This window comes from Oreochromis niloticus, linkage group LG7 (genome assembly GCF_001858045.2).
Source record: "Oreochromis niloticus isolate F11D_XX linkage group LG7, O_niloticus_UMD_NMBU, whole genome shotgun sequence".
NCBI classification, from domain to species: domain Eukaryota; kingdom Metazoa; phylum Chordata; class Actinopteri; order Cichliformes; family Cichlidae; genus Oreochromis; species Oreochromis niloticus.
The window spans coordinates 7,514,714-7,633,773 of record NC_031972.2 but is presented as its reverse complement, the minus strand read 5'-3'; the positions used below and the strand labels follow the sequence as shown (position 1 = coordinate 7,633,773).

The 119,060-nt window shown below is 39.1% G+C and overlaps 3 protein-coding genes and 2 long non-coding RNA genes across 12 annotated transcripts; 2 read left to right on the top strand and 3 right to left on the bottom strand.

The window, feature by feature from the left end:
* Positions 1 to 667: 667 nt before the first annotated feature.
* LOC109202756 (uncharacterized) lies at positions 668 to 2,957 on the top strand. Its single transcript, XR_002062675.2, has 3 exons — positions 668 to 853; positions 1,591 to 1,619; positions 2,054 to 2,957. It is a non-coding gene; the product is annotated as an uncharacterized LOC109202756 (long non-coding RNA).
* A 7,094-nt stretch (positions 2,958 to 10,051) lies between these two features.
* Positions 10,052 to 13,580, top strand: LOC112847266 (uncharacterized). Of its 3 annotated transcripts, XR_003220700.1 has the most exons (3): positions 10,052 to 11,740; positions 11,857 to 11,960; positions 12,051 to 13,580. It is a non-coding gene; the product is annotated as an uncharacterized LOC112847266 (long non-coding RNA). The 3 variants fall into 3 exon arrangements; XR_003220701.1 differs by having other exon boundaries at positions 10,052 to 11,956; XR_003220699.1 differs by having other exon boundaries at positions 10,052 to 11,960.
* An 807-nt stretch (positions 13,581 to 14,387) lies between these two features.
* On the bottom strand, positions 14,388 to 20,080 carry psme3ip1 (proteasome activator subunit 3 interacting protein 1). 4 transcript variants are annotated; one of them, XM_025908512.1, is made up of 9 exons: positions 19,930 to 20,000; positions 19,606 to 19,662; positions 18,172 to 18,303; positions 17,982 to 18,080; positions 16,848 to 16,969; positions 16,174 to 16,307; positions 15,598 to 15,680; positions 15,207 to 15,440; positions 14,388 to 14,772 (listed from the first exon to the last, which is right to left on the bottom strand). In XM_025908512.1, exons 3-9 carry the CDS (start codon positions 18,296 to 18,298, stop codon positions 14,768 to 14,770), a joined length of 804 nt encoding a protein of 267 aa, XP_025764297.1. In that variant the 5' UTR covers positions 18,299 to 18,303; positions 19,606 to 19,662; positions 19,930 to 20,000; the 3' UTR covers positions 14,388 to 14,767. The 4 variants fall into 4 exon arrangements, with proteins under 4 accessions (XP_025764297.1, XP_005449460.1, XP_005449463.1 ...); XM_005449403.4 differs by lacking the exon at positions 19,606 to 19,662 and having other exon boundaries at positions 19,930 to 20,080; XM_005449406.4 differs by lacking the exon at positions 19,606 to 19,662 and having other exon boundaries at positions 15,207 to 15,413; positions 19,930 to 20,080.
* Positions 20,081 to 28,456: 8,376 nt separating this feature from the next.
* On the bottom strand, positions 28,457 to 79,107 carry cpne2 (copine II). Its single transcript, XM_003439596.4, has 16 exons — positions 78,850 to 79,107; positions 74,603 to 74,796; positions 65,544 to 65,723; positions 65,272 to 65,346; positions 64,538 to 64,609; positions 63,107 to 63,190; positions 62,836 to 62,925; positions 62,434 to 62,532; positions 60,758 to 60,844; positions 58,855 to 58,914; positions 43,547 to 43,680; positions 42,307 to 42,361; positions 41,824 to 41,875; positions 39,887 to 40,020; positions 31,523 to 31,759; positions 28,457 to 29,976 (listed from the first exon to the last, which is right to left on the bottom strand). Exons 2-16 carry the CDS (start codon positions 74,777 to 74,779, stop codon positions 29,869 to 29,871), a joined length of 1,644 nt encoding a protein of 547 aa, XP_003439644.1. The 5' UTR covers positions 74,780 to 74,796; positions 78,850 to 79,107; the 3' UTR covers positions 28,457 to 29,868.
* A 1,112-nt stretch (positions 79,108 to 80,219) lies between these two features.
* nlrc5 (NLR family, CARD domain containing 5) lies at positions 80,220 to 113,807 on the bottom strand. Of its 3 annotated transcripts, none has more exons than XM_005449401.4 (56): positions 113,696 to 113,807; positions 112,548 to 112,897; positions 111,673 to 111,723; positions 109,826 to 109,915; positions 108,898 to 109,083; positions 108,549 to 108,703; positions 107,881 to 108,012; positions 107,185 to 107,500; positions 105,909 to 106,380; positions 105,574 to 105,736; positions 105,168 to 105,298; positions 102,391 to 102,616; positions 102,071 to 102,312; positions 99,220 to 99,303; positions 99,039 to 99,122; positions 98,844 to 98,927; positions 98,663 to 98,752; positions 98,339 to 98,389; positions 98,226 to 98,255; positions 97,864 to 97,947; positions 97,533 to 97,616; positions 97,346 to 97,435; positions 97,125 to 97,205; positions 96,794 to 96,877; positions 96,016 to 96,099; positions 95,518 to 95,607; positions 94,506 to 94,553; positions 94,382 to 94,411; positions 94,205 to 94,288; positions 94,028 to 94,111; positions 93,801 to 93,890; positions 93,579 to 93,638; positions 92,945 to 93,028; positions 92,730 to 92,813; positions 92,231 to 92,320; positions 92,049 to 92,114; positions 91,065 to 91,148; positions 90,416 to 90,493; positions 90,175 to 90,261; positions 90,002 to 90,055; positions 89,790 to 89,837; positions 89,434 to 89,517; positions 89,254 to 89,337; positions 89,094 to 89,177; positions 87,839 to 87,913; positions 87,618 to 87,695; positions 87,411 to 87,494; positions 86,811 to 86,900; positions 86,611 to 86,694; positions 84,113 to 84,196; positions 83,794 to 83,877; positions 83,612 to 83,695; positions 83,440 to 83,517; positions 82,420 to 82,503; positions 82,185 to 82,268; positions 80,220 to 82,079 (listed from the first exon to the last, which is right to left on the bottom strand). In XM_005449401.4, the coding sequence occupies exons 2-56, from the start codon at positions 112,879 to 112,881 to the stop codon at positions 81,998 to 82,000; spliced, it is 5,832 nt and encodes a 1,943-aa protein (XP_005449458.1). In that variant the 5' UTR covers positions 112,882 to 112,897; positions 113,696 to 113,807; the 3' UTR covers positions 80,220 to 81,997. The 3 variants fall into 3 exon arrangements, with proteins under 3 accessions (XP_005449458.1, XP_025764585.1, XP_025764586.1); XM_025908800.1 differs by lacking the exon at positions 113,696 to 113,807 and adding an exon at positions 113,015 to 113,146; XM_025908801.1 differs by lacking the exon at positions 113,696 to 113,807 and adding an exon at positions 113,015 to 113,146 and having other exon boundaries at positions 105,909 to 106,377.
* Between the last annotated feature and the right edge of the window lie 5,253 nt (positions 113,808 to 119,060).

Genomic DNA, 119,060 nt, shown 5'->3' with positions numbered 1-119,060 from the left:
TTTGTTTCGGCCTGACTTTTCTGTTCATTTTAAGCAGCAAAAGTGAGGTGCATGTCTGTGTGGTGTATGGAGCCATTGGGTGCAGTCACTATAGCAACCAGGCTCACACCTGCCTGCTTAACGAGCTCTGTCTCACTCTGCCAAGGTTAATTGTAAAAATGTCTGTTGATTCATCTTAAAAATTTCTGTTACAACAAAGCGGTTGGAGTTAGATTAAGTCAACAGTTCAACAAGTCAGATTTGACAGGGTTTTGCCACAGATTAAAAGTATGTCAGCAGTTAGTATAAGCCGACTGAATAGAGCATTCTCCTTGGCCTTTTAAATTCAAGCTTATTGTGTATTGGTGGACTTGTCTTCTGCACACAGGTTTTTCAGATCTGGGCAGTTGGAGTCAGTTGATGACTTTTAAATACTCCTTTCTGTCTGGATAATTAAAGCTCACAGCATCTACCTGTCTGTAGTGGATTTTCCCACATTTTAAATGATGTAATCTCATTTAATGTCTCTGTTTTTAGTCTGTATAGTTTTTCTCCCTACGAATACACTCAAAGTAGTCTTAAAATAAAACCCACAAACAATTCAAGATGAAATACTTTATTTTCTCGTTTAATGCCCGTTGCCCTTTCTCTGTATGTCACTCATTTGCTAATACTCAGGCAAAAGTACCAATTTGTATGCTGATGTGTCTTGTGTATTTTTTTTTACCTCTGTCTCTCTATGACAGAGAAATGTATATGCTCAATATTGCTGTTCAAACTGATGCTCAAATTACCAAGCACTACCTGAACGCCTCATCGGTCTTTAACGAATCACTGCACCAACTGTCGTCATTCCGCTTTGCTCTCTGCTGTGGTAAGTACAATACGGTACTGCACTGTTTTATTTTTATGATGGTAAAAATACATGTTTGACATTTAAACTCACATATCAAGTCTTTTTAAAGTTCAATAGAGTTCAAAGAATAAAGAAAGCAAAAAAGAATAACCTTCGCTATCATTTATATCGGTTATGACGTTTTGCTGTTAGCAGCAGTGCTAATGCTAGCTTCAATGCTAATGCTAGCAACAATGCTAACGCTAGCGATAGTGCTAACACTAGCCTTAGCAGTTGTTAACTGACAAAAAGAATATTCCTGTGATATTTATTGGTGATCAGTGAGACAAAAGTAACGAATGAGCTTTATTATTACCATTGTGGCTCAGTTTTAACAGTAAGAGTACTAGCACTACCAGCAGTTCTAACACTAGCTGCAATGCTGACGCTAGCTGCAATGCTAACGCTAGCTGCAATGCTAACGCTAGCTGCAGTGCTAACACTAACTGAAGTGTTTATGCTAGCAGGAATGCTAGCGCTAGCAGCAATGCTAATGCTAGTAACAGTCTAACAGTAGCCTTACATAAGTGGAAATACTTCAGTTAATTAGTTTGAATTACAAAATGGTTGCTGTGTCAGCTGGTGTGCTATATTACTCTATAATTACCCTGCTGACTATAAGTTCAGTATATCATGTCGTGTGGGCTTTGTATTTCTGTAAGTCTGATAACACTGTACAGACAACTAACATATTATTTCTCGTCTTACACTTTCAGGAACTTGACTGACATCTGTGCTTTGCCTGGTAGGTGTGCACATACTGTAAGAGAAGTATACCAAAATAAAAAAATAATCTGACTTATATAAGCTGTAAAGTGATGGGTTCAATCTTTCATTCAAACTAGACCTTTTAAACACAATTTTATAATAAATACACATAAGTGCAGCTTAACAATTGGGCTAAAATATTTTTTCGTACATTTTTGTAGTCACACTACATGTGATTAGTTAATGATTCACTCAATCATATTTGTATTAAAAATATTATTGCTGAATTTAAATAAATATTTCTTATTTTAAAAAGTGCCCAATTATGCAACTTTTTGCACATGGCAGCCAACAACAGTTTAGCTTCAATATTTGTTTTGTCCTTTTTCAGTAGTCACAATTAGTTCATACAATTACCATGTGATATAATTTTAATAAAATTATTATTTTTTTCTTCTTTTTTGTTCACAGTGTGCAGAAGAACAAGGACCAGATCTCCAGTCTTCTCTGTCACATCCCAACCCCACATCCCCTCTATCCTCTGTCCTGCTCCACCTGTTGTCTCTGCCTTCTTTCCATCTGTATTTCACCCTGTGGTTTGTGAGAAATTTTGCCAAACCAAGAATCTTATTGCGGTTTGATTTCAAAGCCGTGTCTCTCCTGCTCTGTCTGTTCTCTCTGCTAAATTTTCTCTCTACCTGTTTTTCACTCTTTGGCTTGCTGCTGAGAAATGCCACAAGCCATAAAGCAATAAAGAGTGCATATTTTGCCTCAACCTTTGAACAAACTGAACAAACAAAGAAAACTCTACGGTTTGATTTCAAAACCGTGTCTTTCCTGCTCTCTCTGTTCTCTCTGCTAAATTTTCTCTCTACCTGTTTTTCACTCTTTGGCTTGCTGCTGAGAAATGCACAAGCCAATAAAGCAATAAAGAGTGCATATTTTGCCTCAACCTTTGAACAAACTGAACAAGAAAACTCTGCGGTTTGATTTCCAAGCCGTGTCTCTCCTGCTCTGCCTGTTCTCTCTGCTAAATTTTCTCTCTACCTGTTTTTCACTCTTGGCTTGCTGCTGAAAAATGCCAAGCCATTAAAGCATAAAGAGTGCATATTGCCTCTACCTGAGAACAAACTGAACAAATAAAGAAAACTCTAATTCACGGTTTGATTGTCATTTCCCAGCCGCGTCTCTCCTGCTCTGTCTATTCTCTCTTCTAAATTTTCTCTCTACCTGTTTTTCATTCTGGGCTTGCTGCTAAGTTGTGCCAAGCCAATAAAGAGAGTACATAATATTCTCTCGACTGACAAACTGTCAAACAAACAAAGACATTGTTTCTGAGAAATAAAAGCTGAAATATAAAGACAAAGAAAACATCTCCTGCTGTGTGCCACTCTTGTTTTTTGAATACATTTTCTAAAGACTAACAGAAACACTTAAAGGTGTGTAAAAATGCCAAAAAAGCAGAAAAAGTCACAAGCTGCAAAACAACGCTGGAAGAAGTTCCATGAGTTTCACAAAGTACCAACATGTGAACAAACTGAGTGTGATTTTCCTCAGAGCTCTGCAGAAGACCGTGTGTCTGGAAAGACCAATGCTGATGGTGTCAAACAGGCAGGTCGACATGTTCCTGCACATGTACAACAGGTATCCTATGCAGATGCTGTAAAGACTGGATTGCAGCATGCATTTAATGAACATCAGGTAAACCATAGAGACCAACCTGAGGTGTCAAGTGCCCCACAGGTGGGTTATGCTGATATTGTGAAAAGAGGCCATCACAGTGATGTGGCAGGGCCATCTCATGCAGAAAGAGTGAACCTTGAAAACCAGCCCTCTGTAACACATGTCTGTGCATCTCACAGCCAGGCACATCCTAAATATGGAGACTCCAGAAACAGTCAGTGCACATGTAACTCACTCACATTTCTTGCTTTCCTTCATGAGAATGAAACATGTCTACAGTTGACCTTAATCTGGTCTTGGATAAAGGTGATGTGATGTACAAAGAGGCCAAGAAAAGATTCCCCAAGAGTATTCATTTGGCAACCGATGAGCTGCCAGACAAAGTTGATGCTCACAGGTCTATGTATCATGTCGACATGACACAGCCTTCCCGGTATGGGACATTTGAAGAACCTCCAGAGGAAGCAGTAGATACCTTTCTCAGCTTAGAAGCAGGACTGAGCTGCCTGTTGTCAGATGTGCAGTATGCCTTACTGATTATGAGTGGATTGTGTATCGCAGTGTTCAGATCCACATAGGAAAATAGGGTTCTTTGACCCACACCAGAACACCCAGTGGTCTTCCTCTAGCACTATGGTCACGTAATCGTGGTACAGCTGTGATGCTGAAATTCACACTCCTCAGTGACATGATTAAGAGGCTCCAAGATTCTTATGAAGAGATGGAGATATCACCCTCTTGTACCTATGAGCTGAAGCCTGTGCAGTTTTACAGTATGAGCACAATCAACCTGAGTGATACTATCACAGACACAGTCTGCAGACCAACAGCTGCCACTGCTGTGGCACCTACTCACTCTGATACAACTGTTGATGAAGCAAACCCCTTTACTCCAAGGAGAAACACAACCACTGATCTGACTGAGAACATCTTTTGTCAAATGTCCATTTGTACACACTGGTGAAACAAAAAGAAGTCCACATGACTCAGTTCACATCACATGAAGATCAGAATGAACCTCCTAATATACCAACTGAAGAACTATGCAGTGAATTAAGTTTCCTTCCATCAAGGGATGGTTTTTCATGTCAATCAAATGCTGCAATAAAAAATGTTGCTGCCTGTGACCTTTCTGATATAGTTTTACAAAAACTGAAAAAAGTTAATAAACAACAAAGGCACAAAATGAAAAGAAGATTAATGGCATCAGAGAAACCCAGAAATCAGAGAAAAGAAAACCAAAAAAGGAAAGAACGACAAAAGTATGCTTCAAATAAAGAGTACAAAGAAAAGAAAAAATCTTGCACAAGCGAGGTATATAAAAACAATCCTGAGTTAGACAGAAAAAACAACAGTATATTAAAAGACGTTACTGTGAGAATGCTGAATTCAGAAATAAACAACAACAGTATGTTAAAAGACGTTACTGTGAGAATGCTAAAGTTAGACAAAATCAAAAACAATATATTAAAAGACGTTACTATGAGAATACTGATTTCAGAGAGGAGAAAAAAAGCTACATCACTAAAAGGTATCGAGAAAACTTAGAATTCAGAGAGAGACAGAGATGTCGAGTTACTCAGCGGTATGCAAATGACAACACCTTCAGAGTAAGACACAGACAACTGATGAAACAACTAATGCGAGACAGGTATCAAAGTAATCTTGCATTTAAGATTATGCACAACATGAGATGTGCCATGAAAATAAAAGGAAATACAGATGGGTGAACAGACAAACCCAAGAGAGTGACAACAGTGTGATCAACGAGGCCATATCGGTGTTCAAATCACAAATCAAAGTTGGACCATCATACCCATGTACTGTATGTTTCAAGGCTTCATTTCCAAACCAAGTACGACCCTGCAGAAGGTCAAATTATGTCAAAACCCACATGTGGTTGCAACATGTTTGACAGGAAAGTTTGTTCATGTTTGTGATGAAAACTGCAGAAATGAGCAGTGCAATGTGCCTGATGAGAGAAAGAGAGAGTGGATTTGTCACACCTGCCACAATCATCTTAAAAATGGATCCATGCCAGCACTTGCTGTTGCCAATAAACTGGATCTTGCTGATATTCCACCTGAATTGTCAGATCTCAACATACTGGAGAGACATCTCGTAGCCAAGTGCATACCATTTGCCAAGATTATTCCTCTTCCCAAAGGCAGACAAAGAGCAATTAGAGGAAATGTGGTCTGTGTCCCATCAGAGGTACAGGAAACTGTTGAAGCATTGCCTCGATTGAGAATTAATTCTCAGGTGATGAGAGTAAAACTGAAGAGACGCTTGTCTTACAAAGGTCATCAGCTGTTTCAGACTGTAAGCTGGTCTAAACTTGTGCAAGCACTGCATAAACTCAAGCAGATTCATCCACAGTATAAGGATGTGAGCATCAGAGATGATGCTGAGCTGTGTGATCCAACACTTCCTGATGAAGATGAGGAGGATGATGATGAAAACATGAATGAGGACGATTATGATGAGGCTGATTTAATGGAAATTGACAGCTGTGAGAAAAATGCACTGAGTGAAGCACAAATAAAAATGAACAGGATATTGACATGTTACCCTGTGATGGTGAACAACCACATGAGCAGATGAGAGATGATTCAGAGCAAGCAGATGGACTGACTAATGGTGGTTTTGCACTCGAGTCCTGTTTGCAGCCCCCTGATGTGGCTGAGGAAATATTATGTTTCAGTGAAGGAATCTACTCTGTTGCTCCTGCAGAGAGAAACAATCCAATAAGTTTTTTCAAAACACCTAAACTGGAGGCCATGGCCTTCCCTGTGCAGTTTCCTACAGGCCAAAACACACTGGATGAAAGAAGGCTGATCAAAGTATCCCCCAGTGGGTATTTCAAATCAAGACTTTTCTGCATTGATGATCGTTTTGCCAAAGACACAAACTATTTGTTCTTTGCACAGTTTGTGACTGAAATACACTTGGCTACTTCCAGCATGACAATCCAGTTAAGGAAGGCAAAGCCTTTGACCAGAGATGGGAGAAAAATAACCTCAGGCATGTTACAAGATAAGCATGAGGTTGAGAAACTGGTGCGAAATAAAGATGCAGTGAGATTCATGCAGCCTCTGAGAGGAACCCCAGCCTATTGGGAGAAAACAACAAGAGATCTTTTGCCATGATCAGACAGTTGGGAACTCCCACGTTCTTTTGCACATTTTCAGCTGCTGAAATGCGCTGGCCTGAAGTGATTGAAGCAATAACAAGGCAGCAAGGTGAACAAGTCAATTTTGAAGGACTCGACTGGTCAGCAAAGTGTGACATCCTGAGAAGCAATCCTGTCACAACAATGCGCATGTTTGACAAGAGAGTTGAAGCATTATTCAGAGATTTACTCTTATCTCCTGCAGAGCCACTTGGCAAAGTCATTGACTACTTTTACAGAGTTGAGTTTCAGCACAGAGGAAGCCCACACATACACTGTCTCCTGTGGGTAGAAGGTGCTCCTGTGTTTGAGGAGGATGATGAGCAAACTGTTGTTGATTTATAAACAAATACATCACAGCTCAGCTGCCTGATCCACATAAACAACCTGAACTGTACAAGAAAGTAACAGAAGTGCAAAAACACAGTAAGAACCACACAAAGACGTGCTTTAGGAGTTTAAGCTCCGGGTGCCGTTTTGGTTTTCCCAAACCACCCTGCAATGAGACAATGATCACAAGACCCAGTGAGGATGATGAACTGGAAGTAGAAACAGCAAAGAACAAGCTCAGACCACTGAACCAGCTGCTGAATGAACCTGAAACCGCTTCCATGAGTTTAAGGCAGCTCTTGGCTCGATGCAAGTTGACACATGCAGAATATGAGAGATACCTGAATAAAATGAACACAAGGAGTACGATCATACTAAAGCGTGATCCAAAAGACTCTTGGATAAATGGCTATAATCCACATCTGCTTGAAGCCTGGAACAGTAATATCGACATAAGCTTTGTTTTAGATGCTTTCGGCGCTGCAAACTATTTAATGAAATATATATCAAAAAAAGAGGGCGGGCTATCTGAGTACCTGAAAACTGTCATTGAAAACTCCCATAAAGACAGTGTAAATGAGTGCGATGAAATGAGAGCCGTCATGCAGGCATATTCAAAGAAGCGAGAGATCAGTGCACAGGAGTGTGTTGCTCGTGCATGTGGTCTTCACATGAAGCAATGTTCACGTGCTGTAATATTCATACCAACTGATGATAATCCTGTGAAAATGAGTCGTCCCCTGTCAGTTCTGGACAACACAACACCTGAGTCTTCCAATGTTTGGATGACATCTTTGAATGACAAATACAAAGCCAGACCTGAAACACCAGAGTATGAGGAGATGTGCATGGCAGACTTTGCTGCTACTTGCAGGATTGTGTATGGCCAACAGACAAAAGGTAAAGATGTTTTGCCCCTTCTCAATGAGATGGGATTTGTGCAAAGGCGCAAAAACGATAAGCCTGCTATCATCAGATTTCACCGCTGCTCACAAGAAAAACATCCAGAGCAATATTACGGAAGACTGCTTAAACTGTACCTTCCTCATCGTTCAGACCACGAACTGAAAACACCATCGTTGCCAACCTATCAGGCTTTCTATGGTGCTGGCTGTGTACAGCTACCAGGTACTGACTGTCTTGAGTACGTGCAACACATTGTCAAAAGAAACAGAGAGAAATATGAGAAAAACAGCGAGGAGATTGAGAGCGCTGTTGAGGAATATGAGCAGAACAGAGGTGTGACTGACGAATGGTGTAATCTGGCACCTGAATCAGATCTCGTAAGGTTGCCACTTGTTGAACAAGAAAGAGAGCAAGACAATGAAAATGAACAGGAAGATGTGCCCGACTACAGCCGTCAGGCTGATGCTTCAACAGAAGTCAGAGCCATCAGGGAACCCCCTGCTATTGATCCCACATTGTTACGTCAGATGTTTCAGAATCTGAATAAGAAGCAAGCCTGCATATTTTATGCAGTTAGAGACTGGTGCATTAAAAGAGTCTGTGCTCTAAATCCGGAGCAGTTTTTCTTTTATATTAATGGTGGTGCTGGAACAGGAAAATCACATCTTATCAAATGCATCTACTCAGAAGCATCTAAGATACTGAGCAAAGTGCCCAGATATGCAGACGACGTTGACATATCAAAACCCACTGTCCTGTTAACTGCTTTCACTGGGACTGCAGCATTTAACATTTCTGGAACAACTCTGCATTCTCTTCTCAAGCTCCCTAGAAGCTTAAAACCTCCCATTCAGGGACTTGGCAATCAGCTGGATGAAGTCAGATCAGAACTTTTGAATGCTGAAATAATCGTCATTGACGAAGTGTCTATGGTGTCAAGACATCTCTTTGCATATGTAGATGCAAGACTCAAACAGATCAAAGGGACTCGGAGACCCTTTGGAGGCATGTCAGTCATTGCTGTTGGAGACTTCTATCAGCTACCCCCAGTGCGACAGTCGAAACCTCTCTGTGTGCACGACCCGTCCGAGATCGACCTGTGGCGGGAGCATTTTCAGATGATCACTCTGACTGAGATTATGCGTCAGAAAGATGATGTTGTCTTTGCTGAGATGCTGAACAGAATCCGTGTGAAAGGAAAGTTGGATGTGCTTTGTGAAGCAGATAGAAATTTGTTGTCACAGGCCATAACTGAACCAGCCCATTGTCCGACTGATGCGTTGCACATTTTTGCAACTAACAAAGAAGTGGATGCACACAACTCTGCAACACTGGGTCTGCTCCATACTCATATCATTGACATCCATGCAGATGATTATAGAAAGGATCCTAGAACTGGCAGAATGGCATTACAAGACAGACCATTCAAAGGAGGTAAAAACGAGTTACCAGACACACTGAAAGTTGCAGAAGGAGCTCGTGTCATGCTCACCAGAAACATTGACATACAAAATGGTTTGGTTAATGGAGCTTTTGGAAAACTACTTAGAGTAGTTTACTCTGAAAATGACCAACACATCATCAAGCTTGGACTTAAAATGGATAATGAGACATCTGGAAAGAATAACCGCACACCAGCAGACGACATGGTGTACATTGAGAGAGCAGAGGAGAATCTGAAGCAGAAAGGAGTGGTACGAAGACAGTTCCCAGTGAAGCTGGCCTTTGCATGTACAATACATAAGGTACAGGGAATGACAACCACATCAGCTGTTGTCTCTCTTAAGAGCATTTTTGAGCCCGGCATGGCCTACGTAGCTGTCAGTAGAGTGACGTCTCTCAATGGACTCTATCTTCTTGATATGGAGGAGAAAAAATATTCACCAATCCAGAAATCACTGCAGCACTTGAGAACATGAGACAAGCCAACCTTGATGACATGATGCCTCTTCTACATGTGAGACAAACACTGAGCAGGTCAGAGGTTTTCACCATTGTTCATCATAATACAGAGGGACTGCCAGCTCACATTAATGACATCAAGAGTCACCATGAATTGTGTCTAGCAGATGTTTTGTGCCTAACAGAAACACACCTGCGGGGCTCTTTTGTCGCAGAGAGTCTCCATTTGGAAAATTACAATTTGTTCAAACGCAACAGACACCTGTCCTACACAAACTTTCCCCAGATGGCAAACAGAAATGGTGGTGGAGTTGCTGTTTATGTGAAAAGTGACATTCAAGTGCATGAAAAACAGTACATCCATAATGTAACTGACCTTGAATTTCTGGCTTTAAAGGTTGAAGCACCAGTCAGTGCTCTAATTGCAGTTGTGTACAGACCTCCAGACTACACTCTGAGGCCATTCCTGAAAACCTGGTAAGCCTATTAGACTCATTAGAGATCATGGACTGTCATCCCATCATAGTGTGTGGTGATTTTAATGAGAATGTTTTATCTATTGCAAACAAACCAATCCTGGAGCTGTTTGAGTCTAGGGGATACGCACAGGTCATCACTGCCCCTACCACAGAGAAGAACACACTGCTTGACCTTATTTTCATTTCTCAGCCAGAGCGATGTCTCCATTCTGGAGTCATGAAGACCTACTATAGTTACCATGACCCTGTATACTGTGTATTGTCCTGTGATGATTCATGATCTAGATCTTTGACTACAGTAAGTAATTTCTATATTTTTGAATGACTTAAGAAAGTAGAGCGATATTTAAAAGTTGACTTAAGAAAAAGCGCCCTGCATTGCAATATAATGTTTCAATTGTCTACATAAAATACAATTAAATGAATTAAGTAATGATATCAGTAAAAGATGACAATTTTATGTATTACAGAAAATCTAAAAATCAGAAATCTATGAATGTCAGAAAAATCAAATATAGCAGTTTAAAACGAACAGTGTAGGCATATCCTCTCTGCAGCCAGGCTTCAAAATCCTGCCAGGCTGCCCCAGTCTCACTGTGGCTGGGAGGGAGGGAGGGTGGACCAGAGGATTGCCCACACAACACATAAATGTTCAACAGCTTCTTCATTGTTTCTGAGAGAACAACACAGACTAAAGGTTGCTTTTTTTTAAAAAAGAAAAAAAAAGAAAAATAAAAATCTAATTACAGCAATAATGACAGTTAAGCCAGTTTATCTGTGCCTCTATTTTGAAATACTATTTACTAAAATGTTATTGATTTCAGTTTGTTATAATCTTTAAACTTTTTCAAAAGTATATTATTATATTTTTGGACAAATCTTTCAATGAAACATACATTTTTATGAGCTTTTATCATGTTTCAGCCAGTGCATTTATCAGGGTGGGTCTGGGATGATAAATGCACTGGCTGATAACTGCACATTTCTGGCCAGAAATGTTTCAGCAGTGTTACATATGCACTACATATGTTAAACTTGCTTTTTGTTACCAGTTGATACCCTACATTTGTATAGACATTGGGTGGTGTGAGGCTGGGGAGTTGAGTGGAGTGGGTAGGTGGGAGTTGAATGTGGGGGGGTACGGTGGGAGGTTGTTAGGTTTCTTTTTTTTTTTTTTTTTTTTGTAAAGAGAGACACAGTCCTCCTGTGTCTTCTCCAAGCTTCACATGGTAAATCCAACAGTGTGAAGCACATAGCAGCCAGAAACTGTAATGCCACAGATCAGAGAGGCTTCATCATCACCATCTTCACCGTACGATCAGAGCATGAGACTTCACATCTGGAGCACAGGAGAGATTCTGTGATAAGTCCTCCTTCTAGCTTGTCCCACAAGCAGTCGGTGAGATTTACTCACAACAAAAAGGGTTAATGACATTATTTTCATGGAAACATGTATTAATTCTTTGTAAAGTGTTTAAATTGTGTTTTCACTTGACCTTAGGAGTGTTATTTTGAGTGTATTTTAATATCTGTACTCAGGTGTTTCCCTCTGTGATCCATCCCCTTCAGAGCTGAGACACTCAGGACTGAACAGACTGCACAGTTTCTGTGACCGAGCCTCCAAAACACCTTCTTTGAAACCACACATGATAGAAGGGCTTTATATTTGCAGCAGCACTACTAAAGGTATTCAGTTTATTACAGGATGTGTTTGTTTCTTAGGACCAGCTCTAAGTGCACACTACCTAACATATACACCTTTCTGTTCATTACAAACCAACTACTCTGGATCATATGGCCAGTCGGCAGGAATGTTGCTGCAGGAAAACATCCCTGAAGATCACCATCATTGTCAGACTGACTGTGCCTCCTCTGTGCAGTGTCAAGATCCTCCCTAAATGAGTGTGTAAGTTCATTATTTTATTCCCTATGACAAGACAAGTATCACTGATATTTACATTTACAACTACATATGTTCCTGTTTTCTGCTCCTCAGCTATCCTGCTTCTGTGCTGCTTGCCACACATCAAACACTGGCCGGATGACAGGGAGGATCCACTCTGAAGTCACTGGACATGATGAGGATCATATGGGACTTTATAGTTTCACAGAAATGTTGTGCTCTTTGATTACAGGTTTTAAATGGACATAATGACTGCCTCTCTCTGATCTGACAGGCTAAAGGATTGTTTTCATTGTTAGTGCTCTGTACAGTGTATGCTTATTTAATATTTCATCACAGAGCAAACCTTTATTTATTTAACATATTTTTATTTTGTTTTAATGTTGAATTAACTGTGGGGATTTTTTTAAGTGGGCACTCGGGATGTCATATGACCAGAAATGTGGTAACTGGAATTCAACAGTATGTAAAGAAAGAATCTGCTAAGAACATAACACACACAAAAACCCCCAAGAGAACTCAAATTCGTTCCATGTAATCCAATCTAAAACATTTTAAACTGCTGAACAGCAACACAAACAGTGTTAAAGAAACAGTGTTAACAGAATAATTATGATGAGTTTGTACCAAAGTTTCAGGTCACATGGCACACCTAGTGTGTAGTGTGGGGTATCAGCTGGTAAGTATAGGTTTTTTCATATTTGTGTCCTTAGAGTTTAGATAGATAAAGCCTTGTGTATAATAATTAGTCATAACCACAACTCAAAGTCAGGGATTAACTAAATTTGGGACTTTGTGTCTGAGCCCAGGTTAAAACACAGTGTAAAAAAGCATTTAGTGGCATGGCTGAACAATGCTGTAAACTAATGATACTTATTTATCCATGTTCACAAAAAGGACTAATGTGTTCATTTGATTATTTGTATGTGTTAAACTGTGTCACCACCTTAGGCTTTCGTTTGAGTTCACTCAAAAATCTCTATACAGTTCTCTTTTACCACTGTGTGGACTCTGTTTACAATAAAACATAAAAAAGAATGAGTAATAAAAAGATGTGTAGACAGATCAGTAGATTCAGTAGACCAATATTAGCAGCTGTTCAGCCATGTTCTACGAAACAAACACAATTTAAAGGTTCAGGATTGTGGTTTTAAAAGTTGAATTTTCATGTATTTCATATGTTGCTTATTATTTTTATTTGGTTATTTAATTTAGTTATTTTTATTTATTCTCCTGTGAAGTGTTTAACAAAAAAAAGCAACTTTAATTTCAATTTTATTTGTTTATTATTTGGTAATTTGTTCTTTAAGAATCGAGTCTGTGCCAAAAACTAAAGTTGAACAGACACATGACAGGATCAGATTATTAACACCTTAAAACATTGCAAACGTCTCTTTTTAAAATGATTTTTATTTTTATTCTATTTCGAAAAAAAAAAAAACATTTGTTGAATTAATTTAAGTCCTTTTCAGAAAGAAGCTGTACAATATGACTTAAGATTTTTATGTTATTTTCTATGATATACAAAACAAATTGATGTATGTAATACCATTAAACATGATATACACATATGTATATGTCTGAAAAACATTATGCTGTATATTAAAGCTTGTATTTTCTCCAGCATGTTTGTTCATCTTTTCAGTTCAATTCAACAAATTTGTTTTTACATTTATTTTTATTATTTTTTATGAATTAGAGATTTATAATACATAATTCCACTCTTTAAGTGATTAGAAGAATATGAACTTTTGTTATTCATTCAGAGGTTTTCTGACTAAATTTTCTTTTGTCATTACTCATCTTTTTCTAATTTATATTTTAAACATGTTCAGCTATTTTCCAAGTTCTTCTGTGTGAAAATCAGCTTTCAAAAGTTCTGCACTTTTGTTTTCAGGTTAAAAATTCTGTATTTTCCAGCTAATTCAGCATTTTTAGCTTAATATTCAGTAATGATTTCATTTCAGTGCATACATTCAGATTCAAGCATTCACACTGCAGTTTCTTCAGAAAATGCACTTTCTAGTTCTGAATTATTCTTAGTTACTGCATAAGGTCATCCCACTATTTAAGCTGGTTCTGAAGTCAAGATTGTAATGTGTACCCAACTGTTTTAAATGTGAAGAGCGTTAATTACATTTGCAAATAGAACATTCCAATAATAACAATAATAATAATAATTACATGCACTGTATGCATGATATTGTGACTGGGGCTGAGGTCCCCAAAACATGGAATCTAGATTCATCCTTGTCTCATTCCTATAACCTCTCAGAAAAACAGACATTTACAACACTCTTTGGAGGCACCAAATTAAAAGGAATAATCATGCCTATTCCCAAATGGGTTCCTAAACTTGAGCTGTTTTTAAACTTCCTGTAAATATGTTTCTGTTGTACTCTCACAAACCCCAAAGTAAAACAAGGCACAACACAGGGAAATCTCTTTATTTCATTCTTCTCAGATGCCCCGAAGTCTGAGACGGCAATAAACAGTCCAGCATTTTCCCAGAATAAAGCAACTTTTAAACAAACATACATTACGTCACACAAATAAAAACAGAATTTTTCAATCCAAACAGACTCGGCATTCAACCCAAACGCAGTCCTGCTCTCACTCCTCTGCTGCAGATAGCTAAAAGGTGTGAGTCATGTGACAGTCTAAAGCAGTCTCTTCCTTGCTCCACAGCTGTCAATCACTGTTCCCTCAGCCAATAGCACAGCTTGCAGCCGTTGTGGCTTGGGTTGGGAAGGGAGTGTAGGGGGGGCAGGATGTCATCAGGGTAGGCAGTGCGGGATTGGTTGCTCGGCTTAAACTGCGTGACATGCAATTGAGGGAAGGAAGGGTGGAGGCGTCATGTTTGGGTGCCACAATTGCAAAACAACACAAATAGATACACAGATTTAGCTCATAATAGAGTTTAAAGTTGGTTTATTAGGGTTGTATCACTGAGCTGAACTTTGATGACGAAGAGCAACAGTTAAACTCACAGCTGTGAAAACAACAGGAATACGTAAAATATTTGCTTGCAGTGTGTTGCAAGTGTACGACTTACTTGACAATAACTCCTGTTACCTGCAGATACGCCTCTATAAATGACTTTAATCAGTTTGTGTGTGCATGTGTTATGTGAGGTCACCTTTTCTAATTGTTGCCAACATATGTCAGTTTGTGTGTGGATGCTGCTGTGTGTCTATCTGTAGGCCCTGTTGTGCCGTGGGTACGGCGACATAATTGCGTCCACGCTACCTTCGCTGTCCGAGCTGCTGTCAGAGTCGCTGCTGCCGGAATAAACGCAGAGTCCTGGTAAAACACCGACACACACGGCCGCTGATGGCAAGTGTAGTACGCCTTGGCCGGAGCTCAAGGCGGCTGAGGGCGGCTTTGCAGTGACGCCAGGGACTGTCTGTTGATCTTTGGCTCCCTCTGCCCCTCCTCCTGCTCCGCCCCCCTCTTCTGGAAAGCACAACTTAAGTGTAAGACCTTGTGCCAACATACAACAGTCACAGTAGGAAAGAGAGTAAGAGTGGTCCACTGAATCTGCATCCATTTCCACTTTTTAAACAGGCTCACAGGGAACAAAACTCCACTGTATATTATATGAGCTGCATATTAATGTGTTTTTCTGGCTGCTGCCCACCTGTGTGTTTTTCTCCATTTCCTGTCGTTGCTGTTGTTGTGATTTCCACTTTCTGTTTCTTACTGCTGTCTGATTGTGAGGAACTTGGAGAGAGAACAAAGAGATTAGAAAAACAAGACTTAAAGCTGATCCAATCAATATTTTTATATCAGCAATTTTGTGAAATTCCTGAGTGTGGTAATTATCAACAAACTCTGTCAGTGCTGTTGAAACTGTTAGTCTCTTTGTGCTCTGTACTTTGAACAAAAACAAAGTTCTGAGCCAGACAATAAAGACAAGGAGACAAAGTTAGGGCCTAGATGGTGAAAACACTGTTGTATTTAAAAAACTATTTTTCTTTATTTAACCAGAAAGCTGAAGTCATTTTCACTAGTGTGTCCCGAACAAAGACAGCATTTACTCAGCATGTTTATAAAGAATCTCCACATTGAAACCCAAGAGCCTCTTGCTACAAGGTAGCATTAAAGGAGAGTCAAATTTGGATTTTGTCAGGTGGAGGGCAGAGGCTAATGGCAGCTAAAAAACAAAACAAAAACAACAACATGTTTTAAGGATGGTGCATGTTCATGTGCATACTTGCGTCTCTTTACAGCTCCAACTAATAAATGGGCCTGTGACAGGTGGCTGGTCCTGTGCTCCACCCCTTTAGGTGCCGCCTTCTTTTCAGGTTCTCTGCGGCTCTCTGCAGATGCTTGCTTCACAAGAGCGCTGTAACGCTACATAGTTAAGGTGAAAAGAAAAAAAATAAATTCCTAATGGGGTCCTACTGTGGAAAGGTGGGGGATTAAACACTGAAGGGAGACACCAGAGGGCAGACTGGAAAACTTTACTCCAGGGGTGGGCAACTCCAGGCCTCAGGGGCCGGTGTCCTGCAGGTTTTAGATATCACCCTGGGTCAACACACCTGAATCAAATGAGCAGTTCATTACCCGGCCTCTGGAGAATGTCAAGAAATGTTATGGAGGTAATTTAGCCATTTAAATTAGCTGTGTTGGATCAAGGACACATTTAAAACCTGCAGGACACCAACCCTTGAGGCCTGGAGTTGCCCACCCCTGCTTTACTCAAACAAGGAAGAATATGAATGTAAAACTCAACCTCAGAAGTAGATATCTTGCTGTGGAGGCAGTTCGTATTTGAATGCGAGTTTGAATTGCTATTGATTTTATTATAACAAAAACTAGGGTTTTCGTTATGAAGCCGACTCCAATCTCAAACATGCAAGTGCGCTGTTTGAATATGAAGGATATTCTGTATTCCAACAGCTCCTTTTTCTCCTCGTCCCTGCGTTGTTTCTCCACCAGACACTGTTGCCGGGAGACCTCATCCAAGAAACTGCTCTCATCCTCGTCCAATCCCCTCACCATGTTCTCTGTTACCATAGAAACATACTCTCAAACACATGACAAGAGAGTGACTGCATTTTCCCGAAAACAAACCAGAGACAATCTTCCTTAAAAACTGCACAAACACACAAAGTAGCGTCATCTGCGGAAGCACTGAAAACAAAAATCTAACATCACTTGCAAAAATGTTGAATATGGAATTATTAATGAACGAACTGAAGAGAGCTTTTCCAAATAAGCTCTACATAAAAACTGGGGGACAGTTGTCTGATACTCGAAGCAGGAGATTACATTTCAATGTTTCCCTTAATATAATCATTGCTTCCAAGTTCTGAAGACATTTTTGAAATCTTGAATTTCATCAGAATTAAAAGCACCAAATTATGGGAGTAAGTACTTCCATTATTGTGTTGGGAGACGAATCTCAATTCCCAACCTGACATACAGTTGTGTGAAAGAGTGTTCCTGAATTTCCTTGGATCACAGCGTGATGTCTGGCTTTTAAGGATCTTTTGATCTACTTTAATCACTTTTTCCACACAGGTCCACATAGGTTTGGATTTTTGCCCCCTTAATAATAAACACCTTCATTCAAAAACTGCATTTTGTGTTTACTTGTGTTATCTTTGTCTAATATTTCAATTTGTTTAATGATCTGAAACATTTAAGAGTGACAAACATACAAGAAAATCAGGAAGGGGCGCAAAGTTTCACACCATTCTAACTCTGATCAACTCTTCAAGATTAAATCTACAGACTTTACAAGGTTTCCTCAAGAACCAAAGACATTTTTAAGACTTGAATTCATAAGTGGACCTTAATGATGTCTAAAAATGGTGGCTTGTGCTGTAAAAAGCTTAAGTTACATTTGCTATGAAGCTGTTCAAAAACAACCTTTAGAGACTGAATATTAAAGTGTACTGACACATACTGCTGATAATACATTATCTCTTACAATCACAGAATTACAGAAGAAAAGTGTTCATTCAAACCCTGATGAAAAGTGGAGTAAGGCACAAAACACCCACAAAGACCTACTGAATTTAAACTGCTCCTCATATTCTTCTTGTTTCTTGTCTTTCTGTTCCTGCAGCCGCTCAAAGAGGGAGCGTGGGTCATACTCCTCCTCTGGGACCTCTGAGAAGTACAAAGGACAAATATAAAGGGGTTACATGCACAGTGGGACATCCTTTAGAGGTTTGGTAAAGTTGTGGATATGTGTTCTTACCCTCTGGGTCGTCAGGTTTTCTGATTTTCTCCCATTCCTCCTGTCTCTTTTTCCTCCTCTCATCAAGCTCCGCTTCAGACACAAACTTCCTGCTGAGGTCGACACCTGCTCCTTCTGCTTCTGCCATTACAACTGCGCAACATAAAACACAGAAATTAGCAGATTCTTATATAGCACTTTTCTACTCTGAGCACTCAAAGTGCTTTCTGTGCAACATTCACACTCCAATGGACGCATTGGAGAGCAACTCTCGGTTAGTGTCTTGCCCTAGGATTTTGGCATGCAGACTGGAGCAGTCGGGGATCGAACCACCAACCTTCAGATTAGACGACCTGCTCTACAGCCACACACAAGCTCTGAATACCATTCTAAAATGTGTTGTCCCATCTCCGCACCGGACACAGACCATTTACAAGTGACTGCTCGATCAATACCTGTGGGTTTTCCTCAAAGAACACAGAAGATTAATTGATTCTTGACATATCTCAGCAAAAAATAAGTCTATTCCATTAAAATAAGCAAAACCCTTAAAAGACTTTGCTGCTGACTACTGCCTTTTTTACTGCATCTCTGCATTAAAAAAAGAAAACAAAAACAACTACTACTTGTTCCATCTGTGCCCTTTAGGGGTCGCCACATCAGATCATATGCCTCCCACTCATCCTATCCTTTGCAACCTCTTCTGTCACACTAACCCTGTGAATGTTGTCCTTCACGAAATCCATGAATCTTCTCTGTGCCCTTCCTCTTTTCCTCCAGCCTGGCAGTTCTATCATCAACATCTGTTGAATATATGCAATATCCCTCCTCTGCATATGTAAAAACCATCCAGGTCTTGTTTGCCCAGCTAACTTAGTCTCCAAACCGTTCAGCCTGATCGATCCCTCAGATATACTCATTTCTAATCCTGTCCTGATCACTCCCAGTAAAAATCTTAACATCTTCAACTCTGCCACATTCAGCACTGCCTCCTCCTGTGTTTTTGTTGTAATCATCTCCAAACCACGTATCATAACAGGTCTCACGATAGTTTATTTTGCCACGTTTCCTGACAAATCAATTTACTGGCTTGCAAAATATTTTGTTGACTTTAAAAATAAGGCACAAAAGATGAAAATGGCCATCACGTGACAGCTTTCATTGGTTGGCATTGCAGCAGATGGCATTAAGCCTGTTATTTTTTATCGGTTCATCACATACAAAGCGATAACAAGCGCAACAGCTGGACAACCACAACACCACTGCACAATATTTCGACTAAGCTGTGCCGATCTGCGTGATTTCTGGCTTTTATTTAGCCCTCTGATGAATATGAAGATTGAAGCCATTTTAAACTTTAACTGATGTGAAATAAGATGACGAGTGAATTAAATGAGAGATCTGCTTAACTGACCGAAGCTTTTAGTTTATAATGGGCCCTGATGATCCACTCACCGTTACACAGAACAGCGAGAACAACGGCGGCTGCTACACAGAGTTAGTCCCTTAAAGCTGTGGACACACAAAGATTAAGGGAAACACTCACACACCTGACCTCTTGCCTATATAGCAGAGCAGCAAACTCTGAACTCGCAGATGCCTTGTGCGTTGCAAACCCGCGGCTAACGTTAGCTTCGTTAGCGTTAAAAATATTCTTTAAGAGCAACAGAACATCATGTCAAGTCTGAAAAGAAACATTTTCAGATGCACGACCAAGCAGTCTTTAGTTTAGGACTGTCTCGTATCAAGATTAAAGACCGGTATGTGGATAAACCTTACCAAGATCCAGGCTTGTCGCTAGATTAGCGCTCCAGTTTAATGATCTTTGTGTCACGCTGAAGACGGCTCGTCGCGAAATTCGGCGTTCGAATTAAGTTCCGACTCGCTTTTTTTGTTGTTAAACGCACGCGGCTCTGTTTTCAATATATGTTAATTGATGATTTTTATTAAATTTTTTTTAACAGAAAACGAAGGCCTACCGAATATTGCCAATGACCTAGATTTATTAGTAGACACAGTTGTTGTCGATTATTAATTATATCTACATCATGTGCTTCTTTTCCTTAATTATACGCACCCTTAATTATACGCACCATTTGTAGTTCAATTTTCCAGAAAAAACAAACAAACCCAAACCTAAAATAAATAGAGGTCGAAACAAAAAATATGCAAAAAAGAGGAAATGTACATGAAAATAAGAAAAGACTAAAACTTTTCAAATAAATTACGTTTGCAGATAAAACCGTGAATATATAGTACACAGTTGTATATATTCGACCTTCTCTGTAAGTTTGCCTTCTCAAATTACCTAATAAATATAAGTAAACCCATAAAAATAAGATTGTAAGCAGTTACCAAATTGATCACAAGATGGCGCCTAAAATCCATTAATGAAGTCCAAAGGTATCCCTGGAGGACTGTTCAGCTACATTTTAAGGGTAAATGGTAATTTATTTTAATCGTTCGTCTTGTTCACGATGACCTCTTGAAATCCCCTTTCAATTTAAGTGACAGATTTCACATGATGGAATGTGTACGTTTAGCAAGCGGCGCCCACAGGCCACAGCCTCCTGTGTTGCTAAAACAAAGTCCAGTTTAAAGAAAAAACGATCCTCCACTCACTTAATTCTTTCCCTCTGTAAACACTTTCTTGGCTAGTTTAAAGTTATGGCTGATAGTTTCAAGTGTTGCTGGACACATGTAGGAAACATGTAGTTCCCATTTTTGTCCAGAAGCATGTTATGCTTTAGGGTGTATGGGATTGGCAAGTTGCTATCACATGACTGTACATTACCATGAAGTAACCTTCAGTTTCACAGTCAGATCCAACCCGTTCTTGTGACATCTGCTTTCAAAAAACAAAAACGATGATAAGTGTAACACGAGGTTTGCAGCTTCTTAAACATGACTTCAAAAGCCAGTGGATGACATCACGGTGGCTTTGTGCAACTTTTACAAGCCAGACAGTGGCCTCACATCATGCAAACACAATTTTTCAATCATAACTTACTTTTAGAATCAGTTTTCTAGTTTGAAAATCTGTTCTGGTTTAATAGTCCAACCTCTGACAGCCTAACCTGCTGCAGTAAGTGTTTGCCCGTCCCTGAGCCTGGTTTTCCTAGAAGTTTGTTGCTTTTAAAAGGAAGTTCTTCCTTCCCGCCGTTATCAAGTGCTTGCCCAGGGGGGTCATGTGATTGTTGGAGTTTTATCTCTAATAATGTAGGGCATTTACTTTAGGATAAGCTCCTTAAGGCGACTGATGTTGTGAATTGGTGCTATATAAATAAAACCGAAAGAAAGAAAAGAAACCATTCCAATGGTTTTATTCAGTGAAGGTTACATTATATCGAAGTTATAAATGATTCCTCATTTAATGATGCACTACGACCAAAATAGTAACTATTGATGATTGCTAAGCTGAAAAACTGAAATTACAAGACAATAGTTTTTGTCCCAGTCCAATGAAAGTACATTTCATTGGACATGGCCTCAGCCATAGTGTCTCTAAAATAACTGTTGTTTGTTCAAAACGCATGCACATAACTGAAACCCAAATGTTCTCGTGGGTTGATTAGTCAGTCTGATGTGCTGCTTTTACCAATCAGCTGGGGAGTGAGCCTTTCAGTGCCTGTTATGCATGCTTCCACAAATGCAGCGAAGTTATTATTTATTTATATTATCAACATGTTGTCAGGTCCTGTGATAAAATGTATTGCACCATGGAGGTTAATGCTAAAAGCTCAGTCATATTTTAAAGGAACAGTTCACCACTTATGGGTGATGGGATTTGTATCAGTTTTGATGTTTTGACTGCAACGATAAGGCAGCAGCTGGTAAACGTATCCAAGCAGGGAAAAAAAGTTTTGTACAGGCTAAATAAAAGTAGTGCTGCCCAATTATTTGTATTTTAATCACAATCACGAATTTGGCCTCCCACTATTTAACGAGCATCGCTCCGACTGTTAAAACTCAAAACAACAGCTAATCAGACGCTCCCTAAAGCACCACGTGTGTACATGTACCGATCACCGCTGTTCCCTGCAGCACGCAGCTTCAGGTTTCTTAGATGCCGTCTGGACACAAATATACAACGAAATTTAAATGCCACCACAGAAAGTCACTGCAGAGGATGAAGAGCTTGCCCCTCAAAACGGATTAACATCTAAATTACAGAAAGTAATAAAGAAGAAATCAAATGCAACGACTGCAGCACAAAGCAACACAATATATTCAAACTGCACAAATTACAGCATAATTAATACATGAATGCGAAGAAAAACAATGCAATGCTAACGTGAATCATCCAGCATCAACTCAGGCGTCCATAATAGCGAGCCCGTGGGCTACAGCGCGCGTCTGTGTATCCGTCACATCACAAAGACTCACTGAAATCACCAATGCAATTGCATTTCATTTGGTGTCCAGTGAGCACGGCGAGTAACGAATCTTTTGAGATAATGGTCAGCCTGATAGACAACAGATATGTTATCATTCCACCAATGTGGTAATACCTGTGTGTATTTTCCCAGCTGGAGTGAAAGACTTTATGTTATTTATCTGCCACTTTTAATTTATAAAACTTATTGAAAGATTTGTACAGATGTAAAAGTAAAATTCTGTTTACACGACAGTAGAATTGGCATCAGATCAATATTGATATTAATACTTGCATGCATAATAATTTGTAGGCTTTAAAAAATCCAGTAGTTCTAAATACATTAAAAGGAGTTAAAGGAAAAAGGAGAACATCTGACCCCTGCAGTGGGGGCATGTGGTGGTCCTGTTATGCTGTGGTTTGGATCCACTTGTGTTCTTATTGGGAGGGGTCACTGCAGGTCAATACACAGCTGTAGGGAGTGATCACCTTTACCCTAAGATGAAACATTTATATCTTGTTGAGAGTGGTTTGATGAGTATCCAAATGATGTGAATCACACGGTGTGGTCTTGATAGTCACCTGAATCCAACCCAACAAAATATCTGTATTTTGAAGTCTCTCCACGGCCATCACCTGGTGAAAGAATATGTGTTGGATGATTGTTGCTTATCTCTCCAGTAGAGTTCCAGAGAATGCCAAATTCCAGTGAAGCCACCAACACCAATATGACACTTTCTGTTGTTTTCTTTTATTCATCCCCCATCTGCATCTGTGAATAATTTCATTTTTTATTTGACATAAACAAATAACAGAATACAAACTTGACTCTGATCCCTTAGATTTGCAGAGACAACGAGATAGCCACACTGTTTCCCATCCACATCCAGGGCCAATCAGTTACTGATCAGCCTGACTTTCATGGAACCCACAAAAAAAAATACAAACACACTCACTGGGAGAACATGCAGACTCCAAACAGAAAGGCCCCGGCTGACCAGAAGCAACAGTGCCAATCTCTGCATCATGCCCTTGTTGGCTGTCTGTTTTTGTACAAGTGTTAGACATTAGTTTAGATTTATAACTCAAGAGCCAGATCCTATGCCACCAGAGCTCGGTGGTGTGCGTACACCTGAAATAGCTTCAGAAATGTTTACTTTCCCGATGTGGCTGGTCTCTGAGCATTTCAGCCTCTCTGTCACCCTCTGTCTTTGGAGACACACATGTTTCTAACCGAAAGGTTCTCTGCAGATGAAGAAGAGGATGGGTTGTCGTGGAAACTGAATCATAGGCTGGTAGCTACGGTGACAATTGCATACAGTCATTTGCTGCTGTGAACACAAAGTGCACACAGTAACACAGGTGCAGACCTAAACTAATGCTGTGGAAAATCAGGAAGATTCTATAGTTCGCATATACATAATGGCCAACTGTGTGTCCACTGCTCAACCTTTGTGCACCTCTGTCTCCATGTTCCTCTGTCTCTGCATCGCGACCCTATTTCACGTCTCTTGAGCTCTGTCCATCTCCTGTTCTTGTTTTAGTCTCTTTATCTATGTCACCCTCTCTCCCTCGCTCTGCCTCTCTGCCTGAGTGCTTTTCTTAGCCCATCAGAATTGTGTCACTTTCTCCAGCACAGTAATGTAGAGATGTGATGGCTGCCCCTAAAGGGAGCACAGAACCTGTTGAATATTCTGCCTTTCTACCTGCACCTGAGCCCTGCTCTTTGCTCCCTCTCCAGGGCTCCATTATGGATTATTCACCTTAAATTTGGACTTTTGCCATTGCAGCTAACATTCTCAGAAAGTGTTGCTGAAAACTGGAGCTTCATGCAAAAGGAAAACCTGTAATTACACTTTTTTCTCATATTGTACCCACTGGAGGAGCAATACAGTTTTCTCCACACTGGTAACCTGAAAGGCTGAAAATAAAGCAGAAAAAGTGGAAAAGTCAGAAACTGAAGTTCATCTGATGAACATATTTAGAGCCTTGTACACAAAAGGGTTTAAGTATTTTTACTTAATGTTCATAACAACCGTCTTGGGGTGAATCTTACATATAAGATTATTATACTATATTATTACTCGCCTCTGTCAGTGCGCCCCAGGGTGGCTGTGGCTACAATGTAGCTTGCCATCACCAGTGTGTGAATGTGTGCGTGAATGGGTGGATGACTGGTTGTGTAAAGCGCTTTGGGGTCCTTAGGGACTAGTAAAAGCGCTATACAAATACAGGCCATTTACCATTTACCATTTATAACTCACTTATTTGGATTGTATTAAAGTTTGTAGGGATGGTCCCTGTAGCCCTCAGTTGTCTTCTGGGACTCGTTTTGTGGTGTTCTTACCTTTTAGTGCATTTATAATGGAGGTATTTAAAAAATTATATGGCCTGCTGTGAAGTACAAATGGTCCAGGATGTCTAGTATTTTTTTAATCTGTTTCTTAACAATAATTAGCTCTCTGTGTGTTGGAAAGGTTGGAAATTGAAAACAACAATCCTGGTTCTGTCCAGAAGTAACAAAATCTGCCTAGCAGTGATTGTAAAATGTAAAAGTACACGCAGAATTCTTGTGACTCTCTTGTCAAGTGCACACAAGACAAAGAAAATGCCTTTGCATTTCATCAGCAAGTCTCACTGTTCAAGACATTTCAGTTAAAGGGTCAGATAAAAGTCATAAAAAAAGGAAGTAGTGTAGGCTTCCACTCTCAGGGGCTCAGATGGGCAAGAAAATATGTAAGCGTGTACAAGAAACAATAATAACAGGTAGACTACAGATTGCTGTCATCTGAGTTATATGCTCTTACCCCTCCCAGTTCAAGCGCATAATCCAACAGCTCTGGCTCCCATTAATCTATATTGACTGTATACATCACTCGAGCCTAACAATCAGTAATTCTACATGTTTTTTTGTGTTAAAGCCCCGTATTCATTCAGGTAGATGAGGCTTGAGGTGAGGAGGATGAGGGTTCATTTGTGTTTTCACTTCTTTGTTGAAGGTAACCCCTTATAAAATGGTACAATCCTTCACATCTCAAGCCAGTAAGTGCAGATGAAGTTAAAATTTGCCTCCATGACACACGAACATACAAGTTCTCTACTCATTCATCTTTGTCCTACCACGTAGTAAGTGGCTGGTCGCTACCCACACATTAAATATGATTTGGCAGAATGACAATATCCATCTCAGCCACTGTATTCAAGATAGTGGGATAACATGGTAGCTTCCACAAACTGCCACCCACTCCTATCTATTTTAAATTGATTAATTCCAAGTGTTTTTTTTGTTGTTGTTGTTGAGAAAATCAGTTTGTTGGAAGATGTAATTACACTCTCAATGTACCTTTAAGGGTACTTCAAGTTAACAAGCTATAGTTAAGAAGAAAATTAATTACAAAATGAAGATCTAGGAGTAAACTAGAGAAATCATTTTCACTACACACGTTCTATTATATTTCTAACAATGCAGTTTGGTGACAGTTCCGACAGCTTTGAGATGTTTTGTGTTACCACTCTGACTTAAAAAAAAGAAGAAGCAAAAAAGTCCCAGTTGTCCTAGGTAGACTTTGTGCACAGTTTTCCAAGAATCTTAGCAGGTTGCTTCTTCCAAGTATCTTGTTGCACGAGTCTTTTGTGGATTCAAGCCGTTTCCGTGTCTTCAGTATCTTCCTTGAAATCCGGACTGACTTCAGGAAGTTGACATCAGTGCTCTGTGGGGATCAAACCATCTGTTGTCGGACTTCTTGTTTTTCTTGTCACTGCAGGTGGTTCTTTATGACTGTATATGAAAGGGCCTGTTATCTGTCTGCACAATACTGTGGCTCAGAATCAGACTGACATGGGCGTTGAATTTAATGCGCAAAATTGGACTAGATCAAAATTAATTTGGTTAATTGGACTGTGGGATGTGTATTCAGTTCTCATTAAGGTCTTGGCAGGAGAACTGTACATCTGGAGCTGAGCTCAGCTAGCTGACTTGAGATTGAAAAACAGGGTGACAGTCAAGGTGTGAAGATAACATTTAAATTCTCTCAGTGTGTTAATAAGCTAAACATTCAGAATGTTTCAATTCGCTTTAATGGATTAAATTTTTGCTGCTCAAATAAGAGATTGAGTCAAAGCCTTTAGAAACGTAGTGTGGAAATGGCACTAGAAGGTGATTTGATCTTGTGATGATGATCAGAAACAAGTGTTTCAGTCCATCTGAGCTCAGTTCGCTGACATCATTAAGGATGGCATGGGTGTCTTAGTTCAGTGTGGTGCAGTTGTAAAAAGCGTTGCTATGACAACCTGGCACACAACTAATATACGAAAATTTCAATAGGTAATTTACATTTTGAGGCAAACGCACACCCAGGAGCAACTTTATTTATTTTTTTTTAAATCTGGCAATCATTACATACAGTGTGTCCAAGGTAGTTTGTATCAAAGGCAGAGGTGTTTAACCACAGGACTATAGAATCCACAGACCGTCCACAGAGGTTCAAGAAGTTTTTTTTTTCTCTGTAGTATTTCATGTTTCTAAGATGCCAAATTTTATGTAAGCTGAAATCAGTCTCCTTAGTCTGTTTAATAGCGGCAGGCTTTAATTCATTATCTCTTGAGTCTAACCAAAACCAATGGGAAAAATCAGAGGTGAGTCATGTGGAGTTAAAGACAGGCCTGGTATAAGTGTCCACCACCCACATCTCTGTCTGTAAAATTTGCTCTTATGTATTTGCTCTTATGTATAGAGGCAGGTGTAGAAGCTTGGGGTGAGTGGACATCTATTTGTATTTATTTGTTTCTATGTGGTTGCTTTAAAGGTTGCATTTCCTCTTCTGTAGTAATTTTGTATCTCTTTATAGTCAGCCTGCATCACTGGTGTTAAACGTCTTATTGTAGTCCTTTTACATTGCGTTGTAGCTGTTTCTATGTTGCATAGCTTCAGATAATTTTGTATCTCTTTGTGGGTGTTTGTTTTTAGTTTTTTTGCATTATTTTGTGGCTACTTTTTTGTGGTTATTTTGAGAATATTCATGCAGCGTTATTTCCAAAAGCACTGTGTAAACTGTAGATAAAAACATAGCCATCCAGCTTTCCTCTTATCCAGTCATGTGGCTCATGTGAGTTTATCTCTGCTGTTATAGGGCAAGAAACAGGGTACACCCTGGACAAGTTGCCAAACTGCTGCAGGGCTAACACATGGAGACAGACAATCATCACATTCATGATCAATTTAGAATGACTAATTAATCTAACTCTGTTTATGTCTGGACTGTGAAAGGAAGTAGGAGTACTCAGAAAGATTTCAACTGGATTTGAACCCAGGACCTTTATGCTGTGAGCCAAACGTGCTAATCAATGCACCACCTGCAAAGCTACCACCACTGCTGCCCCAAAATTTGCTGTGATTTTTGCACATTAAAGTTGATGAAATCTTATTACTAAGACAAAAATTCCAACCAGTAATACATTTCAACAACACTGGAAACAATTCTGAAAAACACACCGGATCCAACATTTTACATCTAATTTGGTTAACTGACAAAAGTCAGCAACATGAGTATAAAAAGAGCAACTCAGAGAGGCAGGGGTATCAGTGGGGAGGATTCACTGCTCTGTTAAAACCACACTGTTAAAGACCACAGGTCACATTTGCATTCAGAGAATCTGGAGAATTTTCTATATATAAGTGAGAAGGATCCAGATAAATGCTGCATGGCTGTGATCTTTAGGTTCAGCCTTTTTAGGTAGTGCTTTAAAAAATTCAGAGACTTATAAGTGCACAGCCTAGACTAGTGCACAGATCTTGGGTAACTTGCAATCTTTGAAGACATCGTTAATTCTGTACCAAGTGTTATAGCAACATTTGCTGCTGTCCTGACATCATTTTCAGGGAAGTTAACATTCCACATTATCAGAGTGTGGCTCGGTACTACACTTCAGAGCTGCCATTCAATGAAAATATTTAATGGACTATAAAACAAAGAAAATGCAACTGAAATCATAGATCAACCAGGAACAGGATAACACATGGTTTCAAAGTTACAGCATCATACTGCTAGTCTCATAGGTACTCAATGGAAGTTGTGCAATAGGCATTGCACAGAGGCCAAGTGACTTTTCCTTTAGTTTATTATCCTGAGTGTGGACATAGACACAACTTTATAAAATTAATAGCAACACATTTAGTACAAAGATGCACAGCAATACACATTTCAGTTTGATTACACGATTCAGCACTGCATAAAAAGTACATTAAAAACATGGCATAAACATTGGCTTCTTATAACATAAACAGTGTCATAGAAATATACATTCGATATATGCATATCAGAACCTTCTCTGCTCTCTCTGCCCTCTCCAGCTGTTAAGGCTGTGACAGCTGCAGCCTCTGTCTTTATCACGTAATACTTTCTTTGCTTGCAACAGGATCTCATAAAATATTTACAAAATCTGATAAGTACATAATTTGAGGAAAAAAACCCATCATGCGTTTGTGATCATCAGTTTGTAAACAGTGAGTAGATACTGGCAACATGCAGGATGAACTTAAGTCATAAGTAAAATACACAGATTTTGCAAAAGCTAGCAAAACGGCCTACTGAATACACTCAGTGTCCAACATCTGTCCTGTGGTAGTGCTACAGCTGCCAGTATGCCTCATTCTTCTCTGGTTATGTCCTCTTTACTTCACCAAGGATAGTGGAGCAATAAATCTGCCTCCCAGATAACTGCTGACCAAAACTTTTAAACAGAACCCTTCCCCCTGGAGGGTTAAATAAATGCTGCTCTGCTGAGACTCAGCGTATGAGTCCATCACACATGAGCACAAAAGCAAACAGCTTTCATCTGATATGCTACCTCAAAAGGTACAAGAATAAAGAGGAATCAACCACTGATACAGTTCAGCTTAAAGAGGACTTCACACAAAGGAGTTGTATGTATCACATGGTATCAATCACAAGACACATACACATGCAAAAAGCAAAAGAAAAAAAATACATCCTGATAAGTTAATTTATTTTCCCCTAAACAGGCCAGTGTTTCACCTGCATTTTATCTGCACATTTTGGACATGCAAGGTACTCTACACATTATCATCACTGATTTGTGTGCTGGAAAGACTGAAGAAAGAAAGAGTATCACTTCAGATGGGTTCACACTGAAAACTGACCAAACATTCTTTAATCAGTGAAAACTTAGAGACGTCTTCAACGTTGGATTTTTTTTCCACAACTAATTTTTGTCTACTGCTGACATATACTGTACAGTTTTGTTCTGTTTTGTTTGCCATTAACAAAAAGGAGGGGTTTCGTCAAGCTCTTGTATCTCATGTGGGCTCTCGTCTTCAGGGCGTCTCACTCTGGTGCTGGGTTAATGGGCGGTAGATTCCGCTGTTTAAAGTACTGGGTGACCTGCTGAGGCAGCTCAGCCAGGACTGACTTAGCAAGGGTCTCCTTGGGTGCCTGAGAGGAAGAGGAAAAAACAACACATTGCGTTTTAGATTGAATAAAGTGAAGATTTAAAATGAGACATTTTCACTCACGTACAGAAACCTTGGCCTTTTTAATACACTCACCGTGAAAGTGTGTGTGGAGTGTGTTCAAAACAGTCGGCTTGTGCATTAGCCATTTACCCTGTCACTTACCAAGTACAATATGTGTACAGCGTCCATATGAGTGAAGACAGAATTCTTAAATTGACCATAAATGCGTAATAACTACTCTTACTTTTAATACTACTAAGTGTTGAGGTATTGTAGACAAGTTACCACTACGCACATTAACTTGTCCACCATTGTGTGACAATCATGATCACAATGTAGGATCAAGTGAATAATGCCCCAGTCTCAAAGGCTTAGAGACCAGTCTATCACCATCTGACCACCACTGGTTGTGAGGGGATAAATGAATATTCCCTGAGTGACTGCAAGTGGTTGCTAGAGGTTGATGGCATTCGCTGGGAAAAATAACAATTTGATAAATAAAACTGAACTAAACTGAATTCAATGTGTCAAAGATGTCATGTGGTAAAGCTCAGTATTTTAAAGCTAATGCTTTGACTGCTTTCACCTCACTTATAAATGTTTAATTCTTTTCTTTATTTCCTGTCATCTCTAAACAGGTACAGTGACGGTTGCTCTTAAGTAAAAAGGTTGCTAAGTAACATCTTTATACCAAAAGCTGTACACCAGCCTTCATAAAGCTCGAAACACTGTTTCATAGATTTTTCTACTGTTAATATGGCCATCTCCGCCCAAACCCCTGAGGTGCAGCTAATCAAACCGAGAAACAACACTACCTTAGTGGAGCCCAGGACCCATCATACTTAGCTTGAACTGAGCATCAAGTCCCATTTTAACTTGTTAAAAAAACCTGTTAACTTTCAAAGTAAACAATCAGCACTATACAACCCTAATGACAATAATTAGTACAAAAGAATCTACCCTCCCAGAACAGCTTATCAATCAGGTCACTCTAATTTCTACATTTCCTCTCTGTCTTAGGCTTCATTTCTCTCTCTTCCTCTCTGTTCAGTCAGTTGCTGTCTCTTAACCTCCCACCAACAATCTGGAATGAAGCCAGTAAACACTGTCTGTTCCTCCCACTACAGAGGAAATCAACTCGCCCACCATCAGCCCCCACATACACATACACATACACACACACACAGACAAAAAAATATACACATAAAAAGACGATGACAAAACCCAAAATGCCCTAATGAGCCGTCCTGTGCACAGCCTGAAAATGTGCACACACTAATTAACCCGTGTGCTGACCTGCAGCAAACATGTATGAAGCCTCATTAAAATAAACACATTTCAGCAGGCCTTGTGTGCTATGTGAAATCTGCAACATTATGAGAAGAAACTGAATTTTTTTTTATGTAAACAGAAAGAATTTCGGGTTACATGTATTCGAGGGCAGCATCAGCCAATTTGGAGAATGAGGACATATCAGACTGGGTGTATATACATATTTGTGCGTATCTACTTAAACCAATACTTACGTTGCGGAAATCCCTGAAAGGGACAAACTGCACAATATCCCGAACAGCCTCCTCTCCTGTGCTGGACCTCAAAACGCTGGCGTCCCCATCCAGGAACTCCATGGCGGCAAAGTCGGCATTGCCCACGCCGATGATGATGATGGACATGGGTAGCTTAGATGCCTGCACGATAGCGTCGCGCGTCTCATCCATATCGCTGATGACACCGTCTGTTATAATGAGCAGTGTAAAGTACTGCTGCAGAGGGGAAGAGGGATGGCGGGAGAAAAAATGAGAAGAATTAGCAAAAAACAAAAAGTTATTTTTAGTTGAGCTCTTGAAGATGAATCTACAGCTACAAAAAGACTTGAAACACATTCAGTAACGATCATTATGCTGTGAATAATGGTAAACAGAGTCGCATATTGCGGATGAAGAGGAAAAAGAGTGCTAGAAAAACAAAACAAAACAGATATTATTACGAGTGATGATGAAGAAGAGTCAAATACAACCCAGAAATAAAGCCTTTCTGCATTTCGTCAAGCTGAACTCCATCTGAACTCCATTTGTGCCAATGAAAAAAAAAATCATAACAAAATAATGGAAGTGAAAGATAAATGGCTGAATTTATTGTAACTTAGTTTCGGCATTAAAGTAAATTCAGATCAAGATTATTTCTATAGCATCACAAAAACAGTTGCCTCCAAGATAAAGACTACCGTATTATTGAGACCCCAGCAATCAAGCAACCCCCAATAAGCAAACACCTGGCAACAGTGGAAAGAAAAAACTCCCTTTTAACAGGAAGAAACCTCTGGCAGAACCAGAGGTTCAGGGAGGGGCGGCCATCTGCTGTGCAGGAAGTGAGAAAAAAACAAAAGAAAAAATAAAATAATTTTTCTTTCTGTTTTTTTCCAGATGGTCACGGACGGGTTTCTAGGCCTGTGTGACCGAGGCTTTCGTTCACATTTATCACACCGTCCTCATCCCCGTTCCACGTCCAAAATGGCTGACAGGTTTATATGACGTGGTGAAGCGAGATCGATCAACTGCAGACCAGACAACAAACAACGGAGGCACCAGACAAGTGCAATCAAACGATGAGTTTATTAACACCGGAGAAAAACCATCAGCATATGGCTTCCTCTGACAAAAATACATTGAATGCTGGTTTTATAGCATAGAAAATTAACGCCCACACATACACGTCAATACAGGTCAAAAATACATTGTGTACAGTCATTGTTTACAGACAAGGGTACATCTTGTACATCTCTAATAACTATAAACAGACATGTAACTTCTCTTTTCTATAACACTTGGCTTTTAAGGTAATAAACTTCAAGCTTCAGGGTCTCTGAGGGCTAATAATTGACCCTCGTCACCAATCACTAAGTAGACAGAAATGCAGCAGGTCTCAAAAAGAAGCAGAAGACACTTGGGCCTTCGCTCAGGCCTGCTACTAGATTAACATGTGTATTGTAAGCATGCATGCAATTAACCTGCTATGTTCTCATCTTCCCTCAACATGTATCACCTGGACACTCTCACCAGTGAAGCTTAAAACCCTCTTGGATGGAACATCAACTCTAAACAAGCACAGATATGCAATGTGTATAAAATGAACTCTACCTGTGAATAGAATGAATGTGATGACAAACATATTCAATGCAATATGAACCCTGTAAGAAATATTACTGATAAAATAATACTGTAAACCATGTTATTAATGCATTTATCATAAGGCAGGTTATATGGCAGCAAGAAAAGAATCTCTGAACCCCAACAGTGGCCAATAGCCACGCGTTTGCAAAACCTAAATGGATGTGTCCAGTTCGATGCAGCCAGTTATGAGGTGACGTGAGTATGGAGAGAGAACGAAAAAAAAGGTAAGCAATGAACTAAACTGCACTATAAAACTCCTTAAACGAAGAAAAGCTGCTGATTCCCAGAGAGACATCACAGCTAGTTACCAAAATCAGTGGCTGAGTTCTAAAAGAGCAAGAAAACTACAAAACAAGAAACAAGAAGCTAGACAGATGAGACAAGACTTGTGGATGAGCATAAAATTATTTGCATTGTAGTTGCCTCCCAGGATGCTCCCAGGAGATTACCTTCATGCTAACTTCTAGTCAACTTTAACAAAATTCATAATTCAAATGTTCACCCTCTATCAAAATATAGAATATGAATGTAGCTCAGGACCCCTGGCTGACCAAAGCACCTTTGAAAAATGGTGGGCGGTGGTGTTACGAGTCCAGCATGTGTGGGTGCAAATGCGTCTTTGCTGACAGAAGAAAAACAATAAGGATGCATCAAAACTCAGTGGACGACGTTTCATCACTGAGCAGGATGCAGAATGTGTTTAAAATAATTCTTTCTGTATTCTGATGCAAATGTATTTAAAAAAAAAAAAGAAGAAGCTAAGACTACGTGCTTTAATGTGGGATTATTTTATAACAAAAAACCCAAATAAAACTGTCCAAATACATAACTGCTGGACTGTATCTCTCTCTGGCACAAAATAACATGCATCAATTCTGCATAATGAAATGCAAATGGTTGTCCTATGATAAGAACAGACAAGGTGACGACGCACACTGACTTTTCTTGGAAGAAAATCGCACTTCCACGTGACACGCAAACAGCCACACACGCGAGGAGGACTCTGAAGCCTGTCTCTTTAATGTGCTAACAGCAGCGCTCATTAGAGAATCATTATCACACAGACAGACAGGGTCGCTCACACACTGAGGCACGCACAGACTGCACTGGCCTGCAGCCTGGGTGTGTGCGCGTGTCACTGGCAGGAGCGTGATCATACACACTCGCGCAGTCTGCAGTCGCAGGTTCTCTCATTATCTGAGAAACAGAAACGCCGAGGCTGAGGAGTAGCTGATTTGTGAAGCCTACCCACTGACTTTCTCCAACACACACCAGTCTAACCAGTAACTCAGCGTGTAGCCTGTGCGCACGCGCGCGCATTTGTGCTGCAGCTGTTACATCCTCATTGTCTGTTATTCCTTCCTATTTTCCACCCGTGTTTGAACTCGCTGTAATATAAGACAAGAAAAGGGTCTGCAATCATTTCCTTACAGAAACAAAAGGATTCTGGCGCACAACACACAGACGAGTACAAGCCTTTGTGTATTCTGCTCATGTATTTTTTCTCCACAGGGTGACAGGGTACAATTAGGGACAAAAAGCACCGTGGGAGCATAATGATACCCAGCCACTACACTCTCGTCACATATAGGCAGTAGAAATGCCAGTGGATATGTACTGGAGAAGGACATGTATATGTTTAAAGTTTGTAGATCCCAAACTTCAGCGAGTGCTGCACATCTATATACTCATACCAATGAGAACATCATGTGGAGCCTTATGTATGAGAACACTGTCTCTACTCTGGTGCTTTTTGTTTGTTTTTGTACACTCTATAGTGTTTATAAAGCAGCAGAAGAGCAACGTAGCATAATTCTGTTTTTGACACAAAGATAAATATAAAGGAAGGATAAATATAAAGGAAGATAAAACTAAAGGATAAATATAAAGGAAGTTACGATAAATCGTAAGAATGAGTCGGTCCCGGTGCTCAAGGAAACGCTGCCAAAATAGAACGTCTTTTTGGGATGTGTCATAGAGCCTTAGGGTTGCTCTTATTTTGGGTTTTAGGTGTTAGCTTCACTGACATATAATAAGCCACTGGAAGTACAGCATGTTGCAGTTCAGTCGTTTTTCTGCATGAAAGTCAATTCAGATCAGGCAAGCTCAGCTGAAATATGCTCTTCATGACTTTTTCTGCCACTAAAGGTGTTTGGGTATAAAGCTGAATATGTGTCTCGAAAGTACCCAGCAGAACAGCAGAACTACCGCAAGCACGGCTGCACTTATGATAAAATTGCTCAGGCTATCTAAAATTACCTAAAAATAAAAGATCATAGACAAACTTTAAACGTCCATTCAGCACCAACTGATTGAGTCCTACCCAGAACCGAGCCAGTGGCACGAGAATGAAAAAATAAGAAGTCTCCCTGGTCAGTGTCTCAGCTGCAATGAGGTGTAAGATAGAAGAAGCTAGGACAGACGTTGTCACTCCAGTCTGTCACCTTCCTTCCTGACACGCTGATCCACATGCCAGGAGACCGAGCCAACAGATGCACACACTTGTTAGCTCCGTCAGCCATCAGTGTAGATAAATTGTGAGTATCAACTTCCCTGACAGGCCTTCCCTGTCGACTATTACTGGTTAGTAAATAAATATTAGTGTTATATTTGCATTTCTCTGGTGTGATTAAGCCTGAGATATGATATATGTATACATACGGCTACTGAATTGAATGAAGGGAAAGTTACTCACTAACTGCACGCCATAAAGGGCAGAGCACCATCGAACAGCAAAAGCAGCAAAATGACAAAAACTGAGATTGAATCAAAAAAAGAGCCTAAATATCTGTGACATAGAATCACAATAAAACATAAGGTGAAAGAAGGCATCAGTCAGTCAACTCCCACAGACTACCATGTACAAATGTCAGCTTTAAATAAAATTAAACTAAAACTGTATTAAAGGTGGCTAAAAATACCATTTTGGCCTATATAGATAGTTTACAGACTCTCTAAGGTGAATGTTTATTTTTTTTATAACGCATCCATCTGGCTACTGGTGGATGAGTTATGTATAGTGTGTCCTTAAAAAATGTGAGGAAACTGGACAAATGGAGGCCCAAATAAAAAGTGGCAGGCCTACAAACTATCAATGGCAGATTAACTGTATTTAAAAGTCATGTACAAGAAACAGGAAAAATCCAGCAAGCCAGATCTGACACAGTACCTGAGAGATTCATCTGGCCCTTCGACTAATCCGTCTACTGCTTATTAGGTTTAGAGGGCGATTAATAGGGCCAGGTAGATTTGGGTTTTTTAGCTCTCAAGATATTTCAGTGCAAACCAAATGGGTTTGTAATCACTAAAAATAAATAAGTAAATAAATACTTTTCCATAAAGTATGAAGCTATAAAATTTCAAAGTGCCAGTATGAGCGCCTCCAGCACAGTACTAGTTTGATTCTTGGCACCCAATCAGAAATGTCTCTTTTTTGGACATTTACTTTTAAAAACTATCAAAATGAACTTTGATTTAACTTTAATTTCATCGGCGTCTTGGACACAAAAACCTGCTTATAAAGAATCGCTGGTCAAATCTAATTTGTAAAATGAAGTTTTAAGAAGTTTTTGTTTTTTATTGAAGTAGAATTTTTATTGAGTAAAATAATTGCCTCTGTTTTCAGGAATATACAGTAACATAATCTGCCTCATCCTATGTTTTTATGGTCCTGCCAACATTTTGGCTTTTATGTTTTAATCCACAACTACTACTAATCAGACTGCAATGGACTTGAATGGGAATAAAGCAAACAATTAATCAAAGAAATCCCACTACATATAACATGCAATCTGTTGGGTATATGGTCCCTCTGGATTAGCAGAGAATCACACAAGCAAAAATCATTTCCATCCCAAGTCAGCGGATTACCTAAAACCCGGATCCTCTATTATAATCTTTCAAGATACGAATTAATTCACAGGTAGAGAGGGGACCTTTTTTGCACTCATGAATAACTAAGACTTGCTGTATTTTGTACTTTGTATGAACAACGACTAAAACTGACATTTTTATTTCAAGCATACAAATGCAAAACTCATGTGGACAGGGAGCTCTTTAGAGTGGTTATTCTGAAGATGCTTGGGAAATGGTCACAATATTAAAGAGAAAGAAAATTATTTAAATGGAATGTCGCAAAAATTGCATTTATAGGTTTTTAAAATGGAAATGAAAAGATTTAAATTTATACAATATTACATTTCATTATAATTAAAGACAAAAAAAGGCAACCAGCCCCCTCAAAAAAAATCAAGCAAAAATAAGACTTCTAACGTCCTTAATCAAAATCAATTAAATTAGGTGCCACTTCCATTAGAGGGAACCCTGCTTGACCTTTGCTCGTTTTCCGCCTTCATTAAAAAAGCTTAACAAACACAAAGAAATCGAATGAGGTGTCCGAGTAGCCTGAAATTTGCAGTCAGTGTTTAATTTCCCCAGATGACGACACGTATTGATTTAGCTGTTTCTGTGACCTTTCCTCTCTTTGTTCCTTAATTTCATTTATAAACTTAACTGGGTAGCATCACAGAGAGTACATGTGTGTTTCTGCAGCCATTAAGGGCAGCACAGGTGTACATATTCCCTCTGTGCTTTGGGCAATGTCAGCTCTAAGCTGTGCTAGCTGCACTAACTCAGGGTTCGTTCACATTTGAAGGAAAATTAAAATCTTTAATCTTTTTAAAGATTAAAGATTTATCTCCTTCTGGTGTAGTTACACAACACTACAAACACGACAGTGTTGGAATTTCCACGTTCTTGAGAATGCAAGGGTCTGCTTAGGTCCAAGTGAAGTAACTTTCATCATTAAAGGCTCTGTGTGGCTGCCCATCTGGCAGCAATTTTTTCATGACAGGCACTACACGGGAACTGACTAACTGAATAGCCCCCAAGAAAAAGTAAAAAAGTATAATAGAGCAGCAGCAGTGTCTGCGTCCACGTCCGCAAGCAAGTATAATCCTGGCCTCAGAAAATCATTGTCAACACTTCCTATTTCTTTTTCTGTCGTGAGCTGTCCTGTGTTGTTGTCACTCTGTGCAGCCACAGCTGTAGCGAAGTCGCTGTCCATCACTACAGATGCTCCCCTCTCAAGGTCGAGGCACATCAGTCCTTGTTGGATGACGTAAAACATCACTACCTGTGGTCCTGCATAGAAATGTCACTCCAGATCCCAGATGTAAAACTCTGGTATACCGTGAAATAGGGACAGATGTACCTGGGACTAGCGGGCTAATTCAGCACTGTGTGCGGTCCTTCATAAAGGGCTTGAATGGTTCAATGTAGGAATCCAGTTTATGAATTTATCTGCTATATGTGGTGGCTGAAAATTCAAATATAGAAAAGAGTAGTTTTTTTTTAGAATGATTTCTTTGTTTCCTTAGGTTGTGAGAGATAGCATCCATCCAACCATTGTCTTCCACTTATCCAGTTCAGGGTCGCAGGGGGGCTGGAGCCTATTCCAGCTACCATAGATAACATAGATAACAACAGAAAAAAACAGCTGCGAGATATTGAGATATTCTAAAGCTAAGCCTTTCAAAATGTTTACTTTAAACTTTTAATGTAACACTCATACACTCCAGCTTTAAAATGTGCTGTCTTTACTTAAAGTAAAATTGGTAAGTCAGTAGGGAGAGGCTATATACAATAAAATTGACATAAATGGTACTTCTGTTTTAGAACTGTTGTATATAATGACAGCCGGGATAGGCTAAAGCCCACCTCTACCCCCCTCCCCCACTGCAAAGAAAAAGGTCAGAAAAATAGAAAATAGTGAGCAGCAGTTCTCTGGGCAAAAACGGCTTGTTTATGCCAGAGGTCAGCGAATGGACAGACTACTTAGAGCTGATAGGAAGGCAACAGGAACTTAAATAACCACTCGTTAGAATGAAGTGCAGAAGAGCATCTCTGAATGCACAACAGCTAAGAACAGCTAAGAACAGGAAACTGAGGCTCACCAAAACTGAACAGTGTCACAATCCTGCATAAGCATTCGCTCCTTCTTGTATCAACAGGCTGTTCCTGCTGGTGTAATGATGAAGAGGATATTTTCTTGGCACACTACGCAGAACCTCAGTATCAACCGTATGATAAACACCACAGCATACCTCCATTCCTCATCTCATTACAATGAGTTCACTGTAATCAGATGCCGTCCACCAGATCTCAACCCATTATAGCACCTCTGGGATGCTGAACAGGGGATTCAGATCATGAATTTGCAGCAGCTGCAAATTCAATCATGTCAAAATGGACCAAAAGCTCTGAGGAATGTTTCCAGCACATTTCCTATCCTATGACTAGTAGAATTAAGGCCGTTCTGAAGGTAAAAGAGGATCCCGCCCGGTATAATGAGATGTAACTAAGTGAGCTGTGATATATAAAGTTACCAAACTCAGTATGTATATGTAACCTACAGCCTTGATGGACAGGTGCGCCAAAAGAAGAGAGCGTTCTGACAGATTGCAGGGAAAGTCTGGTTGTGTTTAAGCTTGGATTTGCAGTGGTTACAGTTAGAATCAGTATCTGCGTTTGGGAATACACAAACTCCTCCGGCAACACAGTCAACCTCTCAAACGAGATAGAAAAGTAGAGCTGATTGTGGAATACAGCCTGCTATTATATAAATAGTTTTATCTGTGGAGTAGAGTGTCTCGAGAGGTTTAACTAAAGAACAACTAAGAGTGTAAAAAGCAGGTAAATAGGTAAGTTGTAGCCACCCACCGCTGCTTTCTCCTGTTGAAGGGCCTGAGCAGCAAAACGTGCTACATGGTTGATGATTGGAGCAAAGTTTGTCGGACCGTAGAAACGAATGTGAGGGAGACACGCAGAGTAGGCCTGGGCAATGCCCTCCACACCTAAAGACGCAGAAAGGCAGAGAGAAACAATTTAGACTCAAATACACTTTAAATGTGAAGATGAGCTGGAAATAGTGAGGGCAGGAAAGAAACAGAAAAGTAAGAGGGAGAGAGGTTTGTCCTGGGAGAGATGGAAAAAAGTTTATATAGAGTATTTCAAGGTCAAAATTGAAAACATGATATTGTTTCTAATGAGCACTAATGATGTAGGACACAAGTGGTAGTTGTGGGGGAACCGGGGATCACAGCTTTATATTTTTTATACTTATTTATATATGTATATATATATATATATATATATATATATTAAAAAAAAACTTGTGTTCCCTTCACTCATATCTTCATATGATAAAGATATACACATTCAGAGAAAAACATGCCGCACAAATGTGTGCACTTATTCAAAACATTGCACACCGATAGTTGGGAACATAAAACCATTCTGTTATCAGGACAGCTGCATATTGCAGTTTCAAGAATAAAGTTTTGCATAACAGCTGAAGTCTTTTTTTTCCTTTGGCCTAGAATTTTTCATTTCAGAGTGCACTGGAGGCTGTATTGGCCCAGAAAATAAGCTAACCCTAAAAAGAAAAGGGCATTTGCAGAGGCAGTTTTTTTTTTTTTAAATAACCACAAGCTGAACTTCATGTTCTGACGCGGGCCTTTTTCAGCACAGGGGTGAGTATAAATGGAGTTATTTAACATAACCTCTTTGCCTCAGTCAGGCTAAAACATGTGTTACACAATCACAATTTTTTTTCTGGGTCTCACAGATGTGCTTTCAGCAGTTAGCACTCAATTGATTTGCAATTGTCAATAAATACGTTTGCATCCTACACATTTCAAACGTGTTAGCAGATGCAGGTTCACCGTAGTAAAAGGAGAGCTTACTATGAGGTTAGTACAGCGAGGTGCTGACAGTTTATGAATCTTTTCAAGTCGCCTTTGTGCGATGAAGGTGAGGGTATGCACTTACTCTTACTCATAAACAAGGATCTGCAGCCATGGAAGCAGCTCTGTAAGGCTTTGCTCGGGTATGATGGTGCTTTATACTCAATAAACACACTCAAGTTGAAGTCCAGTGTTTAAAGCGTAAGTGTAGCCACAGCTAATAGTAAAAACTTTTCTTTTTTATGTTATCTTTTTTGTTCAGAAGCCTGAGTGTTGTAAAATTTAATCAGGAATTAAGATTCCCAGAGTCAGAGTTGTTAGACACTGTTACTGCTGATATTTAAATGTGAAGGAATGGACTGTTTTCACTGCTCTGAACTGTTTGGTGTCATAATGTGCATTAGCGTTCATACTTCTAATTTAGATGAGCATCCAAAGTAGCAAGTGTAGGTGATGTGTTAAGGAGTTATTTACTCAGCAAGGCACTTAGAGAGGAGTGCACCACCTGCTGCGGTCACATGATCTGGAGATGGCATGTTTTTTTTTTATTAGTGGTTTCTTTTAATCACAGTGCTTTTTCTGCCATAACCTTAATTATACAGCTATCTGTAAATGACAGGTTTTACACCTATTAACTAGTTAGTGGCCTTATTTTTTTGCATCCAAAAACATGACAACATCCTATAAGTGTAAACATATCAAAGCATGTTTTTATGGTATGGGTTTATGTTGAAAAATAATATAATGTATGAAAGGCCAAAAATGTAAATGGGGTATCTAGACCTCTGGACACAGATGGGGTAAATAAAAAAAATGAATGAAAATGAATGAAAATGATAACTATTTGTAAATACTTATAAAGGTTGCCGCAGAGATCTAGATGACATCATAACCTCCTGTGTGGTAACTCACCTGAACAGAAAGGGTTTGTTGGGTTAAAGTTGATGGCAAATTCATGTGACACCTAAGAGAAAAGAAATGAATGAATTGAATGATAATCCTTCACTACGCTGTACAATATTGTTAAGAAATCGCGTCCATTTCTCCCACCTTCTCCCTCCCACCCTCTCTCCATCCCTCTGTGTGCTGCTCTCTCTTCTTTGTCCTTTTCATCAGCTCAGTGCCATGGCAACACAGATGGGTTGACAGTTGCGTAATCATGTGAATATGCATCTATAATGCTTATAGTTTTATTTGTGTGTCTCCGTGTGTGTCTGTGTGTAAAATAATACATCTCGGCTTTAACTGTAAGTCCGCTGATGACAACCCACCCTCCTCTCTCTTTGCCACATGCATATACATGTATCACCTACGTTTGTGTTTGGAACACACACACATAGGCACACAACAACAACAACAACAACAACAACTACAACACCATCAACACACACATACCTTCCAGTCTGGTGGGAGTTGGGCTCCAAATCCCAGAGCTGGAAACATTTTGTCACTGAGGAGGAAACCATGACAACAGATTGGAACGTTAGTTAAACCTTTTTTTTTCTTTTTTTTTTGCATACAAATTCAAAAAGCTGGATTTAGATAGCAGGAAAAATCCTGTTACCTTGTTCACATAGAAACACATTCAAAGACATTTACAGAAAAGCAAGAAGAGAACTGGTGGTAAAATGATGCAGTGAGGAAAAATGTCTTCTCACAAAGAAAAACATTAAAGACAGGACAGGACAGAAAATCAGATATAGTGATGAACAATTATTTAAGAGGAGGAATAGCAGTCGATAGATGCTATTGGTGGTTTAAGTCTGTTTATACTGTCTTATTTTTAACACAAAATGTAAAAGAACAAATAGCTGTTTGTGTGTTTATAGTCCAAAAGTGATGCCCATGCTACAGCTCTGTGCAGTGGCGCTTGTGTAGATGATGGGATTAAGATGGGTATTAGGGAACTGATAAACCTGTTTAGTTCTTTCCACAAAGCCTCAACTGCTCGAAGCTCAAACTTCAAAACTGGAATATGTAAATGCATAATTTGTCTTCGTCAAAATACTCTGAAACCAATGCGTCATTGTTGTTCTTTTAAGGACCCCAGTCACTCTCTTTGTGGTTCACAAGTTAATATGATTAGCATAGTCTGTATATAAACATGGCATAGTCTGAAAAGGGAAGTCAATGCGCAGGTAACCTTTATATTTTTGATGATCAGCTGGGGGCAGAGTTTGAATGGTCCATGATAAAATGACATCACTGCTTACTTTAATTTTGACTTCGTAATGAGTTTGTGGTCTTAATCAGCAGTTTCAAGTTTTTCTTCAATGCAACATGATATTCAGTTTATAAATTATGGGGCTGTTTTGAGTAAAATATATGATAAAGCAGGGTATAATTTTGGGTAGGCCTGCCTTTTTATTGAGAGATTGCTACTCTTGAACCTATAAAGGCTCAAGGCTTCAGCAAGGCAGTAAAAATATATAAAAATGAGGATACAGAGTCCATCTTATCTTACAGTTTATGGATCTCAGCAGTGAAACAATAAACCTTTACATCAACCAGCCTCACTCATCCCTTACTGCTCTATGTGACCTCTCTTTGCAAGAAATGTAAGCAAAATGTAAATGTTTGCACTAACTGACTAAAAACAGTGCACCAACCCACAGGATTTGATTTAAATACTCACGTATCATAGTCCTGTATGATTTGTCCCACAGCTAAAATAGCAGCGAGGTACTCGTTGCTGCCCAGTGGGTTGATGTAGTGGAGGGAGGACGGTTCTCGGGGGTTCCCATTGGATGCTGTGAAGTCTATACCAACCTATTAAAATACAAAGAGGTGACAGATCAGTAGTTATCACATTGCATTCGTTTCCAAATTGTGTGCAGGGAGGAGGACAATGGTAGAGGGTCTGGAACTTTTGAGGAATGGCGATTACTTTGACATTACTTTTATTTTTATTTCGTGAAAGAAAAAGAAGGAAATAGTAAAATGCAACATGTGTCCAGGACAGAATTACCTGCATCATACTGCTAACACAACATCAGCTCTTTGCAAGCACCTGCAGACAGCATGCACGCACACAGCTAGCCCGAGTGATGTTTTAGCTGTGTGAATGGCGAATCCCAACCCTGCAACCAGCCACTGATCTTCAGTAGGTAACAAAACCAGTGAAAAGCAGCTAGGCTTGTAGCACTGTAGCCTTCATTTCTACCTGTACAGGTTCCTAAAGTAAAATCACTGTGGCGTTTGCTTCGAAGTCTCTCTGGGCTGGATTTTAACTTTACTAGACAGGAATTTGTGTTAGCGTGTGGGACTGTAACCCCAGGTTTATAGAGCTAACTGATATTTATGTAATTTGTAATACAGACGTGAAAGTACATTTGGAGCTTCAAGGACATGTACAGTGAATTCTGGTCAGTAAAACTGAAGGTAAATGCAGTTCCACAGTATATTTTAGGGGTAAATAGAGACAAATAAAAATCATACGATGACCCCGAAATCATATGGAGATTTTTTTCTTTTAACACAGATTACCACAGGGTGACGTACAGTAGACACATATATGAGCACACATAGACACTTTCCGCATGCAGCAAACATACACACTGGAAAACACAAACGCAGGGAAATGCAGCCAAACTCAATGTGAGATTAAGAGTGACAGGCTTTTCCTCAGGCAGTGAATAGTGGTTTGTGTGCTGACAAGAACCCGACCCACAATCTCCGCCTCCCTCCTATCAGCTTAAACATAGTCTAAAACGATCTTCTTCTTCGGTCTTTTGTTTGGTGTATTATAAGACAACAATGTTCTAGTTCAGTAAGGACAACGACCGAGAAAAGATATAACGGAGAAGGGAGCAAAGGTGGGGGGTGAGTGAGTACAAGGGAGAAAATTGGGAAAATGAGGTAAAGAGTGGTAGGGCAAGGAGAGGAAAGAGTTTAAAGAGCAACAGGAGAAGCAGGAGTGACGGGTACAGAAATGCAGGGTGACAGAATTAGGGTGCTGCTGTGTTTTGTATTGTGGGCATGTGACAACAACATACAGAATTGTGCAGAAGTTTTAGGCACAGACTTTTTCGTTCTTATCCATCGCACTCAAATCAGTGAGGCCTCTGATCATACTGCTTTCATTCTGCAGCAGAAAAACAAGCCTAAACACCCACAAGCATTTGGGCTACTATCCATTTACGTTTTTTCTTTTCATTACATTTTCTCAATTAAATGAAATCCACCAATTCAACCGTTTTTGAAAGCATCCTTGCTTTACTTTTAGCTGTTAAAATTGTTCCACGGCACTGTGTGTGAAAACCACATAAACCACACTTCATGGTGTTGAGCGAACAAATACGTTTTATGAGGCCATTATTTGTAAACCCAAAGCTAACATGGAAACCAAGCAACAGGACACAAGAACATCCATTCATCTTTTGGCTCAGAAACACACTTTTGCATCAGCAACATTACCGAGTGAGAGTTTCATTTCAGCAGAGTCGAGTCAGTCATTGGATTCGCTTCCAGAGGGAAAGTAAAATTTACCTAAAGCATTATTATCTTCCAATTCTGACCGCTGCACCTGAATTTTCACAGCTTCCTAAATCCTCATAGAGATTGCCCTGATTAAGCCTGAATTTAGCCTTGAACTGTTGCCCCTGGTTAATTTTAGAATAATTTCCTCCAGATGACACATATACTGTCAGATCAACCAATCGATGCCTCACCATACAAAGATCAGCCCCCAAAAGCTGGTGCCAGCTGGAATTTAGCAGGTCAAATTTATTATTGAGATTTATTATTTATTATTGAAGCTGCAATATAAAACTGACTGTCACCGGAGAACAGTCAGACGAGAGCGGTCTACACATAATACTGGCTTTCTCCTTCGTCTCCGAGAAGAAAAAAAAAAGAAGATATTTTTTCTACTTTTTGCAAAATCATTATTAGAATTCTAAATAGGCAATTCAGCCTGGGGTTCTGTTCATTATGAGTTACTCATTACAGCCATTCAAGTTATCTGCACTGTGTACAAATCTAAATAGTGCAGGTCCAGGCCATTACAAAAGACAGATTAAAACAAAGTGACAACCTCTGGGTCTGAAAATGAAGAGTGAACGGTGCCAAAACCTGCAGTTCCCCTGAAGGCCACTTGAGGCTGCCCCCAGAACAGCACGTCCAAAAAGTGTGTGCTTCAGTTTTAGTAAGTGAAAGCTGAGTATTTTATTTGTCTGAGACTTGATGCTAAATAGGTGTCTGAGCATTGCAAACAGACAGTATATGGATGCAGCTTGGCATTCATCTTTACATGTGATGTGGCTAAAATGTAGAAAAGAGAAGAGTAAAATAGAGAAGGCATAAAAAAGAAGGTGCTGGTGTCTCTTTCCCAGTCTCTCGTGTGTCTCGACAGTCAATCTCAGTAGGAGCTCTGAAGTCTCCCAGCAGGACTTACAAGAAGCCTCATCGTCACTTCTCCCACATTCTCCTATAGACCTCCAAACTGACACAGTGTGTTGGTTTTTCACTCCTTTTATCAACACAATACACATATGGAAAAGGGAAAAAAAAAAATTATATATTCTTTTGTCTTTAACTATACATGTTTATTTTTTCATGCAAGTCTCACAAGACTACGATTTACTCATCATCAAAGTGGACTCTTTTGCATTCTTCTCAAATATATAATGTTTACTTGAGTCACACTTAATCCTTATAATTATGTTGCATGAGGGGCAGCATGGTGGTATAGTGATTAGCACTGTTGACTCACAGCAAGAGGAGTTGGCTGGGGCCTTTTTGTGTGAAGTAATGGTTTGCATAGGATTCTGCTCTAGCTTCCTCCCACAGTCTAAAGACATGCATGTTAGGTTAATTGGGGAGTCTAAAACGGCTGTGTGTGTGGATGTGAAAGCATGTTGTTGTCTGTCTTACTAGATGTGAAAGTGGCAAGTTTCATGAATAATTTATGAGACATACAGCACGTACGAAAATAAAGTTCTGCTTCTTTTTCATATGGGTATAGCTGAGAATGTGTTCCTCAAGGTCTTGGTGTGTAAAGTAACCAACCGTGGTTACTTTACACACCAAGCTTGCAGCTTCAAAAAAAGCCTGGCTCAGGGCTGCCCAGGTCAAGTGTTTTTTGACCTTTCACTGCTGGTATCATAGCCAAGATCAAATTTCTGCTATCATATAAGTCCTTGCTATTTGGTCTGCATACGATTTGTGACAGTATGGATGACTGCATCACTGTGCAAAGCTTCTCCACATTTCTTAATGTTTTGCTAGGAAGATGGAAAATAGGTGCAGCACTTTATTGAAACGTAAATGCATCTAAGTACATTATATAAGGGAAAAACAGAGTTTGTACAATTCTAATGAGGTTCGAAGTCAACATTTTTTATGACCACCTTCATACTTCAACACAGCCTGAACTCTTTTAGGCAAGCTTTCCTTTGGAATTTCTTTAAGTAGTCATCAGGAATAGTTCTCCAGGTTTCTTTAAGACATTCAAATCTCTTCTTTGGATCCTGGCTGCCTTTTGTTCAGTTCTCTGTCACTATGATCCCACAATGCTTCGGCAATGTTGTTTTGCCTGGAAGGCCCATCCATGACTGACCATTGTGTGTTTTTCTATCCAAGTATGCTTTTACTGAATTATCTGAGTATTTGGGATCATTGTCATGGTAAAAAATGAAGCTGTTCCCATTCAGATGCTGTCTCAATGGTATTGCATGGTAGATCAAAATATGACGGTACTTTTCTGCACTCATAATTCCACTGATTTTCAGTGCAGTTCTTGTGTAATTTGGCGTACCTCAGCCTTTTGTGCACTTTCCTCTTTATTAAGAATGACTTCAACAAAAAGTAGATGTACCAACTGAAGGGCCAGATGGATCTTAAGTCCTGCTGGAATTTTTTATTCATATTTCTTAAGGACATGACTTTAATACACTGTTGATCTGCTGTAGATATTTTGTTGGTCTGGGACTCCTTCCTTTGTCCTCAGGTTTTTTTTTTTAAAGACATGCTACACACCATGCCGAGAAACACCAAGGTTTCAGCTAATAGCTCAGGGAATCACCTTGTTGGTGGAAAACTACTACTATTTTATGCCTATGAAACTGTTATTTTTGGCATTTTTGTAAGTAAAGAAATGGGAGAAAAGTGCTAGTAACAATAACAATTGTCAACAACAATACAATTTAAACATTTTCTGTTATGTGAGTAACGTACTTTGAAAGACCTTCAGAAAGCCAATTAAAAAAATTACAGAATAGCTCATTGGAAGCAAAGAAATAAGGAAATTAGAGGCGGCCCAAGACTTAAGCACAGTACTGCAGGTACACCACTAAGCAGAAAAAGAAAGGGTTTATTATATAGTAGCATTTTTTTCCCCTCATGTAGTACATATTTTCCCCCTCTGGTATCATTTATTTTGTCTTACTATGAAGCTGAAAATATGTACGCCAAATTGATGGCATAAGATCATCCCTAAACTGTTACAGCATTTTTCCTCCAGTGGCCTCTCCCGTGACAGATGCTATTAATTTGATGGCTGTGTATTTGATGACAGTAGGAGATGACACCATTCTGTTTCCAACTTCTTCCTCGCCTCAAGCTATTAGTAATTGCGAACACACAAGCAGACTAAACACACCATGACAAACACACAATTTTAACAAGCAAGTACAAGAATTAAAATGATCATGGGGTGACGGAGGAGCATTTCATTACTGGATATTTTAGCGCAGCAATGTGGCAGAAAACGCCTGTGACCGCATTACATAGATGGATTCGACTACTGCCAAATTACTGTCAAATAACAGACATGCTGACAATCACGCTGGAGTTTTCTCAGCTGTGCCCTGTTGAGAACTGATGAGCCAGTTCTCGTGCCAGAGCCTCTTAGACTCATTTGCAGTTAAACAGTCACATAGATGGATGGAGGGATGGATGAATGTGTTGGAGCCTGTGTGAACATCTTCTGGAGTTATTCTCTGTCTCACTCTGAGGCGATAAAGAGACGGTGACAACCAGAAGCTGCAGCCCACTGTGGGAAAGCCTGCTCTTGGTTCATATTTGTCTTGTTGGTTGTAGTTGTGTATTTTGCTTTTGTGAGGTACACAGGAGCCACTGGATGCTTTTTAAAGAAAACAATAAAAATCACAGCAGTGCCAAGTATGTAATGATGAATGACTCAGTGCTTGTAGGCAAACTGCTATGATATGTACAACAATGTGGGTTTTTTAAAAATGACTTTTTGTGTCTTTAGTGGAGTGAATCAATTACAATCAATTACTACTTGCCTGTAACTTGGTAGCTGACACATTGTACCCACATAGACAGCATATAAAAGAAAGGTTTAACCGCTGTGATGTCACACATTGGTGTGTGAAGGCTGTGGATTAAGCATTTTGGCCATCACCATTATCACAGTCAGTTTACGAGCAAGGGTTGTAACTAGAGATGGCACGATACCGCTTTTTTATGTCCGATACCGATACCGATATCATAAATTTGGATATCTGCCGATACCGATATGAATCCGATATAGTGTGTTTTTTAATCAATAAAACTGTTTTTTTAATATCTTGCTGCATTTTGTATAAGTTCATCCTCAAGTTTAAATAAACAACAACACTAAAGCTATTCTGTTATACCTGTATGTAAAAAAATACACTGCACCCAAAATATTTTATAGTTCAGCAACACTGATCAATCTAATAAACTTAAACCTGCTCCATCCTCCCTATTCTGGTATTTTAAAGAGTACTTAGCAGAAATATTAAACAACCTGACTAACAGGGTTGCAAACTCCCAGCAAAAAAAAATAGGGAACCACCCCCCACCCTCCACCTCATGATGCTTAATCGATGTAATCAACTTTAATTTGATGCAGGGTGAAAAAACATGCACAGAATTAAATTATTTTTCTACAATAATTAAATAGATTCAACATCTTTCTTCAACAGAATTGCAAACTGCACAGATGGTACTTTCCCAAAGGAAAAAGTACTATAGCTTACTAGGGTATATTAGACTTAACAGTTACTATATACAGTAATGGACTTCTATATATTTTACATCAGATTAAAACTTTGGGTGTAAGATTCAGATAATTATTTATTAAAAGCGAGACATTTTAAATGAGAATAAGAAAGAAAAGTATGTCTTTGTGCCCCCTTTTCCCTGTTCATGCCCTATCGGCCCCCCAGGCTAAACTTTGCTAGATCCGCCCCTGCACAGTTACCAGCCGTCAGCTACATAGAAAAGGATCCTGGTCTAGAAAGTAATAATAAATACATTCTAACATCTAACAGCATTCTAAACGTGCTGCTGTTGTTCCGCCGCTGGTTTCCTCTTTCTGGTGCAAAGTGGGCCAAAAACAAAGAAGAGAGACGGACTCGCGACAGAAAAGCCGATCAGCTGATCATTAAGCAGTTTCATGAAGTAGCGGCAGGAAGGTGAGGGAGAGAGAATGAGAGGCACTCGCTCCATATATCGGTTGTTAAGCTTAACATGGGAATGCTTTACAAACATTCAGAGATGAACTTACACACTTGCTTTACTTCTCTCTGGGATAACTTCTTCGGAGATGAAATGCTGGTTTGGTAGCGAGGCTACAAATACACACAGCCGCTCTATCACATGAGCGCACTGCTCCGACATGCTACGGTTATGAGGCGAGTTATGCCCTGTCGCAAGTTTTGTGAGGTGTTTTTTTTATATATATATATTTAATGGATCGGATTACATTTTTAATTTCTCACCGATATCCGATCCAGTAATTTAGGTCAGTATCGGACCGATACCGATACGTAATATCGGATCGGTCCATCTCTAGTTGTAACTGAATGAAAAGTTAAGGAAGCCTGCACGCTCATACGGCAGTGACTTGGTCACAAAGTAGATCCACCTGAAGCATAACTGGTGTTATCTATTTCGCTTTATTTTTCCTTTATTTTAGAATAATTTTGAAAATAAATATCAAATTGCATTCAACAAGACTTAAGCCTGACTTATGGATAAAGTGATTTCTATACAATCTGACTTCTTTTTTCTACTAGGAGTCATCTTGTGCTGACAAGATGACAAGAAGCTCAGCTAGAAGTGGCAGAGTTGAAAATGTTAAGATTTTTTTTGAGAGTGACCAGGTTGGACAGGATTAGGAATGAGTATATCAGAGGGACAGCTCGGGTTGAGCGATTTGGAGTCAAAGCAGGAGAGGCAAGGCTGAAATGGTTTGGACATGTGCCGAGGAGGGATAGTGGATGTACTGGACAAAGGAGGATGAAGCTGAAGCTGCCAGGCAGGAGGAAAAGATAAAGACCAAAGAAGATTCATGGATGTGTGAAGGAGGACATGCAGATGGCTTGAGTAACACAAGAGGATGCAAGGCACCGTGGCAACCTCTAAATGTGGGGTGGGGGGGACGACACCCCTGCAGGACAGCACAAAGACCCAAAAGCTATGACAGACTTTTATAAACAGTATTTTAGAGTTATCTTTCCTATCAAGCTGCTGACTTTACTGACATTTTAGTGTCCACATAGCTGCTAGTCATACACACTGTGTGTGCTTCTTATATGTCATGATTTGTTCACCAGTTCTGTTCGATTTTGTTTTTGTCGACACACTAATTATTCCACATTGGCGGAGACTAAAAACTTTGAAATAATCCACCCTATCCACTCTGATGCTTTTTTAAATAAACAAAATAAAAGCATGCATAAAAAAGAGGACAGGAAAAAAAATGACTAGCTCTAAAGACATAATCTCCCTTTTACATGTGAAATGTGATGCAACTGCAGGAAATCACTTTCATCGACTTTGGACTAACCCAAAAAAGGTATAGAGAACAGATTGTAGCATCCGACTTTCTCTTTGATTCGGTGTCATTCTGCAGCAGCACAGCAGCTGTCATTAACATGACGTTTTGTTCATTTTTTCAGCCGAGGTAGTCACGATAAGAAAATGATGAAAACATATTAGTGAGAATAACTATGTTGTAAATTTTGCACTGAAAGGCAGAATGTGTAATTGAATGGTTGACTCCTTTCATTGTCTAGGTCTCTCTCTCTCTCTCTCTCTCTCTCTCTCATTAGTTTTTTTTAAATTTTCAAATGTTTGATCAAAAGGGGTTACGAGTCACCTGTCAAAATAAAATGAGTTTAAATGAATTCACGAGACAATTTCAGCTTAAGAGATGTTAACAAATTAAAAATAATCAAAAATAGATCCACTACAAAAAGATAACAGTGATAAGAGGATTTAAATTTGGGAGCCAACTTGAGTCAAGTAATCATCGTTATTATTGCTGGCAATCTGAATATCAGCAGGGAAAGGAAAAGTGACGATCGATCATCTTTATTTTAATCATCATGAGTAGATTTGATTGCCACACTTGCATTTAATAACATAAAGCTGACAAAAGAAAAGCTGCAAAAATGCTGTTAACATTGGGATTTGTGAAAAGTTTGTTTTCTCTATGAATCCAAAAGAAAAATGAGTAAACTGTATTTTTTAAATTATGTTTACTAAGAGTAATTCCACTAATGCTGCTTTAGTTCTGATGAACATTAATGTCTCAATCATGTTTTTTCCTTCTAAGAAAAGACAAAAAGACAAGTGATTGACCAGAACAAACAATCAGATCTCCATAAAAGGTAAAGAAACAACAAGCAAAACCTAACATCTCAATTGGTACTACCACCCTTGAAAGCTCTTCACTGCCTTACAGATGCAAAACAGGCCGGCGTGGCATTAGATCCCTAATGCTGCTAGTGGCTGCAATACATGCCATTTGCACTCTGAATCTCTATGATTAAGATGAAGAGTGCAAATGTTTAAGACCACCTGCCTGATCATGTTCAAAGCGAGTATCAGAATGGGGGAAAGGGCGACTGAACGTGGTGTGCTTGTTGGTGCTAGACAGGCTGGTCTGAGTATTTCAGAAACTGCTGATCTACTGAGATCTTCCCACACAAGCATCTCTAGGGTTTACATAGAATGGTGTGAAAAAGAGAAAACAGCCAGTGAGCGGCAGTTCTCTGGCCAGAGGAACTCTGAGAAGAACAGCCAGACTGCTGGTAACAGGAACTCAAATAACCAAACCATGTAAATGCACAACATGTCAACCCTTGAAGCAGATGAGCTACAGCAGTAGAGGACCACACTGGGTGCCACCACTGTCAACTAAAAACAGCAAACTGAGGCTACAATTTGCACTAGCTCAGCAAAATGGACAGGAGAAGAAAAATGTTGCCTGGTCTGATCAGTCACGATTTCTGCTGTTTGGTGTAAACAACATGAAAGCATTGATCCATCCCGCTTTGTATCATTGGTTCAGAATGCTGGTGTAATAGTGTGGGTGATGTTTTTTTGGCACACTTTGAACCCTTAGAACCAACTGAGGATCATTTAAATACCACAGGCTACCTGAGTATTGCTGCTAACTAATCATCTTGTGATGACTGTTTCCAGCAGAACAACACATCTACATCACAAACCTCACATAATCTCACACTGGATTTTTTTTTTTAAATGATGGTGAATCCACTATACCCAGATGGCCTCCACAGTAACCAGATCTTAATCCAATAGGTGGAACGGGGCATGATGCATGATGGATGTGCAGTGGACAAATGTGCTGCAACTATGCGACGGTGTCATATGGACCAAACTCCCTAAGGAATGTTTCCATCACCTTGTTGAATCTATGCCACAAATCACCATAAATAAAGGCAATTCTGATGGCAAAAGGGAATTCAACCTATTACTGGCGATAGATACCTAATAAAATAGCCTTTAAAATAGAAATGAACACACTGAAATGAACTGGAATTTTCCTTAACATGGAAGCTAAACAATGACTCTCCTCATGAACACTAATGGATTTGACCATTACAGCGGTTACTAATACGAGTTTCATCTTATACTGCAGGAAGTGGTTTCTTTCACTGCGGTATAATATACACACAAAATACACAAGCTATTGATACTCTCTAAGAGTCTGCTTTCGATTCTTGAAAATCCATTATGTTAATTGTTCTCTATATGGCCCCTGAATGATATCAAACATATGATATTAATAATATCTTAATTTAGTAAAAATGTTTTTCATAAACAGCCTATCAGCAGTAGCAGGCTGTCTCTTTGTGTTGGAGTGTGTAACAGAAATGCGGCTCTCTCCTCAAGCTCCTGCAGCCCAGAGGAGAGACTTTCCCTTCGCGGAGATTAGGATTATAGCCATACTAAGTCTGATTGAACACCGGAGAACAGCTCTTTCTGCATGTGTGTGTGACTGTGAGGATGGGCTTTTTTGTACACGACCAGACACAGAAAGAGAGCGAGGTCCTAAAATCCGAGCATATAAATGCCAGTGTGTATATGAGGAGAACTCTTTGGTAATTGAGAATCTGCGCAAGATTATACATGTCTAAATCAGTCAGCGTGCATAAAAAGGTGAGGTGTAATGTTTGTGTACGTGTGCATGTACACCTACACCACGGTTGTTCAGAGCGCAGTAGGAAAACGTCTGTATGAATACAGATAGTGAGTTTTGAACTTGTGCTTTGTGTTTGTGTGTCATGAGTCATGAGTTACCCATGGAATCTGCATTTAAAATCAATTTTAGTGTGAAGTATGGCGTGTGGAGGATATACGTTTGTGCTCACGTGTGTGAAGTAAATGAGCCTGTAAGCAGGAGAAGGTAAAATATCTCTGTGTGTGTGTGTGTGTGTGTAACTCAGTGAAAGAGCTGCAGGTTTGTGACAAACGGCAAAAGATTAGGAGGGAGCAGGGAGGATTTAAGTTACCAATCTGCCTCAAATTTGCTCATTTCATCACCACTATTGCAGGCAAATGTTCCCATTGCACTGAAATTTAACACATTCCAGACGAGCTGAGCCTTGAGTGAGGAACTGATTAAAAATATTTAAACAATTCTGTGAGTCAGAACCTGTTTGCAAATTCCAGTAATTGTTATATTTCAACACATTGTGTTGGATGTTTGCATTTTCAGTAACGCTGAAACACTGCCATGGCTGAGAGCTGTCCAACCTTTTCCTGGGGCACTTGACTGCTGGCTGATTACCTGGGGATGAGTGTTTCACCTTTACGGTAACCATCGAAAAGAGAGAAGACTGGACATAGAGCGTCCTAATGGCCCTAAGCCCATCACAGCTGGAGTCAGAAATCCAACTTCTAGTTTTAACAGGTTGTCAATTGCCGAGCAGAGTATATACAAGAGGAATTACCTGCTACTGAAGCCCGTTTATCATTCAATAAATACTAGAATTATCACAAATTCAGCAATGAAATAAGATCTGCATTGCATCCTTTGAAGGTTACAGCATGATTATATAATGCCTCTGTTTTAACCGCTTCATTGGCTGTAATTTTTGTTCAGTGATTACAAACAAAGTGGGTAAAATCAGCTTCTCTTTTCTAACAGGTGGTCTTCATATTTAATATGTTACTGGCAGACTGGCACATCTGCATGCTATTTTCCGCTCAATGCTAACTCATGTTTTTAACAGGTGGTCATTCAAAACTCAAAGTTTTAATAATTACTTTAAATTGGGAACTATGTGAAAATGTTTTTTAATGGCTATGGAGGTGATGCTGTGCTCAAATAAAAGGGTAAATCTACAAATAAAACTAATAGCAAAACATCGTCATCCTCATTATAGAAATAAAGAAACAAAAATGCGGTTAGGAAGTTTTGGTCTTAGAGAAGTAAGAGTTCAAACACAAACCCGCTTTGTTGGAAATATTACACTAAACTCATTACAGAAAGATTTCATCTTTGCTTTTAACTCCTGGAATGGAACAAGTGGTTACATAAGTAGCTACTGTAGCTACTTATGTAACCACTTGTTCCATTATACTCTAGTTAGCTGGACAAACTAAAATCTAGCAAGCCTAAAAACATTTTAGTTACTGAGAAAAATTAAAAACAAAAGTTTTTAAAATCTGTGTTTTGCTCTCATCACAGCACCATATACTGTTGAGCATGTAACAGCATGTAACAGGCACTGTTTGAAAAGTTGGACATTTTAGACCAAAAATAATGACAAATTAAATTAATTTGAGAAACATATGTTCACTTAAATTGTACATCATATTGTAAATATGCAGTCAAGTGTCTAACTATCCTTTTTTCTTTTAAAGCCTCATTTCCATCAGTACGTTCAGGTGTAAGTAGCAGGCTGACACTGGAGGTTATCATTATTTTTAGCAGCTTTAGCAGCTAACTGCTTCAGACAAAATGTAGTCCTCAACAGCTCGGTGCACAACAACAGCTTTCTTGAGACCAGAAAAATACTCAACACTGCCTTCTATCACAGAAGGAAGCTACTCTGAAACTCCGAAACTACTCTGCAGTGTCAACATGTTGCAAATAACGAAAACAGATTCCTGGGTGGATAATGATGACATTTCCATATCTATTTAACATTTAAGTAGTAATTTACAGGTATTCACGCATCACATTGTTCCCATGGTTTGGACCCAGTGCATCTTGTAAAGCTTCAAATATTACTGTGTATGTATGTAGCTTGTGAAAGTGCATTATTGTGAGAGGCTATGCAGACATTTTGTGCTGTGAGCTTTGGGTGCTCTAATTCGATGAACTTTTATACGATCCCTTGCACCATGCACACACATGCCTTCTTGCTAAATGTAGCATAGATAAAACAGGATACTTCTATGTATGTGTTCACTTGGGAAACATTAGAGCCTTGAGGCAAAACTGCTTCTTGTCCTCCTAAATACACAGAGTTTATGTCAAAAAGGTAATCAGCATATATATAAACACATTGACTGAGCACAAACTCCTACACTTTTCCATTTTTGCCTGATAAATTTAGCATACTGCCCATTCCCACAACACTAATTTCCCCACAACATGTGTTCATATGGGGGTTTTCCCTGAAAGATGTTAGGATTTCATTAATTTGGTTATGAATAGCATCAACCTCCAGTGACTGCAGATGAAAATTAGCCTATATGGTTAAATCTAGCAAATTTACACAATGGACCTAAGTGCATGTGTTAATATATAAACCTTTTCCTTCTTAAATAGAATAAACATAATGGAACTCAACTGTTATCCCAGATGCTTTGCATTAAAAATGTAATATAGCCTTTCCTTTCTTGGCCGGTTTAATGTGTAGTGTTGCATCGATTTAATTAAATACTTGTTTTCCTGACTTCACATTGTAAAAGTTGTTGTTGTGAGTACAGGTTATATCACTCCAGCACCACTGGTTATGTATTTTCTCTCTGCCGTTTTTTGAATACCAACATTTGCAATCATGTACCAGCGACTTTTTCAAAAACTCATACACCCCATGATTCAGTAGGTTGTAGAGCCACTTTCAGCAGTAATAACTTGGAGAAACTGTTTACTGGATGACTTTGTATCAGTCTCTCAGATCATTGTGGAGGAATTGTAGCCCTCTCTTATTCACAGTGTCGCTTCAGTTCATTAAGGTTTGCAGGCATTGATTTTAATGCACAGCTATCTTAAGGTCCCACCACAGCACTTCATGCTGAAGTCTGGGTCAATGAAACACTGTGATTTTTTTCTTTATCAGCCATTCTGTTGTAGTGTTGCTGAGATCATTGTCCTGTTGCATCAACTAATCTGAGTCAAATTTTAGATATCAGTCAGAAGGCCTCACATTTGACTCTGCAATACCTCGTTGTTCGAAGGAGTTCGCGGTTTACTTAGTGGCTAAACATCTCCACTTTGGTCTTGTCTGTCCATTGTTGTCAGATACAACTTTGCAAACTTAACCCATGTTGACATGTGGGTGGGGTTTTGGGGGGATTTTTGTGTTTTATTTCTTCCTGGCAACTCTTGCTAAACAAGTCATTCTTGTTCAGTGTCTTTTCTAATTGTACCATCATGAACTTTAACATTTACTGAGATCTGTGGAGTCTGAGGTGTTGCTCTTGGATTTTTTTTTGCAGATTTTCTGAGCATTGCACGGCACAAGATTAAAGTGAATTTGCAGGGATATGCACTCCTGGGACGACTCTGGCATTGTGTTAACATACACATGAACGCTCCAGACTAGCAAAATGACAAAACATATACTTTTACAGAGGTGCTCAGACCGTAAGGGTGTACTTTTTTTTTTTTACATTACTGTATATGAGTACTCAAAGTATTTTTTTCCAGTATTAGAGAATTAAACCAAAGTGCATGGAGGATATTTAAACTATCCATTATATTTTATATAATCAGAAACAATCAACTCTCTTTCAGTACATCTGTAGAGAAAACATGAATCTTGACAAATATAACTGTACAATGTGGTGCACAGATGTCCAATCTGAGAACACACTTTATAAGAAATACCACAAAATCAAGCATGTAAGGAACTACATTATCTTCATTCTGCTACATCTGGAGCCTGGTTCTAGCTCACAAAGCTGGGAAATTGTTGGAGAGATAGAGAAGGAGGGAAAAAAGGGTCGTTGTGTACATGCAGTGAAGTTGGCACAGAGTGCATGTGTGTATATGTGTGTGCTCTCTCATTGCATGAGTGCTATAGGAAATATATTAATAAAAGAACTCAATGTGTGGCAGCGATTGCGCCTGGCTATTATAAAAGAGGACTCTCTCATTCACTGAGTTGCACAAAAAGGTGTGACATCATCAGGGACACACAAGAGTTTCTACTAACAAGAGACTAAAATAGACCATGACGCCTCTCTGTCTCTGCCCCTCCCTCTGGTAAAAAATCTTCTTGTTGTTTATCTGTCTCCCTTTCTTTCCTCATTTGTCATTCTCTCATTCATTTTCCATTTCAACCATTTCAACATTTCACGATACCCAATTTCTCCTCTTTACAACAATCAGTACCACCTTTCTGTTTTTAACCCTTTTTCTTTTGGTTTATAAAAGACACAGGGTTAGAGTTGGATCAATGTCCCATTATAACATTATTGCAGAGATATAAACGTGCAAGCTAATATTGTACTTACTGTAAACATTAGCTGACATCCCCCCAATATGTAATCCAGAAAAGTGTAGTCCCTTGTAATCTAGAGACACAGGAAAAAGCAAGAAATCAGGAAAATAAGAATGCAAGTGAGCACTGATCTGCTGAAGATCAGATCTACAAATGAAATAGTATTTTCCATCATTCACCATTAACTTCGCTGCAAACATAAACACAGACACTATTGATTTTTAATTTTTTAAACAAACCTGACATATATTTTTCGTGATATAATGTGCAACCAGTAGAGCACCACTTATCTTGTTTGAGCACTCCAATTACAATGAATATTTAGCATGGATTTTACCGTCATTAGTCTAATCCCTGCTGGCAGCCAACAAATATAATTACTATATTAGCCATTTTCTTCATGTGCTGTGCCCTATGTGTGTCTCTGTACAAAGGCTTGTTCATGATTGTGCGTAAGAAAAAAAAAAGAGGGAAAGAAGGAATGGAATCAATTATGAAAGCTTGTCATTGCACGCACACAGCTTTAATGTTATTCCAACAGGCATCTAAAGACTGCATGGTTCAGCTTAATGTGTCCTCTGTGGGGCTCTGAGCCATCGTACTAATTAGCTATTCAAGTGGAGTTATGAACGCCCAGTTAGAAGTGTGTCAGTTGATCAAAACTGAAATTCACTGAGTCGAGTGTTAAGATGGATCATTAAGACGTGATGAGAGGCCGGATAATTTATTTGATTTGCTACTGTAGGTGGGTTATTTTTGTTGCTCCTGCTTAGATTGCTAATGGAGCAAACTTATTGAGCTAATATTTAAAACAAAAGTTTGATATTACCAGTGGTATTATCAAACTTTACTCAATTGTACTGCTGAATTCATTGTGAAATATCACCTAGCTGTGTTGCTCTGTGTGGACTGGTTTAGTTCATTACTGCAGGAATTACTGCAGAACTTTCCAGTGAAGTCTCATGGTTCACTTACAAATCCTGGTGCAAAGGGATGCAAGTTGGCTCGCACAGAATATCAGAAAGTTAAAGTACACAAGTGGCTGGTAAAGATGTAGCAGCTAAATAGAGAGCATTTCTCTTCGAAGCTGGAGCAACTAAAAGACAAATAAGTAGAAATGTAGAAAAACATCACTGTTCTGTTTCTTCTGCCCCCTTCCTAAAAACTTTCCAGGGGACTTTAACTGTTTGTTAACACATATATCAATTAGCCAGTCGCATGGTAGCAATCCAGTGCATTTGGCCATGCAGAAGTTCAGAGTGAGCATCGATGTGCAGCTGACAAAGGTTCAGCAGCTGTGTGATGCTATCATGTCACCATGGACCAAAATCTCTGAGCAATGTTTCCAGCAGCTTGTATGCTATGAAGAATTAAGGCAGTTATCAAGGCAACAAGGGGCTCCGAACCACGACTAGCAAAATTTACTTAGTAACAGTATCAATCACAGTGTTTTATTTTATTAATTTTTTTTTTTTTTATCTACTATAAGCTTAGCATCTGTATAAGAGCTACAAGCTTTCAGTTAAAACCACCATTAGACCATTTGGAAACATGAGAACATGACAACTAATAATGCTGAATGCTTGAGCATGTAAAACCAAAATGTTGTTTTCATCCTTTTAAAATATCACTCAATTTCCTGACTGAGTACAGATTCCCCAGTTAACAACAAAGCTGTAACTATTGTTATTTGCTTCTTAATTTATTTTTCCTGGCATATTTCTCCGCAGGGAAATATGCCAGGAAAAATAAAAATATTGATCTGATTTTAGATTTGGAAAGACGTTTGATATGTGAAGCCACAAGTTTAATGTGTCGGTGACAGCAGTAAGAAAAAGAACACATCTACTGAAATTCTAATACATTTATACGCAACCGAAGATTAAGATTGCTAAGAAACCTCCATCGGTCCTCACCTTGCAGGACTTGACAATGATAACTCCAGAATTTTTATAGTTCTTCTTCTTTTTCTGTTTCTTGGGATTAATGCAGTCAAACTCCACCTGCAGATACAGGAACGGGTAAGAGGAAATGAAAGAAATTAAAATTAATGTGTCACTATCAGTAACAGAGGAGTGGGTTTAGCAGGGACAATACAAGGAGAGGAAAAGCTGAGATGACAGCAGAGTTGAAAAGAGTTGGTGTGAGATGGGAAAACGATCAGAGAAGCAGACGATCGAAAGACTGTGACTTGGATTCACAGCTTCCCCATAATGATGAGACCAGGTTCACCTTGACTGTCAAACTATAGTGATTACCATTAATACAGTTACCTACATGTAGACAGAAAATGAAAACAATACAGATTGAATTTTATGTGATGCCGTTGAAAGAAAAGTGAAGGCGAGGATGGCTGTTAATACTGTAAGTCACACAGACACACTCTAAGGTGGCCATGTCTGATCAAAACAGACATTTTAGTCAGTCAGCGATTCATATGACAGGTAACTCTAAATGCCTTGTCGTGTTACTAAGGCTCAGCTAAGAGATATTTTACATCTCAAAAGCACTTCTCTTTTTTATCTTTCTTTTTTACATTCCATTCTCGCTCTCTCTCTGCTTACACCCCCCACTCCCCCCTCATCTCTCCATCCTGCCTCTTATCTTTATTTCCTTGTTATTTCCCCCACCCAACATCATTACCACACATGATGAGACTCAGTGGGAGAACAAGTCATGAGGCCGCTTTGGCACATGCACGCATGCAGTTTCACAAGCAACACACACACACACACATACACACATGCACACACACAGACCTGCTAATGAATGACCTATGTTCTTATCAGTGCATCATACATCTTTAACAGATCAGGAACTCACAAGAATAAATCTCAATAAAATATAATATATAAGTCTAGTAATTACAGTGTACTTACTTAAATATTGTCTCTTTATTATTATCTAATTACCCTACTACTAAACTGTGTACACACTCGAAACGATTCACTCGTTGCACTCTGCTGTACGATGCCTGGTTGCTTGTAGATATTCCAGGTTCTGGTTGCCTACGTGACCCTCTAATGTGTTCGCATCCAGGTCATATGTCATATACAGGTCCTCGTCTGGAAATTGAGTGAAGTTTATCTTAGGCCCTGCCCACTTTCAATCACCAGCTTTTATTTCACCTGTGTTGGCTCAAAATCGCTGAATGTGATTCACTTTCTTTAGTTTCTTGTTGCAATGTTGCCCTAATTGCTTCCAGTGTGTACACAGCTTGACACTGCATTACGAAAGGATTCAAATGCTTAAATTCATTAGCTTCATTTTTATGTATGCTGCACATCCTGCCTTCCTGGCTTGCACACCTGTTTGTTCGCATTTCTGGGGCCCACCCTGCACCCCCCTATTCTCGCCTCTTTCATATGTGTAACAGCGATATCCTAAACCTGAAGGCACCACTTGTCCTGAGTAAGCCCTTTCTCGAACCGCAATCTCTGACCTAGATCATTTTCTTCTCATAAGCCTGTCACCTTTATTATCAATAAACAGTGTTAAATCATGTTTGAGTTGCGTTATCTGCTAGCGAATAGCATGCTAACATGCCACCTGCTAAAATGGAGCCACAAGCACAATCATGTCAGTGTTTTACCTCCACTGAGTTCTGGGCTTCACTCATCTTTGCAACTGTGGTCTGAAACTCTCCAATGAAGTCATGTCCTCCATCATTATCGTAGTCATAACACAGCACCTGTAATCGTGCAGAATGCATCACATCATGCTAGTCTTTTCTTTCACATGGGCAGCTTATAAATAAAAGCGGAAACTCAAGCGGTTATGTGGTTTCTGGTATCTGTGTCCTACTTTCACTTCTGTACTGACTCTTCACTTCCTTTTTAATTTTTTTTGAAGTTTGACATTCTGGCCAAAGGACATTATAAAGTGATTTTTTAATTTCTTTTCACAGTTGATCTCACCTGTTAGATTCAGTGAAGATTACGTTTGATACTAAACATGTCTTCTAACAGAGAAAGTAAAAATTCTTACTACTAACCTTGATGCTTCTGTCCACATCTCCATTGCACAGAGAAATGAGAGGCACGGTAAAAGGTTTCCACACTGGATCTAAAGTGTTCTTTATGACCTGAAGTCACAGACACAAAAATAGGCAGATTACCGAGCAGCGGATGTATGATGCAATTACCTGAACTTACGTCTGTAATTAAAGTTGTACCACTTTGTGTGAGGCCAAGTTTAGCTGACAATGACAGTCGATGATAATAACAGTCAGATGAAGGTAAGTTTAACCTCTGCCAATGACTCACCTCTGTCCTGTGCACAAGCATCCATTTACCATCTTCTCCCTGTTTGTGAAACTCCAGGTAAGGGTCTGACTTCCCAAAGAAGTCCTGCACAAACAAACACACGGCGAATTTGCCCTCATGTCTTTTTTGTCTGTTTACATTTCTTATCTCTTTCACAAAACTGCAACCACTAACCACCGTTTGACAACTGCAACACTACAGGTGATTTAAATTTCTAAAAAAATGTTTCTTCGAACACTTAAAAGATAAGATTGATTAATTAATTTACTGGAGTTTTAACCACAGCATACAGCAGGTACACAGCTTCAGCTTGAATCCTACTCACAGTTATGATGTTTCTGACCCAGCAGCTAGAGTTGCAGTATATCAAAGCTGCTTAAACGCCGATATTTAATATGTAACAACTTTATAATGTCAACAATTTTTAAAATTGTCCTTCAATTGGAAATAACACCATGTGATAGTGTTTAAACGGTACATATGTGTACAGTAGTACACAGTGCATTGAACCCTAGGCCAAAACACCTTGTAATGTTAGATAAAGGTAGCACCTATTATGGCAGCTGAGTCATTGTGCACACTTCTTTTTAATATTTCAGGGTTTAGAAACATGTTGCTGTTACAAACCCACCGAATACTTCAAACCCCTTTCCATACCTGTTTTAACAACCCAGAATCACTAGCACCATACACAATACACACAATACACTTTCAGTTCAATCATGCCCGCGGCACACATGGCCTATATGTGCGTTTCCTGTAATTGTCGTTTGTCCTGGTTCCTGGTTTCACCCAGTGATTTTAGCCTGATATAGACAGGCTTTGGGAATGTTATTTTTCCTTAATGTTGTTTCAAACAAAGTGTTGTTAGGGACAACTTCATTGAATAAATTTCTTTGAAAAATTATTTTTGTCATAGTCTTTGTTATCAGCGACCTTATGCAGTAAGTCTAATTGACACTGGGAGATTATACAGCGGTTTGTTTGTTTTTTACTTTACTATAATCTTATGATATTTATAGTCAACTAAAACTAAACTGAAATCAAAAGAATTTAGATGTTAAAATTATGACTGAAGTCATTTTATGCTTTAGTCAAAAGGCTACGACTAGAACTAAATCACAATTATCTGCCAATACTAAATGCTGCAGGAATGACAGTTGGAGGTTGCAAACATCCAAAAATACATATTTACTGTGTCAAAACAACCTTTTTAATTCCAGCTATCCCAGCACCTGATAGCCTGTTGGTTGGCAGACAAAGGTGAAGACTATGAAAGCATTTACTGTAAATCTTGTCTGTGTGGGCTGTATTTGTGTGTCCTAAAGTGGTATGCATGCTCAAATATATCTGAGTGTGTGTGTATGTGTGTGTTTGGATTTGCACCCTGAGTGTGTGTGTGTGTGAGCGTGCGGGGGTCTAACTGCCTACCTTCTTATCCAGTTTACGCCCACTCAGGGTCAAAGTGATGATTCTGTTGTCAGACAACTCCTGCGCTGTTATCTAAAATAAGAGCACCACACAACATTAGTGGCAGCAGATGCACTCACAAATATTAACATTCACATCAACAACAGCAACAGGAACAGTTGGCAAACACGGTAACGGTAGCAGCCTCGACGACTTAGTGTGTCATCAGGATCAGCGACTGTAGCCGTACCGTTCACGTAAACATCACAGACAACAGCAAGTTTAGGTGACATAGCACAGTGTGCATTTTTTACATTTGTCTTGTAACTCATAATGTGCACTGAGATATTAACACCTTTCAGTGTGGTGCATGGCCAGGTCACCAGGTTAATGACTTCCATATATTCCTTATACAGCACTATTAGATTGCTGACTATCCTTTAAACAGATCCTCAGAGGGTCCGAGGGCTGTTTTTGATGGCGGTCATGCTCCGAGTCACTTACTTCTAATTAGATCTGGGGGCAACATGGTGACCCGTAACACCCCAGTTTAAGGAAAATACTAATGCCAATAAGCTTGGGGTGTCTTTACTTTATTTATTTATTTAAACCAACATAACTGATGATCCAATGGGATCCTTAAAAAATCTGGTCTCTTCTGGGGACCATTTCTATTTTATTTTTGTAAATAAAGTTTTTAAAAAACAAATAAAAGGTCATAATATTTTCTTTTAAGAGACAGTAGACATTCTTACTGTAATGGATCCTTTGCCAGCTGGCTTCCCATTGGCTAAGATCAGGGGTCTGTGAAGTTTCTTATTGGACACAATCTATTGGATAAGAGACAATCAGGACAACAATTATTTATTTTCGGAATTGAGCAAAAATCCACTTTAAAATACAGTCTGCATCTAATTGTAAGGATAAGTTCCATCTAGTTCAGTTTATCCTATCCCTTCTTCTTTAGACTATGCCTGTAGATATAAAGAATATACTTCAAACCAAAGAAGAAGAAATCATTCAGTACCACTCCCAGTGTGCAAACAAATGCTCCCAGGAAGTCGTGCTCGTCGAGCTGTGTGGCACACTTGTCTTCATCGAACATGGCAAAGCGAAGTTTCTGGATTTCTTCAAAGTGGTAGTCCACCTGGAACTTCACTCCAAACACCGGATTCAAGTTGTTCACAGCTGTTTCAGTGCGTCCCAGCTAAAGGTCAAGAAACAAGGAGAGAGAATAAATAATTCAAGTATTGTCCCTTTTAACGTTTCACCAGCGTGTCATAGTCCTGGTCCTGAACTATCGAGCTCTGTCCAGCGCTTGTTTTTAATTGATCATGACTTGATTCCTTGTATGTTGGTTTATTCCTTGCTCAATAGTATGCTCTTGTGTCCTGTTGTCAGGTCTTCATCTCTCTGCTAAGTTGGTTTCCATTTTATTTTGGGAGCCCTTTGTGCTTAATCCTTAGTTTTACTTCCTTTGTTTTGTTATACCTCATTAGCCTCACCTCTTGTACCTAGTTGTTCCCTGTTATCCTGATTAGTCCTAGTGTGTCAGTTTGTAGAAAGAGCTTTGGTTGTTCTTTGTTGTGATGTCTGTTATCCTTTCCTGTGTGTCCTCTACCAGTTAGAGTCTTGAGTTTGGACCTTTTTTCCTTGTTCCTGTGTTTTGGATTGCTTTCTACCACCATTAACAATGAGCTTTGTTAATCCTGCCTGGCTGTAGAGTCTGGTTTTGTGTAGGCACTACATTACCAAAATAGCTGCTCACCTGCATCTAACAGTCTCAAAGTCACCACAAAATGTAAGTTCCGCCCCTTTCAGCAAAACACAAGTGGCTAGTTTTTCACTTGGTTTTCTTTCCATGTTCCTTACACAAGACTTGAATGCCAAAATAATAGGTTAAAGTAACTGTGACTCTTCTGTTGTGGAAAACTGCAAGACTGGGTAGTCTCTGCAATCTTGCAACATGTGGCAATTTATACAGAAGGTTTGTAAATTCTTAATGAAAGCTTAAAAGACTAAAAATAAATGACTAGAAACATTATAATGAATTGAATTGTTAGTATGAATATATGTAAATACTATCATACATAATCATCAATTTAACTTTTGAGTATTTAGTTGCAAAAGTTTAAATGATTAAAATTAAAATTAAAGATGGACTTTTTTTGGAAGCTTTTGGAATCTTACAAAGCTGCAAAAAACAAACAAACAAGTTTTTATATAGTAAAAAATATTACTGTTTGTGTTTACAAAAAGTAAAGTATGTACATGCATATGCAATTTAATAAAGTGATACTGATATGGATCTGGCAACTGTAACACACCAAACGACTGTAAATAGTTTGAGTCGCTACATATGTATGTGTCTGTTTTTACACTAGGGATTCCAAGAGAATGATGTTTAGTGTTAACATTAGTTTTGACACACACTTCTCAAAAAACATTTAATACTGAATGCATTAAACAAGAATCAGCCTCGGGCAACTCTTCAGCATCCCTGATTGTGACACCGGTGCGTCGTAAAATCTGTGGCGCCCACTCAAAGCAAGGATTCCCCCCGATAACAAGATGCAGCTAAAAAAAAAAAAAAACTTGGCCAGTGATGATCAAAACTGTGGGAGTGTGTTAGACAGAGACCCAACAATGTGCCTCCTACCTGCCATCCCCAGAATTACTATAGATTGCTATAAATATTATACCTTTGTCTGACGCTGGGTTGATAAAGAACATCAGATTTATCTGAACTTTTAAAGTAGCCTGCTGCTGTGGTTTGTGGTAAATGTATCCTTAAACAAAAACAAAGTCCTAAAAAGCTGCAGCCGTCTGACAGCACTTTATCCAATTTAAGGGCCCTTTCCCCTAAAGCCATTTGTTTTTGATGTTTCTCAGTGCGCTGTGCTCTCATGGCCCCAAAGAGCAGTCCAGACAGCAGACAGATAAGAGGGTGTGGGTGCCTGAAAAGAGTGCTGTGAGAGTCATGTTCTTTGCTCTGACTCTTCTAAACCAGGTAGTTGACTGGCTAATCCCACGGCCGCGCTACTCTCCAGCCTGACTCACCCAGGACACATAAAATCATTAAACGTGGTCACATATACTCACCCTGTCACCACTGAATATAAAAGGCCTTAAAAAAGTTCAGCTCATTCCTATAACGGAGACGGGAGGGATGAAATGCAAACCACTTACAGAAATGCATCTAACCCTCTGCTGATTCACAGGAAAGGAACAAATACTTTACACTGGATGTCTAGAGTTTCAGTCTGGAGCAAAAATGTTGTTCAATTTAAATTAAACTAACTGAACTTTGATACACACCAAAAAAGTGAAACTCTTTTTGAAAGGAAAACTCTTGTTGATGATCTCCGAACCTATAAGACCTTCTAAACCTTTGGTGTCAAATACAAGGCCCAGGGGCCAAAATCAGCCGCCAATAACTCCAATCTGGCTCACTGAATGGATTTTGAAAATGTGAAGGAGGGCGTACGTTTTACACTTGTACAGTAGACGTATTTTCATAGGCTATTCTGTTTAATAATTGTATGCTGTTGTAATGCTGCTCCTTTGACATAAAGAGTCAGATAGCATCACATATTTGATTTGGCAGTTTTAAACCAGATACCCTTCCTGATACAACCCCAAAGGGGATTGGTGTCTCTAGCTGGAACTCAAACAGTGACCTTTAGTTTGCCAAGCAAATATGCCAACCATCAAACTATGGAGCCATCACTGTTGCCCTATAGTGTCTAAGACCAGCCTAACATCGAACAGTTTTTTTCTTGAGCCCATTTCCCAACGTCTAACACTTTTATTCATAGTAACATTTACTGAAGGCACATCTAGACAGTTTATTAACCTCAAAAGAATCTCCGTTTCTGCAGTATCCTGATGTATTTTCTATTCACCAGTCTTTACTCAAAAACCCCTGCAGCAAACAGCAGTACCGCCATCTATTACTTAGCTGTTCTTATCCAATTACACCTTCTTCTTTCATCTTTATTTCCTGCAACAGTTGTAGAGAAATGAATTCCTTGATCCTGACGGATCCCAGTGGTTGCATACGATCTTTCAATGTTCATATATATTGTATATACTCCTTTCACTCTTCCTTTTTGCTATTTATTCCTGATGTCTTTACTATTTACATTTTATTTATATTTTATTTTAATCCTGTCCAGTACATGTACGATTCCGTTCTATTCTATTCTATAAAATGTACCTTTCTCGTGCTACTGTGAATGCTAAGATACATTTCTCTCTGACTGTAGGTAATGATATTAGTACAGAACTGAGATACTCCAGCAGGAAAAAGGTTTTAACTTCACCCTGCTACCGGTGCTTGCAGCACTTATCCATCTGTCTGACTCATGGGAAGGCAGCAGCGGAGAATGGCTGCACTTCGTGGCTTAAAAACCCACATTATTGGGACATCACGGCACGCCAGCAGGCTAAAATCTCATAGCAGTGCCTCTGTGGATTTGATCCTGGTTCACTGAGCTTTAGAAATGAATCAGATCCCTCTGGCACTTCATGCCTCCTTTCTTTCTTATCTGTTTATGTTTACTACAAGATAAAAAAGAAAAACAACAATACAGGTCACTGAGATTACTTCAGATAGAGGAACTGCAGCTGGAAGAAACAGTACAGGTACTGACAGGGTTATGATAGATAGATAAATAGACCACCTTCTAGTCTTATCAACCACTCAGCATGTATTGACATTGTATGCTTTGGTAGCATTCAGCATTTATACTGTAACCTTTATCATGGCTCAGTTTACCACTGTTTGTTGGTTGGTTGGTGTTAATTGAAAAGTATTTTGCCCACTCATGAAGCTAATACAGACTGTTCACAACTAAAGCACTTTCAACAAAGCAAATGCAATGGATGTGCATCCCGCAGCTTAATTTATAGTGAGTTAAAGGAATTTAGAAGCAATCTGTTATAAGTGTTTGTGCCTTAGATTTGAGCGGACACTTTTATTTTTATTTTTTTCATTCAGCAGACAGGGAGACACTCCCCACCAAAAAACCCCCAAAACATAACAAGGACACTTCAGCCCAACAGCTCAATACCAAGATGTTGAATCAATGAAACAAACCAAAGCGGCTCTAAAGACATCGGTGATGATGTTGCTAACAAATAAACACTGGGACCAGCCTACAGCACCAAAACAATCTCTGCTAAACAATGACAACTGGCAGGTGCAAAAATGTATCAGTGAAAGTGTGCTTTGGCTTTACAGTTTAAATTTAATGTGTTATAACCATAGAAAATGCAACACAGTGGCCGTCAGCAAAAGTTACTTATTTTGTCATCAGCTACAACAATTTTAATATAATTTGCGAGTCCTGTTTGTGTCCCGAATCATGTCCAAAGTTCACTTTCCTTTAAGCTTCAGTCTATTTACCACCAATTACTGAGACGAATAGATGCGTCTTTAGCTCCTAAATATCCCGTGTTTATTGTGCGCTCACTAACTTTGTTGTATGTTATGGGTTACTGAGCTGAAAGTCTGAGTTCTCAGTGTCTCTTTGAACATGGATTGATCACCATGGTAACTTGTGCTTACTGCATAACCCGATCTGGAGCAGATTATGTTCAGCTTCAGTTTAAAATAGTCTGTGCGCACAACATTTTCAGTCATTCAGTCTATTTACAGATGATACGAAGGAGCCTCTACCGCCACTGAAATAATATTCTAGCATGAGTGTTTTCATGTTATGCAAATGTAAAAAAAAATAAATCTAATTTTCTGCTCTTACTTTTGATATTGGGAATTACATATCAAATATTCTGGGGAGTCCTTAATCATTAGTGAATTACGAGTGGTAAATTCAAAACAATACTGTGGCGTGGAAAGTTTTAAACATAATATTAATCAGACACTTGTATGAACTGACTGTCCGTGTGCTGGATTTCTTTTCTTTTGATCAAACAGCAAAATTTAATAACTTAGGAGTTTAAATTACTGGAAACTTGGAACCCTGGGGACTAATCGTAGGGCTTTGAAGTTGTGATAAATGTAGAGGTGTGTGGTTTTTTTTAAAGACACATTTTTAATATTCTTATAATGTATTTAAAGATGAAAATTACTACAAAATGTCAGTTATGTGGGGCTTAATGTGAACCACACCATTCACACATCACATAGTGATTTAATGCACTTAAAATCACAACATTTATTAGCCTATATGTTGGTATCTAATGATACAGAATTATAAACATCTGCAATAGGCCAGTTTACATTGGAATGAATTATAACAAGACTTACTGTTAGTAAGAGTATGATTTAGTATCACAAATGTAGATCTAATAAATAAGGCTGCATTTACTGCAGAGGACTGTTAGATTTTTAAACCCTCTGGTTTGAATATGCCACTGCCTGTGAGTTCTCACTTACAGTGTTACAGGCTTATATCTGGGTTTATAACACGTGTTGAGATTAGTATTGGGATTTGGAGTTGGAAGCTCGGAGAAAAAAAAATCCTTGGATTTAGAAAGTAGCCTCAGTAGTGTGATACTTGGGTGCCACATCATTTACATAGCTGAGATCCATATTTCTGTAGACCTATCACATTCTTCAAAGACTTTCTAACACTAACTTTGGCTGCTATCTCCCATTTATGGCTTCAGTCATTCACTTTCTTTTGCCTTCTTCTTGTTCTGTCGCTCATTCATGTCATCACCTCGCTGTCTTTCTCTCCTCCTCCTCCTCCTCATCCTCCTGTCTTTCTCTGGATAATTTTCCCCTCGCCTTCTGCTGCACCCTTTTCTCATCTCCCTCTCTCGCACCTCCTCGTTCTCACACTCTTACCCTTTCGTACCCACTTTTTCTCTCTTTCCCCCTCCCTGATGGACCCAGCTGCTTCTCACACCTCTAGCTCACAAGACAGATGAAGATAGACAAGAGACTGAGACACGGAGACCTAGAGAGGGGAAGGCTGGCGACAGGAACGAGAAAGACAATCGCAGAAAAAAACTGAAAGGAACAGGAGGGGATCAGAGAAGTGAGAAAGCTGAGCGTGAGTGAAACAGCGAGCTGTGGATAATATCCGAGAAAAGGTTCGGGCCTCATTTCGCCTCCTCCATCGTTGCCTCACTCCGGGAGCACTAAGCTTTTGTTTCCCTTCCCGTTGCTATGGTAACTGTTGGCAATTTCACATCGGAGCCACATGCCCTGCTGACCGACAGCTAGCTGCAACCCGAGGCACTCGCCTACACACAAACACACACACACACATGCGGGCACACATACACAAAAAACCCAGATTGCTCTGTTGACCAGCTGTTAGCTGCAGAAGCATCGAAGCAGGAGCCTGCACACACCAAAACTTCATCACCGTCTTCCTCTTGAGCATCTTCAACTTGTTTGCTCAGTGGGTCTACATGGATAGACCATGTATGATCAGGACACATAACAGCCACTTCCTAGCAGTGAATGCACAAAATATTACCAGTGCTGTTCCGACATCATATAGACTTTGAGCAAGTGAGCTGGCAGTTTAAACATCATCTAATGTCCATTGCAACTGCGATGGTCAATCGTCTCCATCACATGCCCCGCTTTTCTGTAAATCTTCAAAAGGGATGTTTGCTAAACAGCTCTGTTTAGAAATACAGTAGCTGGCAGTGATTCTGCCTATTGATTTTCATGGGCAGTGTAGTGGAGTCTTGAAAATGGCTTCATGATTATCACCATCTTCTCATGTTGGACCTCTGCATCGACGCTTCAATCCTGACTCAAGCTCACAGCAACAGTCGACGTGCGCTGTGTACTTTTACTGCGCCTCAAGTGCACTTAAAGTGAATAAGTAATGGCAAAAAGATTGACTTCGCAAAGCTGGATGAAGCATTTGAAGACCTGTTAAAATAGATTAACCCAAGAAAAATGCATAATTACCATGAACTGAGAACTATATAAAAATAGCTAATAAACAGCAAAACCAACTGACCAAGATCTGATACAAAATACAGTCACAATATCAAAGCTGAATCAAACCGACTGGAATTTAGCAACAGAGTTGCTGCACTTCAGTATTGGTGTCAACCTAATACCCCAGTTGTTGCTATTTGCAGGAAACAGTATACAACCTGACCGATCCAGGCTTGCCCTAATCACAATCATACTACTGTTCTAATAATCTTCTCCTAGCATTTTATTTGCCTTAGCAAACCATTTCAATCAGCTTTTGGAAAAACGTATTTACACATATTTGTACCATTAACTCCTTCCCCTCATTCAGCGGGGCACTTGTACTGTACTGAGGCAGATACATTAAAGGTGCATCACAGCTACTGAGCTAAGATCTGTTTCTTCTGCTTTGGACTCTCCAGCTGTCCATAAAGCCGAAGCAGAGAAGAAGAATTAGCAGCTGATTTCAAACCAGTAACTTTCTGCTTTGAGTCATGAGCACACATCAATGAGTGCCTCTACTGACCAGAAAGGATTTCAGTACAGCTGTAAGGCTGTTGTTTACTTCTCTGTTAGTTTTCTTGTCAACAGTAAAAAAAACAAAAAAACAACAAAAAACAAAGGTACAATCACTTTTTTTATGCTGTTTGGACCTGTGCTCTGGTTTAAAGACAATAACTTTAGTGCCATCTTGTTATAGGTACAAGGATCAGGTGAGTGAATGAGATGTGAATACTAACACAGTCAAAATGATGAAAACCACCTGAGTGGCTTTATCCCCGATGGGCATTTCTGATTGCTGGTTTGGACCACCAAGCCACTATACACATAGTTACCAGTTTCTGACTTATAAATGCAGGTCTTTCCAAATCTATGTACAAAAAAATAACACTAGAGGCCTTAAAATCCAATAAACAGCTAATGCAGCAGCCAAAGCCATTCGTTTTCCACTGCCTGTTCAATAAAGATAGACGTAGCGACCATGACACCACGCGCTGGTTGGTAAAGGTCACTGTAAAGTCTCAACCTAAGCATTTTCAAAATCAATACCTCAGCTTTATGAAATCTGAGTATGAAACTCAGGGCAATGACTTGTGACTGACAAGTAGTTAGCCTGGCTTCACAGAGCAAAGGAGCTGATGGATGTTTTCCTGTAAATTTCTACACAACTGGATGTCATTAGAAAGAATGCCTCACTTTTTACAGCTCAATGCTTTTCTAGTTAATTTTTGATTATCTCAAAGCATTTTAATCCTCAAATCACCAGTTATTGAGTGTTAAAGTGAAGTAAGCCTGTCAAATTGTAAACATTTCTCTTATATTCTGTGCACACATTCCTTTTCTATTCCAGGCAACTCGAATGCAGCAACAGTAAGCCACACTTCTAATTGGAGATATGGCTTTCACTTCAGTTTAACTCTGCACCTTTAAGAGAAATGTACAGAAGAAAAACCTCTTTAAATTTCATCAGTAGCAGATTTTGGTGTTTCCCATTATTTGGTGCTTTTCCAAAGTTTACATCAGAAAAAATTATTTGTTTAACATGATGATGCATCCTCGTCAAAACTTGATATTTTATGGCAATGATTTAAAAATGTCAAACATGTATTACTGACTATCTTTCCGGTTTTTGTGCCTTTGCCCGAGTCTACACTACTTGTCTTAGATTGGAATGATGCTCATAAATCTTGCAACATCCTATTGGGCTCAGCATGCCATGGCTGATGCCAGATGGTCAAGACATCATGGCTTTGGATCTGACTCACAACCTATAGGCTCTTCCTGCAGAGTATCATAGACCACAAACAAAACCTTCTGGTTCCCTTTCCTCAAGGAGCCAGCATGGTGGATGTAACCTTAAAAGCACTTCTTAGAATTATTCAAATTTTCCATCCTCCCCTCAATCTTTTTATTTCTGCATCACTTTAATCTTCTCTCTCCACCTCCCGGGAGTCGCAATACACAGTGTGAAGAAGCGCCAACATGGGATTGACTACTTATGATCTTAACAGTAATATATCAATTCTCTGTTCGGTCTTTCCTCTTCAGTCTGCCAATTCATTCTCCATTGATTCTGCACTATTAAAATGAAGCAATCCTCTCATTTCTCTTGTCATTTTCTGTAGTATTTCTCATCATTTGTCTGATCAGCTCTCCATCCTTTACTGTACCTCCACCCAGTTTCCATCCACTTCGTGGAAGAGAACGCAGAATGGATCCGACTTGGAGGCTACATCTCGATCTAGCAGGCTGGACGCAGTGACCGACAACTCCACCCGAGTGACACAGTGCTGAGGTCCGACACTGCGCTTCTGGCCATCAGTGGCCAAGCCCAGTGTGTAGGCCATGGTCACACCTGATCACCCTGAAGGAAAGCAAACAGGCTTTTAGTTTCATACTTGTGCACATCTGAATCTTGACACTTAACCAAATATGTCATCCTTACAATGAATTTTTCCACTGTCGATTGAAAAAAAAAGATTAAACAGAGCTGCTGTGATTATTAATAACAAATCTCAGCACATTCTCAGCTTGTGCAATGAGAATATGTGCAGTGATATGACAGTGAACTAAAACTCTCTGCATTATGTGCAGTTAGCTGTTGGAAACATAACACCTGAAGATGCTACTTTTGGCTCTGTAAAGTGGTGAGGGTTATTTTTTCACAGACTAAATGAATTTATCCTCTTCAGAGTACCATCATAGCAGAGCTGTTACAGCCTGCATCACAGCATAGGAGCACATTCACTCCCATTCCTATAAACACCTTTTTCTGTACTTTTTCTGCATAAGTGTTTTCTTTCTAACATTCACTGTCTGATGGGAGCATCAGAGAGCAACCAAAGGATATCTGGCATATCAACCACCAACCTTCTGGTTTGTAGATGACCTGCTCTACCTCCTGAGCTGCAGCCACCCAGAATAGAACATAGAAAATATATCATATGTTCAAAATGAGAAAATGTACTATTTTAAGACAGTATTAAGGTCTTGATCTCTGGATCTCTGTTGTATGTTTTCTTTGCACTAAATTTTTCCAACAGCTAAATGGTCTGGACCGTAAGCAGGTCAGTACAACACCCAGACTCTTATACTGTGCTGTTGGAGTAGCTGTGGTTGAGCTTTATCTTGCTGAAATATGCAAGGCCTTCCCTGAAAAAGGGGTCGACTGGATGCGGGCATATGTTGATCTAAAACCTGTATACATCTTTCAGCATGTGCAAATTGCTAATTCCATAGGCACTAATGCACCATCCTAACATACAGGACACAGGCTTTTGACTCGAGTTGGTCCAAGGTGCAAGCTTGATGATCTCTCTCCTCTTTAGTCCATGTTTCCAAACAGAATTTCTGTGTTCACAGGCAGCTATTTCTGGAAGTGTTCCTGAGCCCTTACGTTGATTTCCATGACAGAATCGTGTCCATTTTAAATGCAGTACCAGAGGATTACAGGCATTAAACACTCTTTTTGAGACTTGTCCCTTGTGCACAGAGATTTCTCCAGATTCTCTTTTGATGATATTATGTACTATAGGTGAGGAGATATTTATATTGTAGTTTTATATTGATTCTGAATTATGCTGAAAATTGTTCCACAATTTGTAAACACAGTTTTTTGCAGATTGTTTGACCTTGTCCCATCGTTACTTGTTCTTTTTATAACCCGTCATCTTACTGACCTGTTGCCACTTAACCCAATTAGTCACAAAATGTTCCTCCAGCTGTTTCTTTTTAGTACCACTTACTTTAACAGCCTTTTGTTTTTTTTAAATGTGTTGCTGCCATCAAATTCAAAGTGACCTTATACATCTTAAAATGACACATTTTCTCAGTTTAAACATTTGATGTTTTCTACATTCAACTGAGAATAAAACATGTGTTTATGAGCTTTGTAAATTACTGCGTTAACACCGGTGAACACAGGTATAACTGATAAAACGAAGTTATGGTCCTGTTCTATTTAGCATACTGATGCCATTCTTGTCAGTGAGCATACACAATGCCAGCACCCCATCCAAATGGAACAGAGCCATAATTAGAGTTATTAATTACACCTGTGTTTACCCTGAGCCAAAATGGCTGCTCAGTAAATGGACGATTAATTAGACCAAACTAAAACAGAGTGCAGGTACAGAAACTGGCTGAAACATTACTGAGGCTTAAAATGACAGAAACAGATGTGCAGAGATTTTCCTGTTAGGCTGTCATGAAAAAAAGATAAACAGCCAATATCAATAACCTACGGTCACCATCAGCTCAAAGTATCTGCCAGTGCCACGAAGAGTGAGTAAATAAATGTGCTACTCTCATGTAATGTAAATGTAAACAACTGTAGGTTGCTATTACATACACACAGATGGCTGGTGTCCAGGATGAACCGCAGTTTCCCTGACGTAACTCTAACAGACAAGCATGTGCATGTGCTCATCTTACGCTGGTATCCAACCAAATCCTAAATTACTGGAGACACCGCTGAGGAGAGAACACGAGACGCTCCCAACACCCTGGGTGTCTGTATCTGTTGCCACGCAGAGAGCACAATTACAGAAATCAGTGTTTGATATTTGTCGAATGGAAGTAACATTTTAATGTCACCGTTTGTTTTTTTTTAAAAGTTGTTTGACATATTTGTGACCTAATCAAACGAGGGGAAGTTTACCCAGATAACAGAATTAGTAAATCCCAATTACATCAGATCACCTTGAGAATTCGGCTTAATCATACAAATGGTTCTGTTCGGCTAAAAATACCCAATGAGTACAAATAAAACACCACTGGTGTAAAAAAAATCCATTGGGGGCATTATGAGAGTCATAGTTACCCTCTGATAAGCCAAATGATACCCAGGATTAAGCACTGCAAAGACACCCACACACACACACACACACACACACACACACACACACACACACACACAGTGCCCTGAGCCCAGATCAAAGCCATTACCTCTAAACTAAAGAAGCCTCAGGCTAGGAATGGAAAAAACAGAAAGAGGGAATACACACACACACACACACACACACACACACACACAAATCTTGAAACAATTGCTGAGTTTAGTAAAAAATGTTGTGAACACATTCTCAGTGGTATTGCATTTGAAATAATTCCCAGGTGGCTTTTAGGACAAATAAACAGCACAGCGCCCCGTGTCCAGATCAGTGGTTTTGTTCTCACAGCGGCATGCTAAAAGGATGCTGTCTGTTGCTAAGATACTAATGTGTCATAAGCAGCGTGCTCCTCCCGCTCAGCTCCACTGTGATGTCACACTGGTAGTGGTGATGCACTGAAAATACCAGTGCAACATTTTCATTCACTCACTTCATCATTCATAGGTGGAGAAAAGCGTGTTTTGACTGGCTCAACTACTTTTACTCACTCGCTCATTGTTCGTGGTCTCAGTGGCATCTCCTGTATTTATAGATGCTATTAACAACTCCAGTGAGAGAAGGAGCAGAGAGTGGGATAAATCCAGCTTTAAGCAGACACCTGCTCTATCCCTTATATAGAAGTGTGAATGATTAAGATTAAAAAGGCATCACAGATTGCCAAATAGCATTATCAAAGAAAACATGGCTTCATGAAGCATGCTACAATGCACCAGAGCAGCTTTAAAAGGTGTCCAGTGTATTGCTCAAGTGAACTGTGCTGCACTTTAACTGGATTCAGGATAGGTCCACAATATTTGAGACATCAGAGGGGAAAAACAGGATGAATGTTTTCTAAAAGCAACTGAACCTCACAAAACTGCATTTTTCTTGTACTGTGGCTCTAAAAAAAACTAGAGCTGCTATTGCATCATTTTTGGCTACATGATGCACTTTGTGTATGAGTGCACTGTAGAAAGAAAACACAAACATAAGCCAGGGTCAGGTGCAGGCCTCTGACTGTACTGACCGTGCCAAAAAGCTTCACACCTGCTCACACCTGCATTTTGGGCAGGCAGCTTAAAGTGAGTGACTGAGGCGGAAAATGACCTGGAAGCAGATGGCAACTTGTTAATACTAGCGGAAGGATCAGCACGCTTTAAGTTTAATTACAAGACCGGTGAGCCATATTGGTGGCAAAGTAGCCAACATCACTGAAGAGTAGACTCTAAATCTGAATCAAGGAGAGAGATATGCCAACTTAACCATTAAAACTCTCTTTCACACACACAAACACAACACCTGTCTATTCTGTACCATATTTCCTGTGATATTTTTTTGGTCCTACATGAAAGGTGCTCGTCAAAACATGACATCTTCCCCACATCCTTCCGTAATTAACCTCCAAGAGAAGCACACCGACTGTACATTTTGGCTGCAAGGGTTATTTTTGCGTCTTAGTAGCTTCCCGGTTCCCCTTTGACTCGGGATCTGCTGTCAGATCTCTTCTTCTAATGTAAACCCAACAGGAAAATCTGAAACCGACTCACCTCGGTAAATGACGAACAACTTCTCCGCCGCTTTTCACTTAAAAAAAAAAATCTTTAAGTGCTGCGTACAGTGAAGAGAGAGGAAAAGCAGAGGCAATTTTCCTATAAAGGAGTGAAAGCTGAGGTTAACATTTTTTTTATTATTAATTTTTTTTTTTAACCCGAGTATCCTGGAAGGCGCAACAGTGTGTGAACACAAACCATCCTCGCAGCCTGGACTGTGCTCTCTGCGCCCAGCGCCACTGAAGGACAGAGTTTAATAAAGCCAACAGTGGTGGCTTCACAGCGGAAGTACGACAAACTCACTCCCAAATCAAAAGCGGAAGAGTCAAGCAGAAAAACTACTTCCGGTTAGTCTTTCATGCGCGATCAGTGCCTATATTTTCCATAAAATTACAGAACAGGAAAAAGATGCATATATTTTTTTTACCCTACTTAATACGGTGAATGCATTTATTCCACATCTAAGACATAATTTTTTTAAAATTATTTTGATTTTTTTTTACTTACTAAGTACTTATAAAGTTTATCTTTAAAACATGAATTTAATCTTCTCCCTTGTGTACAGACATCAGGCCCCAAGTTTGTTCACTTTCTTTTAACACTACAGCCACGTTAGATGTAAAATAAGGCTATTTACAGTAGCCAACAGGACGTTCATTTTAAAGCATTATTTTAAAAGTATTTCCCAATGTTTTATGCTTCTGCTAACCGCAGCGAAGTCTAAGCATGTACATCTGCATGCGCAGTATTTTATGGTGTTATGTATTCAGTCTTATTTTACTTTCCATTGTTATTTAGTTGAATCTCAATAAAATGTAATTCAGCCTTGGAAAAGTTTACATCTTTAGTCACATTTGCATGTTTTTTATGTGCTGCGTATAAGCACGCCCACAGTTTCAGAGTCTCGTTAATCCTGGGGTATACGCAACATTTTTCTGATAATTTCAGATGAACATTGTGCAAGAATAGCAAGCAAAGCAAATCCTTCTTCCATGGAGAGAAATTTGCCTCCAAAGGGTTGCAAATGCGTACGATATGATCCACAAGCGTAAACTAACCTTTAAAAATGTGTACAATGATTTGTGTCTAACTTTTTAAGGACTCACGACGAGTGCTTCAATCCACACACAAACACCTGAAGTGAAAGGACCCAAGTTTTGGTAATCCTCCTGCAGCCCATTCAGCAGTACCACTGTTAACCACAAGAGGGCGGAAAGTGAACATAATTTACAACCTTTCGACCGAACGCAGCTGCTGGTGCCGCTGACAAGGAAACAGGAGAGGTATGAATTGTGCTTTGCATAATGAGCAGGACATAAGATGACCTAATCTACACCAAAAAGATGTAAAGTAAAAGCATAAAGCAATCAGGTATCAACTTTTAATTGCTGACATTGAGAACAAACCAGAATTGCCATTTTTTTTAAGTTGTATATTATAGTTGAGGTGCATATTTTTTGTATTAGACTTTATTTAACTGGCATGTATTGCTAGAGCAGATTTTGTTGAGTTTGTGCTTTATTGATGTGTTTAAATTTAACATCATACTTTGTAAAACCGCTGACATAACAAAAAAATAGAAACTCAACTTAATGTTTTCTAATTAGCAGGTGACATCTTAATGCAACTCATAGTCAGGAAATATCAAAAGTATCTGCAATTTTTCTGTCAAGCTCAAATCACAACCTGCACACAAACCTTTCAAAAACTATATTTAACAGATAAGCAATTTTAAATCCTTTCAGTATGATCCAGTGTTGCTCCAAAAATCAAAGGAAAAATGAAAAAAACGGACAATTACACACGGGAAAAGAGAAAGGAATAAGGTGCATTACATTCAGAAATCAGAGCATCAGCATGACGTTAGAAAGTCATGGTGCGACCTGCAAAAGTTACAGGATCTTCTTTTGGTCACAAAGCAAATACATTCCTATAAAAATATTTCTTTTTTTTTTTAAAATTTTAACCCTGATTTAATCACAGCTCAATAAATAAATACAATTTCTTGTGTCCTACTATGATAAACAGCAGAAATAAATACGCACATTGGATAGAGACCACGACCTAGAATGACGATAGGAGCAGATAACTCTTCTTTTACTGTGACTTTGTGATTTCTTGTGTTTTCAGTAATGTGGCCTCTAATTATTGTAAACATTCCACAATGCAAATTGACTCCTTGTATCAGAGTCTGCAAAGATACAGTCATCATTTCCTCACAGGAAAATAACACAGCGTGGCCTTTATTTTCACAGCAGTTTGAGTCGGTGTGAAGCTCAGTGGTGTGCTACTGAAAGGTGGAGCTCAACAAAGGTTTAGTGATTTCACACTTTTTTAAGTGCATACATAAGTTAGTGTAATATTTTTTAAAAGCCATCTATAATGTACTTTGTGACTTTTTCTAACTTTATTGTAACAAGTTTGAAATGATCCTGTCATATGGGAAATACTGTAGTCCCGTTATAACAGTAAAACATTATCTGTCCAATTCAGTAGGGAAGAATTTAGTAATGAGTGTGATACATTAGTTAAAACTGAACACTCAACCTTTGGCAGGGCCTGCTTTGTGTATGTGTGTGTTTTTCCTTTCTCCCAGGAATTCACTGATAAAACAGGAAGCAGCTGGCCAGTCTCTCAGCATCACTCACTTGGGTGTCCTCGCCCACCTACTCGCCCGCCTGGCAAGGTGATGACAGTACACCCTCAGCCGTAAAAAAACTCATTCTACTGCTGATTAATACGACTCATTATGACAGTAAGTGTGTTATTTCAATGGCTTTGAGGGAACTTTTTGTTAAAAACTGCATCTCTAGTTAGGCGGACAGTGACAACAGCTTTTGAAAAAAAGGTTTCAGTGACTTCCACCGGTTTCCTGCTTTGTGAAACCAAAGGCCAATCAGTGCAAAGTCAGAGATTTAAATAGTTTCAAAAATACATTATTTCTTCTTGTCTTATTTAAACTGTACAGCCGTGTTTTAATGGAGCAGCACTTAGAAAAAAAACCCCAAAACACTTCAAGCAAAAAAACCAAATTTCTCACAGATTTTTAAGTCAATGTTGGCAGAAGAAGTACTGGAGTGTTCATCTGCACCGGTGCTGGTGAACTGGAATTGTACTTCTCAACTGTCCAGCAGTGCAGATCATATCAGGTGGAAGAGAAATTCATCCTCCTGTCCCTCAGAGCGAGCCTATGGACATCACCCTCAAAGATTTTGTTCTTCCAGAGTCTGAAACCAAGTTCAAGAATTTATAAAGACCAGAACATTATCACAACATTAAAAATTAATAAGGTTTCAGTGGATAATGCAGGCATAAAAGTTCAGGAAGTTTACCTGATGAGTTGCAGAGCAGGGCAGAACCTTAAGGCTTTAAGCAGGGCCTCCGCTCCAGAAACACTCAAGCTGTTGCACTCGAGACTGTGAGAAATAAACACTTAATCTCTCATGTACTGAGACTAGAGTTGTTTTCCTTATTGTTTTAATAAATATAAGAAATCCTAAATGAAAAGTGGAAGGAAAAAAGTAAAACTCTTGCAGTTGCGGGTCTTTATGTGTGTGTTTTACTCACTCTATCTGAGTCAGCGTATGACAGAAAGGCAAAACCCTGGCCACTTCTAATGCCACTTCATCACGACAGTTATTCCAACCCAGACTAGACAGACACCAAGACACAGAGAGAGAGGTTTAAAGAACAGAAGCTGAAGCACCACGCAAAAAATTACTTTTAATTAAAAACCATAGTGTCATGTACAATAATACCTTAAATAATTAAATCATCAGTTCCTTAAACTGTGTGGTGCTGTGTAAAGTGTAGGTAAAAACAGAATGAAATGATCTGCAGAGTTCATAAATCCATATTCTGTTCACAAGTGGCAATAGAAAACATAATATTTACACATTTTGTATTTGATGTGGTCATAGTGTCTCAGAAAAGCTGGGACAAGGGCAACAAAAGGGTGGGAAAAAAGGGGCATTATAAAGAAACATCTGGAGGAACATTTAGCAAATTATTAGGTTAATTTGCAACAGGTTGGTCACATAATGGGGTATAAAAAGAAGTAATGATGGACAGAGGCTGAACAATCTGCAATAAAAAAACTGAATATCTTCTCATACAGTGCATGACATCATCAGAAAGATTGAGTGGATCTGGAGAAATGCCTGTGTGCAAGGGACAAGGTCAAAAATCAGTATTGGATGCCTGTGATCTTAGTTCCCTCAGGCAAGAATGCATTAAAAACAGGCACGATTCTCTCATGGAAATCCCTCAGGAATACTTCCAGAAATCACTGTTTGTGAACACAGTTCATCCACAAGTGCATGTTAAAGCTCTACCATGTAAAGAAGAAGCCAGATGTGATCACAGTAACTTTAAAAGGAGCTACTATTTTTCTTAAATGCTACATTTCAGTTTAAACCTTTGATGCGTTTTCTATGTTCTATTGTGAATAAAACGTGAGTTTACAAGATTTACAAATCATTGCATATAGTGTGTGCCAACTCTTACAGAACTGGGGATGTCCATGTACCAAAGAACACAGAACACCACCAGATTATTAAATGTTTGATCATTTTTGCTTGATCTTACCCAACTTCCTGTATGAGGGGACAGTGAGCCAGACTGGCTACAACAGCACACAGCTCTGAAGTCCCAACAGAGGTCAGGCTGAATTATTGTGCAAAAGACAAAAAACAATCAGTAAGTGTAGTCACCTGTGTGAGCTGTGATTCTGAAAATAATCAAAGCAAGTGAGTCTTACTTAATCTTTTTGAGGTTCTTCATGCACATTATGGCTTTGGAAAGGCTATCGGAGCCTTCATGGTCAATACGGTTGAGAGAAATGCTACAAATGACACAGAATTAAAGAAAGAACAAAAAGGCTGAATAAGTGAGGGGAGAAACACATATCAATGAGAACATATACGCCTGGGTGAGACTTACTCTAACACACTGAGGTGTGTCAGTGATGGGAAAATGAGGGCCATCCTGGCAGCAGTGAGGTTTCCCAGTGTGTTATCGGACAGACTGGAAGAGTGCACAAAAAGACATATAAATATGTACATTTTAAAACAATCTTTGAGTTGCATGAGTTAAATGCCAATTAATTATATAGCCAAATATATAAAACTCAGCTTTTCCAAAGGAAAATAAACAAGTTTGAAGATTAAACTGTTCACTCAAAAGTTTTGAGGGCTTATTTTGTACACTTCTTGCAATCAAGTGCCAAAAGCACATTTACAGGAATGAAACACATTCTCACCAGAGCTCCTCCAGGTGGCTGCAGTCTTTCAAAGCCTCGAGCAGCTTCTCTCCTGATTGGTCACTGATAAGGTTCTTTGACAGCCTGGAGGATAAACACACACAGCAAGAAAAGCAAAATTACTCGTTTTTAATAACTGTTAATGGACCATGTAAAGTGTTCTGACGACAGTGTGTTTTTTTGATTCTTCCACTGGATGGCGCCAAACTTAACTCAAACTTTACTTTTAAATTATATGGATAATAGACACCATACACATTACAGTGGATTGATATAGCTCAGTTAAATCTGTGCTATAGGTAACTGGAAACTACCTAAATGCTTCAACTTTGCAATAATATCATTTACAGCTGATCATGGAATATCTAGGACCAAATAAATTTCACAAGCTGACTTGACTTATTCTTTCACAACTGTTTGCAAAGACAGACTGCATTACTGGGTGCTTGACTTGATACATCTGTGGCAAACAGTATGAAAACACCTGGATTCAAAGATTACGAGATTTGGCCCAGTATTTTTGTCCTTATGGCATAGATTGCATTATTACTGGGAGAACTTTGGATTTAATTTAATCTGGGCTATTATTTCTGGCTATGTGTCAATGGAAAATTGTACTTAGTAGTCAGTATAATCTTTTAATGATATAAGTTTCCATATATGCTTAGAGGTGTATAATCGATTGTGTAGTGATAGGATGTGTGATCTTTAGTAGACTGCAAAAGGCTTTGGGTGCATTCCAGGGTGTTCTGGCATTCAAACCCACATCCTGGGAGCATGGGAAAAGGGCATACCTTCTCTTATTGTTTTATGATAGGATAAACGTATCTATGTCTGTTTTAGGCTAAGTGCCTTTTGTTTAGATGAACTGCTGGACTTCCAGGCCAGCAGGTTTAGGGAAGTCATTTATGGGGTCACACTCTGACCCCACACACACACACAGCAAAGAAGGACTCATCCAGGCTGGAGAAACTGATCAGGAAGGCTAGCTCTGTGGTCGGCATGAAGCTGGACACTCTGGTGTCAGTGGCAGAGAAAAGGACACTAAAAAACTGCTGGACATTATGGACAATGCTGGGCATCCTCTGCACACGGCCATAAACAACCAGAGGAGTCTGTTCAGTGACAGGTTGCTTCTCCCAACGACAAGAACCAACAGACTTAAAAACTCCTTTGACCCACACGCCATCAGACTGTTCAACTCCTCTCTGGAGGGGAGAGGGAGGGGAAACAGGAGGACAAAGGAGGGGGGAACAACTAAGCTGTAGTGCCTCTTCACTTCACTGTGCAATACTTTTGTTAATAGTCAACGGTGCAATAGACTTCAATACTTGAAATGTGCAATTCACTTGTATTTTTATTTTTTATTCCTATTTATTCTATTTATCCCCTTCGTATATTTTATCTATATATGTCTCTGTATTTATATGTGTATATATATATGATATTCTCCTCACGCTCTGTAACTTCTGTCGGTGCTGTGCTTTTGGAAACCGAATTTCCCAGAGGAACCCACCCGAGGGATTAATAAAGTTCTATCTTATCTTATCTTATCTTATCTTACACACACACACACTCACCCAAAGATGTATAAATAAAGACCAGGGCAGTGGCAGGGCACGAGTCTCAGAGAGTGCTCTGTACTGCCCTTGCATGCAAGTAAAACTGTGTGTTTCTCCTCTCTGATTCTCAGCTGAAGAAGTGTCTTAGAATATATCTCTTGACACTATGCAATCTCAGATTCAGAATTCCTTCGGTTTACTTGATGTGTATAGGTTTACTGCCTGCCATAACCATTATTCCTTGGGATCTAAAAATAAAAGTGGAAGGAAGTAAGGACAGCGATAGCCCAGTGGAGGTGACAAAGTTGCAAATTTTGGGAAGCTTTCATTCAATCGAAAGAGTTTAACTTGTACATATTTAAATTAGAACTTCAGGGGTTCATACTGGAGCTGGATATGTAAATATGAAGTATAAGCATAAAAAGAGCATTCTCTTTAAAAAATTAAGCATAAAAGCATAAAGGCCTGTAATATGAAAAACGTCTTGAGCCTGTAGACATTTTGTGGCTGTCAGTCAAACACACTGGGAAGGAAGAACCTGCTGCATAATGCAAACAGTTGGTCTCCATAAAGGACAGATAAAATGGCTGTAACATTCTGAATGAGTTGCACCTCTCATCATGTGGTTCTGATTTATGGCCCAGCATGTACTAACATTTTTATTATTAAATTGTTTAGAAAAAAGACAAACAAACTCTGTCTCGCTCACCATGTTGTATATGACAGGATAAATGGAACTTAGCACGAGTATAATCTACAGAAGATTGGTCATGTGACACAAACATAAAGTATTTTAAAGCATTATTAAAAACATTACTATTTCTCTTGGGGTGAAGGTGAACATATCCTGGAGAAAACATGTTGGAAATGCAGCTAGAGTGTTTTGGAGATAAGTAAAATACAAATTTTCCATGTTTCCACCCCCTGTGTACATACTTGATCTTCCTGAGCTCTGTCCAGGTCGGAATGAGCCTGTTCAGCTCTTCTATTCCTCTGCAAGCCATCCTCCAGCCCCCCAACCTGAGACAGAGCAAATCCAACATTCTCAAAGCCAAGCTTCTTCTCTTTTTAATGACAGACTGACAGAAGGTGAATGGTAATGTGCAGCGAGCGCTAGGTATGAATAAAAGACTCACTCTATCTCCTTTAAATGTGTGTGTCCCTTCGTGGCAGCCAGGAGATCTAGAACGCTGAAATTGTCCATTGCTGTGACAATTTCATTCAGCCTGGTACACACACACAAAATGTATCAGTTATGTTAGGTAGATATGTATTTTGATGAGGATTTATAGCCATAGAAATATGATCTGTATTTTTAAAATGTATAAAAAGCTTTGACATATGCTGACCAGGCAACTTGCCAGCTACATTTTACAGCTTAGCACTATGAGAGAACTGGGAACGATAAGGGATAAATTTCTCACTGGGGGGGGGGAATTAGTAGGATCAGATCCTACTAATTAATTATGAGGTTCATAAGAGCCTGATGACATGCTGGTATGACAAACAGCACCAACAGTGGCTGCAGTGTGAAAAGCAAAGCAGCGGCTTTGACATTGCAATATAGTATAAATGCAGAGTGAAGTGGACTGTGGTGGAAACAGCAAAGACGTCTGCCTGGAAGAGTTTTGATCTGGGTTCAATAAATCCTGAAGACTATGTGGTAAAGAACAAGCCAAGATTTACTTTAGCTCTTGGATTATGACTACTGCAAAGAAACTGAGAGTGTTTCTTACCTGAGACGGCAAATAGAGTTGATATTCCTTAGAGCTCGTGCCAGACACATCCTGCTCTCCTCATTCAGTAGCACAGAATCCAAACTTAGGGTGCACAGAAAACACAGAAAAAAATGGACAATTTTGGAACAGCTTCTTTATTTTATCCAACAGAAAAAAACAGCTGTATTGTTGTATGTGCTGTATGTGTGTGTGTGCATGCCTTACCAAAGGTCTTCAAGAATAACACACTGTCCCAGTGCTTCAATGAGCTGCAGTCCTCCAGGCAAAACACAGTGGGAAAGACTACAGCAGAAAAGTTCCATTGTGAACAAATGTTTATTCACTGTGTGTAACATTTTACACCAGCCTAAATATAAGTTCATATTCTAGACCTTATTTTTCACATAGTCATGTACAGAAGTACATTCACACTCATAAATACTTACTTGAGTGATCGTAGACAAGGCAACAACGTGGTCATATTCTGAGCTGCTGTCTCACTAATCTGATGACCCGACAGACTGAAAGAAACAGAGGATGGTTAGAGATTGTATGTGTGCACCTTCATTAGGATAGGGATTTATGTTGGTGTGTAGAACTGCAGCCTAAGGTTTAAATTGTTAACTGTTAATTATGTGACAATGCATTCAGGTTATTTTACAGAGTAACACGAAAGTAATGTAACGAGTGTTGTAACAAATTACTCTCTTAGGTGAGTAATTAGATAATTTACTGCATTACTTTAAAAGAAAAGGTAACAAGCAATGTGTAATACATTACTTTGAGGAGTGACCCTCTACACTGGATCCACCAGTCTACAGAAGATCATGAAAACAGTTCACCAGGGAGGGTGAAGGGAAAGTATTTTTATTTATCATTCTGGGCATTCCTTAAAAATGGTTTATATATTTGGGTTTTTAATGAGCCTGTCACTTCTTCCTCCACGTCTTCACTACACTTGTTAAATACATATGTTTCCAGCTAGAAGCTCTTTAGGAACTACCTTGTTGGTGAAAAACACAGTTTTATGCCTTTGAAACTGTGCTATCTTTGACATTTATCAACTGAACAAATGAGAACAAATTATGCTCCAGACTGCTAGTAATGAAAATGGTTCTTTGCAAAGTTATCTTTTATGTGTAGGCACAGCACTGGTTCACCTTCAGTGTCTTTTCTACGTTTGAATGATCCATAAGTCAGTGTTAAATGGCTGAATAAAAAAAACATTCCTGTGAAAATATTCAGGTACAAGAAAATCTGGTTTCCTGGAAATATATTACAAAGAAATAATGGATGGCTCATTACTTTTGCTCAGTACTATAGGTAGTGCTGTGTAGCAGTCTTTAGCAGCGCTGATGGTAACCGAACAAAGGAAAATAGAGGGAAGTGTTATAATTCCTCCTTAAATTGGGAACATTATAAAATCCTAACAGCAGTTATGACAAATCTGAGATAAGGGCAGCTTTGAAAGGTTTTGGAATCATGCGATCCACAGCTGCTTTTTTATATTATTATTATTATTTTTTATTATTATTATTATGAATGCTCTAATTTCCCAGCCATCCTGAATGGAGCATAGCCCATGTAGGTACGGTATTTAATGTACAGTGGAGGAGTGTTGCTAAATCAATAAATCAATAAGGGAATTGAAAATTAATGTTATAAAAATGCTTCAGACAAATTCTAAAATGTGTTGCTCACTTTAAGTGCTGAATGGTGTTAGACTGCAGGAAGATCTGTGACAACGTCTCGAGCACAGTCACATCACTCTCTTTGGAAGCAATACTGTGGATGACAGAGAAAATAGTTGTTATAGGAGATCTTTAAAAGTCATGTTGGTCAAATGTGAAAAGGTTCTGACCTGAGTGAAGTGAGATTGGGCATCCGGGGAAGAACAGAACAGAGAAACTCAGCTCCCTCCACACCGAGGATGTTGTGGGAAAAGCTGAATGGGAACAAACATATTTTTTTTTACTAATTTATTTCCCTTGAGTACTACAGAGTACATGCTAATGTTAAATACTGAAATGTGACTACTTACTCCAGTTCTGTTAGAAATGGACAACTCGGGATGACGCTCTCTATGGATGCAAGCTGATACCCATTTACTGCACAGTCCACAAGGCTGGAACAGAGAGATCAGAGGAATTCGTTTTTCCTTTAAACTGTCTTTACTTTCAAAGGAATTCAAGCAGAGTGTGGTGTAAATTAATACAATTTACTAGAAAAAACAGCAACCTTTACAACAGCTGGCTTTTCCTTTTTGCCTGCAAAGCAAGCTAAATATATAGCGTATGCACTGAGCATTAAAACAGTGAGTGGGGGCTGTTAACAAAGTGTGCATTCCTTGCAGGTATCATCAAAATGTAAAATAAAATGTATAAAATAAAAAAATACCCAATTTTCTTAATGGCCCTCAATTGAGCTGCATTTCCAGAGTGATCACTGCAAACAAACAAGCAAAAGACACAAATCACAAATCTGAATCATTTGATTTCTAGGAACATGAAATTCAACATAACTATGTTTTTATATTTACACTTTAATCAATAAACTACCGAAGAGTACAGCTGCTGTCTATATAACAATCATTTAACAATAGTTATTACCTATCTGTCGTCAGTTCAGTGGACTTAATCAGGTGGAGTGTGTTTTGGTGAATACTGGAAAATAAATATAGTTCACAGCTTTGACACACATACTGTATCTTTATTTGGGCAATGCTACAAAATGTTTGATTTGTTTAAAAGGAGCGTCATTTGCATCTATATGCATATCTTACCTGACAGTTTGAATATTGCTATTGAGTTGCAAACAGCGACACATTAATCCAACAGCTTTCTCAGCGCCGATCCAACGCTCCTCAATGCTAAGTAGAAAAGTACGTATAACACCGCTCAGTGTAATTCAGTGTTTTAACATCCATTCACTGAACAGCCATGACTGATTTGGATAAGTTGTAGTTTCAAAAAAGCCCGAAAAGATTGACAAAAGAGATAACAGTAAAGATTCTTTTGTCTCACCTGAAAACACATCCACTTTGATTGGAGCTCAGCAGCTGCAGGAAATCTTCAGTCTGCTCCAGTAAGCTGTGGTTTAACCTGCAGATCAACCACAGACATATCACAATGTACTTTCTGATCATGGTTAGATAATGGAGGCCAGAAAGGAATGGTTAAACCCTCAATACCCTTAGCATAAAGAGACTTTTAATAAATCATAGATGCATTTCTAATCAGTTCCTTGTCTTGATCCGTGCTCAATCATCCAGCTAAGTAAATCCCAAAAGGTCAGTTCTGTTCATCTGGATGTAGCATTTTCAGTGGGAGAAACATTTCGTCACTCATCCAAGTGACTTCTTCAGTTTTAGCTGAGTTCAGGTTTCCCCAACCTTATAAACAGTACATTTGCACAATGACTGAAACTAGCCCACTGAATGAACAATGGTCTCTGAGGTCAGTTCCTTGATCATTAATCAGGCAATTTCTTGCTGTTAGCTCAAATCTAAAATGTTAACAAAGAAATATGGCCTTGTTGTTGCAATCTTTCCATATTTTAAAGGTAGTCAGTTTATGAACCCAGTTTTATTAAGTGTAATTATTAATTGCAAAGAAGCCATTATTTTAATGGGATGAAATCCATAAATTAGTCTTAAGATAAAGGGATACTTACTCCACTTTGGTCAGATGGGGACAACTGGACACAATCTCTGCTAATCGGACCAGATGTTCACGCTTCAAACTACCTTCCCTGACTCTGGTGGAGAAAAAAAGCAGAGAAGGCAAAAAAAACAAAGAAATTTAGATTTCTGCAAAGTGAGTGCCAAATCCAAAATGTACTAAAATCTTTAAAAAGCAAAGAAGAAGAATTGAAATTTGCCTTAACCTCTACTAGCCCCCAAATTACACTGTAACAGTATTATGTAGTCAAAGTGTATTGAGAGCTGGAGGACGCTTGTTTCTGTGAGTGCTAGATTTAAGGAAGGTACTTTCAGAGCAGCTAAAATCGATCAGACCCCGGAAATGAATTATGCCGTTATGCAGAGTTCAAATATTTTTTGCATATCTGTGAGAGGTTTCCTGTGTTGCTGACGCAGGAAACATTACAAAGCAGAGAGTCTGGGTCTTTTTTTCACAATGACACTTGTTACTTTGAATACATCAGCTGTCGACTTATACAATCAGACCACATATAAGTTTCATTTTGATCTTTTCTGTCTGCACACTAGTGCTGCATGGAGCTCTGCACTTTGCATTAGTTCACAGCTGCTCTCAACATTTTAACACTCTTAAAATTTCCTGTCTACGTGAGAGTGAGAGCTGTAAGCCTTCCCCTGCTTTTTAAAGGCATCATTTAGCTTTAGTTCCCCAATCAGTTGCATTTGAGGTGACTTTCACTACTTAGTGCTATTGTGCTTTAGCACTAAATTTTAGTGCTAAATATTCATGAGTTTTAATGAGTTCATCAGGTCATTATTATTTTTTTTTACTTTATCTGAAATGAAAATATTTAAAATTTTGACTGGTTTTTTTTGGGTGTGAATTCTGTGTTTTTACTCAAGTCGCTGTGCTCACCTCATCAAAGGGACTCAGTGGTACTACGGGCACCATTTCAGAATCAGAGTCAGTGTTTTGAAATTTTGGATGGAACTCCTACCTCAGAGATTTTTCACGAGTTTCACTTTGTCTGAACCAGATGAAGCATTGCTCTTCTTCTCCCAAGCTACCAGCAGACATCAGAAAGTAGAGTCCATGGACAAAGAGAGAGACATGGACAAATATTTCATTATAGATTATTTAGAAGAATTCCATTAACTTCTTTTCTATGCGCAGACTTACCTGACTTCCACACCAGAGACATTAGCACAGGTACACAATGTGTTGGCCACAGCCAGCAGCCCCTGCTGGGTCAGTCTGTTGTTACTGAGACTGCACATGAAGATTCATTAAAGAAAAGAATTAGTGTGTATTTTAATCATTAACTACGATACACATCATTTTTAAATATTGGAGCTCCATACTCTTGGTCTACCTGAGGGTGATTTTATTATACATTCTGTGGACACTTTATTAGGTACACTTGGCCATGTTCAGAATCACTTAAATCACCTTTTTTTTTTTACCCATTCAGATGTTCACTTTGAACTGCATTAGGGTGTCCTGATCTTATATACATGCCTAAATACATGTTGCTGTCATGTCATTGACTGATTAGATATTTGTGTTAACAGGCATTTAAATAGGTTAACTAATAAAGTCAGTGGTGCGTGTACATTTAAGTATTTTTTACTCTTTTGCTCTATATTTAATATAAAACGTAATATGTTTATAGTCTTACTTGACATAGGTGCTGATTTTTAGCCTTGGTAGGGAATGCACAAAAGAGCTCACGTCTTCATCTTCCAGTTGGTTACTTGACAAACTGTGATGAAAGCAAAGCAGAGCTGAGCATCCTTACTGGATAAAAGCTCAGGAAGAAAGCACTGGACTATCCACGGCTACATGGGTGTGTGGTCATGATTCTAAGATTGTGTGTCTAAATGTGGCTCATACTCAAGATCTGAAAGCTGGGGACCCTGCTGCAGGATCTCAAGAAGTTTCTTCAAGTGGTCACCCTTCAGGCAAAAATGAGTTAACCTGTGATACACACAATCAGGGAGACAGAAAGAAAACATAGCACATGAAGTTCATTAATTATTAGTTATAGTGTAGTCACATTATTATTCTAAGATGTCCTCTTTTACCTGAACTCTCTAATTTTGTGGTGATTAAAATGGCAGGTTGTAAAATACAGGACATCCAACGTGCTTCACACTATATAATATTATCTTTTTTAATGAGTAGCATAAAATCGAATTAAACTGTGCTTTTCAACAGCTCTGTGTATAAAACAGAAAATGACAACATATATTTTTTAGTCAAATTCTAAAATAAACAGAGCGTGAAAGTGTTCTCATCTATTTGCTGTTTAAAAATTCACACATTTGCAGCTAAGTTCTCTTCAGACAGCATTACCTGCCTAGCTGGGTACATTCACTTGATGTTGAGCCACTGTGGCAGTTTAAAATGAGTAGCTATAGTGTATGAGCCGTGAATACTTAGGTAAGTGACCAAGTGAGCGGTCTGAAAACACCTACAAATGTTGTTAGGTCATCAGTAAGCAGTGAAAATGTTGCGGATCACAGACCTGCAGCTCACTTGTTCCACTTTCACTGCATCAAAATTGATGAAGGAGTCACTCTGAGGGCTAAAGAAGAGATCAAAGCAGCAATTAACCAAAACAGATCAGTTACAGAATTAAAGTAATTGCAGCTACAACTAAAAAGTGATGTAGGAAAAGGAGCATCACACCAGCACTCAATTATGGCATGCTGTGGTGTGATGAGTGCCACAAAAGTATTCACTGTACCTGAGCTCAACCGATGTCACGCGCTGACTGTCAGTCAAACAGCTGACCAGCTTGAGTGCATTGGCTGCAGATGTGATGCTCTGACTGACACTATTAGGAATACAGAATAAACTGTTATTCCTGTTATTAGAAAAAATTAACATTTTAAATCCAGAATAATCTGACTGTCTATTGCAGGCTGTAATCCAGTGTTACTATTAATACTTGCATTAGCGTGTATGCCTTACTTGAGTCTCTGCAGTGACGTCATCTTTGGCAACACTTTGAGAAGATTCCCGATAGCTTCGTCGGTAAGTGAACACTGAGATAACCTGACAGAACACATTAGTGCATGAACATGAACGTGTTCAGTCACCCCTTTAAATACTGTTGAATAATTTGCAGATATACATAATAAAGCTTACTCTAACTCCCAATGGAAGCGACTCTGGACCAATTTTCGACATACTTTGGTCATGTCAGATGGTAGGATGCTGCTGTCCTTTACTCTAGAAAAAAAAATAAAAGGGGCTCATTCTTTTGTATTCAGAGTCAGAGGTCAGATTTGTACTTTTCTGCATGTCTTTATTTGCTCACTGTACCGGAACATCTTCAGCTGCTGCTTGTCATCACTGAAAAAGAAATACAAGAGAAAAATAAATAAATCTAGATGGAGACAGCAAGAATCAGACTGTGTGAACTTTTGCATAGATGCAGGTTTTCTACCTTTCGTCTGGGCAGAACTTTAGACTGACTTCCTCTTTGCCTCCGCCACTGTAAAACCAACAGAGCACAACAGCCAATTATAATTAACCTGACTGATTACTGTAAAGTGTAAAGTCTATATGACCAGTGTTGGCCAAGTTACTTTGAAAAAGTAATTAGTTATAGTTACTAGTTACTTCTTCAACAAAGTAACCAAGTTAGTAACTGAGTTACAATGTTATAAAAGTAACTAATTACCAGGAAAAGTAACTATTGCATTACTTTAAAAAATGTTTAATTTGAAATAAATTGGCACTTAACAAAAGGAACTAATAAGAAACATTGTACACTAATCTAAACTATTCAAATGCTACTCTGTGAAAATATGAAATAAAACACCAATCAGATAAACTGTAGATAGAACAATACACTAGGTGTTTTAAACCTCGCCTCTGTTTTAAATTATGTTTTAAACCTTTATCTCTTTAAGAAAATTTTTTTTCCGTACTTCCACTGAAAAAATGCTTCCTTTGAATTATCTGGGCTCTCTGTGACTTTGTCTCATCACTGTGCGTATCTGTTTGTATATGAACACCTGCCCAAGTCTGCCTGTGGTTGGTTTATCATGACTACTTTACTCTTCCTCAGCCAATCAGCAGCACTCATGCGATTGTTTCGCACCCCTAGCCCCCGGTAAAATGATGTAAGCGTCATCCATCTGTGTGTTTAAAAATAGTAACACACCCACACCGCTTTTTTTTCTTAGTAATGGTAACGGTGTTTTAACAATAGTAAAAGTAATTAGATTACCTGTTACTGAAATTAGTAACAACGTTAGTAACGCTGTTTATTTTAATGCAGTTATTCCCATCACTGTATACAACATGTCTGTAGTATTTCATGTATTTATGTATTTTATAGTATTTTTCAAACAGATAGATTTTTTAAACCCAGACCTGGATAGGTGGCACAAACAGATGGGTAAAGCAGCTATTGGTATCATTAAATAGCGACAATGTAAAACAAAGATTACCTGATGTGAATTTCTGTTAAGGTGTTATATGAGCATAGAGCACCAGCCAGCATTACCACCCCTTCCATGTTGATGTCATTGTTACTGGCACTGGAAAAAACAAAAGCAATGAGCACAAGGAAGTTGGTGTTGGCTGTTTGGAACCTGTTTAGTGAGAAAATAGTTTACCATTTGCCTATTTGCTTTGTATATCTCCATGTAAAAAACAAAGAGTCATCTTTCTATTGAAATACTCGCAAATTACTAGAGAGGTAATGGAGGGAAATTCTGCCACCAGGGTCAAATACAAGTAGTAAGTGACCCTGGTGGCTAAAAATATCTCAAGGAAAGCTTTAAAAGAGGTAGAATTGTTAATTAATTATTAGTTATAATGGTTGTGTGAGCATTGTGACAGACTAGCAGCCTGTCCAAATATCTACCCCCCCACAGACACCTATGCCACCCTATGACAGGCTCCAGCCTCACTCAGAGAAAATAAATGCATGCGTGTGAGCTTACTTAATTTCCTGGATTTTGCAAAGACGAGGCAGGAAATCCAACAACTTCTTCAGACCTTTGTTGCCTAAACAGTTACTGGACAAACTGAAAAGAAAGATTAAAAAATGCATTACAATTCGGCGTTTGTACATTTGTCAAGAGAACATGACAAAAATGAGTCAGTATATCAGTATCAGAAGTGCAGACACAGCTGATCCACCTGAAATGTGTAATGAGTGTGAACAGTGGTCTCTTTTTCCTCTAAATGTGATACATTTGTTGAGATCTTTCCATTAATGCTACAAATTACAGTTATTTACAGTTATTTATTACATCCATGAACTGAAAAACGTGTTTTGGAGATTAAATCACTAAAATATGTGCGTTAAATATGTGTGTGTGACAGTTGACTAATAAATGTGTTAAGCACTGTATAAGCTATCTAAAGGTTAGCTGTAAGCAAAAACCATGATGGTGGATCTTTTAAGAGGTGGTTTAGGATGTAGCGGTTAGCTACTTCATAAACTCAGCATACACTGTCATTTTTAGAATAATGTCCAAGGCATCAGTTTTTAACACAAATGTGTTTTGATTGCCTGACACACTTTGTAAATATCTTTCCTTCCTTTGCACTATTATCTTCGTAATTGTAGACACTTGTATTCATGCGGCTCCCCCTGTAAATGTTCTAGTCATTTTACACATAAATTTATTATCTACTAATTAGAAATGGTCCTATTTTTATTATCTGTCCATGGTAAAATGGTGTGTGCACTTTCGTGGTTCTTGCTCATCTTACTCCAGCATAGTGAGATCAGAAGAGGTTCCCAGACATCTCAACACACTTTCCAGATCAGCAGGATGCAGATTGCAGTAGCTGAGGCTGAAAGACGCAAAAGCTGAATGATTATCATTCGTACCGATGACATATTATTGGACAAAGGATATACCTGAACAACCCATTATAACAATTAAAACATTAAAACTTTTTGCTTGATAACTGATGGTCTGTTGGTTACCAGTTTAAAATGATAGCTTTACTCATTCTAAATCCTACCCCACTGTTGTTCTGCAACATCAAATATACTTGATCGTTGTTGTAAGCTTGTGATACAGAAGCATTAACATACCAGAGAGATTTGGATATTCCGCTTGCAGGTTTTTCTCTTCCCCTCGCAAACACAATAGACACCTTAACAGGAACCTGTAGTCTGCAACATAAAGAAACATTCAGATACATAGCAGAGATGACAGCAATAACTCTAACATAAATCTAATTTTGCATTTCCTGGTACAGTATGTCTAAAGGTTTCTGCAACTATGGTTGCTAAGATTAGATGCGTGTGTGTACCTGATATGAAGCTCCATCACAGGAGGATAATCAGACAGTAGAGCAGTCAGAACCACCAAACCCTCCACTGATGAGCAGCTGTCATTAATGCTGTGAAAAGATTGTAAAACATCAACTAAATGCTGCTGGGTTTTATGCACAAGTATAGCAAAGTGCACAACACCATTTTTTTTAAACCTAGTCTTACATGATCTTTTCAGTAATGCTGAACTGTGGCAAAAACTCAGTCAGTTTCCTTAATATTTCTTCATCCCACTGGCCTCCAGACAGACTAGAAGGCAAAGACACAGTAAAACAGTTACACACATTCACTGGCCTTTGATTAGCATTCATTTACCAATGTAATATGCACACAGTGTAGTTTGCAGATTGTTCAATTACTTGAATCCATAACAGAAGGAAAACAGTAAGTCAGTAACTGGTGCATTGTTGCTATTCTATTCATTCTGATTTTGTCTGTGTCATATGCTCTGAATAGGTTTTTCTAATTATGAAGGTGTGTACTTATGAAATCTTACTCTAGGACAGACAGGGCAGGGCATCGAGCCAAGGATTCAGCAAGTTTCTGCATCTCAGACTTGTTCCAATTCTGGTTCAGCAAGCTGGAGAAAAATGACACCAACATAATGCAAACATCCATGATAAAAAAACCCTCAAAAATACTCAACTGTGACATTTAGAGTCACATTTAAATCAACATGCACATTAACGTCCTTTCTAGTCAAGATCTTTTGAAGCCAAAAAAAAAACAGTCAAGGTGAATGCACATTTTGCTGACACCCATTTAAGATCAACGAAGGTGCAAAGTTCATCAAGGAAACTGGCAAAGCTCTTTGGTAAGGCAGTTACGGTAAACCGACTTGGTGGTTTCAGATCTTACCTGATTGTCGATTCAAGTATAGATTTATGGCTGTAGAGCGGAAAATATCAATATATCAGAACTTTACTATGTTCATTTTATTGCTTTATTTGGTTTATAAGCATAAAAGTCACCTGTTCATATCTGACTTTTGGAAGAAAGTTACTGTCAAGTCTTTGATCCCACTGCAAAAGAAAAATAATCTGGACTGGAGTACACATTTATGACACACTTATGTTTAAAGTTATGTCTTGTCATTATAACTTTATCAATAGCAATTAGCTACTTTGAATTTCAGGAATCTCAAATCTATGACTGAGAAAATATTCATAGTGCAGTGAGCATTACTGACAAAAGCGAGTTAAAGTGTGTGTAATTTTTATTTAATTTAAACAACAATCCCTGTGCAATAACTGTGCCTTAACCGCCACTTTGTGTACATGTGTGTGTGGTCATACTCTGCATGAACATGTTGGATGTTCAAACATGAAGACATCGTCTTAATAAGACAGTCGACTGCATTCAGGGTTGTGCTGTTTCGTCCCAGCCTACAAAGAAGCACACACACATATGATCACCACACAAAGTCTTCTGCATTAAGTACAGATGAGTCTTTGCATTAGAAATGTGAGAACTTACACTACATTCGAAAGGTTTTGTAGTTTGGTAAAAATCTCAGCAATGTAACTGATTCCTTCATCCCTCAAATTGTTGTCACTTAGGCTGGAAAAAAAAGAAGAAAAATTGAAACTTTAAGCTCAGCATTATTAAAAGCATCTGGTTAATCTAGCAGTTAAACTAATCGTGTACTATATTGAACAACAAAAGATATACTTGATTTCAGTGATGTGTGGACACCCCTGAAGACCAGAGGCCAAACTAGCTGCTCCAGTAGCAGTCAGACTGGCACCAGAGAACCTTGTGAACACAAACATCAAACAGGTAATTATTGTAGTTAAGGGACGATTACCCTTAATATATTTTTTGCAGAAATAATACAAACAATAAAACATACTCTAGTTTTCTCAGGGATGTGAATTTAGGCAAAACAGACGACAACTTCTCAGCAAACTTGTCCCCATACTTGCGGCTGTGAAAACTGTAAGGACACATAGTGAAAACCAATAAAGTAATTATTATTCACAAGGAAGCATAGGATTAGAAACTCAAAAAAACAAAACAAAAAAAACCATCAGTTCAAAGCAGCAATTAAAGAAAAACCTGCTTTTTACAAGCATCTCTATAGTTGACAATATTTCTTGATGCTGCTATGTTTTTATCTACAAATTAATTATTTGTGTAGTTATCGTTTGAGGGTGGCCCCTAGTGGGAACGCCAGTTTCATTGGCAGCTGACCAGCTTATGAAAACAAAGCGAACACAGTTCAATTATAACAAGCATGCCAAAAACATTGGATTTATGACTCTTCTTGGCAATTTTTATCTAGGCCACCGTGTGGGAAATTCCAATGCTTAATATTTTCTTGAATGTAGTATTTTAATTACAGAGGATAAAACAGACTCAGATTCCCAGAATCACTATGAACCAAACTGGAGATCTGTTTGTTTAAATGTCAGTGTGAATGTCTGAACATAACAATAAGATAAGGAGGCATTAACATATATTAAAAAAATGGTAACTTTTTCTTAAAGAGGTGGTGACAGAGACAGATTTCTGTGACGCAGCGAATCATACTAGATTCACAGACTACAAACTGAAAGCCAAAGTGGGGTTTATAGGAGAATTGCTTTGGAGTTGTAACCTGTAATCTCTTTTAACCCTGTACAATATGTGATACATGAGATTTTGAGACCTATATATCATCAGTGTCTTTTTAACACACAAAAAAATGCAAAAAAATGAAACCTCATACATGGAAACTGTTATTTATTTATTTTTTTAATTGTTAGCATTTGTCTAATTTGTCAAATTAAAAGAAAATCAAATGTCTGGCATTAATCCATGCTTCAGGCTTTACAGGGTTAATAATTCACTCTATGTAATCCAGAATAAACTGAAACTAAATCCCCGTGACAGAGGTAATTTGATGGGATACTTTTTGAACACTGGTTATATCATGTTTGCTTTACTTGTATAATTTGTACATGGTTTTAGGTTTACAGCAGTTTTCTGAATTATAATTTTCACATTTCTAAATCATATAATGATGGATAGTTTATTACATGTACAAACTTGTAAGTGTTTTACATGTGGATGATAACAACTTTTTTTCACTCAATAGTCTTTTCATTGGCTGCCTTCCAGGTGGCTTTTCTTGCACATGCTTTCTCTCATACGGTTACACTGTATGCTCTCTGGTGTTTGGGTCATCTGGGTCTATGTATGGGTGGTCTCTATTTGTCATGTCCAAAATGAAATAAGAAGAAAAATGTGCCGGTATTCTGTTTGTTTTCATAACAAACAGAATACCGGCACAAGATCTTGTCAAGATCAAGAACTGGGTACTGGGTTTAGGATTAAGAGTTGGGTGACTGCCCCCCAAAAATCTAGTTTAATAGCTTACATGTGCCTGGGTGACATAAAATATACACATGAAATAATTATGGTGTAACTATGTGAGAACTGTAGAGAGCAGCTGACAAGTTCTGCTTGCACCCTTGACTGTTCACTAGTTCTAGTCTGCACAGGAGGATCGAATCACAGTCAGTAAAACAACATTTTCTGCTCACCACAGCTGTAAATATCTATTTCAGGTACCTTCTGCATCTTGTCAACAAGATATTTTCTGTGTATAGAGCACCTACGCTACTGTTATGAACATGGGTACAGTCACATTTTTCCTCATTCTAATTTTCCAAGTTATAATTACAGTTTATGGCTTGTATGTAACTGGTTCTCTTTATAACCACAAGCAGATGTATCGGAGTTCCTAATAAAATGCTTGAGGTTTCGGTTTGTTTTACATACAGATTAATGAGCTGTTGCTGCAGCACTTTTTCAGACACTGTCTCGCTTTACTTTTAATGTCTGAGCTGAAATCTTTATGGTCAATGCAACTTTATTTGATACGGTTACGCTATATTTGTCGTTAAATTCTTGTTTTGGATAAGGAAAACATCAGGAAGAGCAACTAAGGAGGGATAGCTTTCCCGCTAGACAGACATTAGATGTTAATGTGCATAATTATATAAAATTAACAATAAAGAGATGACAGATGTGAGATGACAACGTGCAGCTTGCAGATTTTGCTAAACAGATAAGCCCTGTCCCACCCACTATTCAAGACATGCAAGTGCAAACTTGTGTGGAACAACATTCTTTTTCGAGTTGATAAAGGAATACTTTCAAAGAATCAGTAGTCGTGTTTTTGCAGTTGAGTGCAGACTATTTTCTGTCTTCTTGTAACAAGAATACTGAGCTCATTCACTTTCACTGTAAGACAGGTGGTCAGTCAGCTGAGGAATGTCAAAGGCAAAGCTGCAGCTCTATCAACAGCAACATTCACTGCTGCTGTGCGACTAGTCCTCTCTCTGCATGTCCGTGGGCTAAACATGGGTTTTACAATTTCTGACAGATCAACACCGTCCATTTCAACACTCTCATGTGTCACAATGATGGCTTTCCAATGCTCCCATAGTGCATTCCCACAAATATCATATGAATAACCTTGTGAAACCTTTTCAAATAAATGCTGACCTGTAAGATTTAACATATCCAGAATGGTACAGTAATATAATAAAAACCCTCGTCTCAAAATCAAAATAAACATTTGTATTGTAATTAATAGTTTATTTTTGTTAGTGTTATTTCTGATTTAGGTTAGCTAAAAAAATTACACTTAGGTTTTTGGAGGGTTTTTGTTACTTTTTAACTACTGTAACTTGTAAACGTCTGTGTAGCCTCACCTGAGGTTATGAATTCCCTGACACCTGGCCAGAACTATTAAACACTCCAGCTCCATGGAGCACGCTCCGAAGTCCAGACCGATGTCATTTTGATCGGCTGAATTAACTACGAAAGCCAGAGCTTCGATATCATTCGGTAACAGCCAGATGTTGCGCAGCTCCAGTTTGGGTCTCACACCAAAAACCTGCTTGGCGAGTTGGTGGTTCTGGCTCTCCTGCACACTATGACAAAGCTGGAGTATCTGGCAAAATATAGCAAAGAAAAGATCAGTAACAAAGTGACAGAAAAGAAAATCTGCTTTTCCTGTTTTTCATTCTACCTTTGGTCCGGTCAGAGTGTTACTGTTACACATGGTTTTGAGTAATTTCAGAACAAGGTCTTGTCGTTTCTGGACCCAACTTTGGACGCTACCAGAAACCTTGGCTAACTCAACCAGGGCTGGAGTGCATTGTGAGGAAGCCAGACCGCAAACATAGAGGTACAGTGAGTCGGTGAAGACCGTCTTCTGGTCTGATTTGCTTGTCCAGCGAGTTTTCAGACTGAATCTGAGGATATAATGAGAGCAAAGTCAACATCTGAATTATGATGCAAATTAAAGCATGTTACTTTACTGTCCAGATGATAGTTTCAACACTCTTCTGGGAGATGAGAATAATAATAATATGACCGTGCATATTTTGAAATGCAATAAATAATATTATTTTTTAAGATTTAACAGGTAGGACAAAAACAAACAACTTCTACAGTGCAGCCCACAAAGCACACAGAGTGGGAAGAAAGCACAGTACACCAGTTTGAATGGCTTTCGCCTTTTCTTCTCTCTTGCTCAGGTGCATTCATTTTACTACATTCCCCAAACGCTCACAGAATGAAACGCATAACAAAACGTCAAAGCCAGAACTGAACTAGTCATTTTGCAGCTGCGTGACTGATTTCGAATCACAGACCTCCAGAACCTCACTGAAACATGTGAAATCAAAGGGTTAAATGAGGAAGTGTGAGGAAACAGACCCGTTATCTAATCATTTAAGGAACTGGGTATGGGTGAGGTCCTTGCTGCAATCCACCTTGTCAACTAAATATGATGAAAATGTGAACAAATCCATATCACACCACCAAAAAAATGTAGTGATTCTTTAGAGGAAACAATGCAAGATTTATTAAAATACAGTTGTACGAACAGATTTCATGGTGTTGTAAACTTGACTGCTGGAGCAATTAAAAAAGCAATTAATTAATTAAGATTTAAGTAATTAATGAATGCGTGTCCCCTGTTTAAATATTCCAAAGCTATCATCTCTCACATCACTATTGATCGTGTTACTGCGTCGTGACTACAGTTATTTAAAAAAGTCCTAGAGAAGGAGCTTCAAGTCTATATATGTTTGGACATATGAGAATGGATCTGAAGCCGAAAAGGGGATGGAAGATGAGCTCTATAAGGGAAGGGTGCAATTTGGATGTCAGAGGGTGGAGCTTAGCATCTGTGGGCTCTGATGCAATTAAATTCCTGCTTTTAAAACAACTTGTGATAAAAACAAGACCCTTTTACAGAAGAATCAATAAATCCATGAAGCTGCATTGTCATTTTTGGAGGAAGCAGTAGCATTACACTTAGGAAAAAATGTGGTGGAATACAACCCGGACTTCTGATATACGTCATACCACATGTAGCCACATACAAGAGGTCTCTTAGCGAGTGACTGTGGTCGCCTGCTGCTTAGTTATGTCAGCTGTGCCATATTTCACTTTCAGTGGCCCCACCTTTGCACAGTCTCACAGGCTCTCACACTGTGATTTGAGCTGTCACTTTGTGCCTACATCAGTGTTTTTCTGATGTAAGGAGTAAGGACAAATATGTCTCGTACTGTACCGTGCTTAACTCGCACAGCTCAGGTTGCTTCCATGGCAGAGTTATTCCTGGTATACCGTGTGACTTTACATAGTCAAATTCCATCGTGCTTTCTTTCACATATTCTAAATGAGATTCATTAATTAACTGTTGAATCTTTCAATATATTCATCATAATTCTGCTGTTTGTGAGCTTCTCTTTTTTAGCTTAGGTGACAAAATTTTATTTCCACAGCTTTTCAAACACTCCATCACACACTAGTGTCTACCTGATCTGAAGGGAACTTATCTATTTCGGGACCAGGCAGGGACTGCCCAGCACCGAGTTGGGAGGACAGATGTAGACAGAAGAAGCCTCGTTCAGCTAAGGCAGCAACAAGAAAGGTGACTGTATTTAGGACATTTTGTTCATTTGGTTCACATGCACCACAGTTAATTAACAAAACTGTTTCCAGGATGTGAATTTGCAGATAATTTAATCAATTAATGTGTAATAATGTTGTGAATGTTATATTGTTATCTGTAATTTGAATTTGTCCAACACCAGTAAGAGAGTAAAGTGCAGAGGTTACTGCGTATGTGCCATTAGACTAAAATGCTATCTGGCTATTTTATTAGGTACACCTTGCCAATTTCGAGTTATACCCCCCTTTTGCCCTCACAACTGTCTTTATTATTTGTGGTACAGACTCAACAAGGTGTTTTCATGTTGCTTATACTAAATTCTGACCTTTCCGTTTAAATGTCAAAGCAGAAATCGAGACCCATTAGGCAATCTTGTTCAATTTTGGTGAGCTCGTGTGACTTGTAGCCTCAGTTTCCCGTTCTTAGCTGGCAAGGTGGAACCTGATGTGGTCTGCCCGTTCTCCCATCACCAACACATTTTCACCCAGAGAACTGTCACTCACTGGTTACTTCCTCTTTTTCAGACCATTCACTGTAAAAACTAGAGATGGTTGTGTGGGGAAATTCCAGTTGATCAGCATTTTCTGAAAAAAACCAGACCAGACCATCTGGCACCAGCAACCATTCCAGGTCACTTAAATCACCTTTCTTCCCCATTCTGATACTTGGTCAGAACTTCAGCAGGTCATCTTGACCATGTTTCGATGCCAAAAGTACAGAGCTTCTGCCGTGTGACTCCCTAGTTTCTCCATCAGGTGGGCTATGTAACCTAAACTGGTCTTGACGCTGCAATCATCTTAAAAATTACACCCATATTTCTCTCCATTTGGCTTCCTTACCTCTTCTTAAGCTGTGCGTCATTAACATCATTACTAGTCATGATTCTTAGTGCAGCTAAAAACTCCTGCACTGTCAGATGAATGAAGCAGTAGGCACTGGCGAGTATCCCGTCCTGACGTCTGAGCTCCACCTAACAGCAGATAAGTAATTATGTTATTATTATTAATATGTTACAAACATGACAAGTCGTCTACAGGGACAGCCTTTATCTACCCTTACTCTGTTTACTATACACAGCCCTACTACATCTATGTCCACTGTAAGTAAAAACAAATACCTTTTGCCCACTAAGCAAATCTATTAATAGTATCAATAGTATAAATAGCATGCAAACACTCGACAACAAGGATTTTGAGGACAGTCACAGATATGAGGAGGACATTAATGCATGCATTCATGTCTGACCTGTGATAAGAGTCCTATCCTCAATGAAAACTTTAAAACCTCCTGTGGAATTTCTTCTTTCAAAAAGAGTATCTTGCTTTCCTCTAAGCCTGTCCAAGCCAGTCGGCTCAGCTCACACAGCTCCGACTGATACTGACTCAGAATGGTCAGTGTGGTGACAGCACTGCACGGAAAGACAGAAAACAGAGATAATCCATAAACTGAAGCATGATGCATTTTTTGCTACACTGGTGCTTTCTTTTCTAAACAGTCATTTTTTCATTTACTTCATCTTTTTTGAAATATAATGTTCAAGATGGAGACACATTAGAGTGAGTTCACAGCTCAGTCTCTACCTGTGAGGAAATCTTTTAGTTTTTGGCCTGCCGTCTCCTCCGTGGTTAGGGTCTCGGCTAAGAAATGAGCCCAGAACAGTGAGGTAGACCTGAGTGAGGGTGGCAGGGACTTGGGGTGAAGTGGGAGCCAGCTGGGGTCTGCCATTTGTTCCATCCATTATTACATCTTTGCTCCCTTTTCGTTTTCCATCCTCTTGTTTCCTTTGTGCAGGATTTCCTCTTCTATTGCCCTCCTCCCCTCTGGCTTCTCTTGACATCTGTGCTCCTTCTGCTTCCTGAGCATCTGTCCTTGCCTTACTTCCTTTTTCGTCAGGCATCGGTGCTCCTCCTGTAGCTTTATCTCTCCACTGCAGCAGTAAATGCTCAAGACAGATGCAGCAGATGTTGCATAGGGCAGGAATGGAAGACATGGCGAGAAGGTGTCGACTGGAGAGAAGGAGCTGTGCTGCCTGCTCTCTAAGAGCTACATCTGCTGGGTGTAAATGGTGATTAAACTAATTAAAGACAACATACATTTAAGATAGACATGCACAAGAAGTTTTACTCAATTGTTATTTTAACACCAATTTTTTCATGTTAGTAATGCAGCTATTACACATGAGATCCTATTTTATATGGAAATTACTCATTTCTATTAGTTTGAAAGTCTAAATTTTAGCAATTGGCCAGTTATAACTGGATACAGGTGCTGTTTTGCAGTTCTAAATGATCAAATATAGCACTGCTAAAGATGTAGATAACCCCAGATTAGGGTTACTTACATAAGCTACTGCCAACAAGTAAAATAAAAAAGACAAACAAATGTTTAGTCGGAAACATCCAAGTTCAAACTTGTCTGATATTTATGTGAGTCTTGAAACCCACAGCAACCATAACTGAAGAGAAAATAAAAAATGCAGACAAGTTTCAAGTAAGAGTCAAAGAGAAAGCGAGAAAAAATATTAGAGACAACTTTGGCTGTGCGGAAAGAGGGAGCTAGATGTTTTCAAGAAATGAATAAGCAGCAGAGATCCGGTGTCCAGAAAACCATATTTTATCAGTTAATACAAAAAAGTAGTAATAAGTGAATTATTTCATGTTTTCTAACTACAATAATACTATTATTGCATTGCCTTGATTATATATACTAAGCACCAACTTCCACAGAGAAAAATTAAGTTAACACAGAAGAGCCAAAAACAACACTTCCTCAAAACTTTACTGAAATAAATAAAACAAATAAAACAAATAAATAAAGCCCAACGACAATGTAAATACAAGTAAATAAAGTTTTCACCTTTTGCACCAAAGAAGTTGTCTACATACTCCTTGATCTCATCCTGGTCCCAGCCCAGCAGCTGGCCTACTTTATCTGAAATGCCATCCAAATCTATAAGATCCCGTACACGACAGGTGACCAGCACAGTGCTTCCTGGAAGAATCTGGCGATTTAGCAACCCTGAGATGAGGTCTGCGACAGGCAGAGGATCTTCTAAGTGCAGCGGTTTCCTCTGCACTTCTTTTTTGCTGAGTTTGCTGTGAAACTCATCATAGCCATCCAGTACCCAACAGCTTTGCTCTGGATTAGTAAGGAGGTAGTCGATAATGGCTCTCTGTTCAAATGAAGAATAAGTTTAGAATGTGAGAGCAATTGAATGTAACATTTCCCAACATACATGTTTTTTAGTTTCACACTTTAGCCTAATGAGTGCAGGCTATTACGCCTTGCCAACCACACTAAGTGTTTTCATACCTGCAGTTTGTTTACTCTGGCCCAAATCAGCTGATGAGTTCATGAAATTGTAGCCCTTTTCCCATGGATTCATTTTTTTTTCTTACACAAACAAAACTCTGATCTTCCATTTACATTCATTTTACCACTAATATGGTATGATATTCTGTCATATCCCAGAATGCAAAGCATAGCTAACTATGTTTAGTATCACAAATGTACTGTTTTATAACAGGTACTACTCAAGCATTACATGCGTACCTTTGCATCTTCTCCCCCAGTTGGAGGGAGGTAGTATTGGAATAGCAGCTCTGATAATGAAAGAGGGCGTGACAGTAGGTTGAGCTGACGAAACTCCAGCAGGACAAACACAAAGGATGAAGGGACAGGACCCTGGATGAGATGGAGAGGAGAACAATTGGCAGAGGGAAAAGAGTCATATCAAATTCTGTTTGCACAGCTTAGGTAGTACCACAAATGTGAAAGTTGTAAGAAGCATTCACTGGCTCCAGAAGAAACAAGTGTGCAGTTGAAAAACGGCTGAACAAGTAGCTGCCTGATAGTAGCAGGAGCTTCTTTACTGTTATTCTTAATGCACCAAATTAATAATTTATTAACTAGGTTTTTCAAATAAACAATGAAAATGCAGAGTTTGGATCATCTGCAACCTCTGCAAGGTCAGTGATGGTTCCTAAGCCTACAGCATACTGTAATAATGATAGCCACAATAAAGCCAGTTTAAATCAGTTATATTTAATATGGCCTTTACATACAGTATGGAAATATAGCTGCCCTATGTTTTTATATCACTAGCATGCAAATTCTGGGACAATGGCTCTTCCTTTATTCCTCTGAATACAAATAAGATCAGCACTAGCCATACAGATAAACATCGAACATGCCTGATAACGCAAATAATTAGAACTTACTAATCCACTCGCCCACTGCTGTCCTAAACAGGATGTTAGCAGAGTTTTTCCTGATCCCGTCTTGCCCACCAGAACTGTCACTTTACCCAAACATCCCTGGAGGAACGTCTCCAACGTCACTCTGGACTCCAAATACCCGTAATCCCCATCGGGCTCTGAGTTTGGTGAGAAAGATGTGCAGCAGACTTCAAATATTCATGATTAGGTAAGTTTACATGAGAAGCTTAGAACATACAAAGCTGCTATTATTTTATTTCTTTGTGTACCACAAGATACTTTTCAAAAAATCCCTTTATTTTAAAAAAAAGCCCAATCATCAACTGGTACAATTAGAGGAAGTCTTGCTGACCCGGTGTTCTGCCCCCTCTGTCTGCTGAGCTAGGGGTTTGATCAGGTCTGTCTCTGCTTCTGTTTGCCGCTCTCGGGCTGACCCATACATTCTCCAGCTGGACCTCCCTCACCAGGCCAGCTGTGAGTTGCTTCCATCTCTTCAGCAGGCATTTCTCCACTTCACTGATGTACTGCTGCCAGTGATCTGTGGGTGGAACCCATTAGAAAAGTTAGAAGTGAAAAACAGATAATCTCTTTACAGTGCAATTGTCTTGCTTGGAAATTTCAGCCACTGGGTTTCATGTTGATCTTATTTTGATATCTAAGACACAGGCCCGCTCTGACGACATCAGCTTCCCACAGTACACAATAATTGCTCAACTACATGAAGCAGCACAACTAAACGGTAAACTTAAGACTTCCTTATCAAAATCTAACTGAATATCTGTGGGATGAGGTGTAACCCTCATCCATGTAAGCCCAATTCCCCTATTCCCTACATACAACATAAAAACAATTTGCCGCCAACACAGTGATGCTAGATACCACAGAACAATGTCAGAGTTCATAGGTCCATGTGCCAAAGGGGCAGAGCTTTTTTGGCAGCACAAGCTTTACTGCCAAGATAAGGCAAAAGGTTTCAGTGCTAAAAAAGTGATAAGTCCTTTAAAACTTTAACCTAAATTAGCAATACCACCATGCTGGATTAATTATTATGAGAACTAGATAAGTACTCGAATCCTTCCAAGATGGATCCCAATCCTTCCACTGTCAGCTGCACACTTACTGTATTGTGTTTTAACTCTTCCTAGTTTCTTATTATAAACTCTTGTTTATGTGTTTTTATTAATAAATCAATGAATTAAATATTTCTCTTGGCTGGTTTGTGTGATGGTTTGAATGTAGCTGTAACGCATGAATCATTAAGAGTCACATGTGTATCCTACCAATCCGTGGGCGCTTGACGAGCCGCTGCTCGAGAAATGGCGGTGACGAGTTCTGATCTGTTACAGCAGGGCTAGAATTTTCATAACTGTCTGCAATACAGAAGACACAGAAAACATACAGTGCATGAAAACCCTGCAGAAAAGTATAACATGCCAAAAAGGATGAATGCAATAAAGTGTGCTGCAAGACGTTCAAATATTCTGTATTTACACCTCTTAATCCTTCCTATTAGTTTCGAAATGATCTACACACCAAAAACGCAAAAAAATAAAATGCTGGGGGAATCCCAAAGTGAAACGAACGAATAAGTCACGTGAATTTTTTGATACATGCAAACCTATTTACAACAATCTTAAGCTTTTGGTTTCACTTTTCCCCTAAGTTTGTTTTCTTTGAGCCTTTACTGTAAACTAAACTGAGCTAATACAAGTGATTGCTTAAATAATCAAGAAAAATGTAAAAACTAATTTAAGCTTTTCTAAAAAGAGAAAGAAAGAGGCATAACTACTGAGTGGCTGTAGAATGGTTATAGTGGTATTGTCACCATCAGGGTAGTGATGATTGTTTTGCAGCCACAGGTGATAAATGAAGACTATACTGCTCAAAAATGAAGGGAACACAGGTAAATATCAGTACAAACCGTTGTGAACCTATTTCACCTGCTTTGGTGCAAAGCACCAGTGAGGGGGCACCGGAGCAGCAACAACTAGGGAATGGTTTTGCAGGTGATGGAGAAACTACTGCTCTCTCCTTATCCCTCCTGAGTGATTTTCCTCTAGCTGTGCTTTTTCCTGTTGAACTTGTCACTGCTGATTACATGAGACAGTACCTGCATCCCATTAAGGTTCACAGGTCATCGCAAAAAAGTTTGCTGTGTCTCCCAGCACAGCTGCAAAACTGTCAGGAGATACCAGGAGACAGGCCATTAGAAGAGGAGAGCAGGACAGGGCACTAGAAGGCCATCAACCCAACAGCAGTAGCAGGAGGAACACAGCTAAACCCCTGAAAAATAACCTCCATTGACCAAACTGTCAGAAACAGACTCCACAAGATAGGTATCTCCTCTACTATCTTAAGACCGGGATGGAAGGCACAGCAAACTTTTTTGTGATAGCCCATATTGACGTGGCACACTGGAGGATCAGAAGTAACTCTTACAAACCACATGGGCTGCAGGTGCTATCTCATGCTACCAGCAATGACAACGACATCAGCTAAAAGAGTCAGTCAAGAAGTATAAGGAGAGACCAATGGTCTGCAAAACCACTTGCAAAACTATTTCCTCTTCTGATCGTCTTGCTGTTGCCACTCAAGTGCATCTCATGTCACTTTCAATTGCACTAAAGCAGCTAAAATGGATTCACAATAGTTGAAGCTTCCAAAATGGGCAGATTGGTATCCCCGAAATTTAACTGACTTTGTGTTATACTACTGTGATTACGTTTTTACTTTTACTTTAATTTTACTTAAAAAAATAAAGTGAATGAGAGTTCAAAAACATTAACAGCTGATGAATTTCATCTAGTGCCTCACTTTGGGTTTCACTACCATTTAATCTTGGCTTCTGATCTTATGGCTGAGCCACATTTTACTTGGAAGATGCCTTGGGTCTGCTCAGTAAACACACGAAACAAGCCAGAGAAATGTGACCCAATGTGGTCAGTCTGATGTAAAACCAAAAAAGAAAACACCAAATTACGGAAAATCACCTGCAGACTGCAAGTATATGTATTTATAGTAAGCTTAGAGGTGAAGTTAAGCACAAGTAAAACTACAGATCTTTACACACCCACACAATCATTCTGTACACACAGATATGAGATAGTGACAAACAGTGGTGATCTACCTGCGTTTGCTAGAGACACGTTCTCTGCGGCTGGAGACGGTACATCATCAGCTAAACATTCAAGCACAAAGTCATACTGTTAGCCATGCAGATAAGCACAATTATGCTTATGTTTTTGATTACTTACATACACACACCATGGGAATAAGCATATTAGCATTGGAATAAATAAAATAAGTGGAATTGCTTTCCTAAACCCTGCCCTCAGCCATACTGACAATTTGTGGACTATACTTAAAAGCTGGGTCGGTACCAGGAAACCAATCAATTTAATATAAATCTGCCCAGTGGTCAAATATATATGAACCTGTATGTGTACATTTGCCACTGTGTGGATTACAGAAGAGCAACAATAAATTAAAACCTCTGCACCTAATTCTTTTTTTTTAAACTTTACTAAATATAAGAGATTAAGAGCTGAGCACACCAACCCTTATTCAGCAGAAATTAGTGACCATTTATACTAAATTTGGTGATTCAACAAGTCTGTTAATACAGTAAAAGTTAGTTCATGCTGTCATAGTGTGTTAATTTGGTGAGAAAACTGCTGACGCTCTGTTCACTGTGGGGTTGATTTTTGGGTTCTTTCCGTATACAGTCAAATAAATGTAACCACTTCCGTGTCAACCTCAGTGCGTATACCCTATTCTCCTCAGCAGGCAAACCTTTAACTGGTATTGTATGCATGAAATATGTATATGTATGCATTTGCTCACCAAAGAAAACTCTAATTGTAAGACTGCTTTAAATTCCCTTTCACATTGTTCTACTGTTTTGACAGAATACAGGACCTGGACGAGTAAAGTGAACCTCAAAGTGAAAGTGACTGACGACTGCAGTGTTTTGGTCAGAGACAAACACCACTTTATACTCACTGCTGTCATATCCTGCCACTGACATGAGCCTCGACTCCAGAAGCATGGGGATGTTCTCACAGGAGAAGCACACTCTCTGAAGGAAGTTACGGCATTTTCGAGCACTGGCTGACCTGAAGTAATCCAACATGGTTTTGATGAGTTCTGGTCTTGCTGTTGCAGAAGAGCTTGAGGGGTCAACCTGATATTGGTGCCAAGCTTCACTGGGCATCATTTGACACAGCTCCATTATGACTGAGTGCGACTGACTGCTGAGGATGTGGAACAGTTCAATGGAGTCCTGAGCCAAGACTGAGTTCACATTTTCATGGTCAGGGTTGACCTCCTCATCCATGGTCAGACTCCATCGGCTGATACAAATAAAGAGGGGGAGACACACATAAAGTCACAATCTTACCTGTGAAATGCAGCTTTGACTGAAGGAAGCAAGTAGCAAACATGCAAATCATACATTCATATCATCGTACATCACTATATTTGTCGATGCTTCAAACCCAACACGAGCATTAACATTATAATCACACAGAAAGCCACAAAGTAAAGCGATCGTCCATTGCATTTGCAGGAGAGCCCGTGCTCCGCACTTTATTCACTGGAAGTGAGCCACACATGGACAAACGCGGTCTTTTACGTCATTTTCAAAACCGTAAAACTTTTTAAACACGCCCTTGATAAACCAGTAAAAAACATTCTTCTATGTGTCCATCGGCCTCACAGATTTACACTTTAAACAACTAAAAGTGCTCCAATAAGTAAACAGCGTTAACTGTGCTCTAATTTAGGTGGATTTTGCTCATTATTAACGAAAAAAAGCGATTTTGAGGGACGTTTGAATCGTTAAGAATAATTTGTGTGTGCGCGCTTTTTATACGTTTATTGTTATTATTTTATGTATACACGTCATACCGACATTCATTTCTTTTGTGTCGTTTTTAAACTTTTAATGTAAAAAAAAAAATCGACGTCCACTACTTTGTCTCGAGCCTATCCTCAAACGGCTTCGAGGCGAGGTCATTTAAGGTAACACGCATGAAAGACTGCGTCATTGTGTACAGCTCAGCAGAGCTAACAAACTCAGGCTGCACGGCCAAGCAAAAGTCTGCCACACAGGCTACAGTATATTGTTCAGAAATAAAATAAAGACTCACCAATAATACTTGGCGCAGATTGCAACTCAGCGCGGCCAGCCAGTGTCTCTATCATTTAAACCGAAACTCGTGGAATGGCTGGCTACAGTTTTTGTTTCGTTTTCGTGTAACGCATTTGGTGGAGTCCATGGGATACGCTGGACTCCTCCAGATGAACAAAGGAGATATAAAACAGTAGGGTTCTGGAGGAATGATATATTTGGGCATTCAAACGACTGCCCCAGGTTAAGCATGACAGGCAGAAATTTGTGTTAAAACAGTCCAGTGTGTCATGGGTTCTGCTTCACACAAGACATCTGATGGTAAGCGAATGACCATACCACAGGAAATGCCATGGGTGTAATAGTGTGATATCCCGTGTATTAGATGCAGGCAGGCCAGTGGGTTAGTACTGCTTGCTTTGCGCATCAAAATCAGGTTTAGTTTATTGGATTATTCCAGTTCCGAACCCGTTTCTTACTGACAGAGGAGCTAAAGCTTTGGAGAGCGCGTGGCTGGCGGTTCGCCATGCTACTCCATGTTTTGCCAAAGACTCTCATTCTGGACAAGATGCTCTTTGCATATTGTAGGAGCTTCTTAAACAAAGGCAAAATTTTGTAGCTGCTGCTATTTCTCTTTATCCCACAAATAATATATTAAAATGACTATGGACTGATTTTGAAGGGAGGAACCGATATTGCGTTTATTTTACATCATCCAAAACACACTGGTGCCTGTTATAATACATGAGATATTTTGTATAATGTTATAAACTTCTCTCATTACTCCTGTTGTGAAGCTCTACAACGTCAAAAACGCCACAGTTTAAGTTTAGCGCTTCATAAGTGGACTTAGATGAGATAATATGTCATGTGTCTGCTCATTTCCTGGCTTATGAGCTGCAGTCACCCACCCCTTTTTTCAGACAAAGTATTGCAGTTTTACTTCTTTAAGTACTTTGGTGATTAGGTTTCAAAGGAACTTCAACAGCTGTCTTGTGCCTGATCTTTGACCTCCCAGTTGGCACTCTTTCATTTCATTTTCTTTATTTGTCAAAGACAGTGTACAAAAAAAAAACCTAAGAAAAATTGCATTGTACCAAACATGACTGAAAATATTAACTGTGCCACGAAGGACCCATACATACACACTGTTAGGTACTCGTCTTTTATTTTTATTACTTTTCAAGATCGCTCTGTACAGCTTTTCAGCTGGCTTGTTTTTGGCACAGTGTTCCCCTCCGGTCCCAGCTGGCAGCTGAAATAGCAGGACTGATCACCCAAATCAGTGTCGTTAGAAAAACGAGGAGTGCCTAACCAGGAGCTCGTTGACTGGGGCATGAGATAAGCATCAAACTGCAACACTTCATTCACTTTGCGGTAGTCAACACAGAACCATAAAAACCCATCTTTCTTCACTGCAAGAACTATGGGGTCCTTGCCAAACCGCGCACTGTGCGACTCTTCTATTACTCCCATATTCAGCATCGCAGCCAATTCCTTCTCAACAATTTGTCTTTTATGTTCAGGTAGCCTGAAGGGCCAAGAACGCATTGTCATACCAGGGCGCCGTTTCAAAATGGTCCTCTATGAGATTTTTTTGACCGGGCAGGCAGGAGAACACATCTGCAAAATGCTGTTGCACCGCAGCAACATCTGCTCTCTGGGCCTGTCGAGATGATCATCATAATGGAGGGAGGCGGCAATGGTGGAATGTGACACCTCCGGCCTGAACTGATCTCTCTCCTTAACCATGCTCACCAGAGAAACAGTTTCCGCCTCTCTCCATGCTTTCAGGAAATTATATATGTGTGGCTCCCCCCTGTCAAACCTTACCAACTCATAGTCAACATGCCCCACTCGCCGTGTGACCACAAAGGGTCCTTGCCACTTGGCGAGAAATTTGGAGCTAGAAGAAGGGAGCAATACAAGCACTTTGTCTCGTGGTGAAAATGAGTCTAAACCCTCTGTTGTCCTGTTCCTGGGCCTGGAGCAAATTCTCTTGTGACAACCCACCCAATGTGTGTAGCTTTGCTCTCAGGTCCAGAACATACTGTATTTCATTTTTAGCCGAGCTTGGACCTTCCCCACGGTTGTTTCTTTCCACACCTTCCTGCCAAACAACAACTAAATATATCAATATATCAATATATAACACCACCCTTTTGACCTAGTAGGCCTTTTACTTTCTCATCATCAGACTGAGACCATGATGACTGATGCATTAGTGAAGCTGATGCTATTTAATCCATGTACATAGACACATATACCATGATTTATAACCATCCAACAATCCATTCATCTATCTATCCATTTAATCTGTTTAGATGTGTACCATTAAATTTCTGTGAGCCAGCATAAACATGTGAGGTCACTGCAACTCAAAACATGACAGGAAAGAGTTAAATATATATTATATTACATAATCATTAGTAATTCAGTGACAGTCACCCCAGATGAAAAATTTCCATGTCATTTGCATCGCTCTTGTTTTTCTTCCCCTTTCCTCGTAGTGGGAGGCACATTCGCGTAGGAACCGATTTCCTCAGTTACTCCGGGCTTTTAAAATTTAGCTTGCTTAAGTGAAGACAACTTGATTACCACGCTTGTTGGGAAGAAATGAATTTTTAAAACATATCAGAAGATTAATAGGTGTATGTTGCTAGGAGCTTTGCGTTTGCCATGAATCAGCAATAACAAGCATTTTTACTACTCAAACCGAAACGGTGTGTTCTGTTTCACAATACATGAATAGTTAAGTAATAGCTTCCAGCTATCCAACCAGAAGTTTGAACAAACTCAGAGCTCTGTTGGAGGCTGCAGTGTGTTTTTTTAAGTGTTTGTGTCAAAGCAAACACTTTTATCTATGCACTTGAGCACAGTAACAGTTTCATTTCTTTTGTGCAGGGCAGTTTAACGTGACATTTTTTTTTTTTTTAAATTGCATGAAAAGCTTTTGGATAATTTGTAGTATAGATATCTTTCCTGTGAACAGTACAGAACAGTAAGTACTGTCAAATCAAAGGTATTTTGTGACAGGTGAGCAAGTGAAGCATGCATAGTATGTCACTAAACCATAAAAGCAGCATTCAGTTAGGTGCAGGCTTAACTTTGGTTAACTAACTGCAGTCCACCAGCTCAGAGACAGCTTTGTACCCTCTCATTCTTTAAACACATGCTCACTCTTACAGCCACCACCGCAGTAGCCTTTATAACTACTCATATTTCATGGGTATGACAGTGGAGCTCTAAAACATGCTGCACACACAGACCTAGCATGTGTGTGTTACTGCACTCCAAGTTAGCAAACAACTGGTGCACTCTGAACACTAAACCACACTCACGCAACAGTGAAGGCCAAAAATTCTCGCAGAGACTGGCACACTGGACATTCCTGTAAAGTTAAGTCAAATTAGTTTAGCTTGTTATACATGGAGGTTTTCTGAAACTACATTAACCTGAAGGGAATTAAAATGAACTACATCAAATTAAATGTTTGGTCAAAGTCATTCCAAATATTTTACAATCGTACATATGTGCCTGCATTTGCATGCAAAAGACCCCAGTAACTATACAATTTCCATATCAGTTTATTATTTAGAACAAATGACCTAAATCTTTCCAAAAAGAAAAACTGCCCAGAATTTTGTACATTTCCAAAAAAGTACTAAACCAGCAGAACAGAATCGCCTCCTTCAGACCATTAAATCGAATGTCACCAACCTCCACTGTGTATGTTCAGTCTGACTCTTTAAAACCTCAAGTATAATTGTTTATTTTAGTACAAAAAAGCATTTTCCCCACACTCAATTCGGTTTTCAAAGCAATCACTGTAAAATAAAACACACTAAAATCCACTGAGTGTTAAAACATCAGTAATTAAATGAGATGATGTTATAGGGACAAGCCCACTTATAGAATTAATTCAAAAGGCATTTATACCTTAAAATGTGACTGAAGACATCCCGTTTTTTCAAGCATTATAGACCTAAAGACCCTTTTCCAACATTTACATGTTTTGAATATTTTAAATACTTTAAATATTTTGCTGTGTCTTGTATTCCAGGAGGAGTATAGGCCAGTGTTCATCTGTCCAAATGCAGCAAGATCCAGCACGGGCACAAGGAGGATGAGGAGGGTGCTAATGTTGCAAGTCTCAGATCAACCAGCTGAGCGCTAAGAGCTGTGACTTTGGCAAGGTAAATAAATATATGTCAGTTTAGAGAATATCTGAAATAGCAGTAACCATACACTTTCTCTTTTATTTATATTATTATATGTAAATTGGATTTTGTTTCAATTTACTGTATCATATAATGTGGTAGGGTTTATGCTGAAAAAATAAAGATGAAATGGTTGCCCTTTAATTGATCCTTTGCCTTTTTTTAACCTGTGAAAGGTAGCTAATATAAGGAGTTAATACACCTCAAGCACAACCGTTTGATTTGAGAAGCACTAAGGATCTTGAGAAATATAAAACAATGCCAGTTGTTTGTAACACATTTCTGTCACAGATCATACCTTGACCTTTATATTAAATATTCTTTCTGTCAGTAAATAAAAATATTGTTACTGAGTAGAACTGTACGGTAAATGTTAGCCACAATCCCTTTGCCTAATGTTTTTTTTTGGCACAGAAGTCAGAAATGTAATGTAATATGGTAAATAGTTACTTAAATATCAATTAATTTTTTATCAGTTAATGTTATAAATCAGAGGTGTGAAAAGAATTTTACATTGCGGGCCACATACGGCCCACTTTGAACCATTGAAACTCCTTTTTCTGTCAGTGTAAAGTCACATATTTAACTGTGACGGTCAGGCCCCTTCCGGGGGATGGGGGGCCCTCGGGCCTTGGGCCTCTGGACCTAAGGCCTCGGTCCACTATGGTGCGGCTGGCTACCAGCAGAGCCCGTGGGTACATCACTACAGCCCCCTGTGGCTTCTGCGCCACGGCTGCTGGGTGGCCCCACGTCTAGGGCTCTCCTCAGCTCTTCCCAGGAGGGTGGCATGGATGCCCCTCCGGTGGTCCTCCTCGGGCTGTCACGCTCTGGGGGCCTCTGGATGTCTGGGGCCTGGATCTCCTCCATGCCTGCTTCATGCCCTGGGGGATGGGGCTATGGCTCCCCACACCCTCTAGCTGATGGTTACATGGAGAAACCTTTTGAATACAAGCGCACTCATCCACCCACGTGTGCATACAGGTATACACACGGGTGCTCACAGACACAAACTACATCTTTCTTGGCTGCTACCTCAAAGCACATTGTGCGCTGTCAGTCTTGCGTGCTACACAGTAACATTCATTATTTATCATTTACTGTTAGTTACAGTTATCTAGGTTATTGTTGTGGTGTCGTGTTTATTGTGTTGCTCTCTTTTTGCTT

Coding starts and splice junctions, on each gene's coding strand:
- cpne2 (XM_003439596.4), bottom strand. CDS start 74,779: ATGGCCTACACACTGGGCTTGGCCACTGATGGCCAGAAGCGCAGTGTC. Junction 64,610..65,271: donor CTGGCAAAGGATCCATTACA/GTAAGAATGTCT, acceptor CTCTTATTTTAG/ATAACAGCGCAGGAGTTGTC. Junction 63,191..64,537: donor GGCGTAAACTGGATAAGAAG/GTAGGCAGTTAG, acceptor TTGTTTGTGCAG/GACTTCTTTGGGAAGTCAGA.
- nlrc5 (XM_025908800.1), bottom strand. CDS start 113,106: ATGCAATGGACGATCGCTTTACTTTGTGGCTTTCTGTGTGATTATAAT. Junction 90,494..91,064: donor CCCCATCTGACCAAAGTGGA/GTAAGTATCCCT, acceptor GTTGATCTGCAG/GTTAAACCACAGCTTACTGG. Junction 83,696..83,793: donor ACACACCTCAGTGTGTTAGA/GTAAGTCTCACC, acceptor TGTCATTTGTAG/CATTTCTCTCAACCGTATTG.
- psme3ip1 (XM_005449403.4), bottom strand. CDS start 18,298: ATGGCAGAAGCAGAAGGAGCAGGTGTCGACCTCAGCAGGAAGTTTGTG. Junction 18,081..18,171: donor AAAACCTGACGACCCAGAGG/GTAAGAACACAT, acceptor TGTACTTCTCAG/AGGTCCCAGAGGAGGAGTAT. Junction 15,441..15,597: donor AAATGGAGAAAAACACACAG/GTGGGCAGCAGC, acceptor TGTTGGCACAAG/GTCTTACACTTAAGTTGTGC.